The sequence below is a fragment of the Talpa occidentalis genome, unplaced genomic scaffold (assembly GCF_014898055.3).
Source record: "Talpa occidentalis isolate TD23 unplaced genomic scaffold, MPIMG_talOcc4v2.1, whole genome shotgun sequence".
Classification (NCBI taxonomy): domain Eukaryota; kingdom Metazoa; phylum Chordata; class Mammalia; order Eulipotyphla; family Talpidae; genus Talpa; species Talpa occidentalis.
Window position 1 is genome coordinate 43,196,965 of NW_026555331.1, and position 144,179 is coordinate 43,341,143.

Genomic DNA, 144,179 nt, shown 5'->3' on the forward strand with positions numbered 1-144,179 from the left:
AATGGAACCAAGTAGAAAACTCAGAAATAAACCCACAGATTTACGGTCAACTAATCTTTGACAAAGGAGCAAAGAATATGCAATGGAACAAAGAAAGTCTGTTCAATAAATGGTGCTGGGAAAACTGGGCTGCTACATGCAAAAGAATGAAGCTTGACTATCACCTCACACCATGTACAAAAACCAGCTCAAAAAGGTTAAAGAATTAGACATAAGTACTGAAACCATAAAATATATAGAAGAAAATATAGGTAAAACACTACATGACATAAACCTCGGTAACATCTTTAAAGTCACATTACCCAAAACAAAGATAATGAAGGAAAAGATAAACAGCTGGGACTACATCCAATTAAAGAGCTTCTATACAGCAAAAGAGACAATAACCAAAACAAAGAGACACCCCACCAATTGGGGGGAAATTTTTATACACAATACAAATGATAAGGGATTGATCACAAAAATCTACAAAAAGCTGACAAGACTCAACAAAAACAAACTACATAACCCAGTCAAAAAATGGGCAGAAGAAACTTCTCCAAAAAGGAAATGCAAATGGCCAACAGGCATATGAAAAAATGCTCATCATAACTTGTAATCAGGGAAATGCAAATCAAAACCACAATGAGATGGCATCTTACACACCAAGAATGGCACATGTTAAAAACTAGCACCAACAAATGTTGGCGAGGATGTGGAGAAAAAGGAACTCTACTACACTGCTGGTGGGAGTGCAAACTGCTCCAACCACTATGGAAAGCTGTCTGGAGATTCCTCAACCTGCTAAAAATGGAGCTTCCATATGATCCAGCAATCCCACTCCTAGGTATCTACCCAAACGACATAAAAACATTAATCCAAAAGGATACCTGTACCCCTATGTTTATTGCTGCACTATTTACAATAGGCAAGCTATGGAAACAACCCAAATGCCCAAAAATAGATGACTGGATCAAGAAGATGTGGTATATACACACAATGGAATATTATTCAGCAATCAAAAAAGATAAACTCATGCCATTTGCAACAACATGGATGGAGCTGGAAGGGATCAAGCTCAGTGAAATAAGCCAGAAAGAAAAAGAAAAATACTGGATGGTCTCACTTATAGGAGGAATGTAGAGGGTCCAAATAAGGGATAAAGGGGAAATAAGTGATTATAATAAAGTAAAAATCAAAATCAATGGGCAACTATAAACCAGAGACATTCTGCAAGGTGGGGAGAAGGGAATAGGATCAAAACAAGGATGGGAAGAGCACAGGGACCATGGTGATAATTCACCAGTGAATGGGTGGAGGGAATTTTATGGGAACTATAACCTAGATGAAAATGCATACATTGTACAAAAATGAAAAGTGATATAAAAAGTATATAAAATTTAAAAAATATTAAAAAAAGAAAAGTGACCTTCAAAATTCCTGTTTGACTAAATTTTTAAATAGAAAGGAAGAAGAAAGAAAATACCATACAAAATTTTATAATTTTTTTGCCAGGTGATATTAAAGAAACTAAATTATTTTAGTAATTTACCTTTCATTTGTCACTTAAAATGAAATATTTTCTTACTGATATAGCTGCAGCCCCTTTCATGGGGTACTTGCTAGGAATTATGAACTTAAATTATTTCATTCTCTTCACACCCAGTGAGGTGTTGCTATTTTTATCTCTGTTTTACTTACTGGAACACCAATAGATTAAATATTTGAAGGTTATATATTTGAACACAAATTTGAACCCAAGCATTCCAGCTCCACAGCCCACATACCCCATACCACATTTTCCTATCTTCCTCTACTTTTAAGGTCCCTTTCCTATTTTTGCATTTGATTGTTTAAGGTTTTCTAATTGACATATATAAATAAAAATGTCTGGAAAAAAAGACAAAAAAACATTTTAAAAGATCTTGGGATAAAAAAAATCTTAAATCTGTAATTATAGTATCTGGTGTTTTTCTTCCCTCAAGAGAAAGTAAAAGCTCCAAATAGAGACAAGTTTCCAACTTCTTTTATGGATGTATTTTTTTTTCTTTCTTTCATTTTTTAGTGGCACTGATTTAGAACCAAGTGATTATTTCTAATCAATTTCTCTGTACTCTGCAATCCACAAGATTCTGGAGACTATTCAGAACTTTGTATAATAAATAAGTTATTTCTAAAAAGTAAAGCTCATATTTAAACCCTGAGCTCTAAGTAAATAGAACCATATTTGTTGCCTTTTAAAATTGTGATCATCAAAAAAATAAATAAATAAATAAATAACATTGTGATTATCAATGTTACTGTTATCTTAAAAGTGAAAACAGAGACTACAATAATTCACTCTAGAGAAAACATTATAATGAACTTAACATTAACTGAACTTAACATTATAATGAAAGAACAAGATGAGCTGCATCAAATTACCACAATGATTGATCTCCAGTTGATGTGTTATCTTGCACTCAACCAACTATTTGCTTACTTAAAGCTAAGGCAGATATATGAGCTTAGGAAACCTGAAGATTTTATATGTAATTTCAGAAGTCCTTTTCAATAAAAGGAAAAGCCATAAATAGAAAATTAGTTGCTAAAGTAAATATTTTTTAATAGGAACTAATAAATCATATCAATTTAGTAGTGCCTTACAGATAGTTTTTTTCCTTTTAAGATCTTCTGAGAAAATTTTGGAAAGAGAAAGGCTTTCATTGGCATGTCCAGAATAAAACTTGATTTCCCCACCTAGCACAGAATACCATGCCCAGCAAGAGTGCTATTACAGTGGCTCTGGAAGTAAGCAACCATGAACACAATCTTTATCAGTTTTCTATTTACTTCTGTATAAATCTAATATTAAAATTAATTATTTGAATTATTAAAATATGCATTAGACTCTTAATTCCAGATTATCCAATTTACATTTCCCTTCCGTGTCATCTCCCCATATCATCTTACTTCTTTTTCATCTTGTCAAGTTGAAACAGGGCTATGGGGGTGCTATAGGAGGTCAAAGGACAGTGACCAGATAGAAGTCTGTGGCTGTCACCCACTCACACAATAGCAAGACCACTGGAGCACAGGGAGCAACGATAATGGGATTGATTCAACAAACCAGGAAAACAGTTTCTAAGGCCACAGGTGGCTTATCTCACCTCAGCTAGTGTCCAGAAGTCCCAAACAAGATGGCACCATCCCACCAACGTGGGCCTAGAGCGTGAAGCACACAGGTAAGCAGCTGGCCAGGATTCAACTCTTCACAACTGGAGGTTCTTACAGATGGAGCTGCTGCGATAGCACCACAGCAGCCCACAGCATCAGTCTGAAGGTCCGAAGGAAAAGCACCAGATGCTGGGCCTGACACCGGCGCCAGACGATCAGACACACCATGTTAATAGCTCTCAAAAGTGACCCGGACACAGAGTGCCAGTCACCCAGTGTGGCACCTCTATGTGAGTTGTCGGCCTACACCAGCAACAAACAGCTCTTTGAGACACCAGACCCGGGGCCTTTGATGCTCCTTTCAGGCATCAGTGATAGGTGTGGCCTACCGTTCGTTGGGAAACTCTTCTGCCTCTGCCTTTACAGGTCTGCTGCTTCTGTAACTCTTACCATCTAGCTTCCTGGAATAATACCGTCTTTCTCCTTTAGAGGCAAGCAACAGAGTGGAACCCCAAGGCGGTGCCTGCCCGGCCTAATATCCTCATTCAGGGTTCCCAGGATTGGTTGCGATCTGCCTGATTGGACCATTTAGGACCAATCACACCATATGGCACAGAATACTTGAGTTGATGAACACAATTGGTTCGTTTAACTCACACCTCATTGGTCCATTCTAGACCCAGGTGCCAACTATATAAAGGCTAACACCTGCTGACCATCAACCCCTGCCAGGCCCAGCCTTTTGTGCAACCATCCCGCAGCCTTCCGCTGCAGGTAGTACTGCGGGCAGCCAGTAGGAAATGCCTGCTTGACTTCAACACTCAACCAGCTGCTGCCTGCACAGGCAGAGAAAACTGCCTGCCTAATCTGCCCACCAGCCATTTAACTACTAGCGGGAGAAAGCCAGTCTTGTAACACAGCTCAAGCTGTGGGGACCCAGGTTTAAAATAATCTGGTCACAAGCGAATGATCAAATAATCAGAAGTCTTCTCTGATCTCTCTTCTCTTCATAACTAGGCAAGCACCGTATATTTTTATAACTCTACACATCTGCCTTTCTGAAATAATATATTAAAAATTCATGATTAAGCAAATAATGATTTTTTTTTTTGATGTGGGTGTTTCTTACCACATATTGAGCTCCTCAAAGAATCCCCACATTATCTTGCACATAATGGGAAGTCAGAATCAGTGTTTGGAATTAGTCTAACAATAATCATAATAAGTAGATGGCCCTTAATAGGCCCTCAATATATTGATAAATTCAAAATCTTTATCTTGCTTCACTTAGGAATTTTAACTTGTATTCTGTTCAGAAAATGAAAGACTTTTTATTGATTCATCATTTACAAAACGATGTACTTTTGGGAGAACAGCTTCAAACCTCAATACATTCATATTCTTCCCTCACCTGCCACTAAAGCACCAGGGCCGCTGCCTGTACTATCACCCTATCTCTCCCCTCTTATTACTCTATGGTAACCACCTTATTTTTTCAGGGTATAACAGTTATTTTTGTTTTGTTTTGCCAGTTTATTATCTTTGGTTACTCATGTTCCTCAAGTGAATGAAATCATTTAGTAATTGTCTTTCACTGTCTGACTTATTTCACTTAGCATAATCACCTCTAGTTCCTATCATATTTCTGCAAAAGATAGAATTTTATCTTTTTTAATAGTGAGTAGTATCCCATTGAGCATATATACAACAATTCCATTACCCAGTCATCTGTCAATGGGCATCTAGGTTGAGGTCATATCTTGGCTATTATGAATAATGCTGCTATGAACATGGGTATACATAATACTTTTCTTGTTAGTGTTTATGTGTTCTCTTGATAAAAACCTGTAAGTGGTGTTGCTGGATATACTGATTTTTATTTTTAGCTTCTACTGAGAAATCTGATAAAAGTCTTATCAAGGTAACTTTGTATGTTAAATGATTCTTTTCCCTAGCTGTCTTTAATATGTTTTACTTTATTATTAACTTTTATTAATTTAACAGTGGTGTGTATTGGAGTAGATCATTTTACATTCATCAATTTGGGTGTCATGACTGTTTTCAGATGTCAATGGTTATTTCTTATCTAGGGTTTGGGAATTTTTTTAAGTAGATTATGTGCTCTCTTCTCTTTTTCTTCGCCTTCTGGGATAGCAGCTATCCTTATGTTTCCTCATCTAATGGAGCCTAGTATTTCATAGGGAGTTTCTAAATCTTATTTCTCTCTCTTCTTTCACTTGAGTTATTTGCACATTTTTATCCTCTACTTCCCTGACTTTTTTCCCCTGCAAAATTAATGCTATCTTCTATGTATGCCAGGTTGTGTTCAATTCTTTCATTCTGTTCCTCATAGCCATACTTTCTACTTGCAAGAAATTCTTTACCAAAGAAATTGAAGGAGTCAATTTCTTTGGTAAAGAATTTCTTCTGCTCCTGAATGTCTCTCTGATACCCTGGACTTGCCTTTATGTGACTAAGAATCTCACAAGCCATTGATCTGTTTCATGATTGTTCTTCTAAATTCTACCTAGAAGCTTCTCCAATTTTGTGTCAAAAATTTTGCCTTTTTCTGCTGCTTTATCTTTTTCTTTCAGTAACTCCATCGATGTTTCCTGGGTTGACATTTTTCTTTGCATGTGTTTTGCCTTCCTTTTTCCACAGTAGGTGTCACTGTGGCTTTAGTTTTTGGATTCTTCTTGTTGATGTGGTGAAGTGTGAAGTGGGTGTTCAAACATGTCAATTAGACACAGTGGTCAGAGTCTTGCAGTGGGGAGGTCAGGATAAGGCTGGGAAACCTATGCCAACACGCCAATCTCTGTGACTTGCCAAACTCTTAATGTGCACCCCAAGCTGTTTGTCTCAGTCCCTTTCCCAGTATCACAGGACTCTGGGTTTCACGGTGGATTTCTAAGTCCTCACTTACCAGGTGTGTTTAGGGATGTAGCTCCACAGCCCCGCCTGGTAAAACAAGTCCAGCGTTCTGGGACTGATCATTCTGTCCAAGGGCTACTTGGCAAAAAGTTGATAATTCATGGCCATGGTAGAGGTCAGCAGTGTCAACGTGGGTGCAGCAGAGCATCTGCTCTCCCCCACTTTATTCCTCTACCCGGAACTTGTACTTCCATGGACACAGCAACCCCCCTCCCTATTCTATAACCTTAGGTTAAAAATGCATGGAGCAACGTAGTTATGGTGAGATTTCATGTGGGTAATAAATGATTTCTGATTGTGCCTGGTGTGAGGATTGCCAGCTATGACTCCTCCTCCATAATAGACTTTTATATAAAACAACATTGTTTTCTCTAGCAACTATTCAAGGAAACACAAGTCATTTAGGTAGTAAACTCAACAGAGTCTAGATACTTCCTTCCTTGAGTTAGCACTATTTTAATGTGAAATGCATGATTTTCAACACTAATATTGAAAAAAGAATATGGGGGAAAGTTTAGTAGAAACAGAAATATGCTTGGGAAAGAGGAATGAGAGTGGTTGGGAAGGATCTTTTTAGTTCAGTCTCATTGCTTGATTTGAATTTTACTTATTCTCTGAGCATATGACACAGGTGTCCTCTAAGAGTATATTTTCATCCATTTTGCATTATACACACTGCTGCTCCTCTCATTACCATAGATAATTGAGAACTAACATACATATTTAAAGATTTTTCTTAAAGTACTTTGAAGACTAATGATGAGATTAAACTATCTAGAAAATGTATTTATCTAATAACTCATTAAAAGTAGTCTTACCATGACCTTTCCATTGGCCTTTGTGTCATCAAACAAGAACTAGCATATTGCAAGGCTGTCTGGTTACTTGAGAAGTGCTAATTCCCAGGAGAACAAACTTGGAATTTACAGGGAATTAGAAATCTTTTGTTGTGCTAAATGGAGTGCATCATTAATTGCAATGAACCTTAAAAGGAAATGAAGCTGAATCAAGATTGAGTAATAAAGAAACTAGAAGTGTATGGCTTCTATCCTGAACAATTAATCAACAAAAAACTGGTGCCAGATTTTAGAACTACATGGGATAAAATAAATATTTGTAATTGGTTTTAGCTTTTTTGAACATACTTGTATTTATGTGTGTGTGTGTGTTTTTTTTAATCTTTATTTATTTATTTATATTTATACAAGCACTGGGTACAGTCAGAAGCGCGGGAGGGTGAGAGAATTCACCAGAGCCAGAGCGGGGAGCAGAACAGGCAGGACCAAAGTACACTGCTGAGGGGAGCAGCGGGCGGCAGGAGAGGTCTGCGCGCCATGTGGGACCCTCCTCCGGTGGCCGGGGAGCAGCCGGGGATCGAACCGGCACAGCAGAGGCCGCGGGCAGCCTCGCAACCCAGCGCCCAACCGCTGCGCCACGGGGGAGGCCCTATATGTGTGTTTTTATGTTTAAATTTATACATATATGTTAATTTAACTCACAGTCAGGACCTTTTCAAAATCAACAATTAAATCTCCTTAATGATTTTATTTTTGGTGTTTCAATGCTTTTCCACAACATACTTATGGATGGACAAAATAATTTTAGAATGTGTAATGTTTCTAACAAAACAAAGACAACTCAACTACCAATAATTACAAGGCAAACTTATAGAGGTCATTAGAGTATAGAAATACTTGAGAAATAAGACATAAAAGTAAAATTTTTCATTTTATATTGTTGGCAGAATAATTGCTGGCATAAAGTAGATGTTCAATACACAAATGATGAGTGAACGAATTATACAAATGGAAATTAAGTAGAATATTCCTATAAAATGTGAAGTAATAGGAAACTGAATCAAATTTAATTTTGTCACAGAATCAGCACTGATTACTAAAATCTCAAGAAAAAAATTACCTTGCATTGTTATAAGAAAAGTTCGGAAATTGAGGGTGTAGAGCATTAAGGTATATTATCTGATTCAAATTCAGATTCTGCTCTCTTAATTTGTTTATTCTGCATAAGGTACTTAGGGAAATAGAGTGTTTTTGTAGAGGGCAGGCAGATTTCATTTTAAACCCTATTTCCAGTTCTTCTGTTTGTGAATGTAGCCATATCTTTTAATCATTCTAAATCTCAGGCTCAATATCTCTCTAATGAGTACAGTACTTCCTCATAATCAACCCTTATAATAAAAAGAGCATGTTTTTAGATATAAATCCAAATTACAGATATTATTTTTACTAACCCTGACCTTATATATTTTTAATGGCAGCTTTGCCAAGATATAAATTTCTCCCTGTAACAGTGTACAATTCAGTAGGTTTTAATATATTCATAGAATTGTGCAACCATCAACACTATTTAATTTTCAGAACATTTTCATCAATCCCCAAAGATTCCAATACTAATTAGCAGACACTCCCATTTTCTCCCTTCTGCCAATCCCTAGAAAACACTAATATGATTTCTATCTCTAGGAAATTACCTATTTTTCCCATTTTTTCAATGAACGTCATAGTTTTCTAAATGCAAAATCATACCATATGCAAATGGTATGTTCAATAGAGGTGATGGGGCAGACATTCTCAACTTGTTCCTAATCTTAGGAGAAAAGCATTTTCAGTTTGTTGCCATTAAGTATTAGGCTAGCTTTGTTCTTTCATAGGTATTTTGTATCATGTTGAAGAAGTTCTCTGTCCCTAGTATGTTGAGTAAAACTATCATGAAAGAGTGTTCAGTATTGTTAGATGTTTTCTGTATTTAGTAAGTTGATCTTTGCAAAGAATTAACTTTAAATTCAAAATTTCCCTAATACTTATTTCTATTTCATATATTTCCTCTCTAAACTTTATAAATACCTTCTTTTTTTGATGATGGGTTTAGCTTGGTACTTTTCCTAATTTCTTAAATGAAAATGAATTTTTAGATGTTTAGCTTTTCTTCCTTCTTTAAATAGTTGTGAACAGTTGCAAATACCACCCATCCCATTCAATTTTTGACATTAAGTTCCTTTTTGTCATATTCTTTTTTCTTATTGTCACTTTTCCCTGTAACTTTATATTGTCCATAGTTTTGATAACTTCTAGTCCCTCTACTTCTATAATGTCTCAACTTTTATAAAGATCCAGTCTAAATTTGAAAATGTATGCTGTAATCTGTATAGGGGTTATTTCTCTATAATACAGAGTCATATCACATACTGTTTCCTCTACTTTGAATGATTTTATCTCAATTTTCCTTACTGATGAATAAGCATACATTACAATTCTCGCTGATGATTTTTTTTTTGCTGATGATTTTTTAATTCTCTCATCAGTTTATAACAGACTGATCTATTTACACTTTTTTCCCACTTCTCAACAAGAATGTAAGCTCTCTGAAGTCAAGAACAAAGTCTCTTTTGCTAAAATTAGATACACTGTCTAGTACAGTGGCTGACAAAAATAGTCACTTAACAAATTATATCTACTCAGTGAAAGAACATTGAAGTTAGAGCCTAGAGCCCTCGGTTTTCCCAGGTCCTGCTATTTGCACCTCAGTGTCCTCCCATATCCATGACTGTTGATACTATATTTGCCCCGAGATATCAGAACTCTACATATTTTTATCATCAAAATGGTAATTTTAATTCCCCTCTCATAACCATTAGCTGGTCTTATATTCTAAAATTTGTTTTAGAAAGGGGAAGAGGAATGATTTTTTCAGGTCAAAAGAATCAGTTATGTGGTAAAGGATATAAGTGGGCTTTTAGTGATGAATTTAATGTAATATAAACACATGCTGATTTTTAATACTGTACACCTGAAATATATATGATATTGTAATGCAATGCATGTTCAATAACTATGTTAGATCATAAAGTGAAAACAAAATTAAAATAGGGCCTCTCCTGGAGGCGCAGTGGTTGAGCAATGGGCTGCGAAGCTGTCCACAGCCTCTGCAGCACCCATTCGATCTCTGGCCACCTGGGAGGGTCCCACATGGAGAGCAGACCTCTCCTGCTGCGCCCCGCTGCTCCCCTCAGCAGTGTATTTCCTCGGTCTGCCTGTTCTATTCCCCGCTCCGGCTCTGGTGAATTCTCTCACCCTCCCTTGCTTCTGACTGTACCCAGTGCTTGTATAAATAAATAGATAAATCTCAAAAATAAATAAATAAAAAAATGAATTTAAATACCTTCTAGCAATATTTTCAACTGAAAAATATAAACTGTTTGAAATATTGAACAGATGGGTTTTCATGGCTTTCCCAATCTTATTTCTACATAATTATATTCACCCGAACTCTTTGCTTTATTACAAGTCTTCCTGGCATCTTTTCTGCACATCTGTATGTTGACAGTGTGCACTGTACCCATTTTTCCCCATTATTGATATGTGTCTAGTTTCAGGTCTTTATCACTTGCCTTCCAGATACGTTCCATTACATTCCATTCTCTGACTCATTAATTGACATTTACATCATTCCCAGTGGCATTTTTTAAAAAAGAAAATATTAATAGAAGCCAGTTTTTAGCTCTGCTATTTTGTTATTAGTTGCCATCAGATTAAAATTAAAACTTCTTTTAATGCTATTAGCAGGTCACCATAACATTTTTCCAAACTACTTTTTCATTCTTATCTCCCATGAAATTAGTTCATATATTAAACATAGTTTCAGCACAGTTTCTTGGAAATTTATTTTTAACAAAACATACTCTTACACTTTGACTAACACTATTCATCTAGCATGAACTTCCTTTTTTCTTTGTAGAATACAATAACTTTCAATGAATTATTGCTTGATTTATCATGTTTTAAAGTGTATCTTTCTTACACCTTACCAGAGATGTGTTCCAGAGGCTGTTACAATTTAAGGGGTCGAGGAGTGCTGGAATATTCTACTTCCAAATCACTAGGCTTTGGCTCATTGTTACTAACTTTCTTTTGTGGGTACATTCACAAAGTAATTTGCACATTATAAACATTGAATAAGAGTTTATTAAATTAATTAATTAAAGAATGAAGGCAAGTCCTGCTATGCAAAATAGATTAACTAGCAGGGAGATTTGGGAATGTCTATTATTAGGTAAGTAGACAGTCACACTAAAAAGCACATACTTCAGTATAGCTAAGGTAAAGGAAGTTTGAAAATAAATTTCAGAGTCACAGATGATCTGACTCCTCTTCTGATCAACCAGGACTGAAGAGATCTTTCACACTTGCCTCACAGCTCTTGACCATTTATGTATATTTCATTGTTCACAGAATACATTCCAAATGGTGAATATCTCTTTATATTTCCTAGAATAGGGAAACACATATGAATTTGGGATTCAAACAAAAATATGTTTAAATCATAATTCTCTCATCTCTAGAACAGGATGCTAATACAACGTAAATAAAGAAGAAAGCCAAAAAAATAAAAAAATCATTCAATTTAGTAAGAAATTCACCAAGGTTCTACAAGTCTTGCCACACTACAGTATTTTTAAGGAACAAAGTCAAAATTTATATCCAAGTTTCTCTGACTGGCAAAGTTTCACACTTTCTATGAAAGCCATTTTTCCTGTTCAAAGAAGAGAATTAGAAACAACTTTTCAAATCTATAATATCTTTATAAAGGAAGCATGTTGTGAGAATTAAGTTATTTTTAAAATTCCATGAAGAAGCTTTCAGTGTCACTTTTTAGAGGTATCTATTACACAGAAATGAATCATTACTCTTATTATCCAATTGAATCTTACTGGAATAATTGTATTTCTATGGAGTTCAGTACAATTTCTTACTAGCTAATTTTCACAGTTCTGACATTCCTTGGAGACTAAATGATTATTTCCGAATTGATCATAAATTTACAGCTGGAGGTAAATCTCTACAATCGACACATCAGGTAACCCAGCTTTTTAAATTCATAATAGTTACTCCTTGTTACTCTTTGGAGGACTAAAAACAAAAGAAAAGATCACAGAACTGACATGATCACAGTGCATAACAGTTTTCTTGACATTGAGCAAAGTATGACTTTTAAGTGAAAGTTCAGAAGCTGAAGCAGGTAACCTCTATGGTTTTTCTATTCCAGTTTATATTATTTCTGCATACAAAGATATTTAATAAAAAAGTACCTCCTAAGAAGGTGCTACAATTTCCAGTACCAGCATGTATTTATTGTTGACCTATAATTAGCGTTATAGACTATTTTCTTTATTGTGTTGTGACTAGCTGTGCTTCTATGTTGCATTTCTTACAAAAATATATAATCAACATTCTCCATGCAAACAAAATTTTCAGAAATAAAGCTTTAAACTAAGAAATGGCAGTTTTCTAGATTTTTAAAGGAAATATTTCAATTCTAATATATATCCAACTTAATATTAAAAGCTTGATTTAAAAAATTCTATCATTTAGTATTATAATCACTTATAAAATGTCAGAAGTCTCATTTCTTACTATCAGAAGACAATTCTTTTTATTATTGAGATATAGTTGACAAATAATATTGCATTAGTTTAAGATGTACAATGAAATGATTTAATAAAGACATTCTGCAAAATGATTGCTACAATAAATTCAGTTAATGAGATGGCCCTATAACACTGCACAAATATGAACAATGAATTGCTGTGGCACCTATTGTGTACTTATTGACACATATTTGTAGTGTTCATGTTTTAAGGACCAGTGGAAGACCTTTCAACTTGGCTAAAATTTTCAAGTCTTCTAGAGAAAAGAATTGTAAACTCTTTGTCTTACTTTATGTAATTTATTTTAAATTATACAAATAGAAAAGTGCTGAAGATCAAAAACAAAGTAGATTTGAAATTCAAAAAGATTTTCTTCTACCATCTTACTCTACCCAAAGGCTGCCTCCAATTTTTAACAATTAATTTTGCTTCTACGTGTAATATGCATGGATAAATGGTTTCAAATGATTTTTTTAATTTTTATCATCTATGTATATTGTATGTTGTCCTCTTATAATAGTATGTAATAATTTATTCAGTTATGTCACATCTCACTGTTCATTTTCCTCCCAACATAATTAATATTGCATGTTCTTACACTGATAATCTTACACTGTAATAGCAAACATTTCTTTTGCTAATAAATATATACACTGCTCCTAGAATTTTAATTTTATTAAAAATATCTTATACATATTTCTTTTTATTTGAGAAATTAAGTGCATGTTGACTACTAAGCAAAAGTTTAGCTGTTAATCTATAAAAACCTGATTTGTATTTAGCTTAAGTTCACTATTAATAATGTGATTTTGATAGAGGAAATGTTTATATTTGAAAGTTGGCTGAATATTTGTTGATGTACTTTGTGATATAGAAAAAATCTAATTGGTGATAAACTTACTTTTAAGTATTTATTTCTATATAACTCATCTTATCTTTTCCTATTTTTTTCCTTTAGTCATTCTGTCTCCTGAATCATTTTCTTTTCTTCTAGTTTTGTTTTTATTAATGTCCTTAGTGTGTTAAGCTAAGGTAAAAAAAATGTATGCAAAGACAAAGAAAATGGTGAATTAAGCAATAGGAGGAAATGTTTACTCTGAAAGAAGGCATTAAGTTATTTCTGCTTTTAAAGATGAGGAAATACAACTTCACTATTATTATTTCAGAAAAATAATGGATCAAGGAAATATAATTTCTATAAGTATAAATAAATATTGCATTTTTCTATAGTCTGCATGATAATACTAGAGAGCAGCCAACTGATAACAAAATAATACTTAAAAATTTAAAATGAAAAGCTACTATTTCAACCACTATTTTTCTCTCACCTAGTGTCTGACTTTTTTCATCTCATCCAGAGATGATTATCTTTTCAGTTACTAATACTATATGCAACTTCATTTTCAATTTAAAATGTCCCATGAAGGGTCTCCCCAGTGGCACAGCAGGTTGAGCACAGTGCTATGAGGCTGCCTGCAGCCTCTGCAGCGAGGGTTCGATTCTCGGACAGCAAGGGAGATACCCACATGGCACAGCAGACCTCTCCTGTCTCTCCTGCTGCTCCCCTCAGCAGTGCTTTCAGTCTGTCTACCTGTTCTGCTCCCCACTCTGTCTCTGCTAAATCCTCTTACTTCCCATACCTCTGGCCTGTACCCCAGCTCTTGTATAAATTAAAAAAAAATCTTAAAACAATAAAATGTCCCAGGTAATGTGTGATATTTAATGTATTTGGAAGGCATATTATTTTCTACTGCAAGGGTAACTTTAGAGTTCTCTGTGAACTTCTTTATGACAACTAATATTTTAGTTCTGTGAAAGTTAAAGTTATCATTAAAAATTCTCTGCATTTGCCAACAGAAATAATACTTTTGATATAGAGTAGAAGAGCTTCTGTCCAATTTAGTATAATCTTCCTCTTTCTTATCCTAAAATTCTAATAATTTGCTAAACAGGACATCAGTTGATTGCTGCTTGTTTTTCTCCCAAAGCAAATTTCCCATCTCATCCATGAATAATGAAAAAGCAAAACAAATAATCCAACAATTTTAAAGATTTCCAATGGATTATGATTGATCTCAAGTATATAGGCGTATTAGGATTTTAATATGTGAATATTCAATTCAGAGGAAAAAATGAAAACCTAGTAGATTTAAGCCAGAACACACTTTATAGGAACTTTCGAGGAATACATGAGCAGTAACAAGAAGGAGTATACTGCAATTATTTAATTTGTTTTTTAAAACTATGTCCTTGGTGGGCCTCCCTGGTTGCTCAGGAAGTTGATCGCAGTGCTGTGAAGCTGTCGACAGCCTCTGCAGTGTGGGTTCGATCCCTGCCAACCAGGGAGATAATCACATGGTGTGGCAGACCTCTGCTGTCTCACCCTCTGCTCCCCTCAGCAAAGTATTTCAGTCAGTCTGCCTGTTCTGTTCCCCACTCTGTCTCTGGTGAATCCTCTCACCCCCCCACACATCTGGCCTGTACCCCAATTCTTGTATGCATAAATAAATACATCTTAAAAAAATAAATAAAAAATAAAATATCTACAAGGCAGATAACCCAAAGATAAGCAGGAAGGATAAAAGAACTCAGAGATTGATATTCTAGGGATCAGGATTCTATGGAGATAAGTGGGAATATTACAGTCTTGAACAAGTATTATGAAAGGAGATAGAATAGATGGAATATTTAATGATTTGATAGTATTAGGAAAGGTGTGAATGTTATCTCATTGTGGTTTTGATGCATTTCCCTGATAAGTGATAACTGGGATTTTTTTTTTTTTTTAATGTGGCAATGACTGTCATGTCCAATTAATAGATGGGCTGTTTCTTGGTTTTGTTTTTGGTTTTTGTTTGCTTTTTTCTTTTTCCCAGTCTCTTCTTTTAAACTCCAAATTCTAAATCAGTATCTCTAATGATAAATTTGTCTTCGATAGTCATATTCAGAAGTGTTGGTAAAAAACAATATATTTAGAACTGCACATACAGCTCTAAATGGTACCCATTCTAACCATACACAAACACTTGCCTTATTATATAGTTACATACATGCACAATTTATGTCTCCATTTAGCAATAAACGTTCTAAAAAGGATTTCATCCTGTCTTCCAAAGGTATCAAGCATGTTTGGCACCAGAAGGCTTTGCTTGTTTTACAAGGGAATTAAATATCTAAACTGCTAAAGGAGCTATGATAGAGATGCAGATTTAATGCATTGCTACAGAAAAAAAAAAAAAAAAAAACACAACTAGAAAAAAGGGAGCCCCAATCAGCCAGCAGTAATTGTCCAGCCTATTTGTTTCAAAATCTAGTTTGCAAGAAGCAAGCAGAGATACAGAGGTACAAAATACTGTAAACATCTGGGGGTTTTGTTCCTTTGGCTTGGTTTTAGGCACTTCTGTTCTTTTAGCAAAATCATGTTTAACCATAAACTTTCCTTTTTGCCTAAATTCAACTTACTTTTTGTCACCTTCAATGAAAGACCTCTGAATAATACATTTTTAATGCAATAAAAATCACCTTCTCCTTATTTTACAAGATAATTTCTAAAGTGGAATCATAGTAGTCAGTCATACAGAAGGAAATCTTGCCATTTGCACCATGTAAGGGAATTTGAGGGCATTATTTTAAGCGAAAAATTTCAGAGAAAGAAAAATACTGTGTAATCTCACTTATACATGGAATCTAAACAAAAAATAGCAAACTGGTAAAGAGAAAGATTGATTGTTGCCAGAGGTTGGGGGTGAGAGGTTTCAGTTATAAAATAAATAAATGTCATGGAGATAACAATGTACAACATGGTGACTATAGTTAATGATATTGTATTGTGTATTTGAAAGCTGCTAAGAGAGTAGATCTTAAATGTTCTCCACAAGAAAAATAAATTTATAACTGTGTGGTGATGGATGTTAATTAGATTTATTGTTGTGAGCATTTTACAATGTGCACAAATATAAAGTCACTATGTCATACACCTGAAACAAATGCTATATGTTAATTGTATTTCAATAAAAAAGTAATTATAAAGTTATCAAAACAAAAACATACTGTGATTTTGGCAAAAATGCACATTAGCAAATAAAATGTAATAGAAACATCAAAAACACATACTATGATTTTTTAAAAAAAACTGCAGTATAGAAGAGTTGCATTGGAGATTAGTGGGTAAAAGAAGAACTATCTAAAATTTGATGGCAGACAGTTGCCTATCTGGAAAAAGAACTGACACTTTTTTTTAACTCCAATAAAATACATGAAAATCTATTTCAGATAAGTTACAAACACAAAGGTAAAAAAATCAAGATATGAAAAGTTTTAGAAAGCCAAATATGAAAATATCCAAAGGACTTAAGTCCAGAAACTGCAGTAGAAAGGAAAACATTAACAAACTATGCATAAATTTATAAACTATGCTTAGTCCAATGATTCCTTACAAAAATGAAATAAGCTGCATTCTTAGAAAATATATTTTCTTAGAAAAGATCAGAAAATATACTCTGCCCCATTATTTTAAAAGAAAAACAAACAAAAATTAACCTGAGAATATATTCTACTCCCACAGACTGACAAAAATTAAAAGACAACTGATAGGCAAGGAAATGGAGCAAAGGTTTTTTTTACACTCTTCAGGTGGGGAATGTAAACTAATGCAACCTCATTGGAAAATAATTTGGCTGTGTGTAATATAATCGCCTTCAATATGTGCACAATCTATGTCCCAGCAATTCTGTTCCTATGTAAACCCATCTAATATATTGTACATTCAAGAGAGGTTGTTGAAGTATATTCACAGCACTATTCCTTCTAATATCAAGAAACTTGAATGAATCCAAAAGCTACAGCTATGAAATATATGAATAATTTTATATTAAGAAAAGCAGGATGATAAAAATGGTAAACTATGGATGCATGAATGAATCTCAAAAGCAAGCCAAAAAAGGATTTATATGTTATGATTCCTTTTTATTTTTTCTTTACCATGCTATATACTTTCCAGTGTGGCATGATATATACTCATTTTGTTGATGGTTTCATTGTTGTACCAAAGCTTTTTAATATGACCTGGTACCAATAGTTTAATTTTCATTTTTATTGCTTTGCTTTGGAGTTAAATAAAATCACAATCTAATCTATAAACTATAAACTTAGTTTCATTTTCCTGGATACTTCTTGATACATCTTGGTCTTCTTCAATTTCATATAAAATCTGTAATCAATTATTCATATTACTAAGCACCCCCAACGAAAGTGTTTTCCAATCTTGACTGCAATTGCATTTATTTAAAACTGAATTTATTAAGAACTGATATTAAGTATACTGTCTTCCTATTAATGAACAGGATATTTTTTCTATTAATATTTTTATTTTTTTGATTAATATGTACCAGTTCCTATTAAGATGTTTCATGTTTTAGTGTTATTTATCCCTGTCTTATTTTTAGTTGCAATTTAAATTTAAAATTTATATTGGAATTGATACTTGTGTGTGTGTGCCTCCCCAACTTTTTTCATTGCTTCTGCATCCATAGAAAAAAAAGCAACCTAAATACAAGACTGAAAAACAATGCATACTTCTGAGGCATGTCTGAATGAAGGTGTATCCATTAGACCACACTTCATCATTAATTTTTAGCAATTCACAACAGAAATGTAGCACAGGACTCACAAGTCTCTCCATCAGGGAATGACTAGTCCTTTTTCTCCTACTTTCTCATATCACTGCTCTCCTTATACTCAATGACTCTTCATACTCAATGACTACACCTTCAACAATCGTTGAACCACCAAGTAAAGGCAGACTGAAAGCTTCCTATTCAGAATGGCAGAGGAAGAAAAGAATAGAAATATCATGGGGCTCTTAAAATATTAGAGCTGTCATATTGGCCAACAAAGCCTACATTCAAATGTCTTTTGTGTGAAAAAATAAAATTGTGACTATTTTTAATTCCTTTGTTTCATTTCAAACAAAATTGTTAATTCTTAGATGAACAGATTATAATTGTAATAACTTCTACACTTACTTAAAAACATCTTTAACTATGACAAACGTCAGGATAAAAACATGGAAGAAATAGTTTACTATTAAAATAAAAATGTTATTTCCAAATAAAAATTAACAGGCATTTTTTCTAAAATAATTTTATAGATGAAACTGATTTAATTTAGAAAAAGTACCATTATGTGCTATAAATGAATAGCACATAATGAGTTGTTTTCCATGGTATTTCAACAACTAATAAGATGCCCCCTATGTTTTTATTATTGTTACAATATAAATATATTGAATTTAAAATACTAAAAATTAAGTTGAAGCATCACATATTTTACTCCTCTTAAGGAAAAACACATTTGTTATCAGTCAGGAGCAAGGAAACATTTTCTTTGTCAAGAGACACTTGCCATTTTAAAGCTGTACAATATGAAACATCATTATAAAATGAAGCATTCAAGTTTTGATGATCTGTTTCCTCTCTATTGACAACTAAGAAAGGGTAAAGTTGTGCAGCTGCTACATTCCCATGATGCTTGTACTTTTACCTTCATACAAACTAGGCAAACTATTCCTTTTGGTATGCATAAGCTCAGAAGACAGGCACATAATAAAGTTCCTGAAACATTCTTTGATTTTTTTTTTTTTTTTATAGAATCTCCTCTCCCTCATGCTCACTGGTGTAAGGAAAAAAGAATAAGTGGATGATTCATGAGGGTTAAGCTTTGCCAGCTGATACTTTTTACTAGCTGCAGATGGAGCAGTTTCTTTTTAAAAGCAAAGTTCAAGTCTTCATGCAAACAACAATTAGAAAAGTTAATGAGTCTCATTTTATTTAAACAATTTTAGTTCAGCTGTGGGTAAGCTCAACCATTGACTATGTTATGTGACAACTATATTTAATTAAATGTTGGTTTCACAAGTGGGCAACTGAATAAACTCAGTTTCCAAGCATTAAATTTGTTTATACAGATCTTTTATTCATCACATTTCTTATCACCTTCTGGCTTTCCTGTTGTTTTCTATATTTATTACTTTCCTAGATCATCCCTCACTGCATTCATTAACTCAAGAAATATGTACTGCATGCCTGTTATGTGCTAAGCATGGTGCTGAGACTCAGAAACACAAATTTACCATAGAGTGTTCAGTGATATAAATTTGAAAATCAGCATGCGAATCAATGCTATTAGATGTATACAAAGTGTATATGTGAGTAAGTCAAGATTTTCATAGTGTCATCACAATATAGTTCATAGGTATATATAAGAATACTATTAGATAATTTAGGATGCTCCTGAAACTTTGAGAAATAAATCTGCTCTTTAATCATTAAGAAAAATGTATTACAAACACAAATTTATGGGAAGGCATAAAGAAATGAAAATGGTGTAATCTAATGATTTGTTCAAAGTTCTATATAATTCAAACTTCGCTTTCATTAAATTATACCTCTTTTATAGTATCTCTTGGTATAATACAAATAACTATAACTATATATATACATGCACATATGTGTGTATTAACATACAAGCACTTATAGGATATGGTAGGAGGTCACTTTATTATTAAAAAAATTTAAAGAAACCAACCAACCTCAGTTGTTCTTGCCTTGGGTTTGTAATCATGGGAATAGGCCTTTATTTCTACCATCTTATTTATACTGCTTCCCCAAATCCCTGATTTTTTGTTGCTAGAATTGTTATCTAACATATGACCTGCCTATAATCCTGGGACTTCTCCATCAGTTGTCATAGTCCAACCAATTCCCATGCTGTCTCACCTTGTCTTGAGTACAGTGCATCTTTAATCTGTTAGTCTGCCAGATTATAATATGCTTCAGGCATATAAGCACTACTACATGTGCCTATCCCAATTCTGAATGATTTTTCCCTTGCATACTACTGAATTCATCTTAAATGCTAACTTTATTTCTTGGTTCTCATTCAATGTGAGTCCTGGTCTACCTTTTGATCTTTGCATTGGTGATTCTAGATCAACTCATTCTCTTCAGAACTGTTCTCTTGCTCAGAGGTTGAAAAGGGGAATTGTTTCTGGTATCTGCCAACAACTCATGTCAGGTAGAAACACATTTGTGGATTAGCAAAAACACAGAGGTCATTCTTTTGAGTTATGGGGAACCAAGCATGCATATTTATTTAATGTAAATCAATACTTACTAAAAACCTATTATGTTCAAGACACTTTACTAAGTGTCTGTTATGTTCAATAATAGACCTGTATTCATTGGATTTATCTCAATTCATTCTCCCTTTGGAAGATAATTACTTTTGAGATCAATTTTCAAGATTTATAGAATGCAGAGATGTTAATCTAACCAACTACCTAGGATATATCTGCCTACCAAATAGAATTAGCATGATATCTGGCTTTTGCACTTTAAAAGCTATAAAAATTTCAAATAAAGTTGCCACTAGTGAAATGTTTTAAAATAACTTATAATTTTTAATATTTCTGATGACTTTGCTCTGTAATCCCATACAGACAATTATATAAATAATGTATATAAATAATGTATTATATAAATAATGTATAGAATAAAAATTCTTTATTACAACTATTTCTAACAGTTAAGTAAATGGTTCATAATAATAAAGCATTGAGGATTGGAGATAGAGATGAGGAAGTTAAGAGGAAAATCTTTATTTTTAAATTTGTAGTAACTGAATATTTTTAATGGTTTAATATATATATATTTAATGGTTTACTATATTATTTAACAATGACATATTGTAATCTAAATGAAACCAAGCAGAATTTTCATAATAATCCTTTCTTTCCATACATAAGGAATTGATATCCATTAACGTATTTGAAAATAAAAGTTACAAAAAGAAATATTAAAGGCATAACCCTATCAACTATTGTTCCAACTTTTTCTCTCCTTCCCCTTTTTTTGCTTATAAATAATAGCGAAACTTTCTATGACTTTTGTTCTGTATTCATCACTATTTATCCTTTGTTCTTTACCATCAACAACAAAGCCATATTTTTTATTCATTCTGTGTATAAGTCATCAAAGAGCTTAGGGTGACTTTGTATTTCATAACTTTGAGAGTTAAATGACAATTCTAGTAAATACTTTATAAAAATCTAAAATTATATAATTCAACTTATATAATCATCTTATGCAGGACAAGAGGGCTAATTTATTGCCAAAGGAAAAAAGCATCCAACAGCTTCTTTCTCTTCTCCCATTTTCTTTCTAACATTATTCCTTATTTTGGCTATTATTTTCTTAAAGATTTATTTTTATTTATTTATACATGCAGAACTTGTGGTGTAAGCCAGAGGTGCAGGGGTGTGAGAGGATTCACCATAGACAGAGTGGAGAGCAGAACAGGCAGATTTACTGAAATACACTGCTGAGGGGAGCAGCAAGCAAGACAGGAGAGGTCTATGTGCCATGTGGGTTAGCTCCTTGGGCAGGAATCGAACTCATGCCACAGTGACTGGCAACAGTTTCATAGCACTGAGACTTTAACCCCTGCGCAACCAGGGCAGCCTGGCTATTATTTGTTTTAAGCAACATTGTTCATTATTTTCCATACTACTCCCAAGCCATATGTCAATCTAAATCTTAAGAATGAGATTTCATTTGGCCTGAGATCAATCATGACCACGCCTTTTCTTCAGCTTCACTGGAAGGCATAGACCTACCCCAATTCTTTTATAATTTTAACAATTATTAGAAATTACATCATATTTGCAACCCCAAACTTTTTCTCTATATTCCCAACTTAATAAATTATTCCTGTGGTTGTAAACTTAATGCACTGAAATTTAATTTGTTTTTAAATGTATTAATATATTCAATCAACAAACTTTCAGACTTCTATGCCTGAAACTATGTGCTATGGTTACTCTGATAAATTAAAGAGATAAAGTTTTCTTTCCTAAAGCTTATAATCAAAGCAGAGAGGTAGACTGCAATCAAGCAAATATACAAGATGCTACAGATTGTGGTAAGTGTAATTACCAGAAATGAAATGAATATACTCAGGCATGTGCGAAGAGAGATTGGTGAGAGTGAAAAAAATCCAAGGGGAAGGAAAAAAAAAAATAAAATGAAGATCTTGGGAGTTAGTAAATAGCTTGGAGGCTTAAAAGCCCTGAAATAAGAATAATGTCACAGGCATAAATAAGTGGAAAAGTGGGAGAGAAGGTGAGTTTGAGAAGTTAGCAAAGTCTGGATTAAAAGTGCCTAGAAGATTCTAATAAGAAAACTACTTTATTAATTACAATGGGAAATCCTTGAAGAATTATGTAGAGGAATATCTCTCTGTCTCTGTCTTTCTCTTTTCATTCACCTGTTTCTTGTCTTTGATTATCCAACAGATATTGAGTCTGTGACCTTTAGGCTCAGACTGTGCCAGGCCATATGAAATACATAGCCAACCAGTCACAGTGTTCTGTCCTTGGGAAACTGTCAGAAGTTGGCTCACCTGATCATTTAGGAGAATACTTCTATTGATATTGTTGGGGAGGAAAATCTTCCTTTATTCTCCTAGGCCCTTACTGTTGGAAAATAATTGAATTGGCACAACACAAGACAGATTCACAGGAGAAAAAGACCAATTTAATTTTATGAGTATGGAGGTAATACGTGAATTTGAGACAGAGCAACACATTTCAATACTTTTCAGACAAAGAACTTTTCGAAACATTTTGATGTGGACAACTATAATGAGCTAAGCAAAGCTTATTTATATAGAGGAAAAGAAGTCCTTAAAACTTTGTAGTGATAAACTATTCCTTCCCTCCTTGCACGGCTTTCACATTGGACACAAGCTTTTAGGAGAAAAAGGGTGTCTGAGAGAAATTCCTGCATCAGCTGTTTCTCAAGCAACTTCTATTCAAAATAATAAATATGCCACTTTGGCCACTTTGAGGATGCCAACAATATTTATCATTAGGATTCTACTCAAATTGATGACAGAGTCCTTAAAGACAAGACAGCTTAAATTAAAAAATATTTCTTATAACATGATGAATCTCACTTTCTTTAGATAACTGATTTTGTTGGTTTGTGGAGAGGAAGAGTCTGAAAATAATAAGACATACACATAAGTGAGTCTCCCCTTGATATTTGAAGTCTCAAGCCATGGGAAAATGGTATGTTCTTAGAAGAAGGAAAAAATATGAGATGTGAAGATAGCCCAACTGTACACCCTATGGAGAATTTTTTCTATTTTTGCACCTGAAAAATGACTCAGTCCCCTATTAGCTGAGGTAAATTGTGTCCCAAAAGCTAAATTATCTGCAAAGTCATTTCACCTTGGTAAGAGAGGGAATTATTAATTTGAGATAAATCTTTAGCTTTAGGCAGGAAAACAAAAGGATTAATATTCAATCCATCCTTTAGGAAATAAGGAAAGGTAATTAAAACAAAAAAGAATGAAAAATATTATAAATCTACGTTGGAAATCACATGCACACACACACACACACAAAATAAATTCAGTGAAAAGAGAATTGGCAAAAATTACACTTGAAATTTCCTATTCAAACAATGAAAACATTCTTGTTAACCAAAGACTTGCATCAGCACCCAAGACACAATCTTGAAAATAAGCAGAATCCCTGTAGAGTAAAAAGCAACTAGAGAACTGATTTTATTTAAGCTTTAATTAAAGCCACAATCATTAAAACTATGAATCAGATTGTTTCTCCTAGTCCTGGAGAATGAATGAAACTGAGTCTCACTAGGATTCTGAATTTCACAGCCAGGCTAATTGTAAGAAAAACTACATTAAGTCATCCAGAGAAATTAGGATGGTCACTATAATCAGAGAGAATATGCACATGGAAATACAGGATGCTAAATGTTCTTTTCTAATTATAACATTCTAGATTGCAATCTTTCTTCTTTTCTTTGGCCTACTTCAATTAATTTTGTTTCCAAAGATGATAACTATATAGCCTCTGTATTCATTTTACTAAGCTTTTCATCTATAATAGGTTTAACCTTTATGGTTTTGAGAGGAAAGAACATTTCTTAAAGGTTATAACAAAGGATGAAAAATTAATATGAAGAACCATAAGAACACTGAATAAAAGGTAAACAAAAATCACTGATAAATGAACATTTTACTTTTGTCCAAAAGTAAAACCAGGGCTCATTTGTGATGGATTCATGCCTACCTAAGTTACAGGTCTTCCTGAGTGACTTCTCATTTCATCCCCAATTTACTCATTTCAGATTCCAGACTACTTTTTTTTTTTAAGATTTATTTATTTTATACAAGAACTGGGGTACAGGCCAGATGTGTGGGAGGGTGAAAGGATTCACCAGAAACAGAGCAGGGGACAGAACAGGGAGACTGATGAAATACACTGCTGAGGGGAGCAGCGGGCAAGACAGGAGAGGTCTGCTGTGCCATGTGGGACGCTTGCCAGCCAGCCGGAATCAAACCAGCGTCTTGCAGAGGCTGTGGACAGCTTCACAGAGCAGCACTCAACTGCCTGCTCCACCAGGGGAGGCCCTGGAACACTTTCTTGTTTGTTAATTCAACTATCTGTTATCACTTAACATGTATGGTCATTGTTACATATTTATCGTAAAACCACTATATTCAAGTAGTGTTTTGTCTTTCAAATTTTTATTATGAAATTATGAAAACCATAATTTTGATCTAAAACATTCTCTTCACTTTTTTATATCTACTAGTTAAAACAATTTCCTACTAATCTAGCAAAAGTCTTCTGCTTTTATATATATACACACACATACACACACACACACACACACACACACACATACAAGTATAGCAGCTGAAAGGCTTACCACATATTAGCAACACAGGCGATATTTCCAAATGCATTAGGGAACTTCTGGACTTTTTCTTTATATATTATTTATTTATTTATTTTCCTTATGTCATTATAATCCCCATAGTTCTCCCACCAGTGTTATCACCTGTGCACCATCACCATATTCCTATGTGTTCATCCCTCCCTGCTTTGCAATGCCTCCCACAAAGGCTGTATGCTTCAATTCTATGGTAGGAGTCTTAAATATGTTATTCACTACTTTAAATTAGTTTTCTTTTGTTTCTCCATTTATTCCTTACGTTATGCATGTCAGTCACCTTAGTTAGCAAAGAGTAATACCAGTTCCTACATATTCCTTCCAAGTATCTTTTATAATGCTTAATATTTTATATTCCTTTAAAATATTTTATTTATTTATGCATATAAAAACTGGGGTGTAGGTGGCCAGAGGTGCAGGAGGGTGAGAGGATTCACCAGAGACAGAGTGGGAAGCAGAACAAGCAGATTTACTGAAATACACTGGTGAGGTGAGAGCAGGTAAGACAGGAGAGGTCTGCTGCTCATGGGTCAGCTCCCTGGCGGGGAGGGTGGGGGGGTCAGCATCAGACTCAAGCTGCAGTGGCTGGCAATAGCTTGATAGCCCTGAGACTTTAAACCCTGCACCACCATGACTGCAATTGTATAAAATAAACAATGTCAATCAGGTTTTTTAGAAAATAGAACACTTTCCTTTATATTTTTAATAGTTACTTTAAAATAATGTTCAGTTTAAAAAAGTCATAATTTTGATATCCTATATTATTAATAGAATTACTTTATAATCTTTAAAAGCAGTCTTTATCAGCTTCTTAATATTTCATAATTATAATTGAATTTATTCTTAACCTGTATTAAGACTACCCCTGAGATTTGTAGACAAATATTGAATGGGTAAAAAAAATAGACAGCCATTTGTTATTCAGTGGATATTTTATAATGAGGTGGTAGTCATAAAAAAATTATACATTTGCATTATTTATATCTATCTGTTGTCAGGTATCTATTTTCAAAGAACTTTATGGCAGAACTCTACTATAATCATATAATAAACAATAATTGTAGTGACCTATTTCAAAAGCAAAATTATCCCATAATTAAAATTTAACTGCTATTTGAGATAAGTACTCATTAGCACAATGTGAATAGTTAATATCTTTACATTTTTGCATCTTAATTTGATTCCATGGTTTCTCTTTATAAAGAATACAATTTATAATGACTTCATCTGTGCAATTCTCTTTCATGCAACTTGTTATAGTAAAACACATTTTTTTTTAAAATGGAAAGAGGACCACTGTGAATTAATGAAAAACCTATTTTATGAAACATTTGGATCATCTTATTTTTATCTAGGATGCATATGCAAATTCAGAGCATGTAAGATAACTTAATCAAATGCTAGTGATTTACTAAATCATTAAAGTCTTCCTTGTTTCCATAAATACTTCATAAGTAACTAGTCAATCTTTATTTTTTTTAAGATTTATTTATTTATTTATTCATTTATACAAGCACTGGGTACAGTCAGAAGCACAGGAGGGTGAGAGAATTCACCAGAGCCAGAACGGGGAGCAGAACAGGCAGACTGACGAAATACACTGCTGAGGGAAGCAGAGGGCAACAGGAGAGGTCTGCGCGCCATGTGGGACCCTCGCCTGGGAGCCGGGATCAAACCGGCGCTGCAGAGGCTGCGGGCAGCTTTGCAGCCCAGAACTCAACCGCTGCGCTACGGGGAAGCCCACTAGTCAATCTTTAAAATCTAAATAGCATTTAATATTTTTTCCTAAGTAAGAAAATAGTCCTTATCTGTTTTTTGCCTACAATATTAACGTATTTTGTATATGTAATATTCAGAGACAGTTTATATATAACTAAACATAGTTTTATGGAATCTTTCCAGGGGAGAAAAAACATTCACCAACCCACCAAATCTCCTGTAATATCAGTAGCTTAATAAAACCTTTTTATATTTGTAAAACAAATTCCATTTCTAAGTGTATTAAAGAGCCTTACATACTCTTTCATATTATAGCAGAAAATAGCTGCTATTCTGAATCAAGACAAAATTTTGAAGATTTTTCAGTATTAACTGAAAAGTTTGCAAAATACCACGCTGAACACCATTTCTTTCCTTTTTTTTTTTTTAAAGATTTATTTATTCATGCATAGAAGAACCGGGATACAGTCCAGATGTGTAGAAGTGTGAGAGGATTCACCAGAGACAAAACAGGAAACAGAACAGGCAGACTGACTGACATACACTACTGAGGGGAGCAGCAGGCGAGGCAGGAGAGGTCTGTTGTGCCATGTGGCTATTTCCCTGGTTGGCCCGGATGAAACCTACACTGCAGAGCCTGCGAAAATGTTCACAGCACTGAGTTCAAATTCCTGCACCACCAGGGAGGCCCCCTGAACACCATTTCTATCTTATATAGTATAATTTAAATAATTTGTAGCAATTCTGTTTAGAAAATGTCTACACTGTGTGACCCCATGGTGGGGATAATCTTTTATATTCAATAAATACTCTAGTTATAGTGTTTATCCTGAGCACATTGACTCAGGGAATCAAATTCAATATAGGTAATTTGAATTAAGGATGCCATCAAGAGGCTATTTTGATAGTTGTGTTTTTTTGTTGTTGTTCTTAGAAGAATATGAATATCAAAGAAACTCAGAGTTTCTGCTCTTGATGCTAGAAAATGCAAAATTTGGTAACTCAGTGATATGGCCATTATGCTGTTACTAAACCATAAAAAAATATTTGAAATTTATTTTGCTAAGAGCTATAATAATCATAACAATGTATAAGAAAAGAGAAGAGAGTATTAAACTATTTTATTTGGAAAGGCTTCAAAAAATAAATGACATTTGAACTAGGTCTTCAAACATGAGTAGATTTTGGCATAGTAAAGTGTAATTTGGTTGGCAAGTAAAATAGGATAGAATAGAGTGTGAAAGTAGAATATTAGTGTAGTCGAGCTAGATTGTAATAGGAATCACATTAGTTAAAGTGCTTTTGACTGCTAGAGACAGATGTCACATATTTTCTCAATAAGTAAAAGATCTGCAACAGGATGTTCCAACGTTGGTTTAGTGACTCAATGGTGTAATCAAAGATCCATACCTTGCCATCTGTTCACTCTGCCATCTTGAGGGTGTTGATGTCTCTGCTGATAGTTGCATCAGCTGAAGCTTCAGATGCTTATTAATAGTCAGAAATGAAGTAGACAGTGATAATAAAAGCTTTCCTTTTTGTGTGCTCCTCATTTTAATATAAGGACTACATTTTGCTCTAGTTAGGAAGATGAACTTTTGAGCTGAAAGTTTTGGGTTTTAATACAAAATTTTGTTCTTACACAAAATATGGTGTTTACTTTCAAAATTTAGATTTATAAAAATGCTACGTAAAAATTTGTGAAGATGGCATCTTGAGCTTCCGATCTAAAAAAAATGTTATCACATCTTTTCTAGATTTGAATTTTTAGAGGTAAACTTAATATAGCATATATACATGTTGATTCTTTTTTAAAAAATATTTATTTTTGCATAGAAGAACTAGGGTGTAGATCAGAGGTGTGTGTGGGGGGGGGTTGAACGGATTCACCAGAGATAGAATGAGGAGCAGAACAGGCAGATCTACTGAAATACACTGCTAAGGGGAGCAGATGGTAAGACAGGAGAAGTTTGCTGTGCCATATGTGGGTTAGCAACCTGGCCAGGGATTGAACTCAGGTCAAGGTGGTGATAGCACTGAGACTGAAACTCTATGCCACCAGGTAGGTCCCATGTTGATTCTTAACAATGTATACTTGAAACTTACATAATGTTACAAATGCATACTCCTTCAATTAAAACAATAAAAATGCATTTTAAAAACTTTATCAATCAAATAAAATTTTTCATTAAGAAAATTGGAATCTAAAGGTATAGAATGATGGGTTTAAATGCCACTAAACTGAAGTATTTAAATTTCTTTAATCCCTGTTTTTAGCTCCAAATTTTTAAAAAGATTTATTTATTTATGCATAGAAAAACTGGGGTACAGGCTAGATATGTGGGGGATGAGAGAATTAACCAGAGAGAGTGGGGAGCAGAACAGGTAGATCTACTGAGATACACTGCTGAGGGGAGCAGCAGGTGAAACAGGAGAGGTCTGCTGCACCATGTGGTTTGCTCCCTGGCTGCTGGGGATTGAACTCACGCTGCAGTGGCTGCTGATAGCTTGACAGCTCTGTCCTTAATCCCTGCACCACCTGGGAGGCCCTACTCCACTTTTTAACTAATTTTATTCCATATTTTGGGGTGGTGGGGTCACTCTTGGTAGATTGAGCTTATTATGTCAGCCTCAAAGTACCTCTGGTGCATCAAACTACATAATTTTCTTAGATTAAACAACTCCATTCCAATAGTTTGGGTAGTTTATAACAGAGGTAGGAAATGGAATGTACAGAAGATGATGATTAATAGAAAGCCTGAAAGACATAACATGAATAGTCTTTAGTGCTTGTATGGAATATGTAATTTGTTTGGTGGCGGAGGGAAAAGAAACACAAATATTTAGACATGAGGGAATGTAATAGCCAAATCTATTATTATAAAGTTAATTGGTATAAGTGATATGTATTTCAATACTATTGATTTTGAAACCCAAAATAATTATTGCCTTTATGATTTATTTGACAGTTTTTGCCAAGGGAGATGTAATTCTTTCTATTTTTGCATTCTACTGATATTAAAATCATTTATTATTTACACAGCAATGCATTCATTTACATATTACTCCTTTAAGTAGAAAGCAAGTCTCTAAAACTTAATGGTCACATATTATGTTTCCATGTATCTACATTTTTGCCTTATTATCTATGTTTCAAATAAATTTATTGATTTAGTTTAATTTGATTGTAGAATTAAACTATCAGCTGAAACAAATATTATGTGAATATATTATTTAATGATAGCTTTAGGATTAAATATTTAGTCATAAACAAATATATTGACTGATACATAGCAAAACGTGATTATCTATGCATCAAACATGTTTGTGTTATGTACTAAATCACACAAGGAATAGAAGCTATAACACTACTTTCTTTAACCTTGTCATATTTATATTAACATATTCCTAAAGAAAATCATAGTGACCCACTTTTGTACTTACTGTTTTCTTAGCACAAATCAAACACATAATACAGTTGTCATAAATTGTATTTCTTAAGCAGGGACAGATATCACAGTGTGAGTTCTACTTGAATATCTTTTTTTCACTTCAGTCATTGTCATGTGTACAGAGGAATTTCAAAATACCACTGATATGCAACAGACTTAAGGAAAATAATGTCATCATATAAAAAGACACAGAGAAAGCATTTTACAAAATCCAACATACATTTGTCATGTTTAAAAAATATTAGCAAACTAGGATTACAGGTAAATTTCTTGACCTTGATAAAGAACATCTGCAAAAAAAAAATCTACAGTTTATGTTATAATTAATGGCAATAAGTCAGATTTCCATCTGAAATCAGCTATAGGCAAGGATGTCCTCCCTCACCACTCCTACTCAATATTGTACTGGAAGTCTTACTTAATGCAAAAAGACAACAAATGGGGAAAAAAATGGATTGGTAAGCAAAACACAAAATGTCCACAAATGACATGTATATATGAAAAATCCCAAAGAATCCACAACAAAAATAAACCCACAAAAATCTCCTAAAAAATAAGTCATTATAAGTCCTCCCTGGTGGCACAAGGGGGTGAGCGCAGTGCTGTGAAGCTGTCCGTGGCCTCTGCAGCACAAGTTCGATCCCCGGCCAGGAAGCTACCCACATGGCACAGCAGACCTCTCCTGACTCTCCTGCTGCTCCCCTCAGCAGCGCATTTCAGTCAGTCCACCTGTTCTGTTCCCCACTCTGTCTCTGGTGCATATCTCACCTCCCACACCTCTGGCCTGTACCCCAGTTCTTCTATACATAAATACATAACTCTTTTAAAAAATAAGTGATTATAATAAGGTTGTAGGACACACAAAAGTTGTTTTCTTATTTACCAGTAATTATTGGAATTAAATTAAAAATATAATAGCACTTATCACCAAAAGTAAAATATTCAGGAATATAACTCAGGTATTTTATACACACACACACAACCACACCCACCCACACACACACACAAACTACATAAAGAGAAATCCAAACTCCAGTGATAGAAATCAAAGAATGTCTAAACAAATGGTGAGTTATCACATGTTCATGGATAGGAAGACTCCATAGGGGGAACGTGGTAGTTCTTTCAATCTGATACATATAGTCAATACACACACAAAAAGCCATTATTTTGTGGATATTGAAAACTTTATCCTAAAGTTGATTTTGAAAGCTTCTGGTATTTGTCTTTGAGAAACAAAACAAAGAAACATATAACACTAAACCCTAGAATTATGATTACAGAACTGAGGCTATTAGAAGTGGAGGTTTGGTTGGGAACAAAGGAGAGGGAGACCCAATAATCTTTGGTGGAGGATTATAGGTACATGGTGGTGGGTGTGATATGGTAACATCAACCAGAAGTGTGAACCTGTTTCTCTAGGTCACATACAGTATTGTAAACCAATTATATCTCAATAAAAAACAAATTTTTAAAAATATTTAATTATTTATGCATACAAGATATGGGATACAGACCAGAGATTGTGAGAGGATTCACCAGAGAGAGAGTGGGGAACAGAACAGACAGACTGACTGAAATACACTGCTAAGGGGAGCAGCGGGCAAGACAGGAGAGGTCTGCTTCACCATGTGGGTTGCTCTCTGGCCAGCTGGGGATTGAACTCATCCTGCAGAGCCTGCGGACTGCTTCATAGTGTGGTGTTTAACCCCTTGTACCACCAGGGAGGTCCCCCCTAAAAAAATATTTTTTAAAGGTTTACAATGAAAGCAAACCCCAGAAGAATCAACCCAATACTGAAGAACAACAACAGAGAACTGTTACTTTACACTAAGATTTAATATAAAGTTACAGAAATAAAGATGAGTGATATTAGCAATAGAATAAATTAGCAGATCAAAGGAACAAAATAGAGAGAGCAGAATAATAAAACTCTTGTGTGTAGAATCAATTGATCTTGGGCCTCCCCTGGTGGCGCAGGTGGTTGCATGCCATGCTGTGAAGCTATCTGCAGCCTCTGCAGCGCCAGTTTGATCCCAGCCAGCTGGCGAGGGTCCCACATGGAGCAGCAGACCTCTCCTGTCTCACCCGCTGCTCCCCTCAGCAGTATATTTTGTCAGTCTGCCTGTTCTGTTCCCTGCTCTGTCTCTGGTGAATCCTCTCAACCTCCCGCACATCTGGCCTGTACCCCGGTTCTTGTATAAACAAATAAATAAATCTTTAAAAAGAAAAAAAGAATCAACTGATCTTTGCCAAAGGAGGAAAGACAATACAGTGGAGACAGAATACTTTTTTCAACAAATGTCACATCATATACAAGTAAATGAATCTGGATACGCAAATCATACCTTACCCCTAAAACTAACCCAAAATTGATCATTAATATAAATGTAAAATGCACAACTATGACCCATAGAAAATACATGGTGAAAATCTATATCACTACAATTGGAAATGACATTATAGATACAATAGAAAAATCAATATTCATAATAGAAAGCTGGTAAATTAAACAGCATTAAAATTAAAAACTTCTGGGTTCCCTAGTGGCACAATGGGTTAAGTCTCAGCACTATGAAGCTCTGGGCAGCCACTGCAGCACAAGTTCGAACCCTGGCCAGGGAGCTGACCCACATGGCACAGCAGACCTCTTCTGTCTCACCTGCTTCTCCCCTCAGCAGTGTATTTCAGTCACTCTGTCTCTGGTGAATCCTCTAACCACTCCACACCTCTAGTCTACAGCCCATCTCTTGTATGCAAAACTAAATAAATATTTTTTTTAAAAAAATTAAATTAAAAACTTCTGCTCTAAGAAAAACATTGTTAGGAGAAAAGGCAACCAAGTATATTAATTTAAACAAATTCACACATGTGGTTATGAACAATATTACTAGTATAGGTACATATCTGAAATGATTAATATGAAACAGTTCATCTGTGTCAAGTTCATACTTCATTTTGATTGCTAGCACAAATAAATGATTAACTTAATGTCTGGCATTCAACAGGTATTCCATTCATGTGTCTTGATGATTACATTGAAGATATTATCTGTTTACGATGTCTTCAGCTTATATTTCATTATTTTAATAAGAATCTGATAAGAATCTGATGAGCTAAACCTTTAAAATACTGCAGTGACTTCTTACTTTCATTTCCATTGATTACACACCTATTTTACATTTCCCTGTTTATTAATTTTTACATTCAAAATGTCACCCAGATTTTGAAATGATTAAGGGAATATTTTCTCTCTCCATTTTTTATCACCCTTTTTCTATGTATCTATACATAAAGTGCTCATTTATCTATTTATTTTTAAACATATTGTGATTTTTCTTTATAATGTATATTATATATATATGCATCATAAGATCATAGGAGAGATGGTGTTTTTCCTTAAACCAATGACAAAATGTCATTTAAGCTCACATAACAGATTGATTATAAAGTTTACTTTAAAATATTTAGGGTGTTATGCATTAAATTACAGACTTAGAATATAATCTTTATGGTTTCTCTGAATTGTAAGAAATAGACAATATTAAAATGTTATGCATTTCAATATACTATGCTGTAAATTTACAGTATATCTTTTAAGAGTAAACTTGTTGCTTTCCTTATATTCAGAATATCAGTGATATTCAAATTAATTGAAGTTTACTTTTTTTTTGCACTACATAGGATAGTTTAACTGTTTCAGTTTACCACATATTGTATCATCCCTTCAATTTTATTTTCTCTTCCTTTTTGTTTATTGAAATCCATTATCTACTGTTTTTATTTATTGAGGCAACAGTGCTTTCCAACATTGCACATTATTTAGGAGAATAGGGTCATGCCTCCTTAGATGTTTGTAATCAAATCACAAATGCCATCAAGGCACCCAGAGTCTCTTACCACAAACCACTAGGCCTCCTCCTTCCTTGGTCCCCGCCTGCTCCTCTCCCTCTCTACTAGCCTCAATTCTGCAGCAATATGTATCATATTTGTTTTGCTTCACTTATGATAACTCCTTTGTTTTTTCTCTATATTACACACATGAGTGAAATCATCCCATTTTGTATATATACAACATCTTTTAAAAAATATTTTATTTATACATTTTTACCTCATTGTTCATTTTTAAACAGTGTTTGCTCCCCACCCCCTCAGGTGTAGTCCCCATAGAGTTTCCTTCACCAATGCACCCGTGCACCATCACCTCAATCCCCTGTGCTCCTCCCTCCCTCTCTCTAATCCTTCTTCCTCCTCCGTCCCAGGTGGCTGTCTCTGGTTTATAATTGTCCATTTGTTTTTTGTTTTGCTTTGTTTTGTTGTGTTTCGTACTGTTATTATTTCTTTCCCCTGATGTCTTATTTAGTTCCCCTGTATTACTCTTATAAATAAAACCATCTGCAAATGGCCAACAGGCATCTGAAAAAAATGTTCAACATCCCTTATAATCAGGGAAAAGCAAATCAAAACATTTACAAAATGAGATTTACATTTATAAAATGTAAATCAAAATGTTTACAAAATGAGATACCACCACCTTCCATCAGTAAGAATAGCACATATCATAAAAACCAGCAACAACAAATGTTGGCAAGGATGTGGTGAAAAGGAAACTGCTACATTACTGGTGGGAGTGTAAACTGGTCCACCCACTATGGAAAGCTGTCTGGAGGTTCCTCAACCTGCAAAAAATGGAGCTTCCATATGATCCAGCAATCCCACTCCTAGTTATCTACCCAAAGGACACAAAAACATTATACAAAAGGATACCTGCACCCCTATGTTTATTGCAGCACTATTTACAATAGGTAAGCTACGGAAACAACCCAAATGCCCAAAAATAGATGACTGGATCAAGAAGATGTGGTATATATTCACAATGGAATACTATTCAGCAATCAAAAAAGATAAACTCATGCAATTCACAGCAACATGGATGGAGCTAGAAGGAATTATGCACATCTTCTTAATACACTTATCTGTCAGGGGCACTTATGCTGCTTCTAGAGCATGACTATTGTAAACAGTACAGCAATGAAATAGGACTGCATATATTTCTTTAAATTAGTGTTGATTTTATTCTTTGGGTAGATGCATAGGAGTGGCATTTCTGGGTCACACACAATAGGTCTATTTTTAAAACTTTGCAAAACCTTCATACTATTTCCAATAGAGTGCTCATTTAAGTTTAAAATATCACTAAAGATTTGCTCAATGGTACTATGTTTGATACTATGCTGAAAGAACTGATATTATTAAAACTTTATAAGGAAATTTCTAAGCACACAACCTTGAAATTGAAAAAAAAACCCACAACACCTTAATGTTATTCTATGGTATTCTGCCAGGTGAATTTAAGTAGTGTTTTATAGGTCATTAAGTAAATGTGAAAACTTATAATGGCATATATTTGAAAAGTGTCTAATTTTTCTATTACAAATACTCAGTATAACCTTATCGAATAATGCAGTACCTTCTATAATGTGCACTTGAATTTAGGGTCAGATATAGTCTTTCATGTCTAATGATTTGAACTTTCAGGTTCCTATTTGCTATTCTCAAGCAGTACAGAAAATAACATTTGATCCAAAAATATAGTCATGAAGTTTTCAAAGTTCATTCAAGGAAAAAAAAAAAACCTCAAGAAAGTATCTTCTCAAAACAAATAAATGAAAAACTGTTTTCCATACTTTTATTAAAGTTTTGAACCTAAATTTTCACAATTGTTCTATCTTTTCTTAAAATTTTTGAGGGATGTGACTATTTTTGTTTAAAAACACTAAATGCTGAATTGGAAAATATATAATTTACAGACAAACTTAATGAAGGATGCTCCTAATTAACACAAAAATCCTGCTCACAGGAGTCAAGCAGTTCAAGGATAATTCTCTGCATACTGCATTCTGTAATTAGGAAGTTTTACATCATTTTATTATTGTCTTCACTTTTATTAATTTTTTTCTGCCTTATTTATTTTTTCTCTGTGACCCTGCTTTACTATCAGGATCCTCTATTTTGTCTTAGAAAAAGGAAACAGAGATTTAAAATATTAAAACTTACATATTCTTAAAAGCACTCTGATATTTTTATAGATAATATGAAACAGAACAAAAGAGAGAGTTTATCTTTTACATATAATACTTCATTTCATATATGTTAACCATGTGTTTTTCCTCTTTCATTTTTCTAATTTCAATTTCAACATTGAAATTAAAAGAAAGATGCATGTATTTCTTGGGAGTCATTCAGAATATAAAATGTAGTATTTCAGATTGTTGTTTAACACATTTCATGAGGTCAAATTACCCTGATTCCAAAGCCAGATAAAGACACTGCAATAAAAGAAAACTAACACCAATTTCCCTGATGAATATAAATATAAATATATAAATATTCTCAACATATTCTTGACTAACATAAATCTTAGTCAACCAAATTCAACAATGTATTTAAATGATTTTACATTGGCGCAAGTGGGATTTATTCCAGGGATGCAATGATAGCTCAGATTCCAAAACGTAATCAACATAATCACCACATCAATATAAACATGCTGATACAGTTTTTGATAAGTTTTGTTAAGTTTTTGATGATAAAGGCACACAAATGGAGGTAGATGGAACATAACACACTAAAGGCCATTTATGATAAACTTAACAGTTAACATCATTCTCAAAGATGACAAACTAAAAGACTTTCCACTAAGATATGGAACAAGATATGTATGTCCACTTTTACCACTGCTGTTCAATATAGTATTGGAAGTCCTAGCTAGAGCAATAAGGTCAGAGAAATATATAAATGGAATCCAAATTGGGAAAGAAAAAGCAAAGCTATCACAATTTGGAGATGACATTATAATATACATAGAAAACCCTAAAGACTCCACTAAAGAACTAATTAAACTAATAAATCAGTTCAGCAAATTGGAAGGCTATAAAATCAATTAACAAAATCCCTTGTGTTCCAATATGGAAACCAAGAAATAAATGAAGAAGAAATCAGGAAACAATCCCATTTACCATAGCATAAAAAGAATTAAATACCTAGGATTAGACTTAAAGGAGATGAAGGACCTGTACAATGAAAATTATAAGATTTTGTTAAAAGGAACTGAAGAAATGGAAAGATACTCTCTCCCATATCATGGATTGGAAGAATTAACATTGTTAAAATGGACACCTAACTCACTGTAATAGGCAGATTCAATGCACTCTTTATTAAGTTTCAATGACATTCTCCAAAGAAATTTAAAAAGACCATAAACAACAAGCGTTGGCTAAAATGTGGAGAAAACACAAACATATTACATTGTTGGTGGGAATGCAAACTGTTCCAGCTATTTTGGAAAGAGTATGGAGGTTTCCCAAATTTACAAAAAAAAAAAAAAAAAAAGACTAGACTTATTGTGTGATCCAGCAATTCTACTCCTAGGTATCTACTCAAATAAAAGAAAAACAAAACAAAACATTAATTTGAAGAAATATATACACTCCTTTATTCATTGCAGGACTATTTACAATAGCTATATTATGGAAACAACCAAAGTAGCCAAGTAGAGATCAGTGGATTAGGAAGATTTGATATTTATACACAATGAGATACTACTCAGCTATAGAAAGCTACACTTTTGCCATGTATGACAAGGGAAATGTTAAGTGTAGAAGGGAAAATGCTAAGTGAAATATGTTAAAAGGAGAAAGGCAGTTTGTGGTGTCACTTACATGTACACAATAGAGAAATATAACGAAGGATCAGATAAAAACCAACAACAATTCTGAGAAATTCGACTGTAAAATTGTGGCCTCTGGTTGGGGAGGCAGAAAAGGGGGAGCAATGGGGAGATGAGGTACAAAGGACTATGGTGGAAGATTTTTGGATTCCTTCAATTGAAGAGGTGTGACATAATACCTCTAAATCAAATGCAGTGTTGTAAACCATGCTACCTCAAAAAAGAAAGAAAAGACTAGTGCTTAAATTTACCAAATAAATGCAATTATAAATTCAAAGTAATAGTGTTTCAATTTAACATCATCATTGTTCTTTCCAAATAACTAATGTTTCCATGAGAAAATAAGGCAATGTCTACTTTTAGTGATACTTTTCTTTTAATGAAAAAATTATATTTGTCTGTTTTTTCACATCTACAAGTATTTATGGAAGAGAAAACATGGACTTCTTTACTGGCTACTACTTAACCACTTAAGATATAAAAAGGGGCCTCCCTGAGACAGGGATTAAGTCTCAGGGCTATCAAGCTATTGCTAGCCACTGAGGCATGACTTTGATTCCTGGCCAGGGGGCTAATCCACATTGCACAGCAGACCTCTCCTGTCTTGCCTGCTGCTCCCCTCAGCAGTGTATTTCAGTAGATCTGCCTGTTCTGCTCCCCACTCTGTCTCTAGCGAATCCTCTCCCCCATCCCCACACACCTCTGGCCTACATCCCAGTTCTTGAATGCATAAATAAATAAAAATAAATCTTTAAAAATATATTAAAAGTCAAATGAGAAATAGCAGGTCACAAACTGATCTACTTCTATTGCAACACCTTTATTATGGTTTTGGAAATCTGTTCTAAGCATCTGTTAATGTCATTTTAGGTACTTAAAGAAAATAACTGACTTTTAAAATAGAAGCAAAAGTTGAATTAGTACATACTAATTCAATATAATGGACAGCAGTGAATTTATAAAAAGTAACAAATCTGAACAAATATTATACAGGTGAAAAAGAAATATAAACTATCAAAAAAGGTTTTTATAAATCCCAGGTGACTTCACTCATATGTGGAATATAAAGCAACAAAACAAAGGAACAGACAAAACTAAACCAAATCAAATCCTCGATTTCTGACTATGGAGTTGCAGATGGGAAGATGAAGGGGTGGCAAGTAAAGGAGGGAGCAGGCTGAATGGATAGGGTGGAGGTTATGGGTGCTTTGGTGTTGGGTGTTGTGTAGTGACATACATCTGAAAAGGTGTGATCCAACACAGTTAAGCCATATACAATGTTTTAAACAAAAGTTACATCAACAAAAAAAGTACAATTTTTAAAAATCCAAATTAAAAGTACTTACATTTTAAAAAATTAATTAATGTTATAGAGAGAGTATAAGTGCACTGATATAAACCAATAGTAATTTAATCAGGATTTTAGTGATAGTTCACCATATTTATTAAATTCAGAATACTGTTCTTCATTTTTAATTTTATGTTTCATTATTATTACATATTATTCTTTATCCACAGGAAATGTTTGGAAATGTATGTGAATCTTTTATTCAGTATTTTGAAAAAGTATCCTATTCATAGGAGTTTTAGCTTATGGTAATGGAGATTACAGAGCCTAGGCATCCTGCAGGGATAACAAGTCAGGCAGCGCTCTATGAATTGTAAACATGAGCCAAGTGCCTGCTCTGACAGAGATATACCATGTACTTTCATGCATTTTAATACTCAGAGTAACCAGATTAAGATGGAGAATTGAATTTTTCCAGGCAGAACACTAAAAAACTCTTTACACACACACACAAGCATTCACATCCAAACATACACACAAAATGTACATATATATATATATATAATTACAGTTCATTTTTATCTTATTTGGGTTTTTATAAGAATAACTTTCATTGACTACTCTTTAGCATACAATTTGTTCTATCCTTTTGCTCTGTAATTTAAGTTCACAGATTATAAAAAGTTCAATTTCTTACCACTCATTTTTGATCAGAATCTCCTACAAAGCTTATCTTGGTAATTTTTATTTTCTACAGAATTTTCTCCTCTCCCCAAAAACTTAAAGGATCAATTTATCCGTCCCCTTTATAGGGTAACTGAGAGTTCAAGCACCTGATCCTTTTCAAATGACTATTCTCAAAGGTCTTAGACTTACAAACTAGTAGCATTGTTTTCTGGGAAGAGGCCAGCATAGGAAGCAGATGCAGCTTCAGGGCCTTTGAAGAAAAGTACCAGGATCTGTAGTGTGGTCTAGACTGGAGAAGAGTGTGGATAGTTATCATCAGATAGTTATCATAAGATAACTCCTGATGGAAGCAATTGACTCACAGAAGGTTAAAAAGCAGGTCTCCTTAAAGTTCAAAGTTCAAGATGATCCCGTGCCTTATAATTTCTTAATGATTCTAAGGATGGCACTGAAGTGAGGCAAACCAGGAAGGGAGGAAACTATTGAAAGAAAGGCAAGAGGGAATAAACACTAGGAAACTTTTTAAATTACTCTCCTTTTTATTGGTCGTTTGGAGTTATTGCAGTCTAAATGACATGTCTCTTAAAACTAAATGATGGAAAAATATTTAAGACAAACATATGCATAAAGTGCTTTAGAAACATGACTGATGTTACTACATAGCAGTAATATCCATCTTCAAACATTTGCTGCACTATCCCACTGATTAACTTCCATTTTAAATAGTGACTTAGATTCATTAGGGTTCTATTATTCCAGTATTATGGTTTTATGCATAGTAGTTTCAAAGCAAAAAAAAAAAATTGCAATATAAGGAGTAGAATGTTTCCACATTCAACAAGATCATTTTTGTTCCTGCTGGTTTGCATGTGGCAAGCTGTGTGTCTATATTCAGAAACCTTTGAAAATAATAAATCTAAAATCTGGTAATTTCGTCTAGAATATAAAATTGTGAAGCAAGAACAAAAGAAGATATATTTCCTACTTACCTTCTTGAGTAACAAAATATTTCTTTCTTATTACATTACCTGGAGTTTGTATTTCAGCTAATTTCTGTAAGAGAGAAATGAAAATAATGATAAAATAAATGTGGTAATCCATACAACAGAATACTACCCAGGAATAAAAAGGAATGAACTACCTTTATGTACAAAAATATTGGTCAATTATCAAAAACACTGGGTTGAAAATAAAAGACATCTACAAACGGGAGAGTCTTCTGCAATAGTATGCATAAAGTGGGTGTTTTTAATGTATATGGATCATAGAAAAATACTTTGTGTTATGTTTATTATTTATTAATTGAAATAATATTGGTTTACAATTCTGTAAATGATTCTGAGATATAGGATCACACCCTTCAAATGTATGTTACCATGCCATATCCACCACTAAGGCACCCATGTCATTCATATAAAAGTGGTGCCTATACCTAATCACAGAGCAGAACCACTTTCCCTTTAATATCTTCAGTCATTTGGAGTCTCTCATTTGTTTTGAGGTCTACTAAAAACCTATTTTCCACCAAAACAAAGAATTGCAAAATCCAATCATCTAAATATCATTCTGTATCTTTACTTATCATTCTATATGTTTATGCCACTGTATCACCATATATTTATGCCACTGTATCACCATATATTTTATATACTGAATTTTATATATATATATTAATCAGTTGAATAGGCCATACTTTTGAACTCCAGTAAGCATACCTCTCTTTTATGGCCTAATTTTCAGCAAAATGTACAATGTTATAGGAACTAGAAATATGAAAATCAAAACTTTATTTTCATTGCTATAACGGCTTAATAAAAGATTGACATTTGCCACCAAATTGGACTTCTCATGAACTAGCTTTGTTTACATTACAAGCCATGCTACAAACTGAAGTTTAGAGAAGACAAATTTACCCAACTAGATGAAAGGACCCACCCAACCAGTCTAGTAATAGGAAGAGAAAAAGAAAAGGTAAAAGTTACAATGTAGTAAAACATGTCACATTCTAAACCTTTAGCTATAGCAATCATTTCCCAAGGGAGAGAAAGTCGTGGGTGGAGACAGAAGCTGGGAGAAGCACAGTGAAGAAGTATTCCTTTATGGGAATGTATTTCGTCTAAAAGTAAAAGCACACCTCTGTCTTCAGAGATCTAAAACAGAAGTCAAGAGTAGGCCTGCATTAGTGAAAATAGACTATTTCTCTAAAAGTGAATGTCAAAGGTGTTCCCTAGTGAGAATAAGACCCCTCCACTACTGATGTAAAAGGTGGCAACAGAAATCAAAGATAGTGTGAGATCACCCTATTTTAGGCTTTCAACGGTGGGGTCAAGAGAGAGCCTGTGATGCCCAGTCCTTAGAACAAAACCTCATTTGCAGGAGCCATGTGTCCTCTGTTGAAGGAGTCAAGTGAGGGAGGCTCAGGCAAAGTGAGCTTGAAAGGATGGTAAACGTTTAGGCTAAAAGCTTTCTCAGTGATGAGTGTCAGTAAAAAATAGGGGAATGGGGATGGGGTGGGAAGAAAAAGAAAAGGAGAAGGAGGGGGGAGGAATAGAAAGAGGGAGCAGAGAGAAAGAGAAATGAAAGAAATTTCTTGATTTCTCATCCATAGTAATAAAAACTAGAACGTGGCATAACACAAACTATTAAAAAAAGAAAAAGAAACCACATATAGGAAGCATACACCCAATTAAGATATGTAAACAGAAAAGGCACTTTAGATATTTCAGGATTAAGAAAGTATTCAACAATCCTATCCTTTCTTTAAAATAATTATTCATGACTGCACTTCAAAATCCATTTTTTTTAACCTCTATTTTATTTTAGGTCACAGTTGTTATTTCCTTATTAGTACTAAAGGAACAAAACATTGTAATGTGTTTTCTGCTCTAAGAAAATCTATTAATTTAATGCCATATTTTTCTCTGTATATCAGTGGGTCAGTCTCCTAAAGAATGGTTGATGCTGGGTCTCTCTGGTGGCACAGCGGGTTGAGCGCAGTGCTGTGAAGCTGTCCACAGTCTCTGCAACGCCAGTTCTATTCCCAGCCGGCCAGGGAGATACCCACATAGTGCAACAGACCTCTTCGGTCTTGCCCGCTGCTCCCCTCAGCAGTGTATTTTGTCAGTCTGCCTGTTCTGTTCTCCGCTCTGTTTCTGGTGAATCATCTCACTCTCCCGTGCCTCTGGCCTGTACCCCAGCTCTTGTGTAAATAAAATAAATCTTCAAAAAAAAAAAAAAAGACTAAAAAAATGGTTGATGCTAAGATGAATGGACCTTATACCTATTTTGGAAAAGCTGATTAAAGAAATCATCCCTTCTCCACCCCACAGGTCTGTCTTCACTGCATCCATGCTTTGTGTGCATACATAAAAATAAAATCTTATAAATTGAGAAAAACAAGATGGTTTAAAACAACCCCTTCACTGTGTGAGAATAAGGAAAGACAAAGAATATGAGCAATCGGGGGGTGGCAGTTATTGCTCTCAACATAGCTGTGGAAATCAATTATGAATAACATTCTGCACTAAAAGATTATTCAAGAATTCACAGGTCTCTGAAATAATGATTTGGGCTTCAAAATCACTAATGTTTCTTATGAGTTAGGTAAAACATGGTACATACTAATGAACTAGCTTTGTTTGCATGGAGAATTCTATTGCAAACCTCAGTTTAAAAAAACAGGATGCGTATTAAAAAGGAGAACACACAGAATAGGCTGATATATATTCATGACAACCAGTGCAAAAGGACTAAAATGTCAAGGGAGAAAAGGCAATAATACAAAGACGATAAAAATATACCTAAAAGATGGGGCTCTATGGGCCTCCCTGGTCAGGTGGTTGAGTGACATACTGTGAAGCTGTCCCCAGCATCTGCAGTGTGGGTTCGATCCTGGCGGGCCCACGAGAATCCCACATGGCAAAGCAGACCTCTCCTGTCTCGCCCATTGCTCCCCTCAGCAGCGTATTTCAGTCAGTCTGTCTTTCTGTTCCCCACTCTGTCTCTGGTGAATCCTCTCACCCTCCCACACATCTGGCCTGCACCCAGTTCTTGTATAAAAATAAATAAATCTTAAAAAAAAATTAAAAAAAAAGGTGGGGCCTCCCTGGTGGCACAAGGGGTTAAGCACCACACTATGAAGCTGTCCGCAGCCTCTGTAGCACCAGCACAAGTTTGATCCTCAACCGGCCAAGGAGCTACCCACATGGTGAAGCAGACCTCTCCTGACTTGCCAGCTGCTCCTCTCAGCAGTGTATTTCAGTCAGTCTGCCTGTTCTTTTCCCCACTCTGTCTCTGGTGAATCCCCTCACCCCTCTGCATCTCTGGCCTGTACCACAGCTCTCATATGCATAAATAAATAAATCTTTAAAAAAAAACACCTAAAAGGAAAAACAAACAAAAAACAACATATTTCAGTCCTTATTAGAGTTAAATGTCAAAATAAAAATATTGAACTAATGTTTGTCATAATAGTAATATTAAATGTGAAAGGTTAGGAACCCTTAATTTCTGCAACCAAAGTTTGCTTCCACTCCATTCATGAAAAAAATTACCCCTTAGTTCACAATAGTCCAATAAACCTGTCTAAGAGGAATTTTCTAGTGACTCTCTAAGGAAGTGACTTATTAATCTTTAGAAATACTTGAAAATTATTAAAATACTTGTCTGGGATATAATGCAGAAAAATGATTAGGCTATATAGTTGTTTAAATAACCACTAATTGTCTTTTAAATTGTTAAAACTATTTTTTAAAGAAAAAAATCTAATCTATTTTCTTTGCCCTATGGAAATACCATTAAGTAATACAATCTTTTTTTTTTCCATTCATGTGGAGCTCAATTAAAGGAAATATTTGTTTCTTTTTTTAAAGATTATTTGTGCATACAAGAGCTGCTGGGCTACAGGCCAGAGATGGGGGGGAAGGGGGTAGGGAAGGGGTGAGAAGATTCACCAGAGACAGAGTGGGGAACAGAAGAGGCAGACTGACTGAAATACGCTGCTGAAGGGAGCAGTGGGTGAGTCAGGAGAGGTCTGCTGCGCCATGTGGGTTGCTCCCTGGCAGGCCAGGGATCAAACTTGTGCTGCAGAGGCTGGGGATTGCTTCATAGTGTGGTGCTTAACACCTTGCGCCACTAGGGAGGCCCAATATTTGTTTCTTAATTAATGTCAGTAAACAAAAATACTTCAATTTGCTGACAATTCTTTTCCCAGTTCGTAAGAACCAAAATGATGGAGACTATCATACTATTTCCAGGGAAATTATAGCTAAAGTATATCATTAATATCATACTATGCACTTGCAGGAGATTTGTTTGTCTCAGAGGAGTAGATTCAAATGGGTGTGGCCAGTGTTTATAAATGGGCTTGATTTGTTTGACATATGAAGGGGAGTCATATTTGATTCATTCCAAAATTTATCAAATGTAATGTGAATGACAACTAAATTCTTCCTAAAAGAAAAAAGAGTTATCTGCATAACAATAGACCTATTTTCAGTAGGAAAAAAATTATGTGATCTATCTTTTTGCTCCTGTGTGAAATTGCCCTTGATTTAGTCTCCATATTCACATATTTCTTAATTTTAGAAAGTTTATTCCCATCTAATATTTACTGTTATTGCCATTGTCGTCTCTTCTACAAATACAATGTAACCTTGTTATGATTCAGGAGAAACAAGTATAATCTTGTTGTCATGGTTTCAGGCTAACAAATATACTCCAGTCTATGTGTTTGAATATATATCTTGTGAAATATAATGTCATTTTCACTTAAATCACATTTAAAACATTACAATCAAACAAAAACTGCAGTAACAAAAGATGTTCTATATTCACTGAAAAATCTTTGTTCATTTTTAAAAACAAAGATTTTGCTATGTAAATGAAAATACGGAAGTCAACGTATTTAGGTTTTTATTTTTACTTTTTTTAAAAATAAGGGTAGGTGGTGCTACAGAAAAGTTTCTAGTTTGTCCTACATCTATTTAAATTTCATAAGCAATTAATTATTTTAGTCCAAACACAAATGTCAAATTTCCCTTCTACTACTAAACATTTAGAGTAAATACAAACCTCCATTGATGCAGATTGATTACTTGGACCTATCAATCACTCACTAGAAACAATTGAGAAAGCTGAGTAAAAACTTTTAAAAAATTAACTGAAAAAATGAAATTATGAGGTCAGTGCAGCATTATAGGGCTAAAGTCTAAAAGAAAGGTAATCAGTGAACTTAGTCCAACATTTTGAATCATGTTTTCCCAAGAAATGCTAAGTGGTGATCACAGAGGTGATGGAGGAAATGAAGAGATTACAACAGTCTTTCAAGGCTAAGGTATTTAAATTCTAAGTACAGGACCCACCAAAATTAGAGTCTATAACCAAAATGTTAGAATGAAACAGAAATCTGCGCCCATAAAAATGAAGGCCCAGCTACAAATCAGATCAGCCTTTCATTAGATAAGTGTGGAAAAGGCTGCTTGTTGCAATATTATGGTTTATAAGAATTAAATACGTGTTCATTCAGATGATCAAAACATCTTTCTCTTACATATTTGACCTTTGTCTAGTTCTGGCTCGCAGCTACCAAATGCTTTGGAATTTGGTGTCTCTTGTTACATTAATGAAGGAAACTTGGAAACATCTGAAGGTGGAGGCTGATTGCCAGGGGAACCAATCAGGTAATTGGAGAATTGGAACTTCCAGTCCCACCCTCAAATCTCCAGGGAGTGGGGAGGGGCAGGAGCTTGACTCAATCCCCAGTTACCAGTGATTTAATCAATCAAGACTATATAGTGAATCCTTTATAAAACCCCAAGGGGAGGAGCCTTCAGAGAGCTTCCAGATTGTTGAACAAATGAAGACTTGAGGATGAACAGCATGCATGAGGAGGGCATGGAAGCTCCATGCCTTTTCTTTATACCTTGCCTATGCATCTCTTCCATCTGGTTGTTCCTGAATTATACCCAAATCAGTGATATAGTGAATAAACTGGTTCTCAAGTTCTGCATACCATTCTATCAAATCGAACAAATCGAATCACGGTGTCCTGAGAACCTCTCATTTATAGCCTGCCAGTCAGAAGCACTAGTAATGACTTGGGTCATAATGGGCACCTGAAAATAGGGATGGAATTATAAGAATCTCTAGGCTATAGCCAGTTAAGTAGAAACCCACATGGCAGACTGTTCTTCCAGTTTGCAGTTGAAATGGGGAGAATCCTGGGAGATTTTACCCTTAACCTGTGGAATCTAACACTACCTTTGGCTGAATAGTGTGAGAACAGAGTTGAATACTTGAACACCCTCCTGGTGTCCTAGAATTGTTGTGGGCAAACCTACTCACACTCACATTGTAATTGGGTTCAGAAACCCAACACACTAGTTATTCCAGGTCATTATTTGCTAAGAGCAAATGTAATTCCCGTCTGGAGAAAAATATTTACATATGAAAGTACTTTAGCTCTTTCTTGCTGATAGCAGACAAGGGTATGTTTGGTAAGAGATAGAGGGAAGTTATTTTTGGAAAACAATGCAGGTGATATAAAAGTAAGAGAAGCGAATATGATATGTTTACTTTGTTTAGAATATATAATGAATATAAAGGGAAAGGGCCTCCCTGGTGGTGCAGGGGTTAGAAACAGCTCTATCAAGCTATCGTCAGCCACTACAGCACCCGTTTGATCCCCCCCCCCCACCTGCCCCGTGTCCAGGAGCTGACCCACATGGAACAGCAGACTTCTCCTGCCTCACCAGCTACTCCCCTTGTTATAGGACAGGGAGAGGGGCAGCCCAAACCCCACAAACCTGCCTATTCTAAATGGGTTCGGCCATCCGCCGCATCAACACAAAACATATGAGACTTTAATGAGAAGGAACTTTAATAAAACTAGGAAACAATACAGGAAAAGCAAATAATCTAGTTTCTAAATGAAACACCCAAAGTTACCCATCCCCTCATGGGTAAAACTCCATCCAAATGGGATCGGCCCAGAACAAGGCCCCAAAGCCTGCCACAAGTCTAAAGCATCTTCCAGTGGGGACCCACAGAAAAGGGTCACAAACAACCAGACAAGCCCGGAAGGAAAGGAGCAAAATCAACATCAAGATAAAAGCTGTCATTGTCACCTCCCCATGGGTCTCACCCACATCTGTGTCACCCAGTCCACGACCAAAAGACAAGCGCAGTTTCTTCACGTGTCTCTAGGCTCCATGCGCCTCCTCCAGGTCTCCTGGCTCCATCCTGCTTCCTTCCTCAGTCTCTTCTCCAGCTTCTCCTCTTCCTGCTCAGCTCCACCCTCCCTTGGGTGGGGCAGGGAACCTGGAACTTCCCCCTTTCCTGGGGACCACCCTGTTACACCCTCAGCAGTGTATTTCAGTAGATTCATCTGTTCTGCTCCCCACTCTCTCTGGTGAATCCTCTGGCTTACACCCCAGTTCTTGTATGCATAAATAAATCAATCTTAAAAAAAAGAACATAAAGGGAAACAAGACTTGAAAGATTGGTTGTGATCAGAGAGTGAGATTTAGAATATAGGTCTAATTTTAATGAAGGAAGCAGAATCCATAAAGAGTGACAAAATGGTCAAAACTTTGCCTTATTAAAATTAGCCTCCATAGTTCTGTATAAATATCAAAAATTATATATACATATGGTGTTTTTAAGTTCTGAGTTCTAGGAAATTATTTTGAGGAGGAAAATACTCATTGTAAATCACTCTATGTTAAAAATGGTAGAACTTATTTACAGTTCCACACATTGAGAGGTAAAATCTAGTTAACTTCCCCTTAAATGCAGACTGATTTTAATGAATTTCTGAGCATTAGAATGCGGCATAAGAGAAATGTTATGCTGCCATTTTTAGCTCACAATAATTTTTGTTGCTTTTGACTGCAGCCTTTGAATATTCACTCTCACAAAAGTTAGTGTCCATGTAACTTTTTCTCACATGTAACTTTCATGTGAGAACAGCCACTTTTAAATGTTCTGATGGGGCCTCCCTGGTGACACAGCGGTTGAGCGCTGGGTTGCGAAGCTGCCCGCAACCTCTGCAGCGCCAGTTCGATCCCCGGCTGCTCCCCGGCCACCTGAGGAGGGTCCCACATGGCACGCAGAACTCTCCTGCTGCCCGCTGCTCCCCTCAGCAGTGTACTTCAGTCCTTCTGCCTGCTCTGCTCCCCACTCTGGCTCTGGTGAATTCTCTCACCCTCCCGCGCTTCTGACTGTACCAGTGCTTGTATAAATAAAATAAATAAATCTTAAAAAAAAATAAAAAATAAAAAATAAAATACTTAAAAAAAGGGCCTCCCAGGTGGCGCAGCGGTTGAGCGCTGGGTTACGAAACTGCCCGCAGTCCTCAGCACGGGTTCGATTCCCCAACTGCTCCCCGGCCACTGGAGGAGGGTCCCACATGGCCCGCAGACCTCTCCTGCCGCCCGCTGCTCCCCTCAGCAGTGTACTTCTTCGTCAATCTGACTGTTCTGCTCCCCGCTCTGGCTCTGGTGGATTCTCTCACCCTCCCGCACTTCTGACTGTACCCAGTGCTTGTATAAATAAATAAACAAAAAAAAAAATCTTAAAAATAAATAAATAAATGTTCTGATGGTGAGATTCAGCTAACCCTAGCCTTCCAACTATTTCCACCAGGTGCCAGAAAGTCTAGTCCATTTGCCTACGGAATGTCACCCTTTCAACTCAATTGACACCATAAGAAATGAAGAAATTTCTTTCTAAACCCTGCTCTAATTCCTGACCCACACAATTGTAAAATATAATTAGAAAACCGGTATTTTATGTAGTAATTGACATTTGAACATTAATCTGATAACTCAGAATGATGACAAGCTGCAATGATAAAAACTAAAACATATATAAACAAAGGAAAACTCAGTGATCAAAAAAGATACACTCATGCCATTTGAGGCAACATGGATCGGGGTGGATGGGATTATGCTAAGCAAAATAAGTCAGAAGGCAAAAGATAATTATCAGATGGTTTCACCTATATGTGGAATATAGAGACCAAACAAAGAGTCAGAAAACAAAACTTGCAAGCTGACCATAGATCTGAGGCAAAGAAAGAGGGTAGGGGTCAAAACAGGAGGGAAGAGCGTTAGAAAACTATTGTGATGGCTCAGGGGTGCCATGGTGCTGGGAGAACTATACAGACTACATGAGGAGAAAAAAATCAAATACTGTCAAAATAATAGTGATATAAGGAAAAAGTATGTCATATAAAAGTAAACTTAAAATTAGTTAATTAATTAAAAATAAACTAATATCTATGACATTAACTGGGGAAAGACAGCAAGATAACATCAAAAGTGTTTTGAGGAGACTGATAATGAAAACTGAAGGGTCTTCAGATTTTCGGTGAAGGATTGAAAGTCAATGAAAAAATGTTATTTGAAGGCAAAAAAAGTGGCATTTTAGTAACTCTTATTTCAGGTAGTTTGGGAAATGCATTGCATTTCTAATGAACTTTTGGAAATGCTTCTCTAATTCCAGCAGAATATGGAAAGCAGTAACTATAATGAAACAAACGAACAAACACGAGTTGAAAGATTAATTAAATGAAGAACTGTTATTTCTTTAGCAGAATTGTGGGGAAGAACATAGGAGATAGAAAGTTAATAAAATAATTTCGAGCTTCCTTGGTGGTGCAGAGGTTAAGTCTCAGCACTATCAAGCTATCACCTGCCACCGTTAACTGAGTTCAATTCCCTGCCAGGGAGCTGACCCACATGTCACAGCACCTCTCCTGTCTTTCCTGCTTCTTCTCTCAGGAGTATATTTCAGTATATTTGCCTGTGCTGCTCCCCATTCTCTCTCTGGTGAATCCTTTCACCTCCCACACCTTTGGCCTACATCCCAGTTTATTGCAGTATCTTCTCTGTATCATCATTAAATCCACAAAGAGGAAATTCAGCTTTTTGGTTATGAAGTCTTCATAATGTGAAGAACACAATGTTCTAGATTCCACATCTGTACCTGAACCTGATCTACATAACAAGATCACTAAGTCTAAGAAAATGAAATAATGAATTAAAATCTAGGGACTCTTATGATAAATACTATATTTTGAATGTAAAGGTAATAAAATAATATGTGATTGAAGGGAGGAGAGTGTCATATGTAACGTGGCCACAGATTACTTTCTGTGTATCCTGTTGAGAGGTTCAGCCTAATATTGCTCCCCTCGTTTAATATTTTGTTAACAAAAAATATGCAGTGAAGATACATTTAGATACTTCCAAGGGTAGGTCATAAAAATCTTTTCAGCATTTTTTCAGACCTTTTGAAATACTCTAGGAAGAAGTCGGATAAAATATAAGAATTCTAAATACCCTGAGATTTGTATTCAACAGGAGCCACGTGGGAGTATGTTCCACAGTCCCCTCTAAGAGTGTCCTTCTAGTTATGCTAATAAAATAATGGGCATGTGAGAAAAATCTATCTTGGAACCTTTACAACAGCACTTTTCCCAGTTGAACACCATTTAATAATTTTAGTGAATTGCAAATGGAATTGAAGAATCAACAAGATGAGTTCTGCCCATATTTCTAAAAAATCAAAGTCATGAGATATAAAAATATATGTAAGAATTATATAAAATAAAATATTAAGAAAAAACATCCCAATTTCATAATGAAAAAAATATGTGTGTGTGTGTGTGTGTGTGTATATATATATATATATATATATATATATATATTTGTGTGAAGCCACTAAATTTTTAGTTAATTCGTTACACAAACGCAATACAGGGTAACCTAAATGGCAATACATAAAGACTAGTCCAAGAAACAGAGTATAATTCTGTGCTTTAAAAAGTTAATAAGGAAGATCAGGATGGACTGCCTTTAATTTTTAACATGCTTTGAAATTTGGCTCATATGAGACAACCCATAAATTATGTGTCAGACTGAACTTTTGTAGAACAATATATGGAATTATTGTGCTCTTCTGGGACATTCTCTTCATTGGCTTTTATATGTCAAGCATTACCTTAAAAAAACCTCTTGCTGCTAACAGTACATACAAAACATTATTTTACAACTTTATTCTATCAAAGCTGACCTATATTTAAAATCAAACATTGATTCCACCATTACAGAAATCCTAAATAATAAAACTTTAAAAAAACAATCATATAAAGCTCACTCCAATTTAGCAAAATAAAATAAATGTTTCAACATTCTTTGGCACAAAAAACTTTAAAATCGTGTACATGTCTAAGTCTTTGAAAGAATTGATATAACACGGACTGATCTTTAGTGACTATTTGAGGCAGTCAAGTTGATAAAGACAAACAGCATCTTCCCTTGTAGTGAAAAGATAATTAGGAGTTATATCATACATATTCATCTTTGATTCAAGGCAATAAACACTACCTTTTATCAAATGGTTAATTACTGAAATCCCCAGGTATCTTTTGCTACTTGACAATATACACTGAAGGTGTCAGTAAAAGGACTTGCACATACATGGTTCTCATTATTGGAATATTAAAACCTTACTTGGACCTACAACATTTTTCACAGCATTATCAAGAACTAATTATATTTATCGCCAGTTTTTATGATTTACATGTCTTAATGGTAAGTAAATTATCTTTTCGACAGATTTATGTGAATACCTTCTCACAAATGCAAAGAGTTTTTGTTTCTGTGATCTTTATTATGTCCTTTGATGAGGTTGAGGTAATAGAACAAGCAGCAACAACGATGGCACATAGTTAGGTTTCAAAAGCAAAGCTGTGAAACTTCTAGGTTTCAAAGCAACATTTCTAGGTTTCAAAAGCAAAGATGTGATAGTTTGTAATATTAGAAAATACATCTACTAATATGTGTTTGTATTAAATTTATCATTTAGTGATCTAAATGGTATTGAACCTTCAAAATAGAGCTATTTCTATGCAAAATATATCCCCTGCTTTAAAAGAAATTTTAGCTCAGTAGAAATATGTATATGTAATTTCATTTTAAAGCAGTAGCTACTCCAGGGCCTTCCCTGGTGGCATAGGCGGTTGAGCACGCACTGTGAAGCTGTCTGCAGCCTTGCAGCGCCAGTTCGATCCCGTCCGGCTGGCGAGGGTCCCATATGGCATAGCAGACCTCTCCTGTTTTGCCTGCTGCTTCCCTCAGCAAAGTATTTCAGTCAGTCTGCCTGTTCTGTTCCCTGCTCTGTCTCTGGTGAATCCTCTCACCCTCCCACACATCTGGCCTATACCCCAGTTCTTGTATAAAATAAATAAATACATCTTTAAAAAAAAAAAAAAAGCAGTAACTACTCCAAGAGATTTTTTAAAAAACCTACAGTGTTTGTGCATATATAAAATATGTTCATCTACAGTGTGCATATATAAAATAATTGAGTTATATTTTAATTGGTTTTTAAAACATTTAATTTTAATATTAAACCTTATTAAACTTAACAAATTTTGTACAAGGAGTTACAAGTTAGTGAGGTTTCTTTGTAAGAGTATCAAAAATCTTGAGGAAATCTGAATGTGCAGACAGCACAATTCTACCTAGATCTGTGTTGCTATCTTTCATATCTTAGACTGTAGTCAAGTGGGAAATATTTCTAGTCAATATTGGAACTGAGTTTTGAGAGATGAGTAGGATTTAGCCAAGAAGGTAAATGAGGGGAAGCCCTCACTAGGCAGAGCATGTGAAGGTACCCAGGCATGAGAAAGAACAATATTGCCAAGTTACAGCAAATTGTTCAGTGCGCCTGGAGCACAGGTGTGAGGGGAAACTGCCAAATTATGAGACTGGAGAACTAATCAGGAGGAAGATTATAAAGGGTCTGGTAAGCCAAGTGAAAGGGTTTGGATTTGATCCTGAAAGTAACAGGGAGTCATTCATCAAACAAAACTCAACTCGTAGTACAAAATTAAAAATGGGCAAAATAACAAAAAAAAAAAAAAGGAAAATGACTGCTAGTATACTTTGTCTTCTTCATTTTATATCAGTTTATGAAGATAAGGCAGTGTAATTGGCAACTAAACATGCCTTATCTTATCCTTCACCTTAGTAGACAAGCTTCAAAGCAATGATGTAGCCAAGACTAAAATTGTATCTGGAAATTGATAACTAAGAGTGACATATTAGAATGTAAGTACACAATGATCCTATGTGAAAGAACATTCAAAGAAGAATCTTCTACTTAATATGTAAATATTTACTTAAATATTTAAAAGTTTGGAAATCATACCACTTTCTAGGTCCTTGAAATTAGAGCACATGTGGAACTTCATCACCAATGGATGAAGAAACTCTGGGAATAGTTTATTATTGGAAGATGCACATTAGGGGTAACTGCAAGCTAGTCACTCAAATTTATATCTAAAAATTGTGACAAATTGCATTTACAAATAAGTTCAAATTGATGTGTATGCCCTTTCATATTAAATTGTTGGTGAACATTTAGTATGGGTTAAACTAGTGTATTAATATACAATAGTTCAGTATTGGTTGACATGATAAATGGAAATAATATCTTACACCGGAGATAGAAAAGTTTTGAAGGCAGGTTCTGCAAAATACTAACAATCTGACCTTGAGATTGTTACTAACTTTAATATTTGATATGGCAATTAAACCAATAACCAATTTTAATGTTCTTGGGCAGATGAACTGAAATAGCATAGGCAAAGGTTTCTAATCAAATAATGTAAATAATATCAATTAGTACTTCTTTAAATGGTCTTTGAATAATAGACACTATTAGTGCCTATAGACATAGAATAAAAGGAGATCACTGTAATTCATGGGAAGAAAAAAGTAAGTTTTATTGAAGATGTAGAAATCAAGCACACACACATACACATATAGTCTCAGTGATTATTCTTCACTCATGCCATATTATTAAGGTTTTGTTATTCAGAGAAAATCTATCAGGAAGGAGCTAAAAAGAAGATCAAAATTTTGGAAAATGTAGAACTACTGCAAAAGAAATCAATTGTCTTTTATTGTCAATATTTACAAGCTACTGTTGCCATTGCAAAATAGAGCAGGGTAGATTTGATCTTGTCATGAATAGCTACTTTCCCGAAGCAAAATGTTCACCCATATGAGGTGAAATACAGAGTTCCATGATATAACTTAGTAAATTGCTGTTTCTTAGTCGCTGAATGGAACTCTTGCAGAAAAATTAAATCATGCGTACTAGTGAACTGTGTTTCAGGGCAAATTGTTTCCTATAGGATTAATGTAACAAAACAAACATGTCTGTGTTGTACTACCTTGTTTTTTTCATATTAAATGACTTATAAGTCATTGTATGAATAACTAAGAATTTTATTTGCTTAAGGTCATGCATATCTTTAATATATTTGAAAGAATGAGAGAGCAAAGAAAAAAGCAGTATTCTCTTAACTTTTGGGTATGAATTTAGTCATACAGAAAGCAATCTCTAATCAGAGAATCAGTATTAATAGCAGGTAACTTTATACCAGGCTTAGAAAATATTACTCATAGAAATAGTCTAGGAGTTAATTAAAATTCTTTGATATAATCTTGAACATTCATTTCATCAATTAAAGCTTATTCATATCTTTTTTGACATATTTCTTTGAGGTTAACACTCAAAAATGATAAATATATACATATATATATTTCAAGACTAAAGGATTGAAATACTTACCTATATATAAAAATAGCATAAGGAAGATATCAGAGACCTCATGATTCCTATAAATGTACAATTTAAGATAAAAAGGGGAATTTTGCAATTGCATTTTAATTTTTTAAAAATGTATATGCAAAATCCTATGAATAACAATTAAAAATGTGATCATCAGACTTCTCAAATAACATGATTTAAAACAAAATTGAACTTATGCGCAACCTCGTTTTAATGTGATTTATGTGTAAGATATTATTTTGTCTCCACCTTAGGAACACTTGATATATTTGATGAATATTTGCTAAAACTCAGATAATAGCATATTGTTCATATTGTTACTGTGGACATAGCTTTACATTATGTTATCATAGTAACAGCCCTCTGGAATCCGTACAAATAAATTTCTTCAAAGTCCATTCATTTTGCATCAAGAGAAAGCATATAACCACCATTTTTTCCTGCATCATCTGTATATTCTTAAGTACTTTTTTGGACCAATGATGTTTGTATGAAGAATTAACAGAAATCAATTCTTATAGATATTTGTTTGACTTATTTTACTCTCTAACATTTCCTCATATACCAAGTAAACCAATCATCTTGATATCACTGAGTAAAAAAGAGCCCCAATTAATTGAGAAATTAATTTCTCAAGAGTACGGGAGGACTCAGAAATCTTAGATGTTGCACCTTATCTGAAAAAATAATTAATTTCATCATTTAGAAAGTGATAGTTGCTTCATTCATTCATTATTTAGCTTTAATAGAGTTCATTCTTTACTAAAATAAATCTGTATTTTGAGACTGCTCTGTGCCAAAACTGGTAAATAGCCTGTGGAGAATAAGCTATGATAATCCTTTAAAGATGATTACAGCAATGGATATTAAATATTTAAAAAAAATTTGATCCCATATCAATGTCATATTTACAACCAACCTTTGTATAGGTCTGTGGTCATATTAATCATACTTATAATAATAATAAATAGAAATAATTAATTTTTAGAGATCATAATAGCCATCAGTTAAGATAACTATTAAAGGAATATTTAAAAGTTATTTATTCATTCATGTTATGCAATAATTTTTACTCGATAAAATATTATTGGTAAATATTTGATTGAATGTTTTCTAAATATTTTTAAATGTTTGTTTTCTATTATTCAAGTTTTTTTTAATTTATCTTAACCATATGTATTGAGGTAATATTGATTTACAGCACTGCTTATGTTTTAAGTGAATAGGTTCATACATTTATAATTGATGTTATCACACCACACTTACCACCGAATCTCCAATTATCTTCCACTGTATTCCTTGATTTCCTTACCCCTGTAACTCTTGTACAACTTCCTTTTCCTTCCCTTCCCTTCCAATAGTGTCAGTTCAGTCAGAGTACAAGGGTTTGTTTTGTTTTGTCCATTCCTTTGCTTTGTTTTTATCTTACACTTCTAGAATGCTATAGTACAATATTACTTCAACAAAAAATATAACAGTAATTAAGAAATTTCTTAGTGTAATAAATTCTGCACAGATTTATTGCTCTTTGGTCTAAAATGTATATAAGCAGTTTGTTTTGTCATTTCTCTGAGTCCCAAATTCGTATGGTACCTCCATGTGCAGGAATTAATTTGGTCTTTTTCTCATGTTAAGTCTGTCCGGGTCAACTTAATCATTTAACCAACAGAAAAGGAGCAAAATAGGTAAGGTACAACCTTTTCTTCTCATCTCCATCCCCCAAAAGAACTGTAAGTTGTTGGTTTTTTTTTACTTCCCTGACAAGAATTTTCAGTTGGAAAAACAAAAAGTCAGCTACTTGAAAACTGTCCTTGATTCTGCAGTAAAGGATTACTTTTATTAAATCTTTCCTGCTGAGCATATGCCTTATTAATCATCTGTATAGTAAAATGGTAGTAAAAAGAAAATACTCCTATTGAAAGCCAAAGTATAATCATTTTCTCAAAGAAAAAGTGTCTTATGCAACAGTTTTTAGCTGTGCTTTAACTAATTTTCATGAAACTCCATTTTTACTTGAAGGAATTACTGACAAACTACAGTTATTATATGTTTCACATTTATCAGGTATTTATCAAAAAATAACAGTGAGTCTTCTATTTAAGAAAAATAAGAATATTTATGACCTGTGATAAAATGCAAACTTTCAAGTTAGTAATTTGGAAAACTTGCATCTGACACCGTAGGGCTGGCAGTTTCCCAATACTTAGACTTTTCTAAGTGGCATTATTAATAAATGATATTTTTCATAGTTTATAAATGAGTCAATATTTGGAAGCTCTTTGTAAATCAGTAAGCCAATATTTTCAAAATGAATGATTCATGATGTAAAAAATAAATGATGTGGAAGATGAAAGATTTCTTCAAAGTGTGAGATAAACCATTGGATGTTTGTGTAGCTGATTACAAACATTTCAAAGAAATGTTTTCACATTCCACATTGCATCTGATTTTAGAAAAAGTACCACTTACGGAGTTTTGGTACAGTGTTAAAGAAACACATGCACAAATATTTTTAAAGGATATTAAAATATTTCTTCTATTTCCAACTATAAAACTATGTGAGGGGGAATTTTTTTTCATACATTTCAACCCAATACTATAAGACAAGCGTTAAATGCAAAAGTATATAGTAGAGTCAACCTGTAATCTGATAAGTTCAATTCTGAGGATAATTGTGAAAATATGAAGTTATGCCAATCTTCTCACCATATATTTAAGAAGTAAAGTTTTGACTTAATTTTTTTAAAAAAATGTGATCTTGCTTTTTCTACCTTTAATGTATATGGATATAATATATAAAAAAATTTTCTTGAATCATTGCTGAAACAGAATGGTAATTACATGAATATAGCCAGCGTGACAATTCATGTGTGTATTCCTGTGCATCTAGTTTAATGCTTATTAAATACTAGTCTAGTACAAAGAAGAGGAGGAAGAAGAAAGGAAGAGAGTATGTGAGAGAAGAGAATGAAGGAATATAGGAAGAAAGACTTTAAAATATGTGAAAGCACCTTTCAAAATTATATTCATCAATTTCACATCATCATGTAATTTTCTTGGTAGATTATGTACTACCGACCAAAATATTGTTTGTCAAGTTTTTTTCTATACACTAATGACCACTGGCACATTTCAATAATTTTTATATGTTCTGTGAACTGAACAATAAAAAATTTCAATATTTATATTCATCAGTTATTTTATGCTTTTTATAATATTTTGATATATATGTATACTATTTTCTATATATGTGCTCAAAATATAGTCATGTTTTTAATTATGTTTTATGACTTTTAATTCCTGAAATAATTTTGTTTCTATTGCAATATTTTTAAGCATTTTTTAATACAAATCAGTTAGGCCCTTTCAGAAATGAGTATCATGTAATATTAATTATGTCATAAAAATTCAATAAATCATTAAAAATAACTCCAGTAGAAATGAAATATGCAAAAATATGTCTCTTCAAAAATCCTCATTATGTAAAATAAGACACCCATACAATTATGGGTTCTATGTAAAAGGTTGAAGAGTGCTCCAGGGTCAACTGTTAATTATATATTGGTAAGATTAATAATAAAATCAATTTGCATTCCAAGATAATTTACCAACTAATAGTAAAAAGTAAAGACCTTATAGCAGGATAATGCCTAAGGAATGTCAATCTGGGACAATAATTTGCTGAGGATAATTAATGATCAAGAGTTGAAGGTAACTTGCAAATTAATGGAAAATGTTAAACTCATTGCTGTGATTGCCAGGCAGTATATTTATTGGGCTATTCATTTGACTTAAACTGTTAAACTTACTGTTTTTTGAAAACATGATGGCATTCTTTAACTTTCATTAATGCTAATTTTTATTTTGTTAAATTATGACATGTCAGTTTTAAAGTGCTAGTCATTATAACATTAGTATAAATGGTAATGCTAGAAAATACCTTCTTTCATCCCTTCTCCAACCATATTCCCTTCTTGGGGAAACCACTGTCAACTGGTAAACATGTGCATTTGGGGTGTGTGTGTGTGTGTGTATGGGTGTGTACACATATGTTTTGAAATTTATTGCCATATGTTGAAAACAATAATGACAATTCTCATATTTCCTAATTATTTGCTTTTATACTTGTAGTGAATTCCCTTATGAAATATTAAGATTTTTAGTTCACTTTCAACCCCACACTTTTCAGTTTCTGCAGAAAAAAGGGTTAACTTCAATCTTCTGTCTGTGACACATGCACGACAGTTGTCACCTGGAACTTGGAATGGTATACAGGAGAGGAGTATTACCATTATTACCATTATTTAATCTCTGATTTCAGAATAATGTCTATCACTTTTTATGTTTAGAATCTTAACATTTTATGGACTTTCTTGATTTCCTTTATCTCAACAAGAGAGTCTATTGTTTTAAAATCTGAAGCTATGTAGGTAGAAATAATTCAAGAAGTATTTCTTGATACCTATAATGTTTTAGAAAGATTAAATCATTTGACTTCATGTGAAAAACACAAAGGCTAATGAAAACAACTATTTATTTTTTATTTTTATTATATATGGAAAATTTCCTTGTTTCTTCTTCAAGCTTTGTCAGACATGAATTATTTTTCCTTTAAGTTTGTCAAAAATGATCTCGTTGTTTCATGTTTTTAGCACGCCACACATATACACGCCAAAAAAATCTTAGGCTTCCTCATTCTAGCACTAGTTTTGGTAGCATTAATTATATCTCAAGAAGCTAATAACAAGAAGTAGTGAAATTTATTTCTGACTCCCAGTCTCTCTACTTACCATATGGTATAATTATGTTATTTCATGGATTGAGACTCCTCATATGTTAAAATGATACCTACTATTAAATATTTTGGATTCAATACAACGAATGAAGGCATGGTTGGGAGTGATGGAGCCACAAATCAAGGAATGCAAGGGAGCTGTCCTGCCCCTCCTGTGACAGTGCAGGTGTTTTGTTTGTTTGTTTGTTTGTTTTTCACTGGCCTCCCTTTGCAAAGCAGTAAACTCTCCCAAGACTGCACACCTGTGTTTATGCAGGTATTTGTTTTAGCAAACATGTCCCTTTCAAGGGCAGCTCTTCCTGCCTGCTTGTGTCTGTGCAAGCATCCTTTTCTTTCTCTTTTTATGTAATAAACCTTCCCTTTCGGATACTAAAAATAAAATCAAGGAATGCAAGAAAAGGTGGAAGAAGAAAAGAATCTATTCTAGCCCAGAAGATCTGAAATCTTGATGTAACTTCAATTAAACTGATTTTGGATTTCTGGTATGGAACTGTGAAACAATAATTTACTGTTGTTTTAAGCTCCCGTTTGAAGCAATTTGTGTTCAGCAGTCTCTTGAAACTAATGCAAACTTGATGTGGTATGAAAGAAAGGAGTCGAGGGTGACTTCAACTCTTTTGATCTGATTATGTGGAAGGATAGTGTATCCAAGACCTGATGTGGGGAAGTTTAAGAAGGGAACAGCACTGGAGGAAATAGAGTTAGGTTTTAGACATATTAAGTTTGAGATTGTTATGAGACATGTATATGTAGATGAACATAATAAGATAGATATTCATGGGAACTCATAGAAATATTTTATTTTTAAATTTATAATTTATTTAACTGTAATACCCACATTTTACTTTATTTTACTATCCAATTGGCTTCAATTACTCTTTAAAAATAGAAAAGAATCAAAGTCTGACAGGTAAAGTAAGATTATAAATATTATACATAAAGTATTTTCAGAGTAAAAAGACTAGAATAAAATTATAATGGATCAACATTAGCCTTTTAAAATATAATTTTCAAAATATTTATTGTCTTAGATATGCAAAATTTTAATTCCTACCTATCTTGATTTTATTTCAGAACTTTGGTGATACAATTTTGGTTGTAGGACTACAAAATCATTTTTAGATTTTACAAAAATGCACAAAATCGTATCTTTTTCTGAGAAGATTAATTAACATCCTAACATTATTAGTCTACCCCACTATATTGGTAGTAAATTTTCTTGAATAATTGTTAAACATATTTTATAGTCATACCATTTAAACAATGAGCTAAGTTTAGTCAGCAAAATATTTTGCTAGAGGATGCTGGCAACAGAATGGAATTCTGTTGGAATTAATAATCTTAATTTGATTTAACCCATCAATTTGAATTCTGCTAAAATCAGTGGATGTTGGAAAATGAAGTGGGAAAGCATAAATCTTGCGAAGTGATGGTGACTTCCATCACTGTCCCCTATGCAGTATCAATATTGGGGAAAATGAACACAACCCCCGGTCCTTGATATCTACTGATTTACCTAACATCTTTTTTTTGGTATCAGTTGGGAAGGATCACATGAAGTAGTTTGCTTTTAATCACACCAATGATGGTATAACTTCATATCGCTGCCTCAATAATTTTCCTGCTCTCTGTTATAATGTAGTCCCCAGACATGTTACTTTTTAGGACTCAACAAAAATTTACACTGGTGTACTATATTAATGATATTATGCTTATTAAACCTAAGCTGGAAATACAGATACTTTAGTGTCTTAGTAAGACACTAAACTATTGAGTGGGAGATAAATGCCAAAAAAATTCAGAGGCCACCTTATCAGTCTAGTTTCTAAAGGATTATTCTGGACATTAATGAAATACTCTTCCCAAACTGAAAGACGTTACTCCAGTTGTGCCATCTTTGAGGAAGAAACAAGACAAAAAATTCATATGTCTTTTGTAATTTGGAAGCAGCATAAACATTTGAGTGTGCTACTTTGAGTGTATATAAAGAGTCATTCAGTTTTTCATGGGTATGGAAACAGCACAAGGTTTTTGCAGCAATTTCAGACTATAGTATACATTATACAACCTCTGGGACTTCATAATCAATATATACATGATCTAGGATGTTAAAAGTGATCTAGAATGTTAAAAATGAAGACCTATAGGATTTTTAAACAAATCTATGCCCTTTTCCTCAGCAACTATTCTCTTGCAAAAAAAAAAAAAAAACACAAAAAACTTCTATAATCAAACCTTAGTAAATACTCAAAGGTCAACACTAGGTGGCCATGAAGACTAAGCTTCCCATCGTGAACTTGGTGTGCTCTGACCCACCCAAGTCATAGCTGGAGGGTTCACAGCAGCAATTACCAAATGAAAATGATTTGTAAGAGGCAATGTTTGGGCAGTTTCAGGGGTAAGTTGTATAAACAGGTATCTGAGAGTTTGGGATACCCACTCTGGTTGCATCGTGTTTTCTTGCTCAATCCATGTTTCTAACCTCCTTAAAACTAGTCGATAGTTAATTAAAAAAAAAATCAAGTCTGGTTTGCAAATGCGAGTTCAAATATTTAAGATGCATATGAGTAGTCAAGGGGAAACTGCAATAATTATGAATCCATTGTCTCTTAGTTCGAAACTTACACTTCATAGCCTCCCATATGATAACAGCTGGATTTTGGTTCCTGCTACAATGTACTAACTAATCTGTGGGTATGTGAGAAACTGGTGGTGCTGTGCCCCAGCCATACACTCAGAGCAACCAGTCCCTTCACAATCTCTCAGTTCCAACCCATGCCTGGTGATCAACCTCCCGAGATGTCTAGCCAAGGACATGTTCCAGGTCTCATGCCAGTATCATTGTCCCCATTTCTTGTTGGTCCCTCCATAAGTTATAGCACCAATACAAACAGAGGTTTGTTTCTTGAAACTTTCAGAATGTGGATGTTGTGTTTTCTGGGACCCTGAGACCACTGCCCCCCCACCTGGCAACTGTGGCAGTAGCTCTTGCCTTGGTAACCCAGGGAATTTCTCTGCCTTCCAGTCAGCTGCAACCACACCCTCTTTCATGAGGTATGACTTCCAGCTCTGGGCAAAAGGCTTTCCTTCCAAATTTGATCTTCTTTGGGACTCTCTGAAGAAGAGGATAAGTCCTAGGATAAGTAACTTACAGAGCTTTTTTTAACATTTTTAGTTATTTTTCTATCATCATTTATTTAATAATTATTTGTATTAAATCCCCCCTACTAAATGCTCTTCTCTTTATGGTATCAGGACTAATACTTTTTTTTTTAATTTTGTAGAGACTATTTGTAAATAGGAATAGCAGCGCTCTCCAGAAAGTGTGACTATTCTTTGATCTTGCATGACTGTTCTCCATTGTTCATTCCAACTCTTCAATTCTCTAGTATTCATCAGCATAAAGGAAGATTACCACAGCCTTTATTCTTTCCAACTATGTAATGCATAATCATACTTAGGTTGCTTTTACCAAGGTTTCACTGCCAACTGCAATGCATTTGCTAAAATCACTAATCTTAATACTTTCCCTTTAAATCAAATTTGCGAAAATGAACTAGGACTCCTCTCTTAGCCGTTCTAAATTGATCTTAAAGTTTTTTAAACTTTAAACTGATTTTTAAAATCAACTTTTCCTTTCCCTTAAAAAAAGGTTTCCCCACACAATTTATGAGGCAATCATTATTTATTCATTCCAGTAAGGAATGAAAATAAGGCCTGGATCCCATTCTTTCAATCTGCAGATATGCTATCTATGATTAAATTTAACATCTTTGCTTCTTTTATGTAACTCATTGATATTATTATGTAAATTTTATCCAGGAGCACATAGGTATTCACAATCTTTTTAAGTCCCTGGCTGAGAATGTGGTCTTTAGGTGATTTAAGCAATATGAGGCATTTTAAATATTCTTAGAGAAAAACCTATGCACACCAATATATTAGAAGGTTAAATACCTATGGACTTTGAGCTTACCCTCAAGTATAAAAGGGTAATGTCATAGCTAAAAGTTATTTATTTAAAAATTCTGGCAAGAAACTATCATTTTAAAAATTGTTACCAACTGGCATGTACTACATGAAGACTCCAAGGGACATGAATATAAGATATTGGCAAGGTATGCTGCAGGTATACTAGCAAAGGTGGCTCTATTAATTGTAGTCCTATTAAATGTTGTGACTTTGACTAAGTATACCAGGTAATCCTAGTTGTTGGTATGTGGTCTCTGTCCCATCAGTCTAAAATCTATCTGGATGCTCTAATTACATTTTGAATGAGATTAAATTAAGAGCATCACCACTGATATCTGGAGTTTGAAGTCTGAAGCCCAAGCAGTGATTGATGAGCTAAAATTCCATGTGGAGAAGAGACAGTCCATGGTTTGAGATCACTAGATCACTGAGGATGGATTAACTATATTTTACTGGGAATGAGGGGAGAGAGAGAATACATACATCGTGACAACAGAATTTGAATTGTTACTCCACAGTAGTAAAACAAATCAACTTATCTGAAACATGAAGCTGCCATTGATGCAAATGCCCAGGAGTGCCCTGCAAATCATGACTAGAAAGTGATCAAAACAAAGGTGGTAGGAATTGTATGGGGACTATAACCATGATGAAAATGCACACATTGCACAAAAATGAAAAATGGTGCAAAAAATATATAAAATTAAAAAACAAAAATTATTTTTTTTAATTTAAAAAAAAAGAAAGTGAGGGGACATGAGCACTGGCAATGTGGAAGGATTTGTAATTTAAAATACAGTGACTATTGCACACCTTTAGTTTAGTGACAGTTAAGCTGCAACTGAAGTAGTGAGGGGATTCAGTGACAAACTTTTTTGTTTGGTTTTCACTTTGAACATAGAGAAATCCATCTCAGGTCTGGGGAGAAAGTCAGCATGATATTGAGCTCTTCTTAAGGATACACATTTTGAAGCAAGCTACAATTCCTTTTCATTGTTTGTTATATTGACTTGACACATCAGTATGTAATATATAATTCTGGGAGTACAACTTCACTCCTCTATATATGAAGATGCCAAACTCACCCTCCACCAAATCTCCAGTGCTATATCCCTGTAACCTTGCCTCCTTTAACCTTCCCCACCTCCTGACCCCTAATTTCCTCTGGCAACCAGTATATTGTTCATAAAGTGTAAGAATTACTCTTGTTGTTTTGCCAGAATGTTCTCTTTTACTGTTTATATTCTACAAATAAGTGAGATCTTCTGGTAACTGTTTTCCTTTCCTAACTCACTTCACTTTGCATAATCACCTCAAAATCTATCCATTTTTCCCTTTCATCTTTGTTAATAGTTGAATCGCATCCCACTAGGTTTAGATGCCACATTGTTTTTTATCCAGTCACCTTTTTGTGGACATTCTGTTGGTTCCACGTCTTGGCTATTGTGAATAATGCTATTATGAACATAGGATTTCTAATTTTCTTAGGTGGGAGTTCCTAAACCTTGGAAGTTTATAAAGTTTCCAAACCTTTTTCTAAACCTTCCTTTCTGTGAAGGGAGATTCAATAAAGAGATTTGTCCTAAGCAGTATTAAATTAAAAGCAAAAAGGTGACAAAAGAAAACAGATAAGAAACCTCAGATCATTTTATTTATATCTGAGATTCACATAAATAGGAAAAGAAAATATAGCAGAAAACAACAACAGAATATGGAAATAGTCAGAGTTTAAATTATTAAAATCTAAAGCATGTATACATGATTAGAAAACATTAAATTTCAAGAAGTCTTGTCATTAGATGAATGTCAAAGTGAATATAAACGTTTATATATTAAAACCCATCATGCAGTATTCATTGGATGAAGCACCTATTTAAGGCAAATTTTAGAGATGTTACTTTTACCAAGGAAAATTATAGAACATAAATTTCTTCCTAGCTGGTAGTCTGATTCATCTGATTAATTATCTATAATTTTAGGAAAAGATGTGCTGCTACCAGTCTGTTTAAATCTTGCAATAAGTACTGAGCCTTAATCACTGCTAACCTATTGATTCTGATTAATCCTGTAGTGATTAAAATGAATAAAGTGATGTTTAATGACTAAGTGAGTTCTTGAATTTCTAATGCAAATTTAAATTCAAAAACATAAATGGAACGATATATGAACTCATTTTACAAATTCTGGAAAGGGTTTTAATATTTTCTGCTTTTTTTACTTCTTGTGAACATAAATCTGTAGGTTATAATGTTAGGTCTCTAGGGACTCACTGTAAAGAGAATAGAAATTTGCCCTTCCCACTTCTATTAATAAACCAAGAATAAAATAAAATTACTGCTGTTTAAAAATATCTCTTATAAAGCTCTTGTCATTTACATGTAGACTTCAAAGGTATTGAAATAGTATGAGCTTACATTTATAAAGATATAAATTTTTAGAGCAGTTTGGGGTTCACATAAAAAATGACAGGAAGACAGAAATTTCACATCTACCCTTTGCCCCATATATAGTCTCTCCTAATATCAGTATCACCCACCAGAACACTATATAAGTTACAATTGCTGAGCCTGCATTCTTACATTCAAATCACCCAAAGTCCATGGTTTACATTAAAGTAAACTTTGGTGTTGTATACTCTGTGTTTGGATAAATGTATGCTGATATACATGAATCATTATTATATCATTCTGATTATTTTAACTTCCCTAAATCTTGTGCTCCCTTATCCCATCCTTTTATCTCCTGACAACCAAGGGTCATACTACTGTATCAACTGTTTGGCCTTTTCCAGAATGTCATATCATTGAAATCACACAGTACATAGCTTTTCAAATTGGCTTCTTTAACGTAGTTGTATGCATTTAAATGTTCTCCATGTCTTTTCACAAATTCACAGGTATTCTCTTCATATCTTTGAATAATATTTCATTGCTTTGATATGATTCATTAATCTATTTAACACAAAAACATCTTGGATGCCTTCAAATTTTGGCAATTATGAATAAAGTTGCTACAAAAATTAGTGTGCAGATTTTGATACTGACATATTTTCAATACCTTTGGGTAGATAATAAGGAACTTGATTGCTGAATCATATGGAGAAAGTATGTTTAGTTTTCTAAAAAAACACCAATCTGTCTTCCAAGATGGCTGTACCAATTTGCACTCCTGTTGCTGTGCATTCTTGGCAGCATCTGTTTCTAGACTTGGACAACTCCAATAGGTACGTACTGCTATCTTCTTGTTTTGATTGACTGTTTCTTATGATAAATAATGTGAAACATATTTTTTTTGTTTATTTCATCTGATTCTCTTTTTGTGATACATTTATTAATGTATGAGGCCTATTTTTTTATGGAGTTATTTTTTTACTCTTGAGTTTTAAGTGTTCTTTGTATATTTTGGAAAACAGAACTTCATCAGAAGTGTCTTTAAAAAACATTTTCTTCTGGTTGGTGACTTTTCATTCTCTGGACATTGTTTTTCAAAGAGCAGAACATATTAATGTTGATAAATTCCAGCTTATCCATTATTTATTTCATGGATCATGCCTTTGGTGTTGTATATAAGGTTATTACTGATAGGATTGGACTTTTAGTAATCAACTTACTGAAGTATATGAGCATATTGGTCTTCTAGCATGTACAACAGAAACTTATACAATGTTATTATGTAATGTTAATTCAATACAATTTTTATAAAAAATTATTAAAATAATTGCAATTCTCAAGGTAATCTAGACTTTCTCCTACATTATCTCCTACGAGTTTTATAATTTTGCATTTTACACAAGACTTTTATAACTTATCTCATTATTCATGACATAAATAACATGAAGTTATTTATGAACATGAATGAAAATGTTTTTATGAATATGAACAAAATAAAATGATGGTTTGTTTTTGTTTACTGCCTCCCACATGTATCCATGACTGTAATTTATTATTTGTATCCAGATCACTTATTTAAGATATATTTGCAAGAAACAAATTTATTTAAATCTTAAGTACACTTAAATTGAAAAATGGTGCAAATAATTGTAATTCTCATAAGATACATTCAACATGCTTATTTTAATTGAAACAAAAACTAATTTAAATGATCATAATTTAAACTTTTTAATTAGGTATTTTCATTGACATCTTCTGCAAAATTATTTCATGTGCAGTTGTTAGATCTCTGGAATACCCAGAGCTCCAAGTCAAAACTAATTAAAGTTAGGTTATAAAGCCACAATTGAAATTGTAAACTTAATTGGTTATTTGGGAATTAAATCTTCTGCAAAAATGCTTTCTTTGGCCTATTTCTGAATATATCATTGATGTTTTAATAGTTTATTACATTATAAAGCAGTGACAATGTTCAATGTTGATATGTATAAATAAACAAAATTGATTATTATTTCATAAATGGAATATTTTTTCCTTGCAGAGTAAAGTTATTGAAAGCAATGAGTTGTAAGTGAATAAATGACTAGAGTTAGAATTATAATCAACATTAAATACAGAGGCAAATGTAAGGAAAGAGCAAAATCTTACAGGTCCCAAATATCACAGACTAATTTAGTGATACTAATGTATAGATGAAAACATTAGACTTCTTTCTAAAATATCTAAATTCAAGCTAATTTTGGACTCAAAGAAAAGCTATACAAATTTAACAGTTTTCATATATAATTTATCATCTTCTAGTGTTTTATATATTTGTTATTTACTTATTTACTGTAACACTGTTCTGTTTTACAACATTGTATATGACTACAACACTGAAGAAACCAGAAGAAGATAGTGGGGTGGGAGTGGGAGAGAGGGAATGCTGTGGAATATTTTGGAAACCTTAATGGCAAGTATAGTATGGAAACATGTATTTATAGAGATTCGAACTTATAGCCTTTAAACCATCTTTACCTCAATAAAATAAGTTTTACATGCAGATAAATAAATAAATGAACTCCTTATTTAAATATAAATATGTGGATTTAAAACATTTTGAACAAAAAAGAAAGGTATTATACATTATACATTGTGGTTTATTTCATTTTCATGAATCTCAGCCACTAGCCAAACTAATCCATGTTAACAGACATACTTTTTTAAATAGTGGGTACTTGGGGGAGGGGAGAATGGGTGCTGGATGAGGTGATGGTGGAGCCGCGGCCCAATGTCCTGAGTCCAGGTCTCACTCACCTGACCTCCAGTGGGAGACTGTGGTTTCTGCTTATCATCAGCATATTGCTGACTCTTACTCATCATCAGATTTGTCTGGTCAATTACACATCAACTTTATATAGAATGTGAGAAATAGCTGACAAAAGCATTGGCTGTACTGATTAAGGAAAAATGTCAACTGATTGATCAGCTTTGTGCTGTTGGAAAGAAGTATGCAGAGACTGAGCAGTCTACAGAGAATGCCAGACAAGAGAAAGAGTCCTTCAATATAGCCAGCCTGACAGAAACTTATTCCTGATGAGGAATAACTCCCAGCTGATGGAGGAATTAAATTCAGTGGTTCAAGAACTTCAGGAAGAATGAAGCAAGAGGAGATAACACACTTAAAAGAAGCAAGAGGAGATAACAGAGATGCTAAAAGTGCTTGAGTTTATAGAAGGGGACATGAGAATCACTTCATGAGGAGCTTTTACAAACCTGTAAGGAGACCCAGAACCAAGGGCCAATGGTCCCCTCCCAAGACAGGTCGTGGGTTCCTTCCCACCCACTCAGTTCCACTCCCCAGCTGCCTGGTTGCCTTCTCCCACCTTTTTTTTTTTTTCTTAATGATTTATTTATTTATGCATACAAGAGCTAGGGTACAGGCCAGAAGTGCAGGGAGTGAGAGGATTCACCAGAGAGAGAGTGGGGGGCAGAATACACAGACTGAAATACACGGCTGAGCGGAGCAACGGGTGAGAGAGGAGAGATCTCCTGCTCCATGTGGGCTGCTCCCTGGCTGTGGATCCAACTTGTGCTGCAGTAGCTGTGGATTGCTTCATAGTGCTGACCCTTAACCCCTTGCACCACCAGGGAGGCCCTCCTCCCAACTTTATCTCCACCTGAAGTGCATTTGGAAACAGGAGAGCCATCAACCATATATTTTAATCCATTTTCTTTTTTTTTTCTTTGAAAGCCTTATTTTATCCTTTTCCCTACTTATTCTAAAGTAAGATTATTTAAAATCCAGGTGACTAATTATACTTATAAAAATATTATTATATAAAGAAGCATTTTGCTCATAAAGAGTATGTCTCCTTGCAGTCTATTGAGGTAACATACAAGTTCACAACATTTTTTCATTGCATCCTTAAGTATTATTTTTTAATTTAAAATTTAGAACGTTTGAGTTTCTATGCTTGCTGAAGTCTTATTCTCCCTTCCTTGCCCTAATGGATATATCAGAAAACACAAATTGTTGTACTTGGGTTTTTTTTTTTTTTTATGTACTTATCTTCCAATAAAGTAAACTTCATTTAACTGTTTTGCTAGTAGCCATGTTTGTGTGAGTCAACATATGAGTAATTGTGCATTGTGCTTGAGCCACTGTTGGGTGAAATACATTTGTCAAGCTATAGTTACAGATTATTTTGAGCAGAAACAAGTTTATTTCTGAGTTTCAGATGCATTTGCCCTTTCCAGTATTGTTCCTATTTTTTTGGCATCCAGCAAGCCTAATTACTATAATTTATTTTGACAATTATAACTCCTGATCAAGATTTTATTTATTCCTCTTCACTTCCCAATATGTAGTGACAATTTCCATTCTCCCATCCTCTAAACCTCTGTAAAAACTCATCTTTCTCCTCTCCGTTTTCTTTTTAATACTATTTTGAATAAATATGAAACAAAAATGGGGAAAATAAAGAGACATGCTCTGCAACATGACCCACATAGGAAAATGTATATATTGATGCTTTTAGTTTTTTGGAAAAGTTATTTTCATCTAGAAGTCACAGAATAGAGTACAAATAATTTTGTGGCCAATTTTCATGAAATTATATTTCATTGTATTAAGTATATCCACATGTTTTTACATTTTAATATATTAAAGATAATTTTAAATTTAATAGAATTTCTATATCTGTTATCCCCTTTGAATTATATGTTTTAATCATTATATTTAGTTTTTACTAACTTTGTTTCCTCTATTTTTCCTAGATATTTTTCTATGAGTACCTACTGTTAAAAAGTACTCTTCATCAAGAAATACTTATATTTGACATTTACTTCACTGTAAAGTTATTCAATAAAATAATACATTTGTTCTGTTTTACCACTATCTTGTTGATTTGTACTATGAAGTCATTTTTAAATGCTAAGTTTAAAAATGCTTCAGCACATAAGATTCTTGCAAAAACTCAAAAATATCTCCTGGTTTCACGGTACAGTGAAACTTAGTAGCAAATGTAATTATTATAAGTATATTAATATATACTTTTAATCAACAAATGAATAGCAGCCTGCTGTGTTAATTAAGTTTGGTACATGAAGACTGATTGCATTTTCCTAATTAAACTTTTTTTTGTATTTTTTGCATTTACATATTTGCTGAATCATGGCAAGTATTACTAGAATGTACTTTGTTGTTTCTAAAATTTATACTTAGAAGTAAAAAAAAGTAGCATATATAATTATTCTTTCCATAATAAGAAGTAAATAAAATATACTAGAAAAAAAAATTTACCATCAATTTAACAATTTTTTTCAGGTATTGAGAATTAAACACCAATTCCAGCCATATTATGAAGGATATAAAATAATCCAAGGTTTGCATGAGAGGGGAAGGATTCCAAAGTATAGACTAATCATAGAATTTGAAAGAGTAAACAGTTATTGCTCCTAGCAGATCTAGTGAGTGTTAAAAATTTTAACAATTAGATTAATAGAAAGGGCTAGAGATGATGGAATGACAAGCAATGTTTGACATTTAGATATTTAAGGATTTCAAAGAATAACTCCAAATACTGAAATATTGTATTCTAGAGCTTTACACATTACAAAAAAAAGAATAAAATAATAATAATAGTATCAATTTTTTAAGAAATCTTGAAATAACTACCAGTTGTTAATTATCCTAAGGAAATACATTTTTGATTCTAGTATATGAAAAGATACTCTGAAAAATAAAACTATATATGTTTTAAGTTAAGAAAAGGAAAATATTCTCTCAAGAAGAATTTAGCAATATGAAGAAAAAAATGGATCAGAATGTAGAAACTGCTCTGCTGTTTATAATCCAATTGCTGATCTTTATAGCTGAGTACTTTTTAAGAATCTAACTACGGGGACTACAACAATATCAGAAAATTAAAAAAAAATTAAAAAGAATCTAAGTAAACTTCTATTGTATTTGGTGAACTCAAGAGAAGTGAAAAGACATGTGTTACCACAAAGTTTCTTCATAGTGTGCAAATTTATTTTCTGCAAGCTGTATAAAGTTTTGTTGAACACAAATATTTTAAGAACTGTAATCAGTGTGATTTATTTATGTAATTGCTATAGTCAGGGGCTAATAGTAAAAATAATATAGAGCTAATGTATATGCTTATGTCATCATTACAGTTGTGGCTTAATACTTTTCTGCTAGTTAATGTCACTGCATAAGTTCTCTAAATTCATTTAATAGCTTCCTTTCTTATTTTGTATTTATAAAATCTCTGCTCTCAAAATGTTTTTGAATAGCCAGTGCATCCATAATATATTATGGATAGCTTTATGGAAAGACTGAGCAAATAGGAATTTGCTATGAATAATTTATATGCAATGATTTTCAAAAGTTATAAAACATACACTAAAAATAAAATAGCTTTGTTTGACCTCAGTAAGACAAAGTGTGAACAAAAAACTGTAAGCTATGCAAATGTATGTGAAACAATAAAAAAAAAAACCACATTTTCTATGTGTGTATATATATCCTCACCACAACAGGAGGATAAATACTCCTTCCATTGTTCTATAATTTATATTACTGAAGTTTTTTTCAGTTTAGCATTGAATGTATTAAACATAATGGGGAGAGACTTAAATTGATTGGGGGCAATTTCTTTTGCCCCTTAATCTTTAAGTCTCCTGGGGGATTAAAAGAACCTGACGTTCCACACAGTTAGCAAAATGGAATCAGTATGTATGACTGCAAAAATAATATGAGGAGTAAATGAAGCCTCTTATTCTAATAAACATGCTTGAAGAAGCTAGTCCTGAAAATAAAATTTCCTGCTTGAAGCAAATGCACTGTGAGAAATGAAACTCAGTCTCCAGTTGTTTCATACTTGGACACAGGCAGAGGACTGCAATAGGTAAACTGCATAACTACTTGCTTTATGTTTGCTCTTTCATGTTAGGGAGACCCAGAAGGAATGAGGTTATATATGCAATATAAATGGAATAATTCTCATGTGTAATAATGACTCATTATAATTTAAAATGATAATGATGATGATAATAATGATAATAAACTTCAGCTAAATGATTGTTTGCTCAAAGATGATACAATCCCTCAAATATTGAAGATAGGATAATCTTATAATTTTAAGGTCATTCATTATAATAAAACATCAATAAGAGTCAAATATTTATGAAGTATCCAATATATGCCAGACACTGATTTTCAAAATCTTTTTTTAAAAGATTTATTTATTTATGCATACAAGTACTGGGGCACAGGCCAGAGGTATAGGGGGTTAGAGGATTCACCAGAGACAGAGTGGGGAACAGACCAGGCAGACTTACTGAAATACACTGCTGAGGGGAGCAGCAGGCGAGACAAGAGAGGCCTGCTGTGCCATGTGGGTAGCTCCCTGACCAGGGATCAAACTCATGCTGCAGTAGCTAGTGATATCTTCATAGTTGCTTAGCTTCATAGTCTTAGCCCCTTGTGCCACCAGGGAGGCCCCTAATTTTCAAGTACTTTAACAGGGATTATTTCATGTCAAACTCATCACAACTCCATGAGAAGGGAAATACTATTAACTTTCCTAATATGCACACTAATATTTAAAGATTTGGAGAAATGAAGTAAATTGCTAACTATCATAGAGGTAATAACTTCTGGATATTACAGGTGAAATCTGGTAATAGAACAACTCACATCTCAAACTATGATGGTAATCACTACATTTGATCCACACTCTCTGAAAGGCCTGTCCAATAACTTTTTTTTAAAATTTTTTATTTATTCATACATTCAAGAACTGGAATACAGGTCAAGCGCGCCGGAGGGTAAGAGGATTCACCAGAGACAGAGTGGAGAACAGAACAGGCAGACTGAATGAAATACACTGCTGAGGAGAGCATCGGGCGAGATAGGAAAGGTCTGCTGCACCATGTGGGATTCTCGCCCAGCCGGCCAGGATTGAACCGTGCTGCAGAGGCTGTGGACAGCTTCACAGCACTGTGCTCAACAGCCTGCGCCACCAGGGGAAGCCCTGTCCAATAACTTTCAAAAAGCTTTTCCTATGTCTGGTTGTATAATAATAACTCCCATTTTTTCTTGATATAGTTAATAAAAGCTATTCCATATTTGTTCAGAACAGAAAACTGTCTCTTAAAATAAAAGTTCAGTTATCTTCAGTAATATGAAACACAGTAGAAACACAGTTCCTAAGCTTTTCTCCTTGGTTTATGTAAATTTTTATTTCTGACTCACAAGAGTTTTAAGTACTTAGTACATTTATTCCCCTTTTTAAAGCCTATTTAACTTACTTGGATGACAGGACATGACATGAGTCCACTACTTACTAATAACCTTATTTACTACTTTCTTAACTTTTTATAAGAGATATTACTTTGAAATTTGATGACTTAACTACAGGACTTCTAGATTTGATAAGCTTGCTCATGTTTTCACATTCTTTCAACAAATATTCAGTAATAACTATCTTGGAGTTAATTATCCATGGGTTTAGAACTAAGACTTTTACTGTTACAATTTTCTCTTACCCTTTCTATCAGATTCATTAATAGTGGATTCATCAACTTAATATGCATCCAACTTAATGCTAAATCCACTGCATACTTTTCATTTTCTCTTTTCTCTAAAGCCTTTGACACTGTAGTCTACTCACTCCTAGGAAGAATTTTGAAGTTTAGAATTCATGTCAATACTCATCTCATTTTCTTTTTACCCACCTGATACTTCAAAATATCCCCTCTAAACCACCGATCTATGTCAGGTAATACATTGCGAGGACTTAATTCTAGGTACTCTGAATTCACCCTCAATTACAGATGAAATCTACTGCATATGAGTGCTATGTCTGTATTTCCTTCCCAGAAATCTGCTGAGCTCCAGATCAAGCTTCTCTTTGACATTTTCACTTGTTGCACAATCAAACTTATGGTGCCAAAATGTGAATTCAGAAACCCCTCACACAAAAAACAATTCTCCATGAGCATTGTCATCACCATGTTAGTTAAATCTACCACCACCTTAGTCGTATTACCAGTTGATGTGCAGAAGTCTATCTCTTAAAAAATGATTGTTAGACCCTTCATTAATAGTTTCCCACTTGTTTTTCTTTATGGCCATGCATGTATCTTGCATTTAGCATTTTAACCATAACATACTATTTGTGGTTCTTCCAGTGATTCCCATTGACACTGTCCAAATTACTCCTTGACATGGAGCATTTATTCTTACCCTTTGTTTTCCATTCTTCACTGCAGTTATAAATAAGCAGCTCACCCCACAGTTCTTTTATTTCTTGGCCCCACTAATAGCCACTTGATCCAGCAAAATTTGTCTTAAATGTACTTCATGAAGAAAATCACAATAGTTAATTTAACTGTTTTATAACTCAGTAACCTGGATTTTTTTGCTACACCCTTCAAATAACCCTCTTCTTACACTCTTAAAATAAATCAGGATAAATAACCTTTTGCAAATTCTTGTTTTTGGAAGGCCTGTTGCATAGAACTACTACTGATTTAATTGTTTTATTAATGAGCATTCTTGATTTATAAGCAATACAACTATACACAGGAGTTTCAAGCATGAAGTAAGTTTTGAGGCACATAAGACCTAACGTATTATGAGTAGGGCTGAAAAAGGAGACTCAAATCTGTGTTTCTAGAGATGATTACCAAAATCACACCATAAAATTGCATAGAAAAGAGCTTCTGCCTCTCACTTCTGTCAAGAGAGGGCTGAGGCAAGATTCTGCTTTCTAGAACTATACTACCATTGCATGTGCCAGCAATGGGATGTTCCTATTCACAAGCAACTCGGTTCTACATTTTACTCTCCCAGAACTGCAATGTCAGAATTTTATCAATACCCAACAAAAAGTTGTTCCTACTTTTTCAGTTTTGTCAATTCAGAAAGTCCTGCAAGAAGACAGTCTGGCAAAACTTGCAGGCAAACTGTAGATCTAAGCACACAACAGGGGAGGGGGAGAGGGAGAGAGAGGGGCCACGACAAGGGAGGGAAGAGTACAAGAGACTACGGTGATGGTTCATGGGTGATGAGGTGGTGGGAGATTTATGGGGATTTATTCATTTATTGCAAATAAATTATATAACAAGAAAATTTAATTTAAAAAATAATGATTGTCTGGGATTGAAATTGACCAAGTAGCCACTAATCTAGACTTAGACAATCAAATGCACCAGCTGTCTGCTTTTACTCATGATCAAGTGATGCAAATAAATAGGGAGAGCAAACATTCCTTCCTGAGTACAGCAGTAACAATATGCTTACTTTTACTTTATTTTTTCACACCCAGCACTTATGGCAGTGGCAATTCTGAGCAAAGTGTCCCACTGTAAGTTATAATTTTGAGGGCTCAGCTGCAGCTTCAGTCATGTTCTGCCATTCTAGTCAGGCAGCCTAATTTGGTTGTGAGTTTAACTTCATAACCTCCTTTTTGTGATTCTTATTTTCCAAAATTTGTAGTACAGGTTACCTGAAAATTCATTAAGCAAAATAGTACTCTTCATTAAATTGTTTTTAGTTTAAACAGATCAGATTTCAATCATTTTCAATAAGGTAACCTAAGTGTTTCTAACTGAATGATTATCTCTTTCCAAATTGGTATAGAAGACATTACCAATAGAAAATCAATTGTTGGTTAACTTTTTTGCAGAGATTATTGTCAGGAGAATGGATTGGAAAGGACATTAAAGGTAAACCCTTTAAAACACATAACTAACACATTGCACATATGTCATATCAACAAATATATGTAACATGTAGAATTTAGATCTTATTTATGATTTTTGTAAGTTGTGAGTGCATGTACATTTTGTGTGGACAGTTGTATAATGCCACATGAAAGCCTTGCCTATCATTTATTATAAAGTAAACACATATTTAAAAGGGAGTATGTGGGGCCTCCCCTGGTGGCGCAGGTGGTTGAGTGCCCTGCTGTGAAGCTGTCCGCAGCCTCTGCAGCACCGGTTCGATCCCAGCCAGCTGGCGAGGGTCCCATATGGCGCAGGAGACCCCTCCTGTCACTCCCGCTGCTCCCCTCAGCAGTGTACTTTGTCAGTCTGCCTGCTCTGCTCTCCCCTCTGCGTCTGGTGAATTCTCTCACCCTCCCGTGCTTCTGACTGTGCCCAGTGCTTGTATAAATGAATAAAATAAATCTTAAAAAAAAAATTTAAAAAAGGGAGTATGCATTTTTTAACTTTTAATTTGGAGTATACCTCACCATAGCTCAAAAAGTGACTGAAACTAAAAAGATGAGCATGGGCTTTCCTGGCGGTGGAAAGGTTAAATCTCAGTGCTGTCAAGTTATGGCCAGCCACTTCAACATGTGATCAATTCCCTGTCAGGGAGCTAAACCCACATGGCGCAGGAGACCTCTCCTGTCTCGCCTGCTACTCCCCTCAGCAGTGTATTTCGGTAGATATGTCTGTCCTGCTCCCCACTCTGTCTCTGGTGAATCTTCTCACTGCACCGCCCCCCCGTACCTCTGGCCTACCCCAGTTCTTGTGTGCATAAATAAAATAAATCACTTAAATTCTCCTAATTTCAAGTTTCTCATCAGTTAAATAAGTAATGTGATGGCCTCTAAAACTCTGTCGAAAAAAATTCTGTAATAATGTGTAAGTTTAATAATTTAAATGATTAGACATTAAATAAAATTGTAAAAAATATAAAGTTACATTCATCAGTCATCTTGTGTACATACTATTACTCAGCAAAGACACATCTATATTATTATACTATAGGCAATATTTTTATTAAAATGTGAGTTAATTGATTTCCTGAATGTAATTGATCAAAAAAACTGGTTTGACATGTATTCCAGCTTAGCCAGTTTCCTCTTAAATCCATTTCTTGTCCTTGCCTGGTTTGCTCACTGTAATGGGCTAACTGATTCCTATCAACTGTAGTTCTCAAGCTGTCCTGTCAAATGGCATACAGCTGGACTCAGCCAATGCCTTCCAATTATAGGGTAGAAGAAAGGACTTCATGAGTCTGTCTATGTATCTCTCTGTCTCTGTGTTTCTGTAATTGCCTGTGTCTCTGTCTTTGTCATTCTCCTACTTTGAGCAGTGTTTCTGGTAGATGTTAGATATCCTCCTTTGACTTCTGGGTTAATTTCATATTTGAAATACCTTTTGATGCAGTATTATGGCCAATTTACATGCAAAAAAAAAAACTTGCCTACTAAGTATAACATTCCCAATATAACCATTTCAAACTAATTTATACAGATGTTTTCACTTAATATTTTATTGATTACACCTAAGCATTTTGATTCCAGAAAAGCAATAACTTAAAGGCAGGTATGCTTTGGTGAACATTTCATGGACATTGCTTTCATTGGTGAAAATATGCTTGAGTGACCAAAAAGTACCAAAACTGCAAAACACCTTCGACAATTGTGATTTGTATCCTCTGGAGAGTAGTATCACCTTTACTATGGTATATTAACTAATCACTGTAATGGAGAAAGATGAGACTACCTTGAGGTTGAATTATTTTTCTCATAGGAATATCAAGAGAATTATTTTTTTCATGAGACTATCAAGATATGCAAATATAGTTAAACATAAATCTGCTAAGCTAAAACTTAAAATATTTTTAACTATACAAAGGGTGGAGGCAGGTCCAAAATTGACACCAGTCTTAGAGATGTATTTGGGTGTTCAATTCCAATGGCAAGTGAAACAAAAACAAAAATAAAAAAAGGGACTATATCAAGCTAAAAAGCTTCTACCCAACAAAAGAAGGTTGCATCAAACAATAAAAGTCATTCTATTGATAGGAGAAGATATCTGAACATCCTATGTATGATAAGGGGTTTATATCCAAGATATACAAAGAACTCAAAATTCAATGATAAAAAAACTCAAATCCCAATTGAAAATGCACATGGGTTCTAAAAGACACTTCCCCCACCCAAAAAAAAAAATATATATATATGTATTTTAAAGATTTATTTATTTATACAAGAACCGGGTACAAGCCAGATGTGTGGGAGGGTGAGAGGATTCACCAGAGACAGAGTGGGGAACAGAACAGCAAGATTGACTGAAATACACTGCTAAGGGAACAGCGGGCGAGACAGGAGAGGTCTGCTGCGCCATGTGGGTTGCTCCACTGCCGGCGGAGATTGAAGCAGCATTACAGAGGCTGCAGACAGCTTCACAGCACTGCACTCAACTGCCTGCACCACTAGGGAGGCCTCCAAAAAATATATATTGATGGCAAAAGGCACATGAAAAGATGTCCATCATCTCTTATCAGAGAAATCCAAACCAAACCATCAATGAAATATCACCTCACAACTGTGAGCATTGCTTTCATCCAAAAGACAAGAAGCAACAAATGTTGGAGAGGATGTGGAGAGAAGGGGGTATAAATTGGTGTAGCCATCATAGACATAAGTATGGCAATTCCTTAAAAAATTAGAAATGAAATTTATGTAAGTAAATTATTCTACTTCTGGGTATTTACCCAAAAAGAACAAAATCATGAATTTGAATTTATATACACCCCCATTTTATTGCAACATTATTTACAATAGCTAAGATCTGGAAACAACCTTAGTATTCATTGTTTGATGAATGGATCATGAAGATATGGTATATATACACAATAGAATACTATTCAGCTATAAAAAGGATGAAATTCTGCCAATGCAACAACATGGATGAACCTAGAGGGAATTATGCTTAGTGGAATAAACCAGACAGAAAACAACAAACATTGTATGATTTCACTCAAATGTGGTATATAGAGAAAACCAAGAGATGATCACAAAGAATAAAAATAAACTTTTGGGATATAAGGTAAATTAGTATTCAATAGAAGGGTTGGATAAATTGGGAAAAGGGAGACAATGGTAGGTTGAAGGATAGATTTGGACTTTTAGAGGGGAATTTAATGTAGTATATATACACATTAATTAATAATGGTGCACACCTGAAACTCATATAATGTTAAAATACAATGTTCAATAAAAATAAAATTAAAAGGAAAAATATAATACCTGCAAAATCACTTTTGCCACATAATATAAATTCAGAAGCATAATCCTAGGGAGCAAAAGTCATCTGAGCAATGTTCTATCTAAGAAAGATATATCTTAGACAAAATAGAGAAGTCTTGAACATGACGGTAGACAAATCTCAGGAAAAAAAACAAAATAAGTGAATTCTAATGTAAGATAAATGGGGATTTTTGATAGTTTTATTATGCTACTGAATAGTTTATTCTGAGAGAGTTGATAAAGCAATAATTATATCTGTTTAACCACAGAAACTTGTTTTGACAACTGCCTTTAACATTAATAGTTTTATGATAATGGATTTTAGAAACACTAATAAAAACAAATCCATATATTAATGTATATGTTAAATTCTTAAAATATAAGCATGTACAATAGAACAATCCCATAAAGGCAGCATACACCATATTAAACAGTATTTCATTCTCTCAGCAACATAAGATTGATTAATACTGGTGTAAGATATCAATAGAGCTAATTATTTCAACAGATTAATAGGACTTTCAATAGTCTAATCCTTAATAAATACTAATACTTAATAAATAAATTCTCCTAAAATATTAAAGCATAAGCAGACTATGAAGCCAAGTGGGGATTATATATCTTACGCTACTATTCAAAATGATATTTAAGGAGTAAATGATAGAAATATGTCATACTAATATAAAGAAAATAAATGAGATCTGTTATTACTTTTAAAAATTATAATTCAGAATGTGTTTACTGGTGCAACAAAGCCTGAAATACAAATAAGAAAATTTAAATAAAAAGCTTCCTTCAAATTCTGTAACTTCACTGATTCAGTAAGGATAGAAATACTCCTTTCATTTGCTCTCATAATTTTCCTAATCTCTTAACATAGGAGCTGAAGAGTTTTAACATTTTCAGCTTATATTTAAGTGTGCCCATTTATTTTTCTGACACTTATATAATCAACCTCATTTCCTTAATTACATGGGTTCCTGCAATTTATTTTCATTTTATTTCCAGTTAAACCTTTTTGTTTTTCCCAATATATTCCTCTTTCCTGCAGCAGTCTTCATAGTGAGATAAGAACTCAGCAGTTTCTAGGTCTGAAACAAACAGCTCCTCTCCATCTTCACATACCTGAGCAGAAATGTTACACATAGTCATCTATCTATCCACCTGCAATAACTTGTCATTTTGAAACTCATCTAACACTGCTTGAAGTATTTAATGTTACCTAACAGGTAATCTCTCCCCACTACTGTCTAAATTATTGTGTAACCACATAGTACAGATTTCTCAACCAATGGTCAACTTTTATTCCACATGCCTTTTATGAGGGTGTCTCAATACTTTCTTGAATTCATTCTTCCTCGGAGACCTGCAAACCATACCTCGCTTCCTCTTATAGACTTTTCTTGAACCTTACAATCAAATCCTTGTATTTTTTTGTAATAATAAAAATAGCCCTCTTTGCTAAATAACCATTTGTAATATCTAGCTATATTGATATTGTTACCCTTTTTTGTTTTGTCTGGCCACCATGATCTATATCTATTCCTTTCTTACTTCATCCTTAACTCTGAGTTAAAAAGTTAAAACCCAGGTGTGTGGTTACAATTTTGTTTGATTTTGCTTTTTGTGTTTATTTGATTCTGTAGCTCTGTTTCCCCTTGAGAATTTTTTAGACTGAATAATTTCTGGGTTCAGAATATACTGCATGAAAGGCCTCTTAAAAGGTTTTAAAAAATGAGTTAAGTTATAACAGGTCCCCAAACAGGTGTTCTCTTATAAATAAGGCTTTTCTACAATCAGCTTTGTGTTTTTATAAACTTTATCATACATCTACTGAGTTTCTAAAATCATAATACTGGTGGTAGTTGGAAAAATGATTGATAAAAGTTAGTTGTGCTCTGAATTAAAATGGCTTCAAAACTTGCTCGTCATCACATATGTCAAAAATCCTAAGAAGGATTAGGGTCTAGTTTCATCTAAAATACCTATTTTTAATAATTTCACAACCAAAATTCCATATATTGAGTATTATGACCCAAAGGCAAACATAACTAATTACATATTTCTGAAAAATGGAAATGTATACTATTAAAGGGAAATGCATAAAAAAGCTTTTCTCAGTTTAAGCTCACCAATATCCTGTCAATATCACAATATATCAACTACTAGGTGTTCCATTTTCCTGGTTTTCCACATAAGGAATCTGAAATCTCTAGAGATATACAAATCAATGCTTACTCAAATCAGCAAGAGAATTATACCTTGTTCAAAGAAAGACACTTTATCTACCCCACAAGACTTGCTTACTGTTTTGAAATCTCCAAGAATTATGTTATGACCTGTGTCAAAGACAAAACACAATGTCATATTTCAAATACGAAGAGTCTCAACTAAATGATTAACATCTATTGTAAGCAGCTGACCCTCTTCCAAAAGGGATGGGGTCTACAACATGGTGTTGACACTGTTTTTATGTGACAGCTGACACAGCCCATCAGCTCATCTTTGATTTCAGTTGTAAATATGGCATACAATTACCAAGAGACCAAACGCTCATTGACATTTTACCCCAAGTTGTCTTGATAACTTAGGTGCCATTTTTCTCCTCAACGCCTTTGCCTCAGCTATAGGAAATTATACATCACACAAGAAGGCCAAATTAGGAAGAGTGGGAAGTAAATACTCCTTCCCAAAACCAGACAAATGGGGGCTAGCACTGTTCAATCCTATCACAAATGTTCCAGTCTCTTGCTTTTTAATTGGTGCTGTGAATTGAATTCTGCACCCCCCAAAATTCCCATGTAGAAGCATTAAGCCCACTGTATTTGGACATAGGGCTTCCAAGATGCTAAGTAATGCCAAATCAAGCCACAAGTGTAATCCTAATACTATAGGACTGGGAATGGGGGAGTGTGAAGAGATGGGAGAGAGGAGAGACAGAGAAAGAGATCTCTTTCCATACATTCACAAAGAAGAGGTCATGTGAGCACCCAGTGAGAAGGCTGCTGCCTATAAGAGACAAAGCCTTGTAAAAAAAACTATCTTGGGCCTCCACTGGTGGCGCAGCGGTTGAGCGCTGGGCTGCGAAGCTGCCCGCAGCCTCTGCAGCGCTGGTTCAATCCCCGGCCGCCGGCAAGGGTCCCACATGGTGCGACAGACCTCTCCTGCTGAGCCTGCTGCTCCCCTCAGCAGTGTATTTCGTCACTCTGCCTGTTCTGTTCCCAGCTCTGGCTCTGGTGAATTCTCTCACCCTCCCGCACTTCTGACTGTACCCAGTGCTTGTATGAATAAATAATCTTTAAAAAAAGAAAAAAGAAAACTATCTTGCTCACATCTTGGTCTTAGGCTTCCCAGCCTCCAAAACTGTGGGAAAATAATGTTCTGGTGTTTAAGCCCCTCATCTATGGTGTTTTGTTTATGGTACCCTATGATAACTAATATAGTTTGGTAACTCTAAGAGACTTCTAAGAAGGGCTTAGCAGTTACTGCCATTTTGAGGTAATGCTAAGTATGTGGGCATAGGTATTGTTTCATTTGGTGAAAAATTCATAGGTATTGTTAATATTATGTATCACATCTTATTGTTTACATAATTGCATAATTAACAAATACTAATTTTCTTGAAGAGCTGTATGAAAATAAATATATTTTTCTATTCATGTTTGTGGAACTCCTATATTCTAACCATGGATCCCTTGTGGGTTCAATTAATTACAGATTAAAGAATAAAGTAGCTGTTAATGGTTGAAAATGTTTTTTGACTCCATATTTATTTTGGTATCTGAGAGAATAACAATGATCTTAGTGTACTCATCTGTAAAATAAGGACAGTAATAATACACAGTCAATATAGCTATTTTATGAGGAAATTATGCAGGTCTAGGGATGGAGCTATGCAGAGGAAATGCTCAAAAATGCTGATCATTGTTACCATTATTTTAGCATTAGCAACTGACTTAAAAGAAATCCGAGGCTTAGAAAGCTTACACAATTCACCTATTTATGTTCATCAATAATGACAAAGCCAAAATCTAAACCATGGTCTGCCTTGCCCTTAATCATGGTTCTCTCAGATGCACAAAATGGGTCATTCTGAATCCCAGACAAGAATCCCGAGCATAACCCTTCAATTTAGATGCGGCTAAATTAGCACCTCAGGATGAATAACTCTGTTCTGTGTATACTTTACCCAAAAAGGCATCTCAGCACCACCTGTCCTCTTACAAGGTGCATCTTCAAAACTAGCAGCGTGAGGCCTGAACGGGCAGCAGAGCAGAGCACAGCCCATCGCCTACGGCTTCCTCTGAGCAGAGATGCCTCAGAATATACAGAGCCTTGCAGGAAAATCAGCAGCAGTAGCAGCAGCCTCAGGACACCAACATTAACCATCCATGCATATCAATACTGTAATTAATTTTATGTTATGAACTTGTGGCTTAAAGCTGTTCCTATGATAAAGGAGTTTGCACCATTTTCCTCATTTATTTAAATTCTATATTTTATTATAGAATGGAAATCACCTGCCTATGCCATAAAGGATGGATAACTTAAAAACAGGACTGTAATCCTCAATCTCTGGCCACTGTGAAATATGGCAGAACTGATGTCCTTCTAATTTGTGTATGTGTTTATTTATTGCCTCATCCATAAACCAGTGATCAGAATAAAATTTGACCTCACAGCAGTTATGAAAAAATTATTCCTGAATTTTCCTCAGACAGTATGAACTCCTGAATTTACCATCTTAAACACAACAATTAGGAATTCCCTAATGAACACCAACCCAAAATCCCACATTCTTTTTTGGAGTTATAGGCCAGTTGACAAGGGTCTCTCTCACACTTTTAGTTAACAATTTTCTTAGCAATTTCTAGTATGTGATATAACCAGATGAGTATCAGAAACATCACTTGGCAAGAGAACTACCATCTTGCATAAATCTAGGAAATCCCTTCAGATCATAATCTATGTCAATAATAATACCGTGAATAACACCACAGCAATATTGTGCAATGAAAAACCTCATCATCAACTCTGCATTCCTATTTGGAGCCCCTTTAAAGTAGGAACAACATGGCTGCTATGAATTCAAGTTCGAGTGACATAAAAAGGACTGAGCTCCTGGGGGCAATCTAATAAAGTCACATAATGAACTATTTAAGGAGTAGAAACTTTTGGCTATTGCACTCACATAAATTAACTTTTAAACATGATATGGAAAGTAATCCAGTATTATCAGACTATTATTAATATAATATTATTATCAACAATGATAATAGTTAAGGGTGGATAAATACATCAAATAAATTTTCAGGTAAAAGAATTTAATTTTTTCTAAATTATCAATGTGTCTTAAAAAACACTATTAAGAGATAGAAGCAACACAGAAAAATTCAAAGGAAACAAATACAATTTACTCAAATATTTACATATGAATATTCAAATAAATGAATGTTAAAATATTTTAAAAGAAGTTTGTAATTTAATGTTCTTACCCAGATTTTCCCACAATCTGAAAAGTGATAAATCATAATTCATAAACCTCTGGTCTATTTTAAAGTTTTGTTCATCTTATACTTACTACAGATTATTTTTTAAAAAATTACCTTCATATGTTTACTCATGAATTTCTTCCCACCATAAAAAACATCATTATTTTGAATGCCTGTATAGTATTGCACTTTCTAATATTTCATACTGCAATCAACAATTCATCTATTATTGAAACTTTAACATGTTTCTCTTTTTTCTCCTAAATTAATTATGTTGTAGTGAGCAATTATGGATACATACATACATACAGTGAAAATTCTCACTTTATGTTTTCATATGTAATGCCAAACTAGACATCAAGTAGGTTGAACCAAGTTATAATTAAACCCAAAGAAAGCAAAGTATTTTTAAATTAGACAACATTCAAATACTAATAAAATGCTAAAATTTAGTTTTTCTCACCCAGGTGTATCAGCTAAAAAGCCAAAATTGAAACAAATGTCCTCAGTAGCAGAGATATAACATCTTTGCTAAATAGGCAAAATAGTAGCACAAAGAAGGTTTGGATAAGCTTATAGCCCACCACTCAATTGTGCTGATTATAAAAATCTGGAAAATGATTAAATAGAGATGGCCATTAAGTGAGGATTTCTTTGAAGAAGGGCACTGAAGACTTCCCATTCTACCCACCTCTGATTTAACCTTCATCTAAGCAAGGCCTTAGGAGAGCAAGAGGTGAGGTGAGTGAGCTGCTTCCTAGACTACGACCTGTATAACAGGCAATGCACTTTGATGCCTGACATTGTCTCAGTAGAGGAGAAAATCAAGAGTCAGGTAGGTTATCTGTCATGTGAGAAGGACTAAAATGAATGCATCTACATTTTCAGTTTTGCATTACACAAAGGTATAAACGTTTTCTCAAGGGCAAATTGTACACTAGAGCAGACTGTCCTGGATAAGATATTTTGAGAACCCCTCTAGGAAAGATTTGCTTGCTAAAGGCATCAGAAATACAGATTTCCATTCACATGGAAAAGACAATATGTGGTGTCCACAGGAAGCCTGGGGCCAATTAAACGTGTTAGCTGGTGGTTGTACAACCAGGAACCTGGATGCACAATTAAAACAGCACTAGCAACAGAAAAGATTCCTCCTTTCAGTTTCTCCCTATTTCCTCAAAGCTTAATATTGCAGTAGTAATAAAATAGTGCCTACTGAGGAATGGAGCAAATAAAAGGTAAAAAAGGATAGAAATGATTTGTTCCAACATATTGTCCTACAAATTTCAGTCTAAATTAGGTCTGAACTCAGGAAGAGGTTGAGGGTCAGAAAGGAATTTGAGAAGTGGAACACTTTAAGCTGAATGAGATATTGAGAATTTCATAATGTATAATGTTGAAATGTTAGAACTGGAAAATAAGATTATTTAATAACAATGAAAATTGACCATAAAAGTTAAAATATTTGCAAAAGATACGTGACAGAGTTTGAAATGTAATATTAAGAAAGTCTATCTGGTAATTGTCCTAATAATTTGAAGGTCTTTTCCTTTGTCAATCAACAGGCAGCACAGCTATAAGAATTCTGATATAATAATATGCTTCTAATTTCTTTATACGGGGCTTTGTTCTCTTTCTCTTTCTTTGAAAGCATTTAGATCTTTTCCTTTCTCCGATTTGTTGCTTAAGTTTTAAGATCATTGATTATGCTGGCTAAGCTTTCTATTTTGTCTTTAATTTTATTGGTCTTATTTTCTTAATTATGTTTTTATTTTGTACTTTTTAAAAAATAAAACTGCTCCTACTTATTCATACTTCCTAAAATATAGGTAAGGACTGTTGAAATTTTTCATGTTTTTCTAATAGTGAACATTTTATTTTATAATATATTCTTTTTCTGGTTCTCATGTGCCATATTACTTGCTTGTTTCTTGCTAAAGATTTATAAATATCTCATACAGTGAAAAATTAAAGATGTTTAAAAATAAATTAAAATTAAAATAAATCAATAAAAATAAATTTCTATATTTTTCTGCCTTTTTTTTCCTCTGAGGGGAAACTTTCCTAGAACTGCCATTTTCCCAAATAAAGTATGATATGGTACCATGATCTTCTAAGTATTCTTGATCTTTGCCTTATATGTGCTGATTTTTCATTTATTTATAGAGTAGGGCAATGGTTTTTATATTAATATAAATACACATTTAAATTTTTCACATCTGTATTTCATAAATACACTTTTATATTTATTTCTGCAAGGTGAAAGAGAATTAGCAAAAGAACCAAAATCATCACCTAATCACTTTACCCCTCTAGGATCTTCTCTATAATGTTTGAGGTTCCTGACACTGAAACTCATCAGGTTGGGAGATTGTCCTATTCAAATGAAGACAGTTAAGCAGGTAATTGAGGACCAGATGCAACTATCAAGTAGGTTTATGAATATCCCGTCTTGTCCACACAGAGAATTCAGACAAGGAAAATGGAGCCTAATCATGATCATGCTATTTTCCTCTAACTCCACTTTCCTTGCTGCTATTGCCGTTGCTGCTGCTGATTTCCATCACTGCCTTCTTCTTCAGGCCCAAAGGCTGAACAGATCTCCCAGATGAGGAGGTCATATAGCAGCACTTCTCTGCACCTTCAAGTTTAAGAGCCTGGTATCTATGAATTGATGATGGCATACACAGGTTTATACATATTTTAGTAATTTCTGCTCTATATTCCCTAGCTGGTGGTTAACACCTGGTACTTTTCTAAATAAAGTTTTAATCAACATCTTTGACCCATTAGATTCATTCTACTGACTACCAAGGATGGACACTTTTTCAAATATGAATTCTCTTATCCATATTTGCTAAATGTGAAATCACCTAGAAATTAAACATACATTTATAGTCACTATCTTTGCTAAAATTGACCGTGCTTTTGCTATTTTTATTTTCTAATATATTTAAAAATTGCAGACTAAAAATTCAAAAATTTGTAAGACAGCAATCATGAACTATCCTGAGAATTTACCTTAAAAGTTAGCTGGTATTTAAGTACTTTTTCACATCCAGGTAGCATACACAGTGGTAGAGGTAATTTTCATATTCATTAGTGAAATACTTTAGATATATTTCCAGCTGGATTTTTCCAAAACTTTCATTATGGTTGTTTAAAAATGATTGAAAGTATAACAACTATAGTTGCATGAATACTAAAGATTTTCACATTGTGCAGTAAATCCTAGGTGATAAGACAATTCTAAAGAAAAAGGTAAAGGTAAATAAGATTCTTAAGTGATAATTTCCTGCAGGAAGGTAGAACAAAACAATTTTTCAATGTCTCTTTCAGTTCTGTTTATTCAAAATTTTCAATGCTATATATATATATATATATATATATATATATAGTGAAATCACCACTAATGTCAAGTATTTCCTACTGCTTTTACTACTATAATTGAGATCAATCATCACATCACTTTTTGACAAATCGCAGTAACATCTGGTGTTCTTTCTAGGTAGAAATGTCCTACTCTGTTATTATTTACACAAATTAAAGTTTTGGAATTTAGGCTGACATAAAATGCATAGGATTTGTCTTTAAACATGAACCATACTCATAAATTATGAATAAATTTCCCAAAACCAGAACAATCTGAAAACAAGGAGACATTTGAAAAATGGTTCTAATATGCATAAGTAAGAACAACATAGGATGTCACTTGTGCTCCATACATCACATATATCATAAAAATTTTTAAAAAACTGGTCACACTCCACCCATTATGTATATATACAAATGCATATACACATATGTTTATGTAGGCATGTATGTCATATATATAAATTAGAAATAAAGCTGTTCATTTATAGTTCTACTTTTCTATTCAAGTCCTATATACTAGGTTATTTCAGACCATAGTAGAATGCCATGGGTACAAATTAACTGCTTAATTTTTGCCTGTGAAAAAATCACTTTGAAGAATATTCTGAGCACAATAAAATATAGAAACAATGTTTGAAGATTTGCTCAAATTAATTTGGAATAATCATACCTTTCAAAATCTCTCTTATTTATAAATAAATACTCTCTTATTTATCCATCTTCCTGTTTAGCTAGGTAGCTAGCTATGTACAATCTCTATATGATTTGCAGGCAAGAACATAATTCAGGGACCTAAGTAGGCAATGAAGAATCACAATCGTATCCAAGCTCTGTTACACTCATATATATTCCACTTGACACAAGCATTTTACTTGACTATGTAGCCCTGATATTCTATTAATAACATTTATTGGAAATTTTCGACCAAGGTAAACAGAATTTATTCTCCTAAGTACATCATTGTTTGAAGGACATTAGCAATGCATAATTTGTAGAGAGTCTGGTCTTCATGACTCTGTTTTATAAGCTAGTAGACATGCCGAGGTAGTAATTTATAGCCCCAAATCATGAACCTCATGCAATTGAGAGGAAAGACATTTATTCCTTCACACATAATATTATAGCAATTTCTGGGGAATGAAAGTGTGAATAAATATAATAACTTAAGTTTATGTACTTTCTATTATAACTTCAGAGAGTTAAAAGGTAATGTAGCTGGTATGAGTTTCTGGCAAGTTCAATAAAGATCAAAGTGGGGGGAGAGGGGAGAAATACAGTAAATTTTACTAATGTAGAACAATGTTATACTAATATATAAAATATAGATAATATTTTGTATATAATAATCAGGAGTGTAATTGAATAAGAAGACTGAGTAATGCATGTGATTGTTTTTTATATATGCTTTCTGGAGAACAAATTACTTCCTTGCTTTCACATTCTTTTAGTGCTTCTAATTAACTTTTGAGTCTATAATCTAGTGCTTTGATGTGTCATGCAAGAAATTACATAACACATTGCATATAATGCAAGGACATAGGCACCAACCCTCAATTAATTATGAAAACATTATGTTGATTTAATACTATATGAATTGTGTGTTATTTGGAAACATTTTGGAAACACTAAATATTTTGAGACACTGAGCCACTGCAGCTCAAATAGCTCATTATTTGTAATGATCATACAAATTATTTTTATTTGAGAGCCCTAAGAACAGGATCCTGTTACAGTAAGAAGAATTCATGTTTATAATAATAATCATGAATTTAAATTTTCCAAATTTGTATTATCAAGAATTGCAGTGAAATGAGAAAAAAAATGGTGAATTTTAAAGTATAATCTCAAAGCATTAACTAAAGTGTCATCCATATATTCCAAAGTAATTAGAGTTTTTTCATCTCCCTAGCTACAAATTCCTTAGGGCAATTTTCCACAAAATTAAAGATCAGATTAGAGACAAAAGGATATGGCAGCATTGCTATGACACATGGAGAAACAGAAACTTGAGCAGTGACTTTTTAAACTCCATATTTTACAGAATTTTTGGCTCTCAGCAAGTTAATAATCTCTCTTAGTCTTAATTTCCTATTTAAAAAGAAGAAACAATATCTGAAACATAAACAAAAAGAGTAATGATAATGTGTGGTATGAAAATGATATGAGATAAACAAGCTTGGAAACTTAGTGAGTTAAGGGCTTAGTGTAATGCTTTTCACAGAGACTAAATATAAGCCATTATTTTATATTGTATTCGTTTCTATTAGTGTTATCTATCCCAACACAGTGCACTTTCTGCTAGATCCGGCTGTCCACCTCAGTTGTCAGTGTAGAAGTTTCCTTGTCCTCCCAATCCATATCAAAATAGTCAAAGGGGGCCGCTTACTGGGCATGCATTCTTCCCACCATGTTGTGGCTATGTGTCTCTTTGGGCCTTGAATATATTGCATCTTTGTGTTTAGTAAAAGTATCCCTTCAAAAGCTCCCTTAATGTGTCTTCTTTCACATCCCTCTCTTTTCTATAGTAACAAACTCCCAAAATTGTTTTGAATCAAGTTGTTAATTATGTGGTGCTGGTACCAGGTGAGTATTGCCTGAGAACTATCACATAACCACACTGTGTGTCTCTCTGAATTCATCAGGCTCTCAACTCTGCCTGTAAATTCTCCCATATTTTGATGCAAGTAGTTCATATCTTCTCAAACCTCAAACTTCCAGGGCTATTTTCTGAAAATCCTTACCTGCCAGAGCTAATGACACTGTCTCAACCTTCCTAATGAAAGTCAAAGCAATCAATCAAGAGCACCTTCATTTTTTCTGCCAAGAAGTCAATCTATTCACCTAACCTAGACCCGCCCTCACTGCATTTCCTCCAGTTACAGTTGCCAAGGTGGCAACCCTCACACTAAAGACCAGCTCACCCACCTATACTGTGACTCCCACTCACTTGTCCTTCTCAAGAAGCTGCTGCTGTAACATCTGCTCATGAATTAATTTATTCATGTGTAATTAATATAACAAAGTCCTTGTATTCACTTACTACAAAGAAAAACAAAACAGAACAAATCAAGGTTCTAACTTTCATTCACTCCATATTCCCCTTAATGCAACACTCTAGTTCCCTTTTTTCATGGAAACACTCTTTTAAGAATCATGTATTATCTATAGTAACTAATTTCTTTACTTCTAATTCCCCTATCTACTCAAAATTGATTTTTCTAGATGACTATACAGATAGTAATCTTACCAATGTCACCAATGACTTTATATTATTTGTGGCCATTTTTCTGACTTTACCTTAACTGACCTTTAGGCAGAATTTTCACACTTGAGCATTCACTCCCTTTAAAAACATTGTTGTTTCCTGCTGACATTGGTGATGCCATATTCACCTGTATTTTCCTTCTACTCATTTGGTTTTCCTTCTTAAACTGCCTGTCTATTTAAATTTAAATTACATAGTTGCCAAATTAGACCACAATCTTCTCTTTTTCTCATTACTCCATTCTTAGATGATCAAATCAGCTGCATAGATTTCAAATGAATTCAGTGCTATTGACAATGTGTTGACTCCAATTTCAAATCTCTAGCATTGACTTTTCCATTAAGCTCTACCAGAAGATTTGTATATAGAATCATTTATTTGACAAGTTAGGCATTATCTCAGGTACCATATGGACAAAACAAAACTCTTATTTCCACTCCTGAAAAAAGAAGGAAGCAAACAAACCACCTGACCGCACCCAAGCCATCTCAGAAAAAGACTCAACTGATCTCCATTTTTCCCTTATACTCTGTGATCTACTCTCTCCACCTAGCCATATTGCTCATTTAAACACAAAAACCACATGCATTTTTATGTTTGATTCAACAAATGATATAAAATGCATCATGTATATACTCAACCAAAAGAAGATAGAAAAAAGGAAAGCAGGAAGAAAAAACTGGAGACAACGATTAGCAAATATTAACAATCATTAAATTTAGAGGTGTAAACATTCAAATAAAAATAAGATTATAATCTATACTTAACATATATAAAAACACAAATATTTCAAAATTTAATGAATAAGGATCACATGGTTGTTTTAACATTCAAAAATTAAACACTAATTTACTATATTAACACATAAATAAGAAAGATAACATGCTCATTTGAATATTCATAGAAAGCATTTGGTAAAATTTACCTTATAAGAACATTCAGAAAATTAGAAACCGAAAAGTACTTTATCTTGAAAAAGATAATCTGAAAAACTTACAGCCAAGATTATTCATAGTGGTAAAAACTGATGCCCTCATTCATCACTTCTATCCACAGTATACAATAATCTAGCCAATGCATTGAGGACAAATATAATAAAATGCATCAGAATTGGAAGAGATAATGTAAAACTATATTTGTTGATGAATATTACCTAAAATAAATATCCACAAAAATATTGAAAAGCAGACATGTAGTGCAATTCCAAACTGCCTTAAATAATGTGAATTAAAATAACATCAACTTACCCATTAATAAATTATATTTATAGTAGTTGAACTTAAAGTCTACCATTTATGTTCATGTGGGTTATTGACTTCTGAATTTGGGTGGCCATTAGAGGGTCTATGGCATAAAAGAAAACACATGCACACAGGTATATTTAGTTATCTAAATTTTAAACAAGAAGCTTAGATGGAAAGAAAAGACAAACAGCTGCTAACCTGACTTTATTAACATATTTTGTGAAAGACATTGATATGCAGGAAATCATTTGGACAGTTTTTATTTGTGGAAATAAACTTTCTTTTACTGATTACTATAACCATATTCCAACTGAGTAAGTTCACCAGGTAGATTTCGGATCATCTCAATCTCTCTCCTACCTCCATTTGGACTTTAGTCCCTTTTATAGTCTATCTCTATACACAGCCTTTTGAAATCAATAGAAACTCCCTGTTCAAATCAACAATATGAGAATAGGAAACCAAATGGAGAGAGTGACCCTTGAGATAGTATTGCTCTTGAAATTGAAAAGTTATCTTGGTTATTACAAAACACATTTCCTATTTCAAGGGCAGTAAAGTTGTGTGTTAAAAAGTGTTTCTAAAACAGCCTTCATATTCAGCCACTCACTGGGGTAGTAAAATTGAATTGAGATTTTAAAAATGACGAGAATAAAAAGTAATAGTTTTAAAATAGTTTTATAAACTGGTTAGTAAGTTCAATCATGAATTTGAAAACACTAGATTGCAAATTTCTATTTTAAAATAACTTTAGAAAACTAACTCAAAACATAATGGAGGAATTCTAATTATATATTTTAGATATTGTGGTAAAATAAATATATAATATTAAGTTTGACATTTGAACTACTTTTTTAGTGTAAGATGAAGTAGCATTAATTGCATTCATGATTTTGTAAAGCATAACCAATGTCTACTTTCAAAATTTTTCATCACACCAAACAGAAATCTATACCCTTTAAACAGTTAATCCTCATCTTTCTACCCCAGTGCCTAGTAACCTTTAATGCACTGTCTGTCCCTTTGAATTTGACTATTCCAAATATTTTATGTGAATGGAATCATGCAATCTCTGTAAGAAAACAACTGTCAATCTTGCCAAGTATCCCATTTAGATGGTATGTGCCTTCTTTCTTGCTACTTTTCAAGATTGTCTTTTGTTGTTTTGAATTTCAAATTTTGATTATAAGGTGTCTCAGCTTGGATCTCTTTCAGATTATCCTCACAGTTTGCTGAAATTCTTAGGTATGTAGTTTCATGCATTTTATCAAATTGGGCATTTTTTGACCATTACTTCTTTAGATATTTTTTCTTTCTTTTCTCTCTACTTGGTATTCCCATGTTAATGTGTTTGATGGCATCCCATAGGTTCCTCACATTTTCATTCTGTTTTTTCCATTCCTCAAGCCATATAATTTCAATTGCCTCATTTTCAAGTTTGTTGAATTAAAAAAAAATATGCTTTTGTACTTATCAGCTTCAGAATTTCTAGCTGACTCCTTTTTAATGTCTCTTTATATTGACTATTTATAAATTGTTCTGATTTTCTTAAGTTTTTTTGTATATGGTTTCCCTTAGTTTGTTAAAGCAGCAGATTTCATGCCTTTTTTTAATAATTTTAATGTCTGACTCCCTCAGGATAACTTTTTCAAGTTATTTTTTCCTATGTATAAGCTTTATTTTCCTGTTTCTTTGTAATTTTTTTTTTTTTTTTAGGACAGAACATTTTGAGTATTGTAATAATGTAATTCATATACAAAATTTTGGAAATCAGATTTTCCCCTACTTTGGGGATTACTTTTATTTTTTACAGAATCCAGCAGTCATCTATTCTTATAATAATTTTCAATATTATTTTGGCAAAGTTTGCATTTCTTTCGTGTGTGGTCATTGAAGTGGATCTTATATTTGGACTCAAGTCTATTATCTGACCCAGATTTCCTTAAATAGTTAGATCAAAAAATTTCTTCTAGATGCTTCTAGAGAAGCAATTCTTCAGGAGACAAATCAAATGTGCTCACAGGGCCCCACTACAAGAACCAAATCATAAAATTCCAAATCCTTACTATCTACCCTTGTAATGTGGTCTCTTACCCCCATAATTTCAGAAAATATGAAAAATGGGGATAGGAAAATGTACATTGCCTTTTTACTAAAATTTACCAGCCTCTCCCTTCATCGCACTGACTTTACTTGGCTGCCATGAGTATGTGATCAGGTTACAGTTTACCAAAAATCCTAACTTTTCATAGCTTTTTCCAGATTCATGATTATTACAGTGGCGGGAATAACATCTGCAACTTCCTACTCTTCCATTTTCCATGCTGTTAACACTAGGTTATATTTCAATTTATCTTTAAATCTGTCTATCATACCAATATTTAAAGCAATTTACTCTAAAAAGTACTTTAAGTGTACAATAGTGTCAATAAATACAGTATGAACTTTATAAAACTCATTTAGGGCACTACAAGTAATTTAGTCCATTATTGTCCATACACTTTTTTTTACTAACCAGATCTCATTTTAGTCTCACAATATCGTGCATAGATATTATTCATATTCAGAACTTAAATAATAAGCATTACAAGTTGAATGATCAATTCATAACATGTAAATGGGAGAAAAGTCAGGTCTCCTGAGTCCCTACATGTAAATTTTCAACAATACAAAACTGCTACTATTTAGATATTATTGTGTGAGTAATTTGAGTAAACTATGAATATAAAATGTGAAAATTTGAAGAATCTGTAAATTTTTCAAGATTATTTTACCCTGCTATCAAAATTGTCACTGTTGTTTTCAATAAGGGAATGAACACTTTTACAGTTTTATGTAATAAAAGCAAACATCCCAGGGGAAGCATATTCACTTTCTTTCCTAGATGGTATTATTCTAAAATTTGAGAGAGATGTCAAAACAGTCATATCTAAAAATAAGAATAAACTTGCAAAATATGCTTTCAAGATTTTAGTTGACTTGCAGAATTTTTGAGTAGTTTAGAAATAAGTTATCTGAAAAGACTGTTTATGTTTTACTAAGTCAGCACAAGATATTATTGTTAATCCACTCTATGTAAATAGCAGCAACCTGAGAGATGACAAGTAGGAAGTTATCAGTTTGTTGGGTATAAGCTGGTCAACTTACAAATAAACATACACAGAGCTCCGTATATTAAACCACTATGCAGAATGTTCCTATTTTAAAGCTTAGAGCTTTGCTAGGCATTAATACCATCTCACTTTTACTTATTGATAAGATTTATCGAAATCTTATCATTTTCAGACAGTTATTTATGGCATGCTAATTTGAATGGTTTGACTTATTTTATCTCTAACTCTTTATAGCTAGCAAATTTAAACATTTTTTCAAAATGACCACATAACAGCAATCTCATTAAATGATCTTATTAATTTAATAATATATTTATATTTTTTCTGGATTTGCTGTGCACCAATCTGTGATTATGACAATTTGTTTTATTTCTCCCCAGGATTTTTGACTTTTAGTTTCTGCACATAAGCTATCCATTACTGCATTAAAAAGCTACAGAAAATGGGCCTCCCCAGTGGCGCAGGGGTTGAGCGCTGGGCTGCGAAGCTGCCCACAGCCTCTACAACGCCAGCCAGTTTGATCCCCAGCTTGATCCCCAGCCGCTGGGCAAGGGGGTCCCACATGGTGAGCAGATCTCTCCTGCCGTGCCTGCTGCTCCCCTCAGCAGTGTACTTCATCAGTCTGACTGATCTGCTCCCTGCTCTGGCTCTGGTGAATCCTTTCACCCTCCCATGCTTCTGACTGTACCCAGTGCTTGTATAAATAAATAAATAAATCTTCAAAAACAAAAAAAACCTACACAAAATTACCTTGTTATTAAAGTAACATTAAGTTTTTGTCCAGATATTATCAATTTGATCATGTTTTTTTTTTTTTTTGAAGATTTATTTATGCATACAAGAACTGGGGTGTAGGCAAGAGGTATGTGGGGAGTGGGGTGAGAGGATTCACCAGAGACAGAGTGGGGAAGAGAACAGGCAGGCTGACTGAAATACACTGCTGAGGGGAATAGCAGGCAAGACAGCAGAGGTCTGCTGTGCCATGTGGGTAGCTCCCTGGGCAGGGATCAAACTTATGCCAAAGTGGCTGGTGATAGCTTGATAGCACTGAGACTTTAACCCCTGCAGTACCAGGGAGGCCCCTAATGGTATTTCTTTTGGTAATGTACATTGTGTTTGTACAGTGTGAAGGGGATCTAAGGGATCCAGTTCCAAATTGTCTCACCCACTTAACAACTTGGAGCAGTGCTCAGCTGCACATGGCTGGGCTGGACTGCAGCTCAGGATTTCATTTCCTCCCTTCATAATCTTTTCCATGACATACTTGAACAGGCTGGTAGCAGGGTGGTGCATTCCAAGAGCGAACATAAAAACATCAAGGAAAAAAATACATGACTTTTTTATGACCTGTCTTTGAGATTCATAAAATATCACTTTAGCAGCTCTCCTGCCCGTCTGTAGTCACAGGCATTTCTTTTCACTAAACTTTTCCCCTTATAAAGGAGCAGCAGCATTCCTCTGCCCACTGGTTCAACCCAGGTGCTGCTCTTAACTTTCTCATTTTCCTAATAATCCTGTCCATTTAAAATGTAAGAAAAAATATCACCTTTCCTGTATTCCATTTGTTATGGTAACTTCAAAGTCTTATCAGCTTGAGAAGGAGAGGACCTATGTCATATATTGGTTGGGTGAGTTTAAAGTTTCACGATATCATGTGAAACAGGAGATACTATTTCAAAAGTACATTTCAAATGTATTTCAAAAAATGTAATCTCTGTTATATTGTAGTAACTATAAATACCTATGAAAGAAAGCATTACAATAGTTTTTTTTTTTTCAAAAACACATTTGAAATGTATTTCAAAAAGTCAGATGTATCGTCCATATTCTCTATTACAAAAGGGAAGCTGATATTTCACTGAAGTATACTATTTTGCGGGTCTCCCCAGTGGCACAGAGGGTTGAGCGCCACCCCATGAAGCTACTGGCAGCCTCTGCAGCGCGGTTTTGATCCCCAGCCAGCCAGGGAGACACCCACATGGCACAGCAGACCTCTCCTGCCTCGCCTAATGCTCCCCTCAGCAGTATCTTCAGTACGTCTGCCTGTTCTGCTCCGCACTCTGTCTCTGTTGAATTCTCTCACCCTCCCATGCCTCTGACCTGTACCCTGGTTCTTGTGTAAATAAATCAATCTTTAAAAAAAAAAAAAAAGTATACTATTTTGCACTAGATATATTCGATCAACTTTATCGGTCAGATTAAACATTTTAAGAAGCTTACACATGTTTAGTATGAGTTAGAAATTTCTTCTTATCACATATTTATCACAGAAAAGATTTTGTCCCTTTAAAGTACTATATTTACTTATATATTATTTATAATCTTTGACTACACTTCTGTAACAAAGACTGCAATTTCCCTTTCTCATAACATCCATTTTATATTTCAGAATCGAGTTTATGATTTTATAAAATAAATCAAGACATGAACAATCCTTTCTCTAATCTCCCCCAAATATTTTTACAATAATGATGTTATATCTTCACTAAATAAAATACTGTGAAGTCATTTCAGCATGGATTTAATTGCAGATAGGTTTTATTTTGGATTTGAATCATTTAATAACAATAGGGCTCTTTTTCTTTTACTTTGTGTAAGTTCTGGTAAGTTATTTTTGTTTTTAGGAATGTGTCCATTTTCCCTACATTTTCAAGTATATTATTGTGAAGATGTCAATAAAATCTATGTCTTAATATTTCTGGATCTGTATGATATTTACATTTTAAATTCTGGCATTCATTCTATGTAATTGTTCTTATTTTATTGTTATGTTTGATTGTTTATAAACAACCAAATTCTTTTTTGATTCTCTGCATTGCATATTCATTTTATTATCCTTTGATCTTCTCATCATTGTGTCTTTCTTTCTATATTTGGTAAATATTTCTACATTTGGTATTTCTTTTGAATTTCAATTTTTTTTCTCTTTACTGTATTATATGTATGTGCATTCAAATTGAGAATTGTTATATTCTCCAAGAGAATGGAAACATTTATTATTATGAAATAGTCACCTTTAGTTATGGTGTTGCTTTTTCTTTTTGTTGATTACTGTGCTTAGTATCAACATACTTCACAACCTATTTTTTCTTAATGATTGTGATGTTAATACAGAAAATTCAATATGACTTGATTAGCAAAATGGCACTTTTAATAACCACAATACAACCAATAAACTAAGGGTTTAACATTGGCCCAATTCTATTAGCTAAACTGTAGGGTTTTTTTAGATTTCTCCATTTTTCCAGTAATGACCTTCATCTGATCCAGAATCCATTCTAATATACTACAGTGCAAATAGTTGTTATGTCTCCTTATTTTCCCCTCTAAGAAAACAAGTGATAATCTAATTCATATTTATTTCCAGCTGCAGTATATCATAGTTCCAAGTTAAAATGTGAATGCTTTTTAGGTAACCTTTGTTTCTCCCTAACTCATTATGCTCTGCACTTTAATTTTAATACTCCAATTACTGCAAAGTTGTCTAATGTATTGTTCATCCTCTTGTCTGTTAAACTTTCTTTGCAGACTCACCTATGTATTTCCATCTTTTGGATCTTCTCTGGGTGACATATTACAACAATGATACCTCTTACATGCGTTCTATGTGTTCTGGTTGGGAGGGTTTATCCAAAGTATCTTGTCTGCCATTAATGAAAGTTGAAGTCCAACATTTCTTAAATGAATAAAAACTGAAATACAGAATTGCTCTATAGTCAGTCAGCACCCCGTTAATCTCTAAAGCAACTACGCATATTAAACAACATATGTGCATTCTTTCATTCTCTAAATATTTACTGACATTCTACATTGTATAGTAAATTCAAAGCAAGTGAAAAATGAAAGGCTCCTTTTGAGTTTACTGTGGTTTCTGTGTTAAAATGAAAGTATCCTGTACTGATACACTAAAAGTGTGAACAAATACTCATCACCAGCAAGTATTTTTCAGTGTCTACTATTCTTTTATGCATTCTAAATAACTCAATTGTGGGACTGGAAATTTCAGGGAAAAAATCATAAACAATTAGTAATAAGACAGTTATAGGCATGTCTAGAATTATACAATATGTTCAAAATATGGGACTATAAAAAGAATAGGTAGTTGGCAATTTTCCTAGCTTCTATCCAAGAGCAAAATATGCCACTGCTCCATCTGGAGTACTTAGTAAAATGTATTTCAGTAGTTTGATAAAGATGGGTGGGAAGACAGAAAATAGGGCAAAATCATAAAGCAAAAGTAGCAAATGTCAAACCGACAAGACTTTTATGTACGAAAAGTCCAGAGAGGAAAAATGACTTGTCTCACTAAATCTTCTTCACTAAACCATCTATCTCTCTGGAGTATGAATTGGCAAGTTAGACTAGCAAAAGAACTTAAGTCTAACTGTACCAAGTAGCTGAAATCATTCATTGCAGAAAAACATTACTTGTATCAATAAGAGTGATAGGTGTGTTACCAAGTTAGCAGACTCCAAAAAGCAAAGGAATTCTGATGGTTAAAAAGTGTATATTACTGAAAAATGTAGAACATGCAATATAGCCCATCACTTGCAATCGATAAAGAAAAATGAAAGATTAGGCTCATGGGTAAACTTCAATGACATCAGAATGTCATTTTTCTTGGGGAATCACAGTCTTTAAAATCTAGTCTTGCAAATAGCTGTTATCCATTTCTATAAAAAGGGGTGCTGGTATTTTTAGTGATATATTTATTCTATTTTTTAATTGTATTATTTTTTGAGGTAACATTAGCTTATAATTCTGTATGTAATTGGAGGGGGTATAGGTTCACACGTAGTGAGATTTTTAGTTATATTGTTTCATCACTAATTCACTACTAACTCCAAAATTACACTATAAGACAGAACTTACGGAAATGACAATAAAAAAAAAATAACTGGAAATGACACTACACATTTATCTTTGCCACAAGAAGTGTTCAAAAGTGTTTTAACATTATTTCTTTTATCAAACTAGCACTGATCAATGAATGAAAGGATAAAACTATCTTTGGTATTAGAACTAACTAGTTAAGGGCCTCCCTTGTGGCTATCAAGCTATCGCCAGCCACTGTGGCATCAGTTCAATCCCCAGCCAGGGAGCGACCCACATGGTACAGCAGACCTCTCCTGTCTCGCCCGCTGCTCCCCTCAGCAGTGTAGTTCAGTAGATCTGCCTGTTCTGCTTCCCATTCTGTCTCTGGTGAATCCTCTCATCCCCCATACCTCTGGCCTATACCTATTTCTTATATGCATAAATAAATAAAATAAACCTTTAAAAAAAAAAACTAACTAAATAACAGTAATAATAACATTCTTGATCCAAATAACCAATTCAAGTGATATAAAACAGACAACATAGTTTTGTAGCATCTCTCTTTTTTGTTTTTAATAAATAAAATATTTTTTCTATATTATAAGCCAAAACTAAATTTAAAAATATCATTGATGGAGAAATAATGTATATATGATTTAGCAGAGAGATTAAATCTGTGCTCCAGCACCACCCACAAAATGCCTCAGCAGTAACTAACAGGGGTCTATGGGATATCAGACTTTCAACCACCTCTGTCACTGATATGATTTTGAAACCAAAGAAAGAGGGTTATTTTTAGTACAACTTTTTACCTTTATCTGACTTTTTGAAGGAATATTCAGTAACTTTTTTCAAACACAGTCTTTATCTCCATCTCATTGAGCCCAGCATACTCTTATACCCCCTGTCCACACAATTCCATCTCCTAGACACATATACATGCAGATAACACTCTATTTTCCTCAAGACTGTTCCCTACAACATAGCAGATATTAGCTTTTATTTCAGGAGAAAATAAAATAAAATAAACCTATGAGAAGTGTAATGGCATTTCTGTCATCTAATTTTTTTGTGTGTCTGGTAGACTGGAAAATGACTTCCAAGAGTCATTCAGCTCCTAATACTCAAAAACTGTGATCATGCTATCTTACATGACAAGATAATCTTTGCAGATGAGATCGTTATGTAATTTGACAAGGAGAGACAGTTCTGAATTACCTAGGCAGACCCAATCTAATCACATGTGTCCTTAATAGTAGAGAATATTTTCCAGTTGGGGTTAGAGGCAGATACGACTGCTAGAAAATGGTGAGACAAATGAGATTTTGCTCGTTTTTGAAGATACAAAAAGGCGACCATGAGCCAAGTAATGTGGGCAGTCCCAAGAAACTGGAGAAGCCAAGAAAATGGATTCTCCTCTAGAGGTTCTGTGAAGGTAGGGAGGCTGATGCCCTCCCTCTCCTCACCCTTCCCCTTGATCACCCTCCCCTCCTTTCTTTTCATCTTTTTATTGGGATATCACTGGTTTATGACATTTGAATGTTTTAGAGGTATACCTGTTATAGGACAGGGAGAGGGGCAGCCCAAACCCTGCAAACCTGCCTATTCTACATGGGTTCTGCCATCCGCCGCATCAACACAAAACATAGGAGACTTTAATGGGAAGGAACTTTAATAAAACTAGGAAACAATACAGGTAAGGCAAAGAGTCTAGTTTCTAAATGAAGCATCCAGAGTTACCCGTCCCCTCGTGGGTAAAAGTCCATTCAAATGGGATTGGCCCAGAGCAAGGCCCCAAAGCCTGCCACAAGTCTAAAGCATCTTCCAGTGGGGACCCACAGAAAAGGGTCACAAACAACTGGACAAGCCAAAAGGAAAAGAGCAAAATCAACATCAAGATAAAAGCTGCCATTGTCACCTCCCCACAGGTCTCACCCACATCTGTGTCACCCAGACTACTACCAAAAGACAAGTACAGTTTCTTCATATGTCTCTAGGCTCCATGTGCCTCCTCCAGGTCTCCTGGCTCCATCCTGCTTCCTTCCTCAGTCTCTTCTGCAGCTTCTCCTCTTCCTGCTCAGCTCCACCCTCCCTTGGGTGGGGCAGGGAACCTGGAACTTCCCCTTTCCTGGGGACCACCCTGTTACATACCCACCACCCAGGCACAGGCATATTTATTTTAGCCCACTGAACCTGTGCCAGATTTCTGACCTAAAAAGCTATAAAATAACCCTTTCTTTTTAAGTCACCAAGATTATGTCAATTTCTTTTTTTTTTTTAAAGATTTATTTATTTATTTATACAAGCACTGGGTACAGTCAGAAGTGCAGGAGGGTGAGAAAACTCATCAGAGACAGAGTAGGGAACAGAACAAGCTGACAGATGAAATACACTGCTGAGGGAAGCAGCGGGCGTGGCAGGAGCGGTCTGCGCGCCATGTGGGACTCTCACCGGCAGCCAGGGATCGAACCGACGCTGCACAGCCTGTGGGCAGCTTTGCAGCCCAGCGCTCAACTGCTGCGCCACCAGGGGAGGCCCGATTATGCTAATTTATAACTGCAATGTTATAAAACAAATATAATGGAAATACATACACACACATATATACACACACACATATATATACATACAGCTACACTCACATGTTTGTAAACATGTATGATGTAATAAATATATATGAAGTATAATAAATCTGAATAATACATTCTTCTTACTAATGGTTATTTGTGATAGATACGGTCACTACTGTTGACCTTTTCTAAAGAATAATGTTTCTTGGATAAGGAGTGTAGCAAATAAATTAAAATGTAAAAAAGAAAAACCTACAAAGTTGTAGAAGACAGGTTGAAATCAGCATAATTGAGAAAACTTAGTTGCAATATAATTACACATATCACCCTTTCTTCCTATTTCCACTTTTCTGCGTGTTAAGCACAGATTTTGGGTAATCCAAATTAGTTAAATAATCTATGTGTATAAATAAGACCATCACTCACATCATAATAGTGCCTAAGGTCTATGAGTCAAATGAGTTTATACCATGCCTGACAGACATTATCTGTAATAGAATTGTTTATTATTATTATTATTATTTCTATTATCTATAAATAATCTTACATGTAAGGTCTTCATTTTATGCACTTATCTCTTAATTTTATTAAATCCAACCTCATCTGTGTCTTTGATTATGTAAAACTTTTCTTAGTTTTAGCAAATGTGGCTTATGACTGCTTTAAACACTGATTCTAAGCAGAACACTCTAAGCTAATTGTTGTATCTATCCATGATTATATAATGCTGAATTTTATTTCCTTTTAAATTTGCTGCCAATTTTGTCTTTATTTCTGAATGGCATCAAGCACTTCCAGGAATTGAACGCACTTCTGGAATTTAACCTTCCTCCTTTTAGAAGGGGGTAGGAGGCTCTCAAGAGTCTTGCCTTTTGGTACTTGAATAATTAGTGCCTGCATATTCTGAAAAGCAGGTATTTCTCTCTATCTATTTTGTGTTGAGAAGAGGCTAATTTGCTTCCCTCATTATTCCTGTTCTAACTCTAACATGACTCTGTTGTAACTGTGAAAGTAAAATAATGTCACCTTATAAATTTTGTTTCCCACCCTCTATTTGACTGAAAGCTCAAACACAGGAGTCTTATTACCTGTGTTTTATTTGACTAGAAGATCATTCTTTTAAGTATGGACTAGAGAAAGATTTCCATAAAATTGGTAAAGGAGATCCCTGCTTCTAAAACTAGAAACCTAATTATTTAAAAAAAACATGCAATTTCAAATGACTCTAGGTACAACTAATCTGAAAATACTGAGAGAATGCTAGAAATAGAGATATTATAAAGATAGGAGCAATGCCTGAAGCTAAGAAGCACTTAGAGTTAAAAACAAAAACAAAGGAATAGAATGAAGAAGATAAATGCTGGAGACAAAGAGTCCCTCTAAGGGGGGAAAAAAAGTGGAAAGAAGAATAAGAGAAGAAGGTGTGGAAAATATTCAAAACTATGAAAAATTTTCCAACAAAAGAATCTATGATGTCAAAAGGGTATATAATTTCTGTTGGCTTTTGAAAATATCAAGACACTCATGATCCTTGAAGACACAAATTAATTGGAGCACTGGAATGAAATTCGATCACTGAGGATTATGGAATTGAATAGTTAATAAAATCAAAATTCTGTTAATACACTCAAGAAAGTTTCTAAATAATGAGAGGGAAACAGATGGAGGGAATTGTTTGAATGGTGGAGAGAGAGTTAATCTAGAGAAATTTTAATGATGTACTAGTTCTAATAGGTTAGCAAATTAATTATGATCAGAGAATACCAGATGCTCAGTAAATACTCTTGAATTCTACTGAATTATCAACACACTTTTAGGAAATAACAGTATTTATCTGTGGATTATCACTACAGAAATTTTTGTATTTCATGATCATCTCATGGGATTTTACAACAATACTTTTAAATTAGTAAGAAACGGAGACATGAAAAGTATGACAAAGTAAGATTTTTAAAATGTCATTAAATGAAAACAAGAACAGTTTAACTTAGAATTTTTGTAATTAGTGTCCAAACAGAAGTAACAGTGAGAGTACTCATTCTGTTTGACTTTTAATGAATATAATAATAATTACTGGATTATTTGCTGTCCTTAACAATGTAGTTAAAATATGGTCTAAGAGGTAAATGAAAGCTTAGGTAATTCCAAACATAAAAGTATCCAAGATATAAGTAGATATATTTAAAATACTTATGCTGTAGATTGTACAATCGTAATAAGCACCATAGTCTGAGGTATCATTATCAAATTATCTCTGTGAAATCATACACTAATGTGAATGGTTATGATATGATTTTATCTTATAAGTAGTTATCCATATTATTTATTTTCCTATTATATATTAATTAATGTCATATTGATCAGCATTATCTTATTTAAACCTTAACTTGTATCACCCCTTATTTAGAAAAATTTATTTAGACATGCTACCTTTAAAATTGAGGAAGTTTGAAAAATACTATAGGATAGGATATTAAATTTTCCTAATAAATATAGCCATCATACCATACTTGATTTCTTTTCAAAGACTATTAGATTTATAAGAACATTTCAGAAAATAATTAGGGCCACTGTATCAGGTCTCTCTGGAATCATTGGTGTAGATGAAATTAAGTGCAATACTTCATATCTTAGCACTTAAATCCATTCTTATGTTGGTAAATGCTTCATGACTAGGGCTTAGGTCTGGTATTTTCTTCTATTCTCTTTTATCTTCTTAAACATACATTTTCCAGGTAGCTTCAAGTAAAAAATAACTTTTAAAACAATTTATCAAAACAAAATATCACATTTCCCAACTCTTCACAATACAATTAAAATTCACAAATGAAACACTGAGTCTCAGCTAGGATAAGAAATGCACTAATTTATAATGATCCTTTCTTTGGCAGAAATATTTTTTAATTCACTCACCTACTATCAAAATACTCAAAAAGTTCAAATAATATTAAAAATGTCATTTTCATGTATGGTCTTTCAGTTAAGGTTAAGTATGAATTGAAGAATCAGTTTTTACTTCTAGTCCTCACTTACATAGCATCCTACTGCATGAGAGAACCAGTAAGACTGAAGAATTCTCTGTTCCTAAGGTAGAGTGCTGTACTCATTTCAGATGGCACCATGTCAGCCCACATGATTATTCCTTAGGGTTTTATTGATGCAGCTTATCTTTTCTATTTCAAACTAATTTAGCAGTAGCAATTTATATTTAATATACTATGGACAAAATAAGGTTTACAAAAGCCTACATAAGAAAATAAAAGGCAATGAATAAGCAATTAAGGGTTTCCTGCTATGTTTTTTCTATCTGAGTTACTTTCCCTTGTGGGAGGGAATAAACTCAAGGCAAAATTACCAGCAGATAGAGGGCATTGACAATCAGATAAAATTTTGTAAACATCCTAATTGTGCTCATTATTTGTAGGCATCATTTTTGTTTTGTTTTGTTTTTCCTGATCTCTACAAAACCTTTATAAAATTAGGAGTACTTATGTGGAAAGAGATGTGAGGATACAGTAGAGGAGGCACATGAGACAAAATGACAACTTATGTTTCTAATTTCATCCCATTTAAAATGAATCTACATAATGTTTTTGGTGAACTGCATTCTTCAATGTTTTCTCCACTCTTTTCAGGCTCATTGCCTTAACAATAGACTTGTGAGCTGAATGGTAGCAGAATAGCAAAAAAGAAGTAAGATTTCTGGGAAAATGTGCCCCTATACTAGTAATTTCCAGGTAGCTTCATACAGCCATGGTTCTCATGATCCCCGATTCATAGCTCTCAGAGATACTCCAGTGGAAAGACAGATATTTCAGTTTTTGAGTTTTGCAAGGAAAGAAGGAGACTGTTTTCTTGTTTTCTACCAGGTAGTTCAATTTTTTTTTAATCAAATGGTTCTGTGAGCTTACACACTTACTTACACAAACACACACACAGACACACAAACACACATATACACACACTCTAGAAACTCCAATCTCAGATTAAAAACTAAAGGCATTACAGAGATCTGTAAGTTTCTAGGTGCCCTATTGTTCATTATACTACCTTTTTCTCTGAGTCTTTACATTGCCCATTCCTCTGCTTGGATCACTCTGAAAAGACTTAACTTGCCTGCTTCATGCCACATCTCAAAGGCTATTTTCACAATGTTGCTTACCTTGCCTATTCTTTTTAAAAATTCAGACCACTTCCACATTTAAGATTTTCCTACTCAATTTCTTTATAAAAATATCACTTATCAGGCCTGTCTGGTGGCGCAGGGGTTGGAGTCTCAGTGCTATCAAGCTGTTGCCAGTCACTGTGGCATGAGTTTGATACCCAGCCAGGTAACTAACCCACATGGTGCAGCAGACCTCTCCTGCCTTGTCCACTGCTCCCCTCAGCAGCGTATTTCAGTAGATATGCCTGTTCTTCTCCCCACTCTGTTTCTGGTGAATCCTCTCACCTCTCCACACCTCTGACCTACACCCCAGTTATTATATTCATAAATAAAAATAAAAATAAATCACTTGTTTAATGTATAATGTGATATACTTATTACATTTATTTTATTGTTTATTTTCCAATATGATATAAGATCCAAAAAAAAGACTTGCTTTTTGTTTTATCCTGAGTCAAACAAAATTAAATAAAAATCAATAAAAATGAAAATTGCATAGCTTAATGAATACATAAAAGAAAAGAAGAAAAGGGAAAAAATAATAGAGAAAAGAGAAAGTTGCAAGGAACAGGTAAATGTATTAGGAACTAGGAAAAATGGCAAGAGCAGAGATTAAAGAGTTTGCTCCCTCATCAGGATTCAGTTTTTTTTTTTTTAATCACAACTGCCCTCTGAAGTGCCCATCCTGTGGATGATTCTATGCCAGAGACAGTGATCAAAGATTCTTTCTCACACCTTTATCCCAAGGACTCTAACCCAGGATGTCAAAAATGCAGACATTATCAAATTTAGACTTGTGTATTAGCTCAGACAGCTGATGCTTCTGCTGTCATCTTTGTACTTCTGTCAAAAAAATCATGCTGACATGTCTATTTTAGAATTCCTTTGAATCTCAGAGAGATCTTGTTCTGCCATAAATTTTATTTAACATGGACTGGTTAGAAGAACGGGGACATATCCCCTTAAAGGATTAAGTGATATTTCTAATATTTGAGTTCTCTAGATGCCAGAATCACCTTCTTCTTAGGCACAAAGCAAATGTCTAAAAGAAAACAGGAATTAGAATATATCTGTATATGTCAATTTTATTGGGAGATTTTAATTTCAAAGGAAACTATCAGTATATCATAACAGATTTTTTTTAAATTTAAGCATAAAAGAAATTGGAATCTGTAAAAACATACATTTGTATGACAACATCATTTTTAAAATACGAATTCCCAAGTACTTAAATATACTTTATAAAGGTGACTTTGCTGGACTATGGTAGTGGACTATGGTGCCTTAGTTGTAAGAATGTTATGGTAACAGCACCAGAAGGAGGGCTCTAGCCTTCCAAATTGTAAACAAGTATAAAGTAATATTACCTCAATTAAAAAAAAAGTTAAAAAAAATAGCTGAAAACTTCAAGTTAGATTTCAATTTTTAGCTTTCAAAAACAAGAAATGATTTTGTACATCAACTAATTATTATAGGAATGGCATAATGTCACTTAATACACTAAGGAGATAAAATATTTACATAGTTAATAAAATTCATCTTTATTTTGAATGTGAACATAATTTAAAAATAAGCAAATACTTGTTGATATTTACTAATGATTATTGATATGCATGTCATATTTAATTAATGTGAGCGTAATGCTCTAATCTGAGATATTTAGAATTAAAATTATACTTCATGTACTTTGTAAGCAAAATGAAAAATCATTACCCTGGATTTTTAACCTTTAATAAAGCAATTTCATTTTATAATTTCATCACTCATTTTAAAGAAATTCTACCTAAAACTTTAGGGCTATTGATATGCAGATCAAAAAAAATCAAGATTCAAAATAAATCATAGTAAGGAAAATAGCTACCTTCTTATTCCTAACTGAAGTCTCCGAGAAATATCGATTTTATTTTTTTTAGAAAAATGTTTAACAGGTGGCCACTCGTAGCTTTCTAATTTAATACCAACCTATAATTATGCCATGTTTCTGAGTTTGTATGGTATTGGAAAAGACCAAAAAAACTAATGTTTTATGAAAGATGGGACATTTCTAGGAAGGGTTTTATATGGATGAATAGAAAAACAAATGTAGTTCCCAACTATAAAAACAATTCCTAGTTTCCCTTCTCTCCTCCATCTCTCTTAAAAGCCAGATAGATTCTTTGTATTCTTTCTTTTCAAGCATTTAATTTTCCCCAAATCAAGTTCAAATATATCTATATTTTAATCTCTTAAGATGATGGTAAGTGGAAATAAAAGAGAATACTTTTTATATCTTTAATATGATTGTATATAAATATGTCCTAGAAAGTTTTTCTGCCACCTTACTATGACTTAAGTTTTTGATATTTCTAAATAGAAACGACTCTAGATTTATTTATTTATTTGTTTATTTATTTACACACACAAGCAGTGGGTACAGTAGAAGTGAGGGAGGGTGAGAGAATTCACCAGAGCAGGGAACAGAACAGGCAGAAGGACCGAAGTACACTGCTGAGGGGAGCAGCGGGCGCAGCAGGAGAGGTCTGCGCACCATGTGGGACCCTCGCCTGCGGCCAGGGATGAACCGGCACTGCAGAGGCTTGCGTCAGCTTCACAGCCCAGCACTCAATGGCTGCGCCACCATGGGAGGCCCTATAATTAATGCTTAACTAAAAAATATCAAGGGGACAAACCTTTCAGATATAATTTGAATTAAAATACAATAATTTTGTCAACATGGAAGAGATAGGAAAACTAATTTCAATGGTATTCTATTTTCACAAATGAAGGAAAAATTAAAATATATGTATTATAACATAATATATATTATATATATATTAAAGTGCCATATAATATACAACACATATATTTTAACAATTCTCCAATGTTTAACCAAAGTTAGAGGTAACACATACTAATATTCAGAATTAAAGCCAGGTACTTAACTTCAGTACAAATTTGCAATATCAATGCCATCCAATTTTAAAATTTGATTCTGTCTTTATATTACTTGTGAATGCTCTCTACTGCAGAAATCTTTTTTTTTTTAGGATAAAATGTTTTGTGATCTTGTACTTGCTACCATTACACCATATGTTAATACATGTTTTTGTATTTATATTTTTAGAGATGTAACAACTTTATAACACTGCTTATGATATAAAGGTAGAGGATTACCCTCTTCAGGTGTTGCTGCCAAACCACACCCTCTATTTATTAAATAGTATTTTATAAGAATTAAAAACCAACAGAAATCTTGTATATCATTCTTATTGGATCCTCACAAAATTCTAATGACTTGACTTGCCAGGTATCATTACTCCATCCTGCAGTTGAGGGAGTTTGAGAAAAACCCTGTGACATATCAAAGATTAGACTGAAGGTCAATATCAGCACTGCATCCCAATTCCAGATGCTTGTACTCTTTGTGGTTTTGGTTAATACCTTTGGGTTGGAAATTTTATAGATAATTCACTAGTGAATTGTGAAATGCACATTTGATTACAAAAGACTCTTAGAGTGGAGACAAGGAAGAGGATGTTCTCCACTATTGACAGGATAATTTGAAAATAGTTCAGTGGGGCATAGGATCCAGAGGAGCCTGGGACAGAGAGTGAAATTAAAGCATGTCTTGAAGATTGGAAACCAACACTGGTTATACCAGAAGGGATGCTGAGGGCTATGAGTACCTCATGGTGTGGGTGTGTTGCAGTAACAGACATCTGAAGGGTGTGATTCTATACTTTTAAATCATATACAACATTGTAAATCACATCTCAAAACAAAAATTAAAAAAGCAGAAAAAACCTTTTTTTTTTTTAAGTTTTATTTATTTTTTATACGAGAGCTGGGGTACAGGCCAGAGGCACGGGAGGGTAATAGAATTCACCAGAGACAGAGTGGGGAGCAGAACAGGCAGATGGACCAAAATACACTGCTGAGGGGAGCAGCGGGCTTGACAGGAGAGGTCTGCCATGCCATGTGGGATTCTCTCCGGCCAGCCAGGATCGAACCCACACTGCAGAGGCTGCGGACAGCTTCACAGCGTGTCGCTCAACCCGCTGAGCCACCGGGGAGGCCCAGAAAAAACTTCTTATACATATGGTAATTCAGAGTTTAGAGGAATTACTATGTATTGATGCAAGACAAATCTTTAAAAAAAAGTATTATTTACATTTTATTATTTTAATATTGGGAGATGTGGAAATGATTGATTGAAGACCCTCATGCTCTGATTGACAGAGATGCTACCAAAACAGGTATTTGGAAAATTTAATGTAGTTTTTCAATTGTTCAATTTATACTTAGGTGTTCCTTGGGTCCTTAAGACACCCTGGTTATTTTTCTCATTAAATGTTATTGTATCTCATGATGGAAATGTGTTAGTACTCCTTAGCTGTAAGATTTCAGGATGAACTAGGATTCATTTTGAAGATAATGGACTTAACTTTTTATTCTAAAATGCAAGAGGGACCTACTGGGGTTACTACTAATGACCAGTTCTTATATCTTACTGAAACAAAGACTAGTCTTGGATCAGGGTTCTGGTTGACCTACTCCAATAAAAGCATGTTTTCTTAAGAAATAAATCATCCATGGAAAACTATGATTGTGGCATTATTTGTAACATCTTTATAATTACTATCTCCTGAAACATTCAGCAATTTTAAGTTTACAGTGCTTTTGCTCGAATTCAGTAAACAGATTAGAATTGCTATTTTCCAATGGTTTGCTCTTTTGCTAGCTTAATGATATACAACATATATAGGCAAAATGAACAAGCAACAAATTAACTTCTATCCTCAAATGAGTACTAAATTTTAATCAGATCACTTTTATAAAAGAACAAGGTGATTCTAGTTTTCTAGTGTGTCTATTCATACACAGAACTTGATTAACACAAAAATGAATCTTTTCTCATCTCTGTTAGAAATAAGGAGCCAGATTTATTTATTTTAATCAATTGGTTCTCTTGATGTATGTGATAAATTGGTCCATTATAAATCTCAAGGGGAAAATTAGGCAAAACTGTGTTTCACATAATTGTAAATCTGGTGACTTCTATTGGAAAATATGCAACAGCCTGAGTGCAACCTGTAGGATATATTCAGTGTGCTTTTAATGGATTTGTGGGTTGATGAAAACTGTTGTACAACCACTTGTGACCTTTGTGCATTGCAAGGTCACTTTTAAAAGTTGCAGATATTTCCACATGAAATCAAGAAGCAATGTGAAACATAATCTTAAAATGTATAATTTAAAATTGCAAATTGTGACTCGAGAAAAAAGTCCAACAAAAATTTTTGTGAAACCTATGAATTAAAGCTTAGAAAGTTACAGTGAAGTATTAAAGACCTAAATAATAAGTTGAATATTTAAATCCATACATGCAATGATTTACAATCAAAAGGATACTATACTCTCAAAATCATTCTTAAAATTTAATACTATGGTAATAAAACTCCAATAGAGGTTTCATGGCCTTGCATAGTTGTTCTAAGATGAGTATAGAAGAGCAAAGCTACAAAGATCAAAGAATACCCATGGTTCTTTGAAGAAAATGTGAAGGAAATTATAAAAAAATATATCAAGATTTAAATCTTTAATTATAATAAAGTAAAAATCAAAATCAACAAGCAACTATAAACCAGAGACACACTACAGGGGGGAGAAGGGATTAGGATCAAAACAAATGGGGTGGGAATTGTATGGGGAATATAACCAAGATGAAAATGCATACATTGTGCGAAAATTATAAATGATGTAAAAAATATATAAAATTAGATTTAAATAATAGACACAATATTTTTCTTCTAATATAAAAAAGGCAAACTGACTAACAGCAATAAAATAAACTTTGAAACACATATACACAAAGTATATTTTATTTTTTTTTTTTTTTTTTTTAATACACTGCTGAGGGGAGCGGCGAGCCATACAGAAGAGGTCCACTGCGCCATGTGGGTCATCAACCCGGCCAGGAACTGAACCCATGCTGCAGTAGCTGCAGATAGCTTCATAATGCTGTGCTTAACCCCTTGTGCCACCAGGGAGGCCCCACAAGGGATATTTTCAATGTTAGTGTATTTCATGGACAGAGAAGCCCACGGAGAAGGTGAGAGATGGAAATGGCCTGTCAGTGAAGCAATCAGAGCACACACATTTATCAATTAATTTCACTGTCTTATATAGGCACGGCTCATAGCACCCCAAAACAATTACAACAGCAAAATCAAAGATTACTAACAGTAGATTATCCTAGTATAGATAATAATGCTGTTATAGGGCAACCCCAAAGGGAAATGGGATTGCCAGGGTGTAAGTCCTCACCCTGGCACTTAAAAAAACAAAATAAAATTAGAACAAGACCTAAGGTCAGGCACACACACTTAAGTTAGGAAAAGGTTTAATTACAAGGGGAATTGAAAATAGCAGGAGCACAGACAATAAGAGGGAGAGATTAATTGGTCAATAAATCCTACAATAATACTGCCAGAACTGGGGCTTGGGTGCATGCTGAAGGCAGGCAAAACCAAGATCCTAGGCATAAAGTGTGAGTTGCTCCTTAACTCACACTTATTTCCCAGTAATCCCCCTTCAAGAAGTCAAGAGTCATGGCAGGATGGGAATGTAATCCTTGGCCCCTGAGAGGTCTTTGACATGAAGATGGGGATGGAGTTCATAAAATATCAGTGGGTAGAGTTCATTCAGGACATACTGTTCCCTCAACAATAATAATAGTTTCAATTATTGCGAGAAGTACCAAAATGAGACAAAGAGAGACAAAGTAGGCACATGCTGTTGGAAAATAACGTGCCCATGGGCTTGTTAGACACAAGGTTTCCACAAACCTTAAATTAAAAAAAAAAAAAAATCCAGGGCCTCCCTGATGGTGCAAGGGTTAAAGACAGTGCTATCAAGCTATCTCCAGTCACTGCAACACAAATTAGATACAGCCAGGGAGCTACCCACATAGCTCAGCAGACCTCTCCTGTGTCACCCACCACTCCCCTCAGCAGTGTATTTCAGTAGATCTTCCTGTTCTGCTCCCCACTATCTCTGGTGAATCTTCTAGCCCCACAGCTCTGGCCTATACCCCAGTTATTGTATGCATAACCAAATAAATCTTTTTAAAAAATGCAATATCTCTAAACTACAAAAACTGAAGCATTATAAAATGAGGTATGCCTGAATCAAAATACTAATTATAAATTGGATTTCAGTCCCAACACACATCTAGAAATCAGCACAGTGTATAAAGTAGATAATCACTTTTCTTTTATTGAATAAATTAAAAATCTGTATATCAAACACACCTCACTTTCTACTACTTTTTTCAAGATTTATTGAGGTATAATTCATAGACTAAGAGCTGAAAATATGTAAATACCAGTAATACCATCACCACAATCAAGGTAATAGACATACCACCTTCCAGAATTTCTTTGTGTCCTTTTTTTTTTTTAAAGATTTATTTATTTACTTATACAAACACTGGGTACAGTCAGAAGCACGGGAGGGTGAGAGAATTCACCAGAGCCAGAGTGGGGAACATAGCAGGTTGACTGACGAAATACACTGCTGAGGGGAGCGGCGGGAGCGGCAGGAGAGGTCTGTCGCACCATGTGGGACCCTCGCCGGTGGCTGGGGATTGAACTGGCGCTGCAGAGGCTGCGGGCAGCTTTGCAGCCCAGAGCTCAACCGCTGCACCACCAGGGGAGGCCCTTGTGTTCTTTTTTTGAGTACCAGGGTTAAGTTTATTTTTGTTGTATAAGAAGGCCTAACATGAAATCTTCTACAGAGATTTTCTCAGTCCTAGACATTTTGAAGTTTGAATTCTCAATAAAAATTTAAAAAAATATAAAATAAAAAATAAAAAAAATTAAAAACTGATTGGAAATCCCATTAAAATTTAGCAGACCTACAACAAAATATTCAGATGTCATTGTATATCTTTCAGTTTTTTGTGCTTATTCAAATATAAGATGCTATATAATATGCTTTCTCACAGTGATACAGTGAAGAACATGATTTCATAGAGGTCAGCCCGAGTGAATGAATAATTTTTGTATGATTTGTTCTTCCATTTGCATTTTTTATGCATTTCCGCATGTCATCTTTATGTTAAATTTTATCACGTACTATTTACTTTTGTAAATAACTACCAAATTGTGAGATTCTTTCAAGAAGACAGAACCCTTAAATTTTAAGAACATAGCAGAACTGAAAGTTTTACACCCAGATGTCTTAAACTGGTAGCTTAGGTTTTCATATGCTTCTTGAGGTAGTTACTATCAGGTATTTACTTCATTATGCAGAAATTCCCTGTTCTGTGCATTTCACCAGTTTTATTTTTCTTTTATCCTTATCATCAGTTTAGATACATTATGCAAATGAAGACTTAAAACACTCTAAAATTAACATTTAAATAGAAAAAAATAAAAGTGAAATTAGACACTGTATTTAAGCTGATGTGTCACATAAAATATAAGTCTGAATGCATATTTTACATCAAAGTGGAAATACAGCAAACATACACCTGTTTATGTGTAATCTGGTTCCTTATTTGTTTTGACAAAATGGCACTGGAATTTTAATAATCTCTGCATATAAACCACAATTCCAACAAAATAAAGATATTGGCTTCCCCATGAAAATAAATTTGTAACTTTATTAAATGTTTTTAACATGGAAATATTTGGTTCACAGTAAAAATAATTTTTATTTTACTAGTAGTTACTACTTTAGACAGCTAGAAGCAGCAATTCTGAAATGTTGTTTAGAATGTTTTTTAAAAATGATATGATGATAGGATATAGGAGCAGAGCATAATTTTAATTTGTTTTGAATTTTCTTATTCATTCACCAAACTACATATTTTATCACACTCAAAAAACCCAGTTATTTAACTACCTAAACTCTTCTGCATTACAAATTGGTGAGGGACTATAAAGAAAATTGGAGAGAGGAGAAATTTCTTAGTCTTTAAATTAAAGGATCTTCTGATTTTGTCACTCATTAGCACTGTACTTTCAGCAAATTATGCTCCTTGAGCTCTAATTTATTCATCTTTAAAAATAACAAAATAAAGTAAGTTCTGCACATCTGCAAGGAATCACATGGAGATATCAATGTAGGTCCTTAATGCACTTGACTGTACCAGTGTATACAAAACAAACAACAAGCAAAATAGAAAACCTATAATTAATTCAAAATAATTGCACAAGTTAAAATAGGCAATGGGTAATATAATGTATTAAAGTACAGTACATAACAGGTATAATATAATACAGTGTATAAAACTACACTATCCTACTCATTAAATTGATATTAAAAATTATAACATGCTAGATAATATAACACAGAATTATTCATTCAAAGAACTAACAGTTTAAAATAAGTGAAAGTCCAAAATAAATATAGTAAGTCATATTGGGGGTTTAAACTTTCTAAGAGAACTGACTCATTTGTGGAGGAACAGCAAAATGCTATGCAAAAGCAAAAAAAAAAAAAACAAAAAATTGTTCATGTACAAAGATTAAGTACTAATGAGATGAAAATATGAAATCTTGCAGGAAGAGAGAACAGCAGATATAAAGATGCACACTCAAGGGAATTGTTATTTGGATAACAACAAATAATTTATCTTGACAGGAAGATGGAGTCTTAGGCAGGAGTGTTAACAGAGGAGGATAAAGATCTGGGAAGAAACAAGTGACAACTTGGTTGTGTTGAACTCCAAGGACTTCTAGTTTATACTGATATAAGATGGAGAGTCATAAAATTTTTCACTAGTATAGGACCATTTTCATATTTACATTTTAAAAAGATGACTGTGGCTATAGTATAAAAGCAAGCAGATCCCTTAGTGGAACATTGCAGTCAACTATGGGAAAAATGATAAGCCAAGGAGCAGAACTAAAGTGGACACAGTGGCTATGAAGACAAATGGACAGTGGACAAGTTAGAGCAATAATGAGGTGATGTGAATTGGAGGACTATGTACAGTAGGTTGAAATAGTAGACTTCTCATTTGAATGTGATATCGTTTTCTGACAGAGAAAGAAGGCAGACATTTTAATTTCAGTGATGAAGAGTGATCATGAATTCCTTTTTGAAGTGCTGAGTTTAAGAAAAACCATCCAACTATAGAAACTCAGACTGCTCCTTACCTTTGTGGAGTGCCCTTCTTGTGAAACAGCATCATGATGCAAACACATTCCATATTCTTGATGGAACCTGCAATAATCCTGATTATTTTGGTGAAATCACAACAAAGACTTCACATTGTTCCTCAATACAATGTTGTCAACTTCAGAAAATTATCAACCAAAGAGACAAAGTTTTGGAAAACTCTAGTACTTTGATTTCAGGATATGTGAAGATAAACCACCTCCAAACAATTGAATTATGCTGAACAAATGAGGGTATTTTAAAATTAAATTAAAAAAATCTAAAGATATTTGATATGATCATGGAGTGCCCTTCACCATTAAAATCAATGTGGTAATTTAAAAGAAAATTTAAAATCTAATTTTCCACTTACTATAATAATCCAACATTATGCAGAATTCTGAACTTGGCCTTTTTTCACAATTAATTGAATCACAGTGGAGACCAATATTATTGATGTCCTGGTTTCTCTTTTCACTACATATGACAGCTATTCAAAGTTCAGAAGTTTTGAAAAACATCAAAACTTGTCAACCATATAGTGCAGTGAATATTTTTTAAATAACATTTATTTTGAAAATAAATTGAAAACCACACTGAAGGGTAAGGAAAAAATATCAGGCTTTTCTGCCTCCCGCCATTAGTATAGATGAGGGAACCCTGTGGTCCTGAATGCATGCCTGATGGCAGGCACCTGAAGTGGGTACACCTGAGCTGAGAGACTGAGTTTATGAGGGTGGCATCTGGGGACGCCAGCAGAAGATGCCATTCGTTCCAAGAATGAATGGAAGCTGAGAGAGGAGAAGCAGAGAGAACGCCAGAAAGCCCAGATAGAGAGAGGATTTGCTGGGGGCTGGGAGGACTGCCAGCCTCCTGGCCCCCCAGCACCCCTGCCTGCCATATGCCTGGTAAATCTAAATAAAAGACCTGCAAAAGCCACTGAAGACTCTGACTCCTCCTTTACCCGGTCTGCTGGATCAGAAAACCTGCTCCGTGGCCATGTTCCTGTCTCTACACATAGCACCAACAGTGCTCACTCACTGATAGTTTGAGTATATTCTAAGCTATTTAGTTTTGAGTAAATTCTGAATCATGTGGCTATTGTTTGAAATGCATGGCATCTAAAATGAAGTTCTAACAATAACATGTTAATGTATTTATAGAAAATTACCAATCACATCGTTATTAGTTACAATGTATTTGATTTTAGTATTAAATATTTTGAGCTATTTTCAATGGGTTATTCTTTAGGTAGTGAGATAATATAAGACAGAAGATCCATGAATTTTACTTCTGGTAAAGAGTCAAGATTTTATCTTAACAGAAAGTACTAGAATTATTACCTTTAATGAATGAGCAATGAGAAAACACAAATTATCTTCTTATATTAATGTCTTGCAACCTTCCCAGGCCGGGTACGTTCACCTTCGGGTCTGGCGATTTGAAGGAGAATTTTGGAGCCCTTGGCAACATTTTCACAGGTTTTAATGGGTGTAAGGGAGGACTGGATACAGTGCAGGATTTCTGATCCCATGCAGACCGGTAAGGAGGAGTCAGAGTCCTCAGTAGTTTTGCAGGTGTTTTATTTGGGGTTCACCAGGCATATGGCAGGTAGGGGTGCTGCTGGCAAGTCTTCACTCTATCTGGGCTCTCTAGCGTTCGTTCTGCTGCTTCTCGGCTTCTCTTTCGGGTTCTGCTGCTGCTGGCTGGGGCTGCTGGCGTCCCCGTGACGCCGCCCTTAAAAATCACAGTCTTAGCTCAGCTGAATCCCATCTACCTATGCCCACCCTATTCCAGGTGCCCGCCATCAGGCATGCATTCAGGAAAAGGATCCATCGTCTATCCTGATGGCGGAAGGGCAGAAAAGCCTGACATTTTCTTTACCCTACAAATGGTAAGCAGGGAAAACAAGCCAGAAGGGAGACAGCAACTTGAGCCCCCTGCCAATCTCTATATGCTCTTTTCGCTGGGCTTCCTCCGCTAGCCATTGCACGTCCTAACTGTGCCATCGCTGTGTAATGTGGCCTTTATATCCCTGACCTCCAGGCTCAAGTGTGCACACTAGCACATGCACGCACACCCCTGCTCAGGTGTCCACAGTCAGGCACGCGTGCCCCACACCCACACGCCCATACATTAACAAGATCAAGGCTGTAGGCGATAGCCACAAAGGCCAATGTCATAAAAGCCTGATCAACTTCATTTACCCTACAGTTAGATTACTAGGATCCTCCACTTGTGTTCGCCTATCTCTGCTTCACAGCCTCAGGATTTTGTTTGACAACTCTAAATTATTATTGGCCATGCAATTCAGAGTAAACATAAATTGTGAGCAAGATCATAAGCATGGCCACTAGACTGAAATTTCCTTGTTTGTATTCCTAACTAATGGCACTGAAATATACCATGATTACTCAAACAGAAGTGATGATTATGAATACATTACTGTAATGGCAGGAAGGACATGGAGCAGGTTCTCTATGACCCTAGCAGATGGGGTAAAGTAGGAATCCTAGAGCCTTTGGTGACTTTTCTGGCTTTTATTGGGATTTACCAGGTACACAGCACATAGAGGTAATGAGGGGCCAGGAGGCTGGCAGGCCTCCCACCCTCCAGCAGTCTTCACTCTATCTGGCGTTCTCTGATGGTCTCTGCTTCTCTTTCCTCTCATGGTTTTCCTGGAGTCCCCATTATGCCACCCTTATAAGCCCAGTCTCTCAGCCCACGTGCATCCCATCTACGCATGCCACACCCTATTCCAGGTGCCCGCCATCAGGCATGCATTCAGGACCACAAGGATCCATTATCAATCCTAATGGCGGGAGGGCAGAAAAGCCTGTTATCATTTACTTACCCTACAATTTATCATTTACTTACCCTACCTTTTCTTGTTTGCCTCCATTTGGGGTGTCTAAGCACCTTGCTTTGAATTATCAGGTGGAGTGAGCTAGATTCAATATTAGACATTATATTTCCTCTCTGGTTACTGTGAGAATGTCTGACTAGAGATAAACATAGTAAGTAAGCCTTCCTTTTGAGAATAAGTTATTGAAATGGCATATGATGAAACAGGCAGAAAAAATAAACCTGTTGCAGCTTGTAATAATATTCCATCTGCCAACACTGATAGCCTTTGTTACCTGGCCTCTTCATTGCAAAAAGGGTGTCTCAATAACTTTATAACACTATTACTGTTCTATCCTAGATGTATTTTCATAAGCAGTTATTACCAGCTTATTTTTAACAAGAGTACCATGAGCTTCACAGTCTTCTTGCATGCATTTGTTGGTGCATTAACATATGTGTGGCTTAATCACTCTGCAAGTCATACTGCATTTTATTCTTCAAAGATATGATTAGAATTTATGCCTTTAATTTCCTAGCGCTCTTACTTCCACCTAAGTAGGTAAGCATCTTATCTCTTTAAATTGTTCATTATAAATTCATGCCTGGTAAATTAGTTTTCAAACTGAATTCAGAATTACCCAATTGATAACCATAGTAAATTAATAACACATGAAGCAGGTTGCCAATGACAGTAGTAGTTGTTTACTGAGATTTTCTGCACAGATCTCTGCAGCTTTAAACAAAGTTATTTTATCCATTTATCACTTTAACTGCTAAAGCACTATACAGTAAGTGCTATATGTCATTTCTACACTGTGCATTTTGGAAGAATTTGCTTGGTTACACAATTGTGATAGTTTCTCTGTTTTCTCCCTAAAGCAAATGTAATACACTCCCTCAAATGCCAGATGGAAAACTAATTATCTCTAAAACAAATACAGCTGTAGCTAAAGTAGTCTTACCTTCTCAACCAGTTTGTCTTCATCTGGCCTAGAGGAGCTTATTTTAGAGACAAAAGCTAAGGATAATATTTCCAAGTCTAGTTTGTCATCTGAGACTGCAAATAAGAAAGTTATTATGAAGCGAGCATGAGGATTTTATTCCTGGTTAGTTAGGAGGGGTGGGTTGAGGTTCAAATGTCATATCCGTGACCAAGAATTATATTTCCACAGTAAACTCTTATTTTAGGGCGATGTTTCAATTAACTGTAGAAATTAAAGTTTCCTATCCTATTGGAAGAGAAATGACTTTTGTCTGAATTTTGTATTCTACTATGACTAGAGATATTTTCTTTCAAAGATTTGTTTATTATACGAAGAACTGGGGTACAGTCAGAGGTGCAGGAGGGTGAGAGGATTCACCAGAGACAGAGTGGGGAACAGAACAGGCAGATTGACTGAAATACAGTGCTGAGGGGAGCAGCGGGTGAGGCAGGAGAGGTCTGCCGCGCCATGTGGGCTTCTCCCTGGCTGGCCGGGAATCAAACTGGCACTGCAGAGGCTGCAGACAGCTTCACAGCACGGCGCTCAACCCGCTGTGCCACCAGGGAGGCCCTAGAGATTTTAAATACATAATAAGCCAAGGAATACATCCATTTGACATGCTTTATTGAACATCTCCTAAGCATTGTTCTACATACTAGGGATTGAGTATTAAAGCAAAGGAATAGTATTAAAGCAAAGGAAATAAAGAAAACAAATCTGTTTTCCTAGAGTTTGCATTTTAGTTAAAATAAGATAACATTATAAAAACAAGTAAAATACAGACTTCATTAAATGGCAATGACTGCTAGGGAGAACATTTAAGCAGGCCCTTGATACTGAATATTAGGGAGTAGAATATTCAGTTTTAAAGAATGCAAGGGAGGTCTCTGAAAACAGCGTTCATACAATAAAATAGTGGTCCTTCACAACCTGAAGGAAGTGAGAAAGTGAGTTAATTTTTATGAAAAGAGGAAATAGGAAATGATTTGCCCTTGAGCTGTGTAGGGTAAGTAAAGTATCAGGTTTTCTGCCCTCCCACCATTAGGATTGATGATGGATCGTTAGTCCTGAATGCATGCCTGATAGCGGGCACCTGGAGTAGGGTGTGGGCATATGTAGATGGGCTGAGAGAATGGGCTTATAACCGTGGAGTCATGGGGATGCCAGCAAAACCAGACCAGAGCAAAAGGAACAGCAGAACAAAAGAGCAAAAGAGCTCAGAACAGTAGAGCAAAAGGAGCAGAGACGCAAAGGCTACCAGAGAGCATCGGAGAGCCAGAGGGAGTGAAGACTTGTTGGGGGCTGGAAGGCCTGCTCAGCCTCCTGGCCCCCCAGCACTCCTACCTGCTGTGTACCTGGTAAATCCAAATAAAAGCCTTCAAAAGCCACCAAGAACTCTAGGACTCTCATTTACCTGTCTGCCCAATCATAGAGATCCAGCTCTGTCCCTTTTTGCCACTACAAACTGAAAGTATTCTAGGTATTGCTTCCAAAGAAAAAAAAAAAAAAAGAGTTTAACAATCATGGAACAAATACATAGAGAGAATATGAATAAACGACATGAATTTAACAAGTTAACAAGGAAACAAATAATGTTCATCATTACTGCTCACTTGATGACTTTGACTTTGAGTGAGTTAGAAAGCCATTAGAGAATTTTCCAAAAGGTTTGACATGATTTTACCTACTTTGTAAAAGAATCATTCCAGCTACTATGTTGAGATTAGACTGAAGAGGCTGAAGTAGTTATTCAATCATATACATTCAAGTAAGGGGTGTATTTCTATCATCTGCAGGACATCAAGACTCTGGACATTGTGAAAATATCACTTTAAGTTATGAGAGGAACTCAGAGCAATATCCTTTGCTTATGGTTTCTAGAAAAATAAAAGTCTTGAAAAATAAGCTAAATTAAGGTTTATATGACTAAACTGGGAATTTTTTTTAAAAAGATTTATTTATTTATGCATACAAGAGCTAAGGTAGAGGCTAGAAGTGTGGAGGGTGAGAGGATTCTCCAGAGACAGAGTGGGGAACAGAACAGGCAGACTGAAATATACTGCTGAGAGGAAAAGTGGACTAGTCAAGAGAGATCTGCTGCATCATGTGGTTAGCTACCTGACTGGGGATCGAACTCGTGCTGCAGTGGCTGCAGATAGCTTCATATGTTGCATCTTAACCCTTTGCACCACCAGGGAGGCCCTAAACTGGGAAAGTTCAAGGCCGGTCTCCCTAGGTTTTTTTTTTTATTTTAACATGGAAGACACAGTTGTTTATTAGTACATTTTAATACAAGGAATTGTGCTATATGTGACTTTTTCAAACATACATATATATAAAATGTATATATGTGTGTAAATTATATATTATTTTATAAATATAAAAATCTTACCCCCAAAAAATACCTCAACTTTTTGTTTGGATGTTAATAGGAATTCTTGCAATGTTAGTGAACATTTAACGGATTGAAACTGAGTTCATTTAATAACTGTGGAGATTCCTGATCTTGCTGTTGGAAGTGTACGTAAACAGTAACAGCTGTTGTTTTTTCCAGTTTTATTAATTATTTCCATCTCATTTTTTATTCCTGCAGAACTCACTACTGAAATGACAACATAGATATGCTGAAAAACTTGTTTTTAGGATATCATGTCAGAAGAAAAATCTTAATGTACTACTAACTAAATGTAAAACTGTATGCCACTTCAAAAGCATTGTTGCCAGGCCTCCTCTGGTGCCGCAGCAGTTGAGCTCTGGGCTGCGAAGCTGCCCGCAGCCTCTGCAGAGCCTTTTGATCCCCAGCCACCGGCAAGGGTCCCAATGGTGCGACAGACCTCTCCTGCTGCGCCCACTGCTATCCTCAGCAGTGTACTTCGGTCCTTCTGCCTGTTCTGCTCCCCACTCTGGCTCTGGTGAATTCTCTCACCCTCCCACACTTCTGACTGTACCCAGTGCTTGTATAAATAAATAAATAAATAAATAAAACTTTAAAAAAAAATTCTTAAAAAAAGAAAAGCACTGTTGCCACTGTAGCAGGAGTGCGATCCCTGGCCAGGGAGTTACCCACATGGCGCAGCAGACCTCTTCCTGTCTCGCCCGCTGCTCCCCTCAGCAGTGTATTTCACTCAATCTGCCTGTTCTGTTCCCCACTCTGTCTCTGGTGGATCCTCTCACCCCCCACACTTCTGGCCTGTACCCCAGTTCTTGTATACATAAATAAAAAAATCTTAAAAAAAAAACAAAGTACAATGTCTTGATCTTAGTTGTACAATCACAAATAAATTTATGGAAATTCGAAAAAGCATTATTTCCTTATAAAAGAAACTTTAAGTTGGCTAAAAAGGCATATATGCATGTATATATAAATAATTAAATATCTAAATAATGAGTAATCAATAATGTTATGAAACCACTATTAGAAAATCTAAAAGTTAACACCTAATTTAATGCAAATTGTGATAGAGCTAATCAAATGTATGAGCTGAAAGATCAAAGTTTAGGTTCTATGGAGTCAATATAAGCATATGCAATATGATGTTTTTATTTATATGTAGATTACCATCACATGGCTATGTAACTTTGTAAACATTATTTCTTATAGCAATTTCCATTCACAATTGTAAGGTGAAGAGGTGGTTATTCAATCACATACATTCAATTTATATTTTTTGAACACCTACTGTACACCCAGCATTTATCAGATATTGGAGATTCCTGGGATTGTCAAGGAATTACTGAGCATTTCAAGCATTTTTCATGTTTTTTTTTTTTTTAATTTTGACAACAGACTATACTAATTTGCAAACCACATTGGCTATTCTGTATCTTATTAAATTTCATTAGACCAAAAAAAATATGGTTAAGCCATTATTTTGAATTTGGTAAAAAAACAAAAATAAAATGGACATTTGTCTCAGTCTCCTGGTAACATGAGTACAAGAGGAAAAGCAGGAAATTTGTTTATAAGCGCAATGGACTATGGTAGAAGGCCATGAATGCTTGGTGGTAGGTGTGGTGTGGTAACATATGTCTGAAGAGATGTGACTCTATTACCTCTGAATCATATAGCTTGTAAATCAATATTACCTTAAATATAATTATAAAAATAAAACAAAACAAAAATATATAAGCACATTAACTGAACATTTCTAATGAGTGCAGAGTTCAAAGGAATTTTTTCTGCCTGTATGAATAGATTTCCCCACCCCACTTTTTATGTACCCCTCCCCTTGAATGGGGAATACATCTTGAAACTAAATAGCATTTTCTGGTTTCAAAATTGTCTCTACAATGCTCTTATAAGTTCATTTCCTGATGATTTTGAGGAGCTTGCTAAGCTTTTGTGATTTTCTTTAACTGCACTAAAAGTGTTAATTTTGAATGATACATTAAAATATTGACTCTTTCCCTTCCACTCACTCCTATTTTATGTTCATCACTTTAATTATCGATTAAAATGATTTGACTTTTGATAAAGTAAGTAGAGGAATTTTTTCAGAACTAACCTAAATTCTCAGTACTCCTAAAGTGATATTCACATAAGGTTGACCTTTATAAGAAGGAAGTTTTGGTTTTATGCATAGTAATTAGAGGAAGGGAGCAGATAAAATTTAATTCCTCACTCAAATTTAATTAGTTGTCTCTATCCTATTGCAATGAGTTGCAAAATAGGTCATCAGACTTTCTCTTTCATGTATCCATACTAGCTTTCCTCTCATCAAAAGATAGTCTTCATCCACTCTTTGAATTAAGACTGGTTTCATGACTTGCTTTGGTCAACAAAACAGTAGCAAACATGACTAAACAGAATCTGGAAAATGTTCTTGTGCTCTTTTGCTACCTGTGAAATTTTGGCCACAATTTATACAAACCTAGGCTCCCTACCTAGAAGATGAAAGATGATATTGAGAAAGGCCTTGATTTACAATCATCCATATTAAGATCTTCATAAACTGGCAGAACTAATTGCAAATTCATGAGTCAACTGGACCAAACCACAACAGACATCTGAGCCTAAATTGCTGATCTTCAAATTGTAAAGGTTAACAGATACAAGTGTGAATTCTGGTTATTGCAAACAGATTGACTCCCTTGAAGCCACGAATAATACTGGAGCCAGTCTTGCCTCAGATGAGTGGAAATTCAGAGAAACAAACAAAAACTTTAATTGACTTTCTTGTGAAGTTCAAACTCCCTTTCTAAACTTCAGACTATAATGTGGACCTCTCTGTTCATCTCTCACCAAAATCTAGATACTTGACATTCAAATCATGTTTACCGGCTTTCTCCTCATTAATCAGCCATTAATGATCTAAGTCTTCTCGCTGTGATTTATTCTTACTATATCCTTATAGTGATCAAGCCTCTATTACACCTCCAACCTTCATTATTGTCAAAACACTCAGGCAAATTATCCTTGATTCTATCCTTTCTTATTATCCTATTCTATCCTTTATCCTTTATTCCCAGCATCGTTATCTTTATATATATATCTTTATATATATATATATATCCTTTATTCTATCCTTTATCCTTTCTTATTATCCTATTCTATCCTATTCTATCCTTTCTTATTATCCTATTCTATCCTTTATCCTTTATTCCCAGCATCGTTATCGTTATATTGCCTCATAGGAAACTTTGGGAAGATGGAAAACTGAAACGCCAACTTATTTCCTATAATAAATTATATATACACATTCAAAAGTAGGGAGTGATAAAAGAGTGAAGCAATGTGAAGAATAACAGGAAGTTTAAAAGAGAATTACCAAGAGCCACTAGATCAAATGAAAGAAACCTTAAGTTGTCAGTCAAGGAGGACTGGAGCTAGGTAACCACACTTGTTAGAAACCTAAATTCAGTTTTTATGATTTTCTCAGATGACTATTTTAATAAGAGAAAATTTAGCATTTACGCTGATAATACATACAGGGAGCTAAAAAGAGCAATGCCAGAACTGAAACCATGTTTGACTGTAAGACAGCAAAAATAATTATCATCTGAGTGAACTGGTTACATGTTGAGGGCTAATTGCCACACAGAATAATAGCAATTACAATTATCAGTATGTATGATTCAAAACAAATCTCTGCTTTATTTGTTGACACCAAAAAATTACATAGATATACAGGTGACTGCAAGGTGATGAATCTGAATGTATGAATCATATATTCAAGTGACACAGATCATTGAATCGTCACTCTTCCGCGTGTCTTTATAGCTTTGCCCAAATAATATAACACTTACGATATTAAGGAAACAATTAAAGGAATGTTACTTATGAAAGTCAAAGAAATAGTCATATCCTACGATGATTTTAAAAATTATTATATTATTATCAAATTTTCAATTCAGTTTTACCAGCTTAAGTTAAAATAATTTTGTTTACAAGTAAGCACAGTTTGTTTTTTATTTAATTTTTCAAATTAACTTGATTAAAATATGGGACTTGTTTTAATGTATTAGAAAGACACCAGGCAGCTCTAGGATGGGTTTTGGAGCAAAGCTTTAATAGAACTGGAATATCACCAGTAAATGCAACAGCTACATGCAGAATAACAAAGTTTTTACTTTTCTTTTCACTTCCTTTCACCACTTTGCTTTCTTCACTCATTTCTCCATTGTTCTCAGTTTCAGTGTGCACTCAGCTTAATTTTGCCATTTTACACTGGCAACCTTGGTTTGTTTTAAATATTCTTCAGAGTGACATGTTTTAGTGGAAGTAAGATGTAAGATATGTGTGTCTTGTTTTGTGAAACAACGCTTAATATAGCATATGTAAAAGTAATTTTAATATTTCAATTTTAATGTATAAAATATGATTCCTAAAGTGTCTGCCTTTGTCAGTATCTGGGTCAGTAATCAAAAACAGGTGTCATTTAGGCAAATGACACTTCATTTAAAGTTGAATGATGACAGCCATAATTATTCTTAAGTAATTATAGCTTTTGGGAGGCTCCAAGAATACAAGAAAAAGTAATCTTGACTGAAGAATATTGAGATGGTTTTATAGTAGTAATTATTGAGGAAATTAAGCTATATCTCACTTTGAGCTAAACTCAGAAAAGAGAATTTTCTAACTTATCTGCTTTGTAGCTTAGACCTTTAATATTTAATAAAATTGCAAAACATATCAGTGCATGCGTGTAATAATTATTTAATTCCATCTCACCTCCATTTCATATTAAAATATTAAGGAAAAAAGCATTAACACAAATTTTCCAGTCCAAGTTATGATCTTGCCAGAAATTTCAGAGTGATAAACAGCACCATTCCCTTACATAGATTTACATCTCTATCTTGCTTTCTAATTTACTTCAACTCTCATTACAATTCCATAAGAATGGTTCGATTAGAGATTTCTAAAGTTTCATTTCAAAAGTTCCTCCAAGGATGTGTAGAAGACAAAAGCTTAGAATGTATAATATTATACTAAGCAGTAGAAATATAAATTTAATAAGAGCTTTTAATCATTAAAGTACCATGTTAAGATTTTTCTGTTTCAAAGTGGGGTTTATCTTTATTTAGTAATTGATGACATTAATAATAATACAGTTATATATTTTCAATAATAAATGCATTGCCCTCTGCTAGTAATCAAGCTAGAAATTGAAAATATGGAAAAGTCACATAACATTGTACATGAAATTTCATGTCTATTATATTCTTATAAGTGAAGCAACAGATTAAAGTTCTTATGGAAGTATTTCTAGTTTGGATAGGGAACAAATTGTTGTTGGATGGGGAACAAATTGTTAAAAAGAATTTTTCTACATTTATTATCGTTGGTATATTACATAAATATTCCAAATATAAGATGAGTCATGATACATATGAGAAAACTACATATATATAGATATATATTTATATATATTTATATCTATATATAATATCCCTGAAGGCATTTATGAAGTAAAATAAAAGAATAAAGTTTACACAGATTAGACTGAGTTATAACAGTTGTCTAACTCCTTTATAATGGAAAGTGTTGTGGGAGAAGATGCGTGTATTTATGACAAAAGAAAAAAAATCACTGTTCATATAATACCTTTAAAATAAGGATAAAACAGTTTATGTTCTTCTCATTCCATTTAATGAATAGCAGATTATAACTGGAAATGTTCCTAATATTCAATTTTTATGTAAGATGCCTCTGAGTAATATTATTCTAGTCAAATTTGGAAGGATTTCTTTTCTCCTGGGAAACCTTCAAAAACCCCTTTCTTCTAAAAACAATGTCACTTGCTATAGCATTTTAATTCTAACAGTGCTATTATAAAATTTCCATTTCATTTTCATGCCAAAAAGTACAAAATTTTAATAAGCATTGCTAACTAAAAACAAATAAACACAATTTTTTAAATGTTAATATTACTTTTGTAAAGTAATTGCAAGGACACCTTCAATATAATATATATTTATAACTTATTATTTTAACTAACTTTTGATCAGGCCAAATGAATAATTGAATAGTTAACCAACATTTTCTTGTTATCAATATATTCCTTTAGCCTAGCCTTGTCATCTGAAAAGCCAGGTATTATCTATTAATATATTTCAATGTTTCACAGTTTACCCTAAAACTCCCCGTCTTCCTTATTGTCTACAGTATTGCTCTAGTCTGTTCTACTAATCCTGGACCTCTTACATCTTACATTCTTACCTTACATTACATTCCTCCCAGCAACCTTCCAGAAATTCAGTTCCTCTGTATAGCTGCCAGTGGTTGGAGGTCTCTCTCTCTCCACAGACACATATACACACATATACGCGTGTGTGTACATATTCAAATACATATTCAAAGTTAGCTTCTTGATAGATACATAGTCATAGCTCAGAGAAGTATAATGTGTATTTCTCTGATAGATATTGATTGTCATCTTCTCATGTGCTTATTCTGTGTTCTGTTTTATTTTCTTAAGTGAAATACCTTTGTGTCTTTTGCCTATGATGTTTTTTATTTATTTGAATTTTTCCCTTTTATTGAGATATAACCAATATATAATAGGGTATTAGTTTAAAGCAATCAACATGATTTGGTATATGCAAATTGTGAAATAACCACTACAATAAGTTTAGATTTTATATGAGCTATAACATGAATGGACCTCAAAAACACCATGCCAGATACAGGACAAACATCACACAATCCCACCTCCTGATGTACCTAAAATAGGCAAAATAATAGAGACAGAAAGTTAAATAGAGTCTACCAGGGATAAGGAATAGGAAGAAGAAACAGTGAGAATTTAATGTGTATAGAGTTTGTTAGATATAGTCTCGGTTGCAATTGTGAATGGTCTAAATGCAGTGGTTCTCCAAATATTTCCCAACTAAGTAGCCATTAACTTCTCTAATGGCTTAGTGCCAGCATAACTGAATACAACTGGCTTCTCTAAAGTGATCTTGTACCTGACACATGTCCTGAAGTCTATTATTAATTCTAATACTTTCCTGTTACTTGTGTGAGGCTTTCCATTTAGGGAATGATTTTACTTAAAAGATAATCATTTAATTTTTTTCCACTTCATATAGCACTTTGATTTCTACTTGTCTTTATTAGCCAAGAAGCACAGTGAATAGGCATCATTCTGATCTTATCATGAATGCATCTGTATTTTCTTCACAAAGACAAAAGTCCACTTAAGAAATTCAGTAGACAATTCTTACCAATTTTGCATACTTGCAGGTTTGTTAGATTTTATTGTAATTATAATAGCTACTATAGTTACTATTGAAGTTTTAGAGAATGTTTCTCAATCTAATAAGTTTAAAAATAACATTTCTTCTTTAGATTATTATTATAACTTGATATTCAGATTTTATATGAAGTCTTCTTGCAATGCTATGTTTGAGCATTATGTATTACTGAAGATATCACTGAAATCAGCGAACCATGATTTTATAATAAATGTTCACTTACTAGCAGTCAGGAATACAATTTTATTAATATGCATTTTAAAATGTTTATTTGATTTTTTTCTATTAGTATTAAATAATGAATTACTGATGTTTTATTCAATTTCATTTGTTTCTTTGCTTACTATTTTATCGAAGTACTGTACCTTGAATTTTTGGTAGACTTTAGCTGAAAATTTTTTGTACTTGGAGCATTCTGAGGGTGAATAAATGATAATCAAGATTTGATAAATAATATATCATGTTTATACACAATGGGTTGTGACACAGCAGGAAAAGGTAAAAAAACTGCATGTACACATGACATTTGATTAGATGTTAAAAACAAAGGATTTAGAGGAAAAGAAAAATAATTTTATGTGCTTTAGGATTATATACACAAAATAGCACAATTATAGGTTTTCAAGTATTCAGCTACACCTAAAAATATGTACTAAATATATCAGAAAGTGTAATTTTTGTGTGTGTGTGGGTACGTAGTGTGTGTGAAGATGGGACAAAAAGGGGGAAACATATAAAGTCAGAGAAGGATTATACTTAAACATGACATGAGATCCCTGTGGATAAAGTTGGGGGTACCTGATTTCAAACAGAATATTAGTGTGTCATGAACTGGATACAACAATTTACTTCACACTCTGGACCTGAATTAATAACAAAAATAAAAAATTGCCACCAACCCAGAAAAAAACCACAGAGAAGTACTTTTTGAGAACATTTTTACTTGAAATTCCCTTAACTGAGGAAAGAAATTATCTTTTAAACTGCTTTTTTATCAGGTAGTTAATTCCTTCTGTTAGTTGATATAGAATTTTAATGTGGAGAAAGAAAGAATTTTCAGCAGGAAAAGAAGCTAATATACACTAAATAGTACTTACATAAGATGAAATAACAAAAAGATTTTATCTAGTCAAAATGGCATGAGTTATAGAACTTCATTAAAACATCTGAGTAAATTATTAAAGTTTTACCTTAACCTCTGGCCTTTCCTAAACATTTAAATAAGTGTTAGTATATAAATTAGTTTGGCATTACTGACAAAACTGACAGACATTCTTACCACATGTTAATATCTATCCATAAAACCAATTTCTTCTGGCAATAGCATAATAAGAACTCTAGGAAAACTAACAATACCTCAAATAGGATTTCAGATAATTAGTGATATAAAACTGTATTTCTTATTTTATAATAGCCATAACAGACCCATTTTATTTTTCTAACTTATTTTTGCTAGTGAAGGATGATATTAGTAATGTTGGATGATATTAGTAATGTTCAAGATGTTAGGAAATAATAATAAATATAAACAACAGCTATTTGCTATATGTCTATATTGTGAAACTGTTATTGAATATGAGACCATAATAAGTTAGTGGATCCACTGTCAGTAAATTGTTTGATCTTTTCAATAGAGTCAGTAACAAAAGTGGCAATATGTTTACCCAATTATGAGATGCTTGTTTTAAATGATCCTGCCAACTTAAGACTTTTATTTAAAAAAAATTATTTATTTATATAAGAACTGGAGTCCAGTCAGAAGCACAGGAGGGTGAGAGAATTCACCAGAGACAGAGTGGGGAGCAGAACAGGCAGATGGACTGAAGACACTGCTGAGGGTAGCAGGGGGCGAGGCAGGAGAGGTCTGCCATGCCATGTGGGTTTCTCCCTGGCCAGGGCTGGGGATAGAACCTGCGCTGCAGAGGCTGCAAACAGCTTCACAGCATGGCGCTCAACCCGCCGCACCACTGGGGAGGCCTTTAGACTTCTTTAGAATACGCAGGAATAAGTATTTATAAACTTGCTTGTATTATGTAAATGATATCTCTGATCATAAATGAGTTATGATGAAATTGTGCATAGTATAATTCACTCTGTTATCAACAAAAATAATCATATCTCTACAACTAGAAATGTAGTGTTTACATAAAGTAGTTCCATTATTACTATGTGATTAATGTTCACCTCTAAGGTCATATAAATGACTGGAGCAGCAATGATTGAACATGTTCAAATGTAAAAAAGAGTTCATTGAGAAAAAAGAAATAAAGACAAAACTAGCATAAGAGGATTAATGAAGAGACAGCTTAAATATGTATTTGATTCATATATGTTTTTCTAGTTCTTAGTGTCTTTCATTTTCCTTTAGTGATAGAGCTCTACAAAGTATACCTAATCATCGAGGCATATCCCATGGATGTTAAAGGCACTTTGAGAAGGATATGTTAAGATTATTTTATATTGAAATAATTTTTGACATATACAAAGGTTGCAAAGATAATACAATGGGTCTGTGTACCCTTCACCCAGTTTTCCCTGAAGTTATCATCTTACATAGGTATCATATGTTTTTATTAAAAATAGAAAATAACACCAGTGCAATGCCACAGACTTTATTTAGATTTAAATTTTAAATTACTAGGAGATCAAAACCAAATAAAAAGTACATTTGATTTGGAAGCAATATATTTGAGATCTTTAGTAACCCAAATGAACATTTAATGAGTGTTTCATGAAGGTTTGAAATTTCATTTTGCATTGTTTTGTTTTCAGAATTCTCTAAGGAACTACCAATCACCTTCATCCTCTCATAATTAATGACTTTAGAACAGCTTCAACAGAAATTAATTCAGCATCAGTTACATTACCTGGAGTAGAGTGGATGCCATTAAACATTTCTTGAATTAATTTCTTATTCTATACTTCTTTTAGACCTGGATGATAAATACCATTCTGTAAACCTAGAAAAATAACTTTGAAAATGTATTCCATTTTCTCACAGCCTAGTAAGTGTATAACTTAGGTCTACTGTGCAATTCACAAACACTTCCCACAATAAATGGGATGACATGTTGAAGTAAAAACAGAAAGCTATTTTCTCTCACCCTATAACTCAGTCATCATAAGTTGCAATGATGTAAGTACTCTTTAGATCAAACTACAGCTTTGTTTATCTGTACTCAAAGGTACCAATCTACATTATGGATTAACATCCAAAACCTTCAATTCTTCACAACAGATCTGACAAAATGTGCCTTAAAGCATGATTTTCCATTTCATTTCTGCTTCCCTAACTGGAAAATCATAAAGTATTGTGGAGTTTTTATTTACACATTGTGAAAATAGGTTATACTGCCTTTCAAGCTAGGTGGATTATTCTAGGGTGGACTGTTGAAGACAAGTAAGAAGTTACTAGAGAAAAAAAGGAGTATGTGTGTAAATGTTACTTCTGAAAGGAAAAGTATTGCTCAAATTAATTTGATATAGTCCCAGCTGTTTATCTTTGCTTTCACTATCACTGCTTTGGGTGATGTGTCTGTAAAGATGTCTTTGATGTGCATACCACGTAGTGAGGAAACCCTTCTTTTTAAAGAAATACTTCTTAAAATAACAAAGAAATCCTTTACTTGGATAGAGCTAGAGAACACTGTGTTAAGTGAAATAAACGAGACACAAAAAGAGATATGCTGCATGAGCTTACTAATAGATGGAGTCTAAATAATCACTCATAGAGTCAGAGTAGAATGAAGAGAGCAAATCACCAGAGATGAAGAGAAGGGGAAATTGGGAGATGTTGGTTAACATTGTGCAAGAATGAAAAATAATGTAAAAAAATATATAAAAGAAAATGAAAGAAAGAAAAAAAAGTACAAAGCTTTAGTTGCACAAGATGAATAGTTCTAGAGGTCTCTAGTATACCATATTGATGACAGTAAGCAATATTGTATTGTACACTTAAGATTTGATAAGACAATGTATTTTTTATTAATTGACATTGGTTTACAGCACCGTGTATGATCATAATAGGTTCACACCTCCTCAGATGGACATCACCAGCTTGAATTCAGGGAAAGGGTGAAGTTCAGAGAGGCTTTATAGCATTTCTTTCTTTCTTTCTTTTTTTTTTTAATAGAGGCATGCTTTTATTTATTTGTTTGTTTGTTTTGTTTATACATGCACTGGGTACAGTCAGAAGCACGGGAGGGTGGGAGAATTCACCAGAGCCAGAGCGGGGAGCAGAGCAGGCAGGAGGACCGAAGTACACTGCTGAGGGGGGCAGTGGGCGGCAGGAGAGGTCTGCACGCCATGTGGGACCCTCCTCCGGTGGCCGGAGAGCAGCCGGGGATCGAACCGGCGCCGCAGAGGCCGCGGGCAGCTTCGCAACCCAGCGCTCAACCGCTGAGCCACCGGGGAGGCCCTATAGCATTTATTTCTTAATAAGAAAGGCATCGCTTATATAAAAGGAAAAGAAGAGATATTAGTCTTGTGGTGAGAAAAGCATATTTGTGTTTAAAGCTCATTAATTATAAAACAAAAAAATATAAATATGATTTTCACTTTAGAATTGTCAAACTGGTGATGTAAAGATCATGCTGTAACAGAGTGGTCCCCATGGAAAGAGGAGGGTTCCAGGTTCCATGTCCCCCCAAGGAAGGGTGGAGCTGAGCAGGGGGAAGGAGAAGCTGCAGAGGAGACTGGGAGAACGAAGGAAGCAAGATGGAGAGCAAGAAGGAAAATTGGAGAAGGCACATGGAGCAGAGGCATGTGAATAAGTCATGCTTGTTTCTCGGCCTTGGACTTGGACCAGGGACTTGGAGAAGGAAGGAAACACTTCAAACAGATGTGGGTGAGAGACCCATAGGGAGGTTAACAATGGTACCTTTAAAAAAAAAAAAAATTTATGCATGTAAGAGCTGGGGTATAGGCCAGATGTGTGGGGGTGAGAGGATTTACCAGAGACAATGGGGAGCAAAACAGGCAAATCCACTGAAATACACTGCTGGGGGAAGCAGCAGGCCACATGGAGAGGTCTGCTGCACCATGTGGGTTAGCTCCCTGGCTGGGGATCGAACTTGTGCTGCAGTGGCTGCTGATTGCTTCCTAGTGCTGAGACTTAACCCCTTGTGCCACCAGGGTAGCCCCAACAAAGGCAGCTTTTATCTTGATTTTGAGTTTACTCCTTCCATCCCAGACTTGTCTCGCCCTTTCTGCCCTTTTCCTATGGGTCCCCACCAGAAAGTGCCCTAGTCTTGTGGTAAGCTTTTGGGTCTTAGCTGTCCTGCTTTGGGCCAACCCTGTTTGGTTGGGAATTTACCCACGAGCAGATGGGTTATTTTATCTATTCTTTCTCTTGTTTTTATTGAACACTAACTATATTAAAGTTTCTTTCCACTAAAGTTCTTACAGATTAGAGCATGTTTTTTCTTGATGTGATGAATGGCAGAACCTATTTAGAGCAGACAGGTTATAGGTCCTGGGGTACCCCTAACCCTGCCCAGTAACAATGTGACCACTGGAGGCATGCACCACTCTGACAAATCACTAGGAATTGTGCAGACTAGATCCTTAAATCCTCCATTTTCACTTCAAATGCCTTTTCCCTACAGTATTTTGTTAATAGCAAAGCATCTATTTCTATTACCTATGTCTAATCATACATGTATATTCATCTATATAAATACAGATATTGATTTACAACTCTGCCCATCTTTAGTTATATCTATCCCCAAAGAATCAGTGCACTGTATTAAATAACAACATGCCATCAAGATACAGTCTGCTCAGTTTTCATTCACATCTATCCAATATCTCAAGATCATAATCTTGAGATATTTATATAAACTTGTGTCTTATTTCTTTCATCTGCAAAATGAGAAAAGATAAACAGTTATAAATTTATGTGGGCTTTCAATAGGTTAGTACATCTGAAGAATCTATAATCATGTCTGGCATATGAATGTTAGCTATTGTTATTCAGTCACAACTGTTTATTTTTAAAATGTAGGTTTAACTATACGATGGAAGCAGAGGAAAATGGGACACACAAAAGCAGACATTTCAGCAATGATACTGTGCGGTACTTGAGCTGGTCAGAATTTTGGAGTGGTTATAAAATTTAAAATTTCCTACCTTTGAAAGCATTTGAAATGAGAAAAAACAATGGGGCAATAGAAATTTTCTTAAATTTTCATCTTAAAGATTTTTCCCTAAGATCTATATAGGAAAGTCAAGATAAATTAACATATATGTAATAGTATGACTAATTAGTAGGTGAATGGAAAATGCTGAACTATTATTAAGAGCATGATCTAATTAGGAAATATGATATGATTAGGAAATAAATCTCTTGCCATGCAATCATAAGTCTGTAAGTTTGGTTTCATTTTTTAAATGATCAGTTTCCAAACTTGAAACTGTGAGTTCAGGCTATTTGATCAAAGTTCATCCAGGCGTAGTCTGAATCATATACCTCAGCAAGAATCCTCTGCAAGAGAGATTAAATTTATCCATCTAAAATTCACCTGACTTTTTCACACTTCACATAAAGTTCATCTTCTGTCTTGAATTCTCTCCTTTTTTCTGCAGAAATTCCCTGAAGAAAATGTTTACTCCATATTTTATGCTGGGTTTACTTTCAATCAGGAACAGCTTTATATCTCAGTTTCCAATCAATGAGCAAACTCAGAAATACTGAACAAAGTAAAAATGTACCTGAGTTTTATTTTATTGTCAGAGGCAACATAGACAAGGGAGTTCTGTTCTCTATTGTCATTAGAATATAAAATTTCTGCTAATATTCCATACTTTCCAGTGATAACTTCAACAGAGTTTAACTCTATTGAAAACTGCATGTCATTTTAGCTGGAAGGACTAGTTGCATGTAGTGAACCTTTTCATTGACAACTAACCAAGAATCTTTTCAAGGGATCAAAATCAAACACTGTCCAAGCACTAAAGTTTATTAGTTTTCCCTAGTTAATATCGGCAAATATTTAATAAGGTACTGAATTTCTGCTTACATTTAATAAATGTCTGCATTGCTCAATTCCATAATTCCACTTGGTGTAATAATTAATGAGTAATTTCTTGCAGTTAATGATTTGTTTCTAGAAAATTGATAGTTTATTTAAATAAGCTATTTTTTCCCATCTGGAGTTTTGTGAACCACTTTTGAAAGTTCGTTTATTAGAGTTTAATAGAAAGGAAGCAAAAAACACATCAAATTTAAGCCAATATATCAAGTCCTGTTGTTTTCTGTAATTAGGCATATGTAATAAATAAAGTAATTCAAAATTTATGCTAAGCTTCAGGATATGTTCTGCATTTTTTTGTAATGTAAAATCTTACCAATAATGAATATGCACATTTTTTTCAGGTAATTAGATCCATAAATAGTGCAGAAGTACTGTTATTTTAATAAAAACATAAAGGCACAATAAGTATATGCGGGAGAAATATTATTAAAGGGAATTATTTACAAGATTTCATATTGGGGATGAACTAAAAGGCAACTTCACCTCAGAGATAAAGTAGGCATCTTAGGAAGCATGTTAAGTGGCATCTTGTTTAAGAAAACTAAACCATGTTTTTATGGATAAGCCAAAAAAAGGTTAAATTACATTTCTTTGGGCATCTAAGAACTCACAGTTGGAATTTATGGAAAAGGGATATTAATATGGGAGCAGAATACTGAAAAATAAATTAAGTGGCAGGGGAGAATTCTCAATACGGTGGTAGTGTTACAAGGCAGGGAGAGGGGCACCCCAGACCCCACAAACCTTCCTGCTCTACATAGGTTCTGCCATCTGCTGCATCAACACAAAACATATGAGACTTTAATGAAAAGGAGCTTTAATACAATTAGTAAACAATAAAGGAAAGGCAAAGAATATAGTTTCTAAATCAAGTACCCAAAGTTACCTGTCCCCTTGTGGGTAAAAATCCACCCAAACAGGATTAGCTCAGAGGAAGGCTAATCCCCCACACGGGTCTCTCACCCACATCTGTTTTTGGTGGGTGAGGCAAAGGCCAAAAGGCAAGAGCAGTTTCTTCATGTGTCTCTCTGCTCCACGTGCCTCCTTCTGGCTCTCCATCCTGCTTCCCTCCTTCCTCCATCCCCTTCTGCAGCTTCTTGTCTTCCTTCTCAGCTCCACCCTCCTTTGGGTGGGACAGGAAACCTGAAACTTCCCCTTCTCCTGGGGACCAACCTGTTACAGTTGTATTACAAGATAGGGTGAGGGGTATCCCAGAACCCCAAACCTGTCTGCTCTAAACAGATTCTCCCATCTGCCACATCAAGGCAAAACATACTCTAGTGTGTAAGACCTTTAACAGGCATTTTAATATAATTAGTGCACAATAAAGACAAGGGAAGGGAAAAAATAGACAAAATAGTTTTCACACAAAGCACCGGAAGTCACCCATCCCCTCATGGGTAATTGGCCAACCAAACAGGGTTGGCCTAAAGCAGGACCTCTGAGGCCCAAAAGCTTCCCATAAGTCTAAGGAATCTTCTGGTGGGGACCCATAAGAAAGTGGGTAGAAGGGGCCAGACAAATCTGGAAGGAAAAGAAGAAAATCAAAATCAAGATAAAAGCTGCCATTTATTGACCTCCCTATGGGTCTCTCGACCACATCTGTTTCAAGTGTTTCCTTTCACGCCCCCAGTCCCTGGCACAAGCCCAAGACCAAGAAATAGGCATAGCTTCTTCACAATTCTCTCTCTCGTATTCCTTCCTCCAGTCTCCTCTCCTGATCAGCTTCTTCTCCCTGATCAGCTCTAGCCTCCCCTGGGTGAAGCAGGGAACCTGGAATCTTCCCGTTCCCTGGGGACCACCCTGTTACAGCTGCAATATAAAAAAGACAAAGCTAAATTCACCATTGTAATGGTAATGGAAATGGGCAGCTAGAAGGTCCACCTACTCCAGTAAACCTCCCTATAAGCTGCACTTGCTAATGGGAACCAAGGCAAGAGGCTAGTAACCTCAGGATGGGACCAAACCAAACATCTCCCAAGATGCAGAACTCAGTTTCAGTTTATTGGAAGAATGATTCTACCCAGGGAAAGAATCAGCCAGGGGCTAGCCCCCAACTGAGTCCTAGGGCAAGCGGTAGCTTCTAGGGGCAGAATAGAATGGGAAAAAGCCTTTGAGAAATTAAAGAAGGCTCCAGAGATAAGGGCAACAAATTCCAAAGGAAATTAATCAAACATCCCTGGACTAGGGGCTGCAGCACATTCCAGGACAAGGGCAATAAAAAGGACTCTAAGATAAGGGCTGTGAAGCAAGGAAATTCCAGGGACAGTATTGGCAACCACCAAGAAGTAAAGGATCACAGAGACTGATGGGGGTTTAGAATAATTAGGGAAAGAAGGTGTATATTCCCTGAGGCATGACTCCAAGGAGGCTTCTTTGCCCCTCCCTGGCCTGGTTTCATGGGCCTGGGAATCCCACCTTGTTTCTGTTCCTTTTCTCTTTAATAAAAGTTTCCTTCTATTTCTCTAAATAAATCTGCCTCTTTCCCCTTGCTTCCCTGAGCATCAGCAAAGTTCCTGCTGCAGCTTCGTGAGACACCAACCCGTGGTGTCTAGTAGTTAGGACCCAGTGCTGCAGCTCAGCCTGAGATCAATTCCTGGCTGGGGAACTAGACCTGAAAACCTCACATTACAATAACACAAAGGCTGGTAACAGAAAGAATAAACAATAAACAAGTAACTTTAAATATTTAAAGTTGACTTGTGAATTTCTTCTTATCTTTTACTTATGTGGTTTGTCCTAATCTTCATTTTTCCTAAACTTTCAGCAAATGCTTGTTAAATACATTAGTGTTTGGTTAGGAGTGTTTTAAAAAAGGGAGAAAAAGCAAACTTCATCAAAGACAAAGCAGAGATAAATAAGAATGACATTCATAGGGAAAATGCTAATATGCAGTAAATTCAGGAACTTTTGCTAAATGATAAATCTTGCCTGCAGTGTTCTCCAGATATCCCATTTTGTTGTGTTTTGTTTTTTAAAAATCCAGGTTTGGTGAATGAAATGTGTGTTGGATTTTCTTTAAGAATTAGTGTGGTGGGGCCTCCCCGGTGGCGCAGTGGTTGAGCGCTGGGTTGCGAAGCTGCCCGCAGCTTCTGCGGTGCCAGTTCGATCCCCGGCTGATCCCCGGCCACCAGAGGAGGGTCCCACATGGCGCAGACCTCTCCTGCTGCCCGCTGCTCCCCTCAGCAGTGTACTTCGGTCCTTCTGCCTGCTCTGCTCCCCGCTCTGGCTCTGGTGAATTCTCACCCTCCCGCGCTTCTGGCTGTACCCAGTGCTTGTATAAATAAATAAATAAATCTTTAAAAAAAAAAAAGAATTAGTGTGGTGTGGTTAACATATGTCTGAAGATGTGTGATACAGTATCTCTCAATCATATACAGTGTTGTAAATAAATGTTACTGCAATAAAAAAATAGTTTACTCTCAAAGGTAGCAATGCTAGGGATACTATAAACTAGAAACAGGATTAAATTTCATAGTTCTTTTCTGAACACAAACTGATAATGTAACAGCGTGGTCCCCAGGAAAGGGGGAGGTTCCAGGTTCCCTGTCCCACCCAAGGGAGGGTGGAGCTGAGCAGGGAGAGAAGAAGCTGCAGAGGAGACTGAGGAAGGAAGGAAGCAGGGTGGAGCCAGGAGACCTGGAGGAGGCACATGGAACCGGGAGACACGTGAAGAAACTGCGCTTGTCTTTTGGTCGTGAGACAGATATGGGTGAGACCCGTGGGGAGGTGACAATGGCAGCTTTTATCTTGATTTTGATTTTGCTCTTTTCCTTCCGGGCTTGTCTGGTTGTTTCTGACCCTTTTCTGTGGGTCCCCACTGGAAGATGCTTTAGACTTGTGGCAGGCTTTGGGGCCTTGCTCTGGGCCGATCCCATTTGGATGGAGTTTTACCCACGAGGGGACGGGTAACTTTGGGTGTTTAATTTAGAAACTAGATTCTTTGCCTTTCCTGTATTGTTTCCTAATTGTATTAAATTTCCTTCCCATTAAAGTCTCATATGTTTTGTGTTGATGCGACGGATGGCAGAACCCATTTAGAATAGGCAGGTTTGTGGGGTCTGGGCTGCCCCTCTCCCTACCCTGTAACGATAACTGGTATTTTTTCAATGTTATAAGATGAGCTTCTTATTGATAGTAAAAAGACCACTCTGTAGTAAATAGAGAAAAGCAAACTATTAAGCCATTAGGCAAAGAAGAAAAAACTCAGTGGATAGAGCACTTCCATTTGAAAAATAAGGCAAGTCCTTCAATATCATCACTAATGCAAGCAGAACATAAATTTGTTTTACCAATTGAGTTGCATACTTTGCATATGTTAACAGTTAACAGTTCTTGTAACTCCTTAGTTATCCAAGTTTTAACTCATAT

The 144,179-nt window shown here is 34.4% G+C and overlaps 1 long non-coding RNA gene across 1 annotated transcript; it reads right to left on the reverse strand.

Moving 5' to 3' along the window:
• Positions 1-11,310: 11,310 nt before the first annotated feature.
• Positions 11,311-119,305, reverse strand: LOC129145292 (uncharacterized). The gene is made up of 3 exons (XR_008550619.1): positions 119,245-119,305; positions 41,197-41,260; positions 11,311-11,348 (listed from the first exon to the last, which is right to left on the reverse strand). It is a non-coding gene; the product is annotated as an uncharacterized LOC129145292 (long non-coding RNA).
• Positions 119,306-144,179: the final 24,874 nt, after the last annotated feature.